Genomic DNA, 140,982 nt, shown 5'->3' with positions numbered 1-140,982 from the left:
ATGGCAGCTCTTTTGGCTCATTTATTCAGCCCAACGCAGTAAAATGTGTAACGACTTTAGGAATTTAAAGCCAGGCTGCAGTTTGTAGGTTTTTCCACGAGGGGGCGTCACCATCCAGCCAATAGACCGAGAGACAACACCCGAGCCGAGCCGCCCATCGGTTTGCGTGTCTGAGCCGAACCGACGTGTTGCAGCTCATGATATGAGCGGCGGAGGAAAAGGGCGTCTCCTGTGATTTGGTGAAAGATGAGCAGCAGCAGCAGCGTAAGTCGTTTCCAATGTGATGTTCTCAGGGTTTGTTGCTGCGTGTCATGTAAAGATCCTCAGTCCTCTTAATATCCGCTGTAGCCTCATTTCTGCATCATTTAATGCGACAAGTCTCTGGTGGAGATGCTGGATGCTGTGAGGAGGTGTTGCTAAGATACTAGACGGAGAGGATGCGGGTGGGTAGCATCATCCGTGCAGGTCTTGCGGGTTAATGTGTGTCCTCTCTGCGAACAGAAACGAGAAAGGGAGCAGAGGAAGAAGCTGCAGCATTTTCTGAATGACCTGGCCTTAGTTGGATCGCTTCAGGTTTGAAAACACACAGTTTGTTCAGAGAAGGCGCCAAACAGCTCCTCAGTCCGACTGATGACTGACTGTTTATTCCACAGGGTTTCAAATACTTCCAGCCGTGGCTGAGGGGGAAAGAGGAGCTGCTGCTGACGGTCGTCAATGAGGATTTGGTCAGTTTTTGCAGACGCATTATTCAGATTTTTGGACTGATGACGCAATAAGTAACAACCCGTCTCTTCCCATCTTGTAGGGCTGGCGCTCCCCAGGCTTTGTGGTGTCCAGAGCCTCCTCCTACTCCACCAGCAGCAGCTGCAACAGCAGCGATGTGTCTCCCAGCAGCAGCTCTCCCAGTCTGGCCAGCAGGAGCAGCTCCCCCCTGCCCGGGGAGCCTCCAGGCCCACGAGACTCCCAGCCTCACGCACACACCAAGACGGAGCCCCAGACCCCCAGGTGACTGACACACAGTAGTATGGATAATCAATCCTCAAACACTCAGTCTTCACTTTTTTTAGCACTTTTTAAAGCAAATATGCTTCCTTTTGATTATTTATCTCCATTTCCTCCACATTTAAGATGAAAATTAACCTAAAATAACACTGTAAACGTACTTGTAAACATATATAGAGCTCAAATATGAAGCATTCGTCTAAATGTTGAATTGAATATCATGTTGAAATCTAAATTTAGATTAGTTTGAGCTCTATACATGTTGTTTACAGTGTTATTTTAGGTTTGTTTTTATCTTAAATGTGCTGAATATGAGGGAATTGAGGTGAATGTTTACTACTTTTTCTTTTTTTTTTACGTTCTACGCTCCATACAACTCTGATAGGAGCCATTAACAGTAAATAATGGTTAAAAAATGATAAAAACGACAATTAAAAACGTTTAAAGATGATGTAAGAATATGAAAGACCCCAAAAATGATCATAGTAAGAGGTGCACATAATGAGTTAAAGAGAAGCTTATTTAAAAAGTTGTCAGATTTTATGGTAAATGTGTCCAAACTTTCAGATACTGAAGCCTCAGACTGCTGTAAACACTGTTTTCAGGTGTTTTTCTGCATTATTGTACACACTATCTAAATGTGCTGCCATGTTTAAGCACAAATGAGAAGTGGCTCATGAAAATAATCAGTTTGTGGTGTTAAAAGGGGTCTAATTAACACGATGGAGAGCCTGGAATAAAGCAGACCATTTATTGAAGCTTGAAGCTGTGATAACCATGGTAACCACTCCATTCACAGGGAGCCCAGTGGGGAGGAGCATCTTCTCCCAGCGTCTCCCAGTGAAAGAGAAATAGCCGTACCAGTAAGTAGCATTTTTAGAAATACTTCAACGCGTACAGATCTCTCTTTTTTAGATTAACGTGCACTCTGTGACCCCCAAACCTCACACAGGAGGTTAACTGCACTCTGTTTTTACTGGCTGGTTACGTCAAATATGGACGCCCCTACGCCTGGATACGCTCCAACCACGAGCGCCTGGTCAACATCGGCGGCACCGATTCGATGGTCAAGGACACGCCCATGAAACTGAAGTCCATCTCAGACTGGCAGAAACGAGGTGTGGAAACACGTCTCCGCCTCCTCAGAGACGATAAACACGAAGATAAACGTGTCTTTGTGGGTTTTTTGCAGGTATTCGTGTGTGGGATGTTGTGAGCGAGCTGGTGTGCCTGTGCACCGTCCCCTCTCCCTCCAACCCCTTCGCCCTGGACACGCGTTACATCAAAAGCCTTCCCCTGCTGGACCGCTTCCTCGTCACCGGAGCTCTTCTCCACTTCCTGGAGATGTACGTTGTGTACGGGAACCGGGACGAGCTGCACTACGACAAAGGTGTGGCCTTCAGCCGGTGCCGTTTAGCTGCTTTTTTTAACCGATTGCAGCACATATAACTGGATGTTTCTGGGTTTCTCTCTCGTTTCAGTGGTGGAAGATGTGAAGCCTCTGAGGCGTCTTCATGTCCAATCCCTGCTGGAGTTACAGCGACTCAGAGAGAGCCAGCAGCTCCACCCGCAGGACTCTTTAAGCTGACCTACGACACCCAAAGCACCTTTCCTGGTGTCATTTAATGATTTAACAGCAGTAAAACTTATATTTCAGCGTTTATTCAACGTACGCGGCTTAAATGAGCGTAAATGTGGGGTATATGGTGCCAACCTGTGTGTTTTAAGGCTGCAGCAGCCAGGTGGAGCTCCATCTGCACCCCCACCACAGCTGGGAGGTGCTCACATGTGTGGAAAACACTGAAAATGTAAGTCTGGGAAATAAGTCGCATGACAGATCAAGTCCTGGCCTACCACCTCCACCTCCTTCTCCCACATTTTAAGACAAGAATCCTGTTTGCATTGGGCCAAATATAACCTTTTAAAAGCCGAGAGTTCGAGTCTAAAAGTCATTAATCAAAGCCGACTCTGCAGGAGTTTGGGCCGGTTTGATATTTGTGTTGCTTAAAAAGGTCCAAAATCTGTATAAAAACCAATGCAAACACAAACAGATGTTATATAAAAAGTTTTAATAGCTCATAAAATACATATTTAGTTAAATATGCACAATGATAAAAACAGGACATGATACATCTTAAAGCAGGCAGATTAACCCCCTTTTCTGAGATGAGGGCTGCGCCATTTGTAAGATACACGAATACAAAATCTGGCACTTCAGTCAAAAACACCTTTCGGGTTTAAAAAAAAAAAAAAAGGGAAGTTTTAGCTTAGTTTTGGTCAGAAAATCCTAAATGAGAAGTTAACGGCGGCCTGGAGGTGAACCACTAACCCTCAAGTCTCTCATTTGTAAATCCGACACAGAAATCATCGCCATGAGGCCACAAAACGGCACAAATAACGATTACCTTTAAAAAAAAAGCAAGAAAAAAGGCACCTTTTATGGCTTTTAAAGAGTTAAAAGCTCGCTGCAGCGTTTCACCACGAAGCTGCTCAATATGCGAAGCATGAAGACGAATTTAGGAGTTTTAAGAAGATTCCTGACCTCAGATTTCCCTGATTCGATGTGCAGGTGCGTGGGGAACTCCGTGTTCGGACACAGGTCACGTCCACTGGAGTTTTTCCACATAAATGCAAATAATTCAACACCGGGGACATTTTGTTTTCCTCCTTCCTGTTTGCAGCTTGGTGCCGCACCTGGAAACGAGTGTCCTCGGGATAAACTGATGAAAGCTGATGATTTCTTGAGTGGAATTAAAAGATGAGTGCTTAGAAAGTGCTCAAAAATACTCTAAAAACTACGTTTATAAATATTTCAGACAGGGAATTTCATCCTTTGATGAGCCTGCAGTTTAAACGTGTCCGACGTCTAACCAGGTGGTTAAAATCCCGCCCAGTAACAAATGTCAGTTAAATAAAAACCAAAAAAAACAATCCAGACTCGGTCTTTTTCCAGTTTTTCTGGTGGATCCTTTGGCCGCCACTGTTGGTTCAGCTTCAGTACGAAGCAGAACTCTTAAACAAGCCAACCAAAGTGACCCGATCCAGTCCTCAAACAGCCAGCCGCAGCTCCTCGCTCTCAGCTGAGCAGAAGAAGCCGATAACGCCGCCTCGTGCGACCTTCTTGCAAAAGTAAACGGACGACTTTGCTGAGTCAGAAACATTCAAAGTCCAAACACTCGCCACATGTAGAAATATGGCCTTGGCAGTTTGACCCCTTTAGTCCTTAAGTCCGTCCCGCCCTCCCGTCTTGCAGTGCTCTCATCCTTAAGGCTGTCGTCAGGTTAATGTTTAGTTCCAGCTGTCAGAGGCGGATCCTCTTCGGCTGATGGCTCTGAGGGGGCTTCGAGACGCAGAGCCCCGTCTCTTCCAGCGTACTGAGGAGAAAAGACGCGGACAGTGATGTGAATATTCGTGTTCGTTTATCGAAAACTTATCCACACCGACTAGCCCGAGGCCGACTTTACAGACAGACAAGAAGGCGTTTTTACCTTTTCCCAAGCTGGCCGGCAGCGTGGAGCTCTTTGTTTTGGTGGGAGAGTTTGACGAGTCGTCTACAAGTTTCGCCTTCACCTCGCCGGGCGGCAGCGTGGCCGAGCCGTCCTGCTGCCAGTCGCTCAGCGCACGCTGGAAGGAGCGCGCCAGGCAAGCCGTCATGTCCCGCGCCCGCTCCGCCCGGCTGCACCAGAACACCCGACACTGCAGCTGCTGCCCGTGATGTTTGCAGATGTACAAGAAGACGTTGGGCCGGTTGGCGTCTGCGGCGCAGTACGCAATGTCCTGAAGGTACGTCTTCGTGAGCTGCCGCCCCGTACTCAGCTCCTTGACCTCGACGTATCTCGGGCGCACCACCAGAGCGTGATCCTTGTTGAGCTTTTTGCCGTTAGCAATCCCTTCTAGCAGGCGCGTGATAGCGTCCTGGGCCTGCTCTCGATCCAGAGAGAAGATTTTCTCCGTGCCCAAGTAGTGGACTTTAAACAGAGGGTCGCCGTGGGAGAGAGACTCTGTCCGGTCGCGGCGGAAACGGCGGCGAAAGGCAGCCGGAGAGTTCTTAAGGGTCTGCATGAGGTGGAAACTGTTGAGGGACATGGTGCTCTTCAGGCTGGGTTTGGAGGAAACGTTAGCCGTGTTGTGCTGGTCCTGTTCGGAGACTCTCCCGATCTTCCAGCTCTCGTCTGTAAATGGAGCGTCGCTGCATCCACCGCTTTTATCTGAAAAGGAGGAACAGGCAAAGCCATCAGCTCACAGAACGCAGCGATATAACGTCCAGCAGAGTACGATGCAGTTTGTACAGTGCCGTGCAGTAAATTCCTTGAGGAATATAAAAAAAAATCCAAGTCAGCACAACTTGTACTCAGAAGGTCACCCAACAGGATCGGTTGCAAAAGTGACGCACTGAGAGTGAAATATTCATTTGCCTCAGACAGGACTCATGAAATATTTACAGAGGAGCTGGTCTGAGTTACAAACATGCAAACTCACTGATGGGACTGGAAATATGCCAAAATAAACGGAAAGTCGCTTGAGATTCAACTAGAAAGTTCGCAGACTCCGTCAACTCCAATATTATGCAACCAAATCTGGCCTCACATTGTCTCCCAGCCTTCAAACCCCCAGAGCTGCCTGTCCCCCATTGTCTCAGTCCTTATATTTTTTCCCCTCTCTCATTTCTTAGCCATTCTTTCAACATCCTCGCTCCCTCCTCAGAAGTGAGTCGAAGAGAGAACCACCGACTGTTCTTAGGTGGTGGCCATTGTTAGCGAAACTCCTGTGCAGGAAACAGCTTTGCACCCCCCTCCCCTCAATATTTCTCCTTCAAACAATGGCATGCTTTTGAGGGTGTGTCCTGTCACAAAGAGAGAGATGCAAGTTGACCCACGGTCTATGCCGACCCAAAACATGCACATGTACTGCTGCAGGAGTGGGTGTCAAACATGGAAAAGTAGTTGCACCACCAGTTTTGCATCAAAACAAGGTAAACTTGGCACAGGATTCCCCTGTCACTGTGCACATGGATAAAAATCAGAAATAAAACAAATTTAATTCAAATATACAAACAGATACGATAAGATGCCGTACAGTAAAGATGTAATATAATTTGAATAAACCTGTTGTCTGACGTGTGCAAAGAGCTTTGACGTGCAAAAGATTCATCCTGCAGCTGCACGGAGGATATTTCTGCTTTTATGGAACAGCTAGACATGTTGATAAACTGTTGTACAACACATTTTTTTTTAAATTAGGCAAATGTAAGAATGCACAAGACATAAAGCCGCTAAGGACATTCTTTTTCCCGCATAACATTTAGATAAGGTTGCGCCTGGATTTTTTTCTTTTAAGAAAAAAAGTTCTAAGTCTGTGTATTTGCCATTTTTTCCAAGCCGGATTATTTTCCAAAGGCTAATAAAACTGTGAAAGGACTCAAAAGTCCGTAATGCAACGTGTAATCTCAGAAATAGCGAGATAACTTTAAAAAATGACATATTTTACATCGCGGTTCGGAGACCCGAAAAGCAGCGTTCCAAGCAACACTTGACGGTTAGAGACCGTTTAAATCTTCCAGTAAACTGGATGTTAAAACCAGTGAAACAACAGTTACGTTAATGTTTTTTTTCATAAATTCAAATTACTCTCAGTACTTTTTATCCCCCCCATCCCGACACAATTCTTACCTGGCCACAGTTTCATGCAAACGATGTCCTCGTGAGCCTCAGGTAAACCGTTGAGTCCCGTGGTATTTTAAAAGAGGCCGGGGGACAGGTGTGGACATCTGCCAACCTGCTAGTTCCCGCTTCGCTGTCAAGAAATATAGGATAACTATATGAACTCTTCTCCTATATATGAGCACCGAGCCCCTCAGACGCAAGCAAGACGACAGCGTGACGGGCGACAGCTAATGAGCACACCGACTCACTGAATCACCCTCCTGCTTCCTCGCAGCGTTCAACGTGCAGCTATAAAGTGAGTGAATCACGGAGCTCGTGGGACGACCGTTTTAAACAGCGCAGGCGCGGCCTCGAAACACATGGACGAGCATCCAGGGGGAGGCTGGATGAGAGCAAAGGAGAATTGATTATTTACCAGAGAAGACGGATTATAGTAGATGGGAAGGTGGACAATAATTGACCTGTGTTTCTTTCGCTTACTGGCAATCGTGGTTTAAGGAGAATTTATGGCTCAGGGTGCGTGTTATTGTTTCTCCAAGCTGTTTAAAAACAGATTGTTTTTGTCACACCAAAGTTCAAATGTCTAACAACCACTCAATTTGCAATATCCAACATACATGGTATTGACATTTTATACATATAAACAGCTTTTCTGTCATGAAAAACATGTTTGTATGTGCATATGTGAAAACATGACCTGTTTTATGATACCCAGTGATTGTGATATTTTCACAAATCCATGGCACCATCTCCTGCCAGCTGCAAGCTTCACATTTCTTTGTTTAAACATATGTACAACACCATACTGGGGGAACATCTGAAACCCACTACCTCTCATTAGCTTTGGGTTGCGTCACAGCCTGTCTCTAATGGCGATTGTTGGCCTTGCTGGCTCAGATCTGCTTCAAGTGTTTATCCTGGGGGCATTTTGAACAGTGGCAGAGGAAAACTTAAATTGGTTCCATGTGTGTGTGTGCACCGGTGGGGTGTGCCTGATGTGGAGAAACAGTAGGGCCCCTGTTTCTTCTGGGTTTGGCCCAACCACAGTTAAGTTCTGGACGTCACACTTGCCTCAGTGCTTAGCATGGCACAGTGGAACTATTCTTGGGGCACCGATGACATAATGGACCATCTCAGACAGGACCCTCCCTCTACAACAGACTCAGCATCCAAGCTGTTTTACAGGCAGGGCTGCAGCTGCTGTCACTGAGCGTGTTGCTGAATTTCTTGTGGAGGTACAGTCTATTTGCAGTCCCCATCAAAAGACCCGTTCACTGAGTAAAAACATAGCACGATGGCTTCATTTGCACTGTCAAAGCACTGTTCACACATTCATGTGTATAAGAAGCCTTCTGTAATGTGGGCTACCTTGAAACCCAGCAGTATTTGGTCATTTAGCATTATTCTGCTCCAACATGTCCTCTTAGGACACCTTGGATTTTGTATGTTTGCTCTTAATGAAGAGTCTTAAGAACTATTGACTGCAATGGAATATTGTCTATATGTCAATACTCCTATAAGAAGTGTATTAAATGTAATCTATCATTCAATTTCCATCAACCTTAGGTGAAGTGTTGAGCACTACTTGGCTAACGTTAGCAAACTAAGATGGTGATCAGGTTGTGTAATAATTTAAAACAAACATAATCTCAGGTTATTTTAAAGAGAAAGTGAATAAAAAAACTCAGTACGATTTAATCCAAACACTAAACGTGGGTCATATGTGGGCCTTGACAGGGACCGATGTGGGGGCCCTTGTGGCCATTCCAGTTCTGTGGGCCTTGCCACCAGAGCAAAATACAAGGCATTTGAGGGCCCCAGTGGGAGACCGCATCCCATACCCACTGGGTTTGGGCTTCCCACTGCTTGGTTTGGGCTTCCCACTGCTTGGTTTGGGCTGCCCACTTTCAGCCCACACTATGGGCTATCCTACTTCTGCCCAATCTGCACCTCTCTAGGGTCCCGAAGGAGGATGTTTGCTGGGAATCTTAATGCAATTCAGTCAAATTCATTCTAATCCATTTAAACCCAATTCATTATATTCCAATTCAGAAAGGTCTTGTGCAACCACTCCAATGTAACATCAGGGTTTCTTTGTTCTTGGTTTCCTGATGCTTTTCGGAGCATTTTTTCAAATGTGAGCTTGCTAGCATCATCTTTGTTAGCATGTTAGCAAACATTAGCATTAGCCTAAAGTTGTGCAATGCCGTTACAGAGCAGCTAGTCTAGTTATTATATACCTGAGGAAACAGCAGTTAGGTTAGCCATCAATATAAAATCTGAATCTACAATTGTTAAAATATAATGTTTCAGGTTTTTTTATGTTACAGTTTCACACAGTTAGCGTTAGCCTCATTGTTGGGAACATGTCAGTATCTTTTTCTCGAAGACGAGGGGGTTACTTTTATAGGATGGGGCCCTCCAAAGCTGAGGAGAAATTACTCATTTTTAACATTCAGATAACACAAGTGGGTGCAGGTCACAACAGCTGTTCCTCCTTCAATTACATCAGTCGCACAACAGTTGAAAAACAGACTGGGCTTTTCAATAACTGCAGGGCATTAGCTGCTGACCTGACAGCTATCTACACTGACAATTTATACTATGCTCTCATTTTATGGAACACATTAACCACTGTCAACCGTTTCATTCTGACAACCAATACAGTAAAAATGAATATGCAAAAAGACTAATAGTGCACCAACAATGATCGATCGAATTAGTCCTGCACTGAGAATTGATGATCCAGCATCCAAGAAACATAGCTGTCAATTATCCTTGATTTACTCTGAGAAGCACCACATGTTCCAAATGTTCCTTTATAAAAAAACGTTATCTGTTTATTGTACTGTAAATGTTTCAAAATAGCTACACAGACACAACACAAATAATAATTATCACTTCATTTGACTCTAAATTAATGCTTCAACAAGTTCCCGCAGCAGCTTATTTAATTTAAAACAGCTACAGATCTGGGGAACATGTTTTTTTCAGGTTTTCACTGTGTTATATATAGAAGTGGGAAACTTTGGCATGTTCTCATTTTGTGCTTTTTAAATCTGAGGACCAGGGCTCCCTGGGAGTACAGGAATAACATTATTATCAGTGGGTCTGGCTGCCACAGACACACCCAGTTGTTCAGATACTAACTGGCAGCTATTAATTCAAATGTCCTGAGCACTGCTTGTGATTGAAACTGACAAATTAGCAGCCCTCTCAGGAGGTAATTACAAGCCATTGTGGAAAAAACAAAGCAAATCTCTGACTACAGTTTTCCAGGGTGACGGATAACTGGCCTTCTGAGAAGTACGTTGTAACGTTTTAGTAGGAAAAGAGCTCATTGAATGGTGACACACAGGTCAGACACAGCTCTGCAAGAGACGGGACAAGACAGGCAAGTAGCAGAGAAAGGAAATCCAAACATTTATTGGTGACCCAAAAGCTCTAAAATCAGGGGCTTTAAAATGGGACAGCTTTCCAGAGTCATATAGAACCAACTGATAGAAGACTTGTCCTCATATTTGCAGGGCTGTGACCTCTGCTCCAGTTGTTATATAGTATCTTAAGAACAGGGATGTAGCATTTCTATTGTAAGAATCAAGGCAAACATAAAATTTAGGAAGTAAAACAACGCTGCATCCATTCATTGTGTACGTTTTTACGGCCAGTTCTCTTTTTCTGTGTGCTCTAAATCAAATGTTGGCATTTACTGATGAGTATCTGCCGTGTTTAGGCTTGTAAGCAATGAGGGCTACATTCCACTTTGCTATCTCTGAGTCTTATTTAAGCAAAGGACACTTTCAAGTTTGTTCCCAAAGCTATTATTGCAACTAGCACTGTAAAAACAATGTTGTGAACTTTTACCTTCATATGAAGCTGTAGAACACCACACTGGTCTAAGTGTAATGATTTGGCATCACGGGTTTTTGGTAAAAAGTTCCTTTAGAACTGCTGAATGAACTGCAATGAAATTTACTTTAATGCTTTGCAAGGGTGAATTAGAATTACAACGGTGATCTGTTCAATTTTTAGATAAAAAGTCCATCAAACAATCACAAAGAAATCGAAAATGTGGGCAAAGACATGCAAAATAAACACAGAGAGAGGAAAAATTCCTTTCAAGATACAAATTTACCAAAACAAAAGGTCTGATGTTGCTACAAAGAGATGCAATTTGACAAAATATACAAACGAGAGATAACTTCAGCCAAAAAAATGACCACAAAATGATGCAAAATTACCATTAACTAGACCCATTATGACCTAAACAACATATAAAACAACGCCGCAGACACTAAAAATGACCACCACAGATGCAAAATTACTTCACCACACACACAGTTACCACAAAGAGCTATAAAAGTGACCCCAAAGCATCACTCAGTGACACGAGGATGACAAAAAATGACCAAAGAGATGTAGATTTGTCACAAAACTACTGAAAAGATACACAAAGCAGCCACAAAAAGAAAAGAAAAAGTGAGTTATTTCAGGGTGTTTTTTAGGAAGGAGGCCTTTAACCAACCAGTGCCCAGAAGATGGTTGTTTCATAATTAGTCAATTAGTAAATGTCAAAATAAATAATAATAAAAGATTATGGTGACAGTAGTAACATACATTATAAATGCTAAATATTAGCCACATTGAGTATTTAGTGTCATTAGTCACAGTCCCACAGATTTATTGTCATATTTCATGGGGTGTTTTGTACTCTTATTGCTCATTAATTTAGTCATTTATCTAATTTATGACTGTTTTATTCCAGCATCTCTGTTAAATTCTGGTGAGAAACTCTTGTAGTTTGTAACTCAACCTCCCATTTCGACCTGGATTTATTCTTTATGGTTTCCAGATGAGTCACATTGGAGCCAAGCACAACGATGATGCCTGATTGTATCTGCAGCATCTTTTTTTTTCTTTTCACCAAACTATGTTTGAGCCATTTTGCCTTTCTATTTACTTGAACGACACACACACCTTTGCACTTGTGGGAAGTTGGATGAGGCGTGGAGATATGAAAACAGGAATTGTAACTACTGTAGTTCTGCATTGTCATATTTACTATAACAGAGAACATGATGGGAGGAGTTTTTTGACTATTTATGGTATGAAAAGAGTCCCGTGTGACAAGTTTGTCACCCAGATCAGGTCTAACCCAGAGTCAGGTCCTGTGATAGCAGCAGAGGTTGCATAACTTTGTCATTCTGGAGCTGCTTTGTGTTTTTAGCTTTGTCAGGATGACTGTGAGCGTACGAAACAGGGAAGACATCGGTTTCCTTGTCAAACATTAAGATAGCGGGAAATGCATGCTTCCATGAGTTTGTCCCAATTAAATGACAATAGCTGCTCCTCCAGTGAAAATGGACTTGATTTAATCAAAGGGTCGTCTTCATTCATCCATTCTCTGGTGACACCTCTCTGAACGAGTCCAACAGGTCTCTGGTTTCTAAGAAGCAGAGAGTCTTGGTGGGGTTTTATTGTATCTGCTGGGATCACAGTCAAGTTTTCCTGTTATTTAAGCCAATTCAAAGGAATCAGGTCGAAGGAAATGACTTGGGGGAGAAAGTATTTCACCATTCAATAACCTGGCAAGTTAAAAGCACATAACAAATTGTGATAAAACAATCCGAGGAGTATAACATGTTTAACTGGAATCGTTCACTTACGTAACGCTCTACTTAATGTCACACACATGTATATCTCACTTTTAGGCTAGCACAAGAGTTAAAAGGAGAGGCGATTTCCCCAGGATGCTGCTACAGTAGCTTGTGTGATCCTGTATATTTGGAGTGTAGATACGCTACGTGCATATCTCAAGCTGCATATTTTTGTGGAAAGGCAGGATCTTAGCGGAGCTGATGCACAGTCCTTTGCTTGTTTGCTGTGAACATAGACGGGTATTTGCTTGGAAAATACCGCAGGACACAATAGCTGATCAAAGAGGTCGCATTCTTGTGTCAAAGTCTTTCATCTTTAGAATTTCTCAGACACACATTGGAGAGTCATTAATTTAACATTTTCTAATGTTCCGTTTGGTAAGTTTATGCACATTTTCAAGCTAATTTTATTATTTTACGTGTCATGGTTATTTTTAGTCACAAACTGAATGGATAAGATCAAAAATGTCGACATTGTTAGATAAAATTTGGAGGTGAGAGTCCATCAGAAGACAGAAAATTTCCAAATGACACTTTCTGTCCCTCCAGTAGATTCACCAAATCTCACCAGATGTTTACCAGACAATGGGTCAAACAAATATAAAGAGAAATTATTGCATTCTGTGCTCCAGCTTGTTAGTGTCATTAAAACAACCTAATATGCTGCTGGGTAAACTGCACTGGAGTCCTAAAAGAAAGGTCATCGGTTAAAGCTGTTTTCTTTAGGTCATCTAACATGCTGGTGTGACATGTTTTTATTTCCCAGGAGCCTTAATTGTCACCAGAAGGTTTAAGCAAAGACTGATTTCTCTAAAGATTGTTCCTGTTGCCTTTTGAAGTTTTGGAAAAGAAGAGTTTTGTGTTAAATTCTTAAAATTCTTATGTTAAATTAAAGTTAAAGTTTCTTTTTGATTTGTTTATGATCAACATCTGATGTCTGTTTTCAATGAATGCGCACATCTTCAGAGTCAGAAAGCTTGGACTGACTTACAGTGGATGACCAGCACCGTGACACCACTCAGCATTATCTTGATTTTTTTTAAGTTAGTTAAGCCAGATAACCAGTAGATAGCCTGGATATGTTCAACCGGCCTCATCGTGCAGGCCACAGATGACTAAATCCATCTTTGAGATAGAGTCTAAGACTATGTTCAGACTGCAGGCCTTAATGCTCAGTTCCAATTTACTGCTCAGATCCGATTTTCTGTTGGCCTGTTCACATTACTCAGTGTGAACCGTTCACCCGACTAAACTGACGTAGATGTGCAGAAAACGACAAAGGCGTCATGATGAGCATGAAAAAACGTCACTAGATACAGGAAATCCGTATCAGAAATGGAGATGCTGGTGTCTATTTACATGCTAAAACTTCTATGTAATAGACATCTTAACAAATTGGCTACAAGGAGAACAAAATAAAGAGACTAATGTCTTCTACTAGCTAATGTCTCCCTCTGGCTATCTGGCTAACTGGCTAACGTCTCCCCCTGGCTAACTGGCTAACATCCTCCACTGGCTAACTGGCTAACGTCTCCCCCTGGCTAACTGGCTAACATCCTCCACTGGCTAACTGGCTAACGTCTCCCCCTGGCTAACTGGCTAACATCCTCCACTGGCTAACTGGCTAACGTCTCCCCTTGGCTAACTGGCTGACGTCTGTGCCCTGTCCATCATGTTTAGAAAACATAATGGTCTCCTCGATCACACAAAATTGTATCCTTTCAATATATGAGCTTCTCTTTTCATCTCAGTCAATCTCTCTCTCAGGGTTTAAGGACACCTGGTAAAAGGAGCTTGGTCTCATACTAGATTAAATCTGGTCGAGGGAAGTCCTGCGTAGAATTAACACATGTATTTGTCCGTGTATGAAACTAATTCAATTGAAATGGGCTTTCAGGGTCCACTACACCAAGCTTAAATTAAAGAAATTGTTCCCTGATGCAGATGACTCCTGTATCAAGATCCGATCTGTATCCGATTTATGTGCTTGTTCTGTTCACACTGTCATAAAAAAATCAGATTCAAGTCACATGTGAAAAAAAAGGGACAAACTCGTTATAACTGCTGGCACAGCAATCAACTCTTGGTGTTGTTTCAGTTGATGGGACTCGTGTCAACAAAAAAACTGGGGCAAATGACACAGAGATTGCCCTGATGAAAACTAGCTTCACGCTTTGAATCAAATCATAAATGTTTACAATTGCAACAGATTCACACGTCAGTTGTTGTTGTGTATATACGGGTTGCGCTGACCTCAGCTTTGACCTGCCTTTAAGGCTACGTGAGTGACAGGAAATGCCCTTTTTGCAGGGCACAAACCTGGACAGGGAAGCTTGAAGTTTTACAGAGGCATTATCAGTGGAGTAGAAATATGAGGCTTATAAATTACACTATTTTTAAGCTGTGAGTGCTGTAATTTTTCCCAAGCTGATAGCTTTAGTTTACAAACCCGTGTTTGCATCTTATACAGCAAGCATTTAACTGGACACTGACAGGGAACCGCACCAGAGTGATAAATGTCTTTCTTTCACTTACAGGAAAGCCAGTTGTCTATTTATTTGTTCCCAAAAGTGTACCTGCAGAGCTTTTGTTTGATTTCCCTCTCGGCCAGAGTCCCGTGGTGAGCAAGTGGCCAAGTGACCCGACCCGACGGGAATCACATGACTCAGACTGTCTGAGGGAAGTTATGAGAGGCGGTCTGGATGAAGAAGAAAAACAGAAAACAAAAGGCAACATCTGCCAGCCGACTGCTCCAACACACAACCAGCTGAAGATGCCCTAATAAGGCATGTTAATGGCCCGTGTAGAGCAGCAGGAATGACACCGTGTCTGCTTTCCACTCATCTAGTTATCTTTACACGAGGGTTGCGTAAGCCTGCTGATGAGCTAATTTCCTTCTTTTTCCCTCCTTTCTTAGGTTGAACAGGGTGCATAACACCAGCATGCCAGACAGGAGGAAGGGTCTGTCTGGGGGAATTCCTTATATTTTAGACTCATTTTCAAGTTTTGGGCCACACCAAGATGAGTTCCTTGAAACTTTATATCAAAGACAAATCAAACACTGATGTAACATCAAAGAATATAGGTAAAATTAGACTTTTCTGGTCTGTCTTGTGTGTCTGGTGTGTGTATTCCCAGCATGAGTTATTCATGTTAAAGTTAATTTCAGCTCTTATTACAGTATTCTGTGCATTTTAATCACACTACTTTAGTGGAGCTGCTGATTGTGGAGGTCGTCTTTTCTGAGAGAAAAATAATGCCTTAAATGGACTTTATGGAGGTTGAAGGAGGAAGGCTCCAGCAGTGGTTCCTCTTTTGTTTTGACTATATTATTTTCAGGTCTCTTTCGGCTCCTTTTGTAGAAACAGATAAACATGGTGTTGACTGCTTTGTTGCGCTAATGTTCTCGAGCTCAGGGTCCAATCAGAATCTAGACTAAACAGGAAGAAGGAGGTGGCTTCCTGTACGGACCTGAAGGAGCAGCCCTTTACTTGTGACTGTGCTGAATCTGGCAAGTGGACCAGGACAACTTTCTCAGGCAGTTAGAGAGACGATAGCTCTGCCAAATCCAAAGCAAACCAGGTCAAATCGATGCATTAGAACTGTTTTTAGAGAAGATACATGAGCTGATGAATGACACTCTCCAAACCTAACTGATGCATATGATGCTGCAGATGGTTAGTTTTGAATAAAGACAGGAAATCCTGTACAGTTATGGGTGACACGTGATCTTTTGTTCTAGTTAGTTCAAAACCAGTTGAATAAAGCAAGATTTACAATGGCTTGTAAAAGCATTCACTCCCATTGGCGTTTTTTAATTTTTTTTACTTTATAATGTGTAATGTAAATTGATTTCTTGGGGATTTTATGATGTAAAAATCTGTGAAAAGTGGTACATGTATATGTATTCACCCCTCCAAAGTCAGTACTTTGTAGAGCCTCCTTTTACAGGAGTTACAGCTGAAAATCTTTTAGAGTATGTCTCCATAAGCTTGGTACATCTGGGATGTTTTTTGCCCGTAAAAAGTAAAACTGCTCCAGCTTCTTCAAGTTGGCTGAGTTCTGCTTGTGTACAGAAATCTTTAAGTCATGCTACAGATTCTCAGTTGGACTGAGGTCTTCAGACATATTTAAACCTCTCGAGTGTTGTTTTAGCAGTAAGCTGAGGGTCATCGTCCTACTGGAAGGTGAACCTCCATCCAAGTCTCAAAACTATGGAAGACTGAAACTGGTTTTCCTCAAGAATTTCACTGTATTTATCACAATCCATCGTTCACTCAATCCTGACCAGTTTCCCAGTTCCTGGTGATGAAAAACATCCCCACAGAATGACACTTACACCACTGTTCTTCACATGAGGATATTCTCCTTTGGGTGATGAGAGGTGTTGGGTTTGTGCCAGATATAGTGTGTCACGGGGCGTGAGCCAAAACAGGGAAAGGACTCAACAGCAAGATCCAATGTAACGTAAAATAAAGGCGAAGTCGTTACTGGAAGTCCACAACGACTGCAATAACAAGCAAAATAATCCAAGCAGTGATCGGGCAAAAATCCAAAAACCAAAGAACAAAGCACAGCCAAAAACAATGGAGACTTACACAACGAAAATGCTGGAAAGCAATGAAAACACAGCGGTGGACAAAGACAATGGCAACGGAACCAGGGAAACTGTGGAGTACATACCATATTCAGGGGTAACAGACTCAGGTTATCACAACAAATTCAAAGAAGGGAAAGTATTAACCTGACTGTGACTAAGATAGATGGATGAACAGGTGGGATTATCGAGCTGGTAGAGTAGGTGGATGTTGTTCCCCCTGTTTGTGGATGTAATGCATCATCTTTTAACAGAAGGGCTGAGTGGTAACGTTGATGTTTTCATTTAAATTTATATTTTTTCAAAAGAGATCAATAAAATCAGTTTTCTATAGGCTGGTGCTGCTTTATAAACCATCATTACCCATAAAACTGTGGCAGTGTGTTTAATTATCCTGACTTTAACCTTGTCTGTGAGCAACACCGCATGCTTTTTAAAAAAGATGATTTGTGTTAAAAGAAGGGAAGCGGTGGACAAAGTGTCTCCATTTCCCTTTCAAGAGGGTTGACGTAGCACCGCTTCCCACACCTCTGAAGAGTAGCTGTGAGCTGCGTATGGAAATAAAACTTCTCAGGGTCACAGAACCCAAATAATAAAGAGACACTGTTATAATAGAGAAACTGATTGTGGATCTGCGTCACCTTCAAAGTTAAATGAATAACAGTTATTACTCATTAGTTTGATGGCTGAAGAAGCCTCTGACTGAACACACTTTGGTGTTTTTTCACGATGTTGTGCAGAAGGTCAGCAGTGTTGTCCATAATGTTAAGCATCTCGAGCATCAGTCTTCTTTTTACAATCAGTCCCCAGCACAGAGCCTGCCTTCTTTATCAGTTTGTTCAGTTTCTTTGAGTGTCTGATGCTGCTGAAGATTTGATATCTTTGTACAGACGCTGAAGAAGTACAGGCTGTTTGGTCCTTTCTTGTAGACAGCCTCAGTGTTGCATTTCCAGTCTAGGCCATTGTTCCAGTAAACTCCACCACCGCCAGCTCTTCTCCCAGGATAGAAACAGTGTTTGGCTTATTCCTGGACCTCCGAAGATCCACAATCTTCTCCTTTTTCTTGTTTACGTTTAAAATTAGGTGGTTGTTCCCCTTGTTGTGGTTCTCACAGAACAGTACAGGTTGAATTATATAAAAAACATTACCAGTGAAGAGTGAAAACTATATAATTGTAACTAAGAAAGAACAAGAGACTTCATGGGGCAGCCTCTGTGCTTAAAGGGCCTCAAATGTTGTTTCAAACAGTGAAATATTGTTTATTGTCTCTCATTACTCTCTTTTCCCCTCACTAATACAGACATCTCTTATCAGGCCAGTAATTGAATTAATTTTCCCACTGATAATACATGTTTTTTTTTACTACAGAGGCAGCAAAGTACCCACAAAAGCCTCCATTTTACAGCAATAGATTGTGTTGATTTCACAGATTTGGCCCCTTTATGTTACTCTCAGAAACAGAGCAATGATATGACCCCAGAATTACGCAACTTCTGCACTGTAATCCTCCCTTTCTGTGGGTTTTTGTAGCATTTTTCAAATGTGAGAAGCCCAGAGAAAGGCACATTTTTCTTACTCACATTCCACTGACTAATATCGTCTACAGTGTTTCTGCTTCTAGCTGCTTCTGAGTGTCCATGTGCGTCTGTAAAAACCGTCAGGGGTGTCTCATGCACGTCATCTGCAGGCTGCTGATGAAAGCGGTGGCAACACTCGGCTTTTTCTGCTAGTGTCGTATGAAAGGAGCCGTTAGTCAGCCTTAAAGAGACACACCGTCTCTCTGGGAGCTATTAATAGACACACAGCCTGCCTTATTTCTTTATGGAGAAAGCTGGCAACAGAGCATTTGAAGCCAGCCCAGAAAAAAATCCCCTTTTCTCTGCTCATTTCCTCCCCACCCTCCACTTTGTAGAAAGCCATGCACTGTGACAAATTGCTCACAAAGTTTATTTTTAGTCTCAAGCAGCCACAGCCTCCTATTTATACTGTAAGTTGTGCACAGAACAAGCACAAATTTGAGTCCCTGAACGCAGAGGAATAGATTATTGCAGTTATTGAAACACAACCTCGAGAGTGTGAAAAACTCAAACCCTGCTGAGATATTTTACTGCTGAATCATCTATCAGTTATTAGTTTAAACCAGATTTTTTCCATGGCTAAGCTGCTGTAGTTTCTGTGTTGTCTGGTTTCACTGAGAATCATTAATCAAAATGCAAATGATTAATTGATCATCAGTAAGTTTGCTGGTCCGGAGCATCCAGGTGTGTGTTCACACAATGCAGAGGAGGAAAGACATCAACAATGATCTTAGAGAAGCAGCTGTTGCTGCCCATCAATCTAAGAAGGGTTATAAGGCCATTTCCAAACTATGTGGAGTCCATCGTTCTACAGAGAGAAAGATTATTCACAAGTGGAAAACATTCAGGACAGTCAAGATGTCCCAGAAAGTTCATCCCAAGGTCAGAGAAACTGTAAAAATCATACATCTCAGACTCTACAGGCCTCAGTTAGCATGTTAAAGGTTAAAGTTCATGACAGCACAGTTAGAAAAAGACTGAACAAGGATGGCTTGTTTGGAAGGGCTGCAGGAGAAAGCCTCTTCTCTCTAAAAAGAACATGGCAGCACAGCTTAGGTTTGCAAAGCTGGATCTGAACAAAGCTCAAGACTTCTGGAACAATGTCCTTTGGACAGACCAGAGCAAAGTGGAGATGTTTGGTCGTAATGCACAGCAGCACGTTTGGAGGAAACCAAACACAGCATATCAGCACAAACACCTCATACCAGCTGTCAAGCACGGTGGTGGAGGGCTGATGATCTGGGCTGGTTCTGCAGCCACAGGACCTGGGCACCTTGCAGTCATTGAGTCCACCATGAACTCCTCTGGATACCAAAGTATTCTAGAGTCAAATGTGAGGCCATCTGTCCCACAGCTAAAGCTGGGCTGAAACTGGCTCATCAACAGGACAAAGATCCCAAACACAGCAGCAGATCTACAGAAGAATGTGTGAAAAAGAAAAGAATCAAGGTGTTGCAACGGTCCAGTCAGAGTCCAGACCTCAGCCTGGGGTGGGACCTTAAGAGAGCTGTGCATAAAGCAATGCTGCAAACCTCAATGAGCTGAAGCAACGCTGGAAAGAAAAGTGAGACTTACTGCCTCCACAACCATGTGAGAGACTGATAACGTCATACAGAAAACCATTAGTTCTGATAGATATTTGGACCAGAGCGGCCTTAAACATCATGTAAAAAACTTAGATGTGATATGCTAACACAAACATGTTAGCATTAGCACATCTCTTCAGTACGTGCTTCCCTTCACAGACTCCCTGTACATTTTAGGATTGATTTTAAGGTATTATTGTTCTTTTCAGGCACCTCTTACAACCACACGGGCCCTCTAGATCACTCAAAGCTCAGATCAGTTGCTTTAAGTTGTTCTGAGATCAAGACTGGTGCAAAGGGAAGGCCGGGCCTTTGCTGTTTTAGCCCCAAAATTAGGAAACCACCCGCCCGTTCACGTTCAACAGGCTTCAACACGTCAGGTTTTAGGTCTCGTCTTGTTTCTTGGCTTTAATCCAACATGAGAGCTGATTTCTTTTGTTCATATTTTCCCTGTTTTACCACTTTTCTTTGTTCCTTTTCATTTTCGTTGAAGTTTCTTTTGGGTTTCCGTCTGTGATGTGCAGCGCTTTGATCAGCAGGCTGTTTTAAATTGACTTACTTCAAGTTGTTGCGACTGAAGGCGATTCCACAAGCTGTTGAATCACGGGTCATACGCAGTTTTTCATACACTACTTCTGCATTTAGGCTTAGTATTAGCTCAATAAACGATGACACGATGTGACATGTCATGTGATTTTGTTCGTCTGAGGTTATCCTTACTCAATTCTAACACTTGTAAGGATCAAATGAGCTTCATAATGTCCTGATATGGAAAGCTTTAGAGCTTAAAGCGCGTTGACTCTCTTTTGCTCGTAACTGTATGTTGACTATAAGCAACTTGTATGATAATGAGTTCAAATGAAAGAAAAAGATGAATATTCAGGTCCATTTAGTGGGTTAATTTGAACTGAATTCACTGACTTTTTAACACTGAGCATCACTTAAATAGTAACCTGAAAAAGAATCAGTGTTGAAGCGTTTTGATTATTTAATTAAAAGCATTTACAGCTACTCAGTTTGAACCTAAAAGGCTTAATTAGACAGAGAACTGACTTCAGCCACCGGACTAAAATCTAAATCCGTAAAATAACGAGCGAAGCTGTGAAATATGCATATTCATGTTCTTAAAAACACATTTCCGTCTGAACTGTTGAGAGGAAATTAGTTGACAATAGCGATGTTCCTCAGAGCTGTGAATAACTTCATCTGACTGCAGCAAAGTCAGTGTTGTTTCGGCCCGATGGCTGTGGGAGTTCAGTGTCATCATCCGGCTGCTGGCGTCAGAACATGAGCTTGTGAATGGTGTTTTCATAGAGCAGCTGCTCCTGTGAGCCAATTTAAATGTACTGGAAACTTCAGTGATTTAAGTTCATTTAACAGACGGAACAACAGAAATACACACAGCAGCTGTGAGATAGAAAATATAAACCAAAAATTCAACAGTAAAACACAACTGATTTGTCCTGTTTGGTTGTTGCATCGCTTCATATTGTGTGTTGTTGTTTTATCATCATGTTTTCTGTAAGAAATGCTGCTTTGTGAAATATTTTTGTTGTGTTTTCTTAAAGGTTCTGCTTCATAAAATGTTGTTTTGTTGTCTTACTTTAATCTTTACTGACTTTTTATTCATTTTCTGAGACGTTCTTGTGCTTTTCTTTCTCTTTCTTGTTAAAGATTTTCTCTTTTTTTTCACCTTTTGTGCCATGTTTGTTGCTGTATTTTGTCCAGACGCGTTGTTTTCTGCACCTGATTTCAACCCCACTCATAAACCCAATAATCACAGCAAAAATATTCTTGATATGTTTTTCTGATATAAACTTCTTTCACTGAACCATTCTCAGTTCCTCTGACTCAAGCTGTTTATTTCCCTCAGCCTGACTGAGACAGTGTAAAATCATGAGATCATCTTTATTTCTGGTTTGAGGACATATCCTTTGCTGTGCGTCATCAGGATGACCTATTTCACGTAGAAATATCCCCTGCATAACGCCACCTTTTGTGAAATTCCTTTTTTGGTTTTAATGATCTCAGAATAGAGAAAAAAACCTTCACCTCTAAGTACTCACAGCAACCCACACAGACGTACAAAGGTCGGTGTCAGTGCACATATCAGCTTGTATAAAAGTTGTTATCATCTTGAGTTCAGAAAAACTCAAACTCAGGGCTACATTTTTTTCTGTATGTACAACCGAAGGATATCCACACAGCTTAAGAGCTTATTTACTGAGTATGTGAGCATTGTGTTTACTTAGAAGTGACTCAGTGTCAGTAAAATCCACCGAAAGAGCAAACAGCTCAAGGCCAAAACTCTAATCCTGCCTATTGTACCCCCTAGAGGCGACTGTGGTCACTGCACCCTAAAACATGACCATGAAAGAAATATCATGCTGCAACTTCTTTGCCTTTCAAACGACCACACTAATGAACCAACTTGTTAAACACAATCACCAGGAGTGCAGACACATACAGGCTTAATAATGGACGTGTCATTCAGGTTATTTAGGTTTAAACTCTGCATTCGAGTGAGTTAACACATCTTTAACAAAACAGAGAGGCACCACCAAACGAGGGAGAGTTCCCTTTACTGTGCACATCACTTTTGTACATATAAATTAGGTCAATAGGAGACCAATATTGGACTATAATGTTTTACAAAAGTGGCCTGAGGAAATATCACATGAGTTTAGATACACTGATGAGTCTGGGTTTGATCATCATCATAGACATAGATGTATGCTTTATATTTGAGCTCTATACATGACGTTTACAAGTATGTTTACAGCGTTCTTTTAGGCTAATTTTCAGCTTATATGTGAGGAAAATGTTCTAAATGTGAGGAAATAGAGATAAATATTAAAAAATTGCAAGTTTTCCATTTAAATTAATTATTTTTTTACATTTGGCGACTCATACATATTGTTATAAAAACATATGTTCAACCAAAGTGTCACAATGCTGACAGCCTCTCAGAGGATTCATCTGAGCCCAGCAGGAGGCTGATAAATGCCCATAAATCACCCTGAAACAGCGGAAGCACAGTCCTGCAGTGCGCCTCTTTGTCCATAAGAGGAGTTGATTCCCAGAGTCACCTCCTCGCTGTAGGGGGCGCTCTGTGTTCGGTTTCCAGCCTGCTCGTGGTTTGGTGTCCGGGTCTGAGGCACAGCGCCAGTCTTCCCAGTCGAACCCGTCCAGGACCGCCTGCACTGTGAGCGTCACCTCATCACATTCACCATCAGACATGGACTTCTCCATCCGAGCAACAAACGTGGAGGACTGCAAGGACATCGCGCGGATGATCGTGGTGAGCAGACACGTGCAGACCAGCTGTGAATGACCCGAGAGGAACGAAGCCTGAAATGACTCATGCATACGTCACGAAATCTGTACATTAATACCACACTTCTGTTATTAAAATGTTGGATTATTATTGGCTGAACTGTTTTGCGGTGAAGCGCGTGCACCGGATGTTTGTGTCACTGAAAACAAGCTCGTGTGGGATAATAGTCGGATTCTGACTTGCATGATGACCTCAGGTGAAGGACTTGTGTTGTTTGATGAGTTCTTAAGAGTGACAGCAGTTGTCTTTGTATCCCTCCCCCCCCCCCCCCCCCCCCAGGAACTGGCAGAATTCGAGAAAGTGACTGAACATGTGAAAATCACTCAAAGAGGTGTGTTTTTTATGTTTTTTAATTCTCTGCTCTGCCTCTATTTAGTGCTCTGTGAGTATAGAACAGCCTAAAATGTGTTTCCAGCAGTTTAAAAGGAGAATTTGATATATTTGAACTAAACAGCAAGCAGGAACACGTCTCAGCGAGGGATTTCTCATTTCACCTTCAGTGATTATACTACACTATGGGACGAGGACACGGGGGCACCTTTTCATCACTGAAAACGAGAACATGCTGCCGATCTCTGTGGATGCTGCCCAGAGAGTTACTGCTTCTCTGCAGGTTTTAAAACACGATGAGGTTTATTTACATGTATACTTCTCGTGAGACAGTCTGAACAATGCAGTGGGATGTTAATGGTTTCATGGAAGAGACATAAACAGGAAAACATCCATGCTTATGTACTTACTTATATTCTAAGAGCCAGATGCATGTGTTGGATTCAATCTGATGCCTTTAAGGCCTTAACAGTATGACGGTAGTTCATCTTTGCTACCAGTCAGTTATGAAAATGATTCATGTGGAGTTACTGATTGGTGGAACGTAATCAGTGCTGCTCCCTATCAACTTTTTTCATGTTAGGCTTATCTTTGTTTTTCTTTTTAAGATAAACTTTGGTTAAGAACAGACTGCTACGTTTAGAAGAAAAGAACATATTTTCCCTTTGGAAAAGGGCTTGGCTGAAAGATATCCTTTGGGTTAGCAGACTGCTCTTTTAATAGAAAGGGGATAATTCTGTCCCACGATTCCTTGCAATCAAAACTTTTATGGCGACACTCAATTATTTTCATCTTGTTGAATAAACTGTGAATAAACACGCAGATAAGCGTGAGTGGCCTCTTAATACATTTTTCTTTTCTTTTTCAGTCACAAACTTTAAACATAAAGCAATATTCTGTATTAATGACATACATCCGGCACTTTTTGTAGAATGTTTATTTTTAACATTCGTAGTTTCTGTGCTGCAGACCCACATCACAGCTTAGTTTAGTTTAAATGTGGTCGAATTCTCATGGTGGTTGTTTCTCCAAAGTCCTTAAAATGACGTCCTTCCACCTTAACCTCATGACGTTTTTCATCGAGGCCAAGGACAGGAACATGGTGGTATATTAGAGGCATGTCCAACCAGAAGTCTAACTGATCAGAATATTTTCTTATTTTGATTATGTCCAAGTTTAATGTTCATTAAACTATTGTTACTACAATAAAACAAAAGTCGTTATCATGAAACTTTGTGTGTATTTATCTAACAGCACCGGGTAACTTAAAAACCTGCTTCACTGTATCATGTAAAATGTAAAAAATTACTCAAACTGTTTAATATGTAAGCTTCTAACTGTAAAGTGTAAACGAAAGTGTAAAATTTCATTTTTAAAACATTATTTAACTTGTTCCTTAATTTCAGACTTGGAGCAAGATGGTTTTTCCAAGAACCCGTTTTTTCACGGGATCATCGCTGAGGTGCCAGAACAGCACCGATCCAAAGACGGTGAGTGAGATTAATCTCTAACTGGCTAAACTCATGCGCCTTTGTTGATATGGAGGCGAAGGTTGAAGCATATGTTATCCTGCAGAGCTAAACTAACATGTGTATAACAGTAGGGGTAAGGGACAGCCAAGATGGGGTGCACACACTGATGAGGCGCTGAACCTCTTCTGTTCGGCCAGTATGAGCGACCTAAGGCCAACGGCCTCATCTTAACAATTATATCTTTCCTGTGCGGTTAGATCTCCACCACTGTGAAAAAGGACTGTTAAATGTGACATTATTAGAGGAAATAGAGAACGGAATCATGATGCCACCTGAAGTAGATCAGAAAGATGAACAGTATTGGATATGAATGTTTTAAATGTGATGAATTATTCAAATGTTCACCTGCTGCTAAATGGTAAGCTATCATTTTAATCTGAGCTCTAACAGCCAGTTTAGTGTTTTACCTGCATGTAGCCGGTGGTAATTTCTCATCTTGAGGACAGATCCAAGTTAAAAACATGTAATAATGGAGAGTGTTCACTGTGGACCAGCTTGATCTTTGAAAGTTATTATTTACTTCTTTATTAATCTATCATAAATTAGCCTGATATCATGCTAGCTTCACTTAAACCTCCATCAGGTAAAGACGGACTGAACAAAGTAAAATCTGTACTCATTGCCCCATTTCAACTGACCAAAAGTGTCGAGTCAGTGAGAAGATAAAGCACGTAGTTGAATAACTATGCAGATTTCTGTGCAGCAGATGCAAATAGAACCAAGTAAAATAACTTAATGTTGCACCCAATGAGAGAGTTCTGATTCACAACAGCAGCCCATGTTCAGTTTAACTGAATCCAATTCAGTTTCATTCATATAGCGCCAAATCACAACAAATTTCATTTCAAGGCACTTCAAAGATACAGTCCAGTTCAAGGCAATTATAACCCAATTCACTGTAATCCAATCATAATCCAATCAAATTCATTAAAATCCAAATGAGTTCAATTCCTACAATGCCAGTTAGAAGGCGAAGGTGTCGTTATAACGTGGGGGAGGGTCGTTTGGGTTTGTACGGGTTCCTGAAACTTCCTCCACTTTCTTAAACTGTTCCTTGTTTGCTTTTTCAGTTTCTGTCAGTAAGGAAAGCTCCACTCGGGCGCGCACGTGGTGCTTTCTTCTTTAGTTTTTGTCTTATGTGTGCTGATATTTTGGTAAAAACGTTTAGCGTGTAAACAGATCACACGTCAGTAATGTTCCATGACATTGTTTTCATTCATGCCCCGAAGACACGGAGACGGATGTGGTTCAGTTCGTGCTAAAGGCGCTAATAAGTACTTAATGTTTGCACATTTTACACGTGCACTTGGACTGACTGATACGAACAGAAAGAAGAGGAGCTTCAGTTTGCTTTAGATGCACATGTATGGAAATAAGCTTACATCCAGAAACCACCTGGACTGATTTATTTTGTTGTTGTTACAAAAATTAAGATTAAAATATCATAAATGTGATAGTTATTCTTAGTCTGCCTCCATATTTTCCACCTCTGTAGACTGTGAGGTTATTTGTTTGTGTCTAAGTCAGCTCAACTAAGCTGAGAGCTTAAACCATTTTCCTGGCCGACACTTACACTGTAATCCTGCTTCGTCCCTTCCAGATAACTAAAAGATTTACAACTGTGAAGGATCTCCATCTCGCCTGAGTAACTTAGAACAAACCATGGAAGCTTTGTGATTGCAAGAGCAGGGAAACTTCTATCTTTGTGTTTGTTAGAAATAGCTGCTTTTACTCATAATAACAGACAGTTTTAATCTGCTTCGAGGTGGGATCAGAAGTGATATGAGGCCAGACGAGTCCACAAGTCCGTTTGTCTTCATTTCCAGCCCTTGTTAAACTCTTGTTGTTGTACATTAGTGGACTTTGTCTCGTCTTAATCAGCCTACACTTCTCTGTGAAGGTGACTGAAGCTGTGACTGCAAAAGACTACACTGTGTATAAAAAGGATATAATATATATATAATGTATAAAAATACCTCAATAGGAGACTTTACTTGTAACATTATGAAGAGCAAAAGGCATTAGGAAGCACTTTCTCATTACACTTTAGGAGTAATATCAGAACACGGTTAAAGTCATCATTTGGTCACCAGATAAGTTTAAGTCTAATATTCACCATCCTATTTATTTAGCTCCTTCTTTGGGAATTATTGAGCTTTTAGCAGCTAAATTCTCCACAGTGTTGTATTACTGCTGTTACCTTATGTAACAGCATGCTGCCGATGTGGCTTCTCTCCTTACACACCTCTTACATAACAAGGTTAATGTACTGCTTTTCCTCTGTGTGCAGTAATAAAGTCATTAACTTATGCTCTGCTGCCCATCTGGGCCTCTTTCTTCCATGATACGGACCTTTTTCCATACAGTCAACCACCATTCACTGGATTCAGATAGCTAACTCCATACTAAGGAGTGTCTGTATGGATATGTGAGTCTAGAGGAGTTATTTTTGTCTTTTTAGGCAGATAAGTTGGCTGAGGCAAAATCCAAAATGTGTGCTAGAAAGCAATGGCACAAAGCATGAAGACAAAATGAGGAAATACTGCCAGAATAAGACAACATTCCTCTCCCAAAGGTCCAGAAGCTGGTCTCCTCAGTTCCCAGATGTTTACAGTTGTTGTTAAAAGAAGCGGGGGTGCTACACAGTGGGGAAACTCGACCCCGTCTCAACTATTTTGTATGCTTCCTGTGTTCTATTGTGAGAAAAAATAGAGGTTTCTGCTTTTTGCAAATCATTGTGTCACAGCGTCCCAAAACAGCTGTGATTAACGTACAGAGTCTTAACACAACAGGAAAGGAAATTTCACTTTTTTGCCACTTTATTTTCAGGCCATACGAAGATCGGCTACGCACTTTACTTCTACTCCTACAGCTCGTGGTCGGGCAGAGCCGTTTATATGGAGGACTTGTATGTGATGCCAGAGTACAGAGGTATAGTACATGGTCTTTATGCAACTGTATGTGCAAGAAATGTCAAGTTATTCATGAAATCTTTCTTTTCAGGGAAGGGCATTGGCAAAGCACTTATGAGCAAGGTTGCGCAGGTGAGTAACATCAAAGCGTTGTTTGACTGTAAGAGGTGAGAAATGTACCGTGAATGCTCAGCCTTTAGCGTCTCTTTCTCTCTAAGATGATTGCAAACTAAAAATTCTAAATATTATAATGCCTGAGAGGTCGCATACACGTGTCTCATGTACGCTTCCCTCCTACTGGTGTATGGCAGCTGGGGCTAGCTGCTGGCTGCAACCAGCTCAACTTTACCGTTCTGGACTGGAACAAGTCATCTCTGGATTTTTACGTCAGCCAGGGCTGCTTCGATGTCACCGCTACGATGGGCTACCACTGTATGCGTTGTGAGGGAGAAGCAATGGAGCACCTGGCACAACCTTAATCCAACGTGATCATTAAGGCCTCACAGCTTTTGCCACCACGAGGTCAGCTCACAGTGCGGAGACAGAGTCACTGGCCCCTTTCCAAAACTTAAGAATGACAATTATCATGCTGGCTTTTAAAATGACTACCTAGTTGCTAAACTTTTAGCCGGAGTGGTTATTAGGTTTTATTCATAAAGCCATTCTAGCATAATGTAACAGATTAACCACTAAAAAAAACAGCAGAAAGCTTTTTTTATTTTAGTGTGGAACATTTGTCTCCCCCCTCTGACAGTAAGAGAAACTACACAAACACTGCATGCTTATTTACTGTATTATTTCATTTTCCACACCTGGTTTATCCTATCCAGGGTTGCTCAGGGGCTGGAGCCTATCCCAGCTGCCATCAAGCGAGAGGCAGGGTACAACATCCATGATAGAAACAAACCACCACCATCAGTCACTTTCTTCCCATAAACTCTTATCCTTTATTTTTTTATTTAAATCAAAATCATTTTATGTTTTCTAGGTTGTCCTCCAGCTATAGCTTTACTTGTAGCAGCTAACCTCGTCTCAGCAGTTACTTTCTTCCCTCTTCAGATCAAATGAACCAGTAATTTCTGGTCATGTAACTTAGAAGTGGGACCTCAGAACTTGACTTATATTCTATGCAAAAAGTGGGTGAAATCATGGCTGCTTCCAGGTTTTATTTGTGATTCATCTCTAAACAACAGGAGCTTGTCAGTATAAATGTAGTTAACCCAAGCTGTAGAGCTAAAAAGATTTTGCATTTACTGTGCAAGCTGCCTTTTTGAAGAAGACGCCATACCTGACATTTTCTTAGTTGGTTGGTAAGGTTGGAAATACTCCATCCCAGCTGACAAATGCACACTGGTTTACTGCAAAATACTGAGAAATTTTCCTGACATTGTTAGGCTTCATCAGCACTGTTTAAACTTTGAAGCCAGGTGAACAAAATAGACTTTTTAAAAGCTGACCATTCCAACTTTAACTTTAGTTTAACCGTGGTTATCGACACTAACTCTGAGTCAGTCAATGCTTTGTCAACAGCAGTTGTTGTTACTCACATTTGTTTTCAATATTATGCAATAATATACAGTAGCACTGTCGTATAATACTATGTCATAGTGTAATGACGTTGTGTGAATAAAGCACAGAGGTTTAATTAATACATTTCAGTGTATTTTAGAACAGCATGTCACTTAGATAAGAGAGTGTAACATCTTTTATGGTATGCTAATTTTGGTAATATTGGCTAGCAGTGCTTTATTAGAAACTTTTTCAGATTCATTACGGAGCAGCAGTAAATATATCTCTAAACTGATGAATTACTTTCTCGGATGGTGTAAAGTCTGTTTTTGACCTGAAAGGGGATTTTTCTGGCTAATTTTTAAACAAATGGACTTGCGCTAAGCTAGTTAGCCAAACATGCTAATGATTTTAGCTTGGGGCAGATAAACAGTTTAATCCATCTGTTACAATTTTTGTGATGGTTAAAAGCTGAAAAAACTGAGAATACAAACTTCCACAATATTTATACTCAAAATATCTTTATCCTGTTCACAGATATTTCGATTAGCTTTGATTGGCATAATTTGGAAAGGATTCAGGATTCAGAAACTCTATTTACTCAGATAACTATGCTCAATCACTAATTCCTTTGTTTTTTTTTAAAAAAAGAAAATTAATTACGCCCCCAATATGTCTCTTGTCAAACTAATCAACCAGCCCTCTGTTTCCTGTGAACATTAGCACATACAGGCCTTTACTCTGCAAATGGTGGCATTAGTGTAGACAGAGATGATTTAGAGCTGTATGAGCACTTCTTCAGAGTTAAGAAATTTGACAATCACTATTCAGAGCAGGGATTAAGACAAATAATCAATTATTTTGATTTTTAAAGTAATGTGTGGTCACTTAGAAAGCACAAATAGCTCTCTGTGGGGCACACAGCATGTAATATTTTCACATGATTTAAAACTAATGAAATATATTGTATTTTCTGCCAGGAGAACCCTCTAAATGTAGCACAATGGACCTTTTAAAGATTCAAGGATGCAGTTTTAAGATTTGGAAGGGGGCCTATGCAATGCTTTTGAAAAGGTTTATAATGTACTGCACATGTTAATTCCACACCTGCACAATTAAATTGTATTTTTTTTGTTTTCTTTCCTCATGAAATATTTAATTTTTGTGATAACTGGTTTAGACAGACCGAACAGCACAAGGTGTAAACGTGTATGTAATACTAAGTGTACAATAAGTAATCCAGAAATTTAATGAATATTTTTATTATAGTTTTATTATAGTTCATTTTTTTATTCCATTGCACAGATGCTAACTTGTGCATTGTAAAGCCAAGACGTGAATTTCACTCTGACTGTTAGAAGAAATTGAATTTTCGGTATGTATTCCCTTTAAATGTATGGCAAATTATGACAACAGCAACCAAAGAGTCAGTCACTCCTATTTTTTTCTTCATGAAATGCTGCTGTCAGGCGTAAAAGTTTTTTGGGTTTTTTTACTGTTTACTTCATACTGCATATGGTGTGCACTAAAGAAATGGGTTGGACTGGATCTAAAACCTCCTTCCATGCAGCCAAACATGTGGGGCAGGTTTTAGAGAAGTGGATTGGATCAATTTAGTGGAATTTTGAAAAATCCAAAAAAAGTAGGCTCAGTTTACAACCTTGAACCTGCCACGCTAAAGTGAAAGTGGCATGATTGTGGTTTGCATCTCTGCTCTATGGTCAGTCACTCTTACCCTTTTGTATCAATTCCCAGAGTTTAATGAAAACAGGCTGAGTTATAGATTATATTTGGTTTAATTTCTCTCTCTCCAAACAAGTAAAAACCACTGACCCTTCTTTGTGATATTTACAGTTGGCATGTGTGTTCATACTTTGTTTGCAAGACAATTCACTAAAGAATTTCTTTACTTATTTCGCTGTTGAAACCTCTAGAGCATCGATGTGGATAGGTGCATTTCACTTACCATGAAAAATCATGCATGCCTCAAACATCAATCGAGTCCAAGGAAACATGAGGAGATATTTGTATCTGCTCTTGTCTGCTGCTTCACATCAGAAAATGAGACCAAGAGCCATAAATCATACAAGTTGTAACTCTGTTTGCAACTTGGCTTCATCAAACTATTTCAAAATCAAAGTTCAACTCCGGTTCCTGTCAAATCCAGCTGCAATAAATCTGAGGTGCAACTCTGCATACAAAACACTGCAGCAGCAAAAACAATTGTGTTTATTTGGATTTCAGCGTGCTGGACGTGTCTGTAATTACTACACTGTGTATCTGTCAGTGTAAGTAGAAGAGATGTTTATGCGGATGTGTTTTCCTTTCTGTTATAAAAGGACCTCAGTGTGTATATGTTGTCATCATTTTAGTGTGTTGTTCAAATGCCATGTGGTGCCACTGATGTTTTCTGTTAGAAAAAGGCATAATTCTAATGGTTTTGTTTTAAAATAAAGGAGACTGAAAACCTTGTGCATCCAAAAGTTGATTCTTCAGGCACACCGTCACAAGTTAGACTTCATCAGCTGAGTTTTTAAGGGCTTTGTGGAGTCATTAAATCCTTGAGCCTGAAAATGAAACATGAGCAATCGCCAAAAATGGATTCACAAGGTTTTCAAATGACTTCAGCCAAATGTTTGATGGTTTTGGACACGAAAAGGTAGCTGCTAGAATTTTTGTCATTTGCTGTGTCAGAACAAAAAAAGACAAGAAAAGAAGCCTGCCTGAGAGCCAGATGTTGGTTTCACAAATGAACCGTGGGCTCCCTGTTGACATCCACTCTTGAAAACATTTACTGTGTTTTACTGTCTTGATGTGTTTGACTTCTCTTCAGTGATTCAAATAATAAAATATGTCACCCTGCAACTTCTATAGATGTGTGTGTATAGCTGTCCATTTAATATTTTCTACAGTCTGTAAGTTTACCCATAAGGAAGACATTAATTTCAGATGTGTGTAACCAAAATGTAGATCTGAATGTTGCTTCTGAAGCCAGAACTACAGCAACAGTGAAGTTTCATTTGACCTACAGAGGGCACACTAACGCCAGGTTTTCCTTAAAGGCCACTATGAAGTTATAGAGCTTGTCTTCTTGAGATTCTTACTATATATTTTGTCAATACATGGAAAGAAATGCTATAATTTACTGGTAAAAGTACAATGTACTTGTTGTGAGTCATAATCTGTGGCCAGAATAATCAGGAAGTGGCATCTGTCACAACTTCAAGAGTAGAAACAGAGTTATGAGGCACATTTTTGATGGATAAGTAATATCTCTGAGGTGTTTTTAAACATTAGTAATAAAATGGAGCAATATAATTACTGATTCATTTAAAACAGTGCCAGCTGATCAACTTCAAGGAGAACCACAAGAAAACAAATTACTTTTTGAATCATTTATCCAGTGTAATGTTCAAATTCTGGTAATATTCTTCACTGAAAAAGAAAAGTACAAGTTTGGACTCAGAGGATATTGTTGCTCCTTTTGGCAGAAATTCATTTCACCATGAGAATAGTACCTTGAAGATCTTAAATCTCTTTTGCTAGAGATGTCCTGGCCAGGGAAGGCAGCAGCTCAGTCTAAAATCTACAAAAAACACACATCATATACATCAATTAACATGTTCAGTGCATGTATGTTGCATGAATTTCAGAAGCATAAATACAAATAACCATAAAAACCTTAATACAGGGACAATAATCGTAACGTTTACCTTTAGCTTCTTGATATATTCTTGGTTGCACTCCACTTTTCAAATTCCCCCGTCACATTTTGGTGGGATTTAAATTTTGGCATGATTCAGTCACTCCATGGCTGCGCATTTCTTCTCTCTGAGCCACTTCCTGGTGGAAATTTAGTGTCATTATCCTGTTGAAATGTTCAATTCTGGTTCGTCTTCAGTTTTTGAAGAGATGGGCTCACATTGTCCTCCAGCACTCTTTGAGATGAGGCAGAATCCAGCGCTGAATCACACTGTCCAGTCCCTGAGCAAACAGAGCAACCCCCAACCATAACAGTGCCACCACCGTGCTTCAGAGTCGGAGAGTCTCCCCACATGCGGCTTTGATTAATCTGAATTTTTTTATTCGTTTAATTGATGCAAATGACTGTAAAATGTTAATTTTACTGTATGTTTAATTTGTTAGAGTATATAACCTTTTTCTGTAGGTACAGTAGAAGAGAGGTTTACTGTCTGAATACATAAAATAAGCTGAAAATCCACCATGGCTTGAACCTCTTTCTCACATGGCTGTATGAATTATGATTTCACAGGCTTTTCCACATCAAGAGTGGTTTATATTAGTGGTTAATGTGTGCAGTTAATTTGATTTTATCACGAGTAATACTGTAAGAACACCTTTAGTGGTTCCTAACTTTATGATGGGAGTAATTTTAGCTTAAAAGAGAAGCTTTACCTCCACAGGCCTAAAACTGTGTTCAGACAGATCAACGTGAGAAAAGAATATACAAAAGCAGTTGGTCACAACAAGGTAAGTCTGGTTTGCGTTTTGAGACCGCTGCACTGTTTGGGTTGAACTTTAAATGTTTTACTGTTTGAACTTGCTTTCTAAAGTTTGAATTATTTGTGCAACTAAAGCACAAAATAAAACATTCTTACGCTTGAATATATGCATTGCGTTCGTGTTCGTTAGGCTTCTCTCTCATTAATTACTCCTTGTTAACAGAAACTGTAACAGAAACGCTTCTGGACTCACCTGTTGAGCGCAGTGGAATTAAAAACTCGCACAACAGCGTTGCGTACCTTAACTTTTACAGCCACCGTGTGGTCACAAACGGTACTGTTGCACACTTGAGTGGCACATATGGCTGCAGAGGGCATGTCAGTTGATGGCAGCGCTTTGACAGGCGGCGGAAGCTCCGGTGAGCCCTTAGTGCCTTCTTTACGCGTACTGCGTTGGTTTTCACAGCGGATGCCAGGTGGTATACCAACATCAGCGTCCACAAACCTCACCCCCAGCAATGTGTATGTGTGTGTGTGTTTACGTATGTGTGTGATTCCACTCTCGCTTGTGCTCAGTCTGTCTAATAGACTGACCCCCCAGCGCGTCGTTTAAAGGGAAGACAAGAGCGCTGAGTCAACGAATCACAAGGAGAAGGATGCAACAGTTGATGTGCGCAAGTTGCACAGTTTTTCTTGTATTTGGAGTCGGTCTGCACACAAGGAGGATGGTGGCTATGATCCGTGAGGAAGAAGGATCGGATGTTTGATTGCTTTAAATCATCTGCGATATCAAATCAAACTGTAGATCTGCTCCCCTAAAAAGCGATCAGCTTGTGTCTACTCGCGCGTCTTTCTCACCAAAATGGACATTCGGACCGACACGCATTCGCGGGGACTTCATGCACTGCTGGAATGGAGTTAAAGTGTAAATTTCGGATGATCTGCGGCGGTGAGTAGCAGTGGAGTGTGCACCAACAATGCATCGGATTCTGCAGAGGAGGCGAGTGCGCAAACTGCGGGTCGTCTGGGCTTCTCTGGCCCTGGTGGCTCTGTCTCTGGCCGCATGCAGCGCGCTGTTTACGGCGTGGACTTGGCGACAGACGCAGGACCTCTCTCAGTCCTTCAAGATCCTGCAGGATCGACTTGAGCAGGTTTGTGTCATAGCTACAAGCCTACAAACACCCCTCCTCTGAGTAGCATGCATATTTGAACAGTGATAACATTTACTCGACTGCAACTTTGATATACATTCAAGTGTTATGCAACTTCTTTTGTGGCTGCGGTTACGGGAATCTTTGCGGGGGGTAATATGCAGTTCCACACTTCTTCACCCCTCCTTTCTCTAGTCCATCTGCACGTATAGCCGTTTTAATTTTTATTATTTACCAGTAAGTGCAGTCAAGTTGTGCGGTGTTGCTGCTTGTTTTTGTGTACACCCCCTGTCTCTCCTCCCCCGCCATGTTTAATTGCCCTAGTGCCAGTTGCGCTCCAGTTTTATCTCAATTTACTGGAAAACCTCAACTATTTGGCTAACGAGCGCTTAATGCCCCCACTGACTGCACTGAGGCTTGAGGCATGATAAAGAGTAGCAAGTGTAAATCATTTGGAGCCTGCATGCACACTCCACTCATCATGCACATGCAAGGATCACTAAACTCTGAGTTTAACTTGCAGAAAGCACTCCTAAAGATGAGGTTTTAAAACTTGCTGCAAATGTTAGACTCGTGCGAGGTTACACCACGAGGCAAATTGTTTTCTAAAAATGAGTCGATGGAAATTCTTCTGGTATTTGCCAAACCTGACTTCGCTGGATCTCAGATCAGCGGGACAGGTTGGGCTGTGTATCATGTTGACAAACCTGCACACACACTCACAAGTCGGACACGTGGAGTGTTAATGCTGGAGCCTTTCCCAATGGGCCCCCCATCCTGTCCATTTGACCATTTGCCAACTCCTCATGAGTGAATGTTTGGAGAGCCAAGTGCAACTCTCTGCCTCCAGTTCCACAGTAGCAGTAAATTTAAGCATATTTTCCCCTCCAGAGCAACTTCTCCTCACATTCAATGAAGGCCGCATCGGTCCTTCAGCTGGCCCCCAGCCAAGGATTTAAAACTTTGCTGGCTTGACAAAAATAATTTCTTGCAGACGTGAGGAATTTAAAGGATTGGAAACATGCATTAAGTGTTGCAACGGCTTTCGGAGGAAGTTGGATATCTAAAGCTGGCATGGCAGCCGGGGTAGGATACTGCAGGAAGAGAGCCTGCCTATGTGGCTGGCTTTGAGAGGCTCTGAGGGATCCCTGCCAGAGAGAAGTCAGAAGAAACTAACTGGACATTTGTTAACTGTGTGGTTTTTCTCCACTTTTCAACAGGTCAATACGCAGAGGAAGGCAATTGTTCAGCTCATTCTGGAGAAGAGGGAGCTGTTGCTGGAGCGAGTGAAGAGAGACGGTATTACAAATCACAAGCTGCATTTTCTTTACGACAGCACAGCACCACCAACGTATAGACGAGCTTCTAAACTGCTCACACCACCACAGGCACAATATACATACCAAGTGCACTCTGCTGTTGTTTTTGGGAAGGACATTCAACACAAACGCTGGTCAGTCTTGGCCCACATGCCACTTTGGTCAGGTCTAGCGAGCCGCAGCCACTACCCGCTTCTAAAAGTTGACACAGGAAAAAGTAGGCAGCTGGATGACTGTCTCAGAAATTACAGGTCTGACCAGGATGGCCTCGAAGCCCAGAAAACCAGCTGGCGCAGGAGCGGGTCTTTGCCGCACGCTTTTGGGCAATGGGATAGGTTTTTTCACCGGCCTGAGCACACGACTGACACAGCTATGATTTGTTGTGAAAGCAGTGATATTTGATGACCTATCATTGCAGTATTTATAGCCTTTGCTTGCGTCACCATCACAAAACTGCTTGATTGTTCACATTTTGTCCGAGAGTGAACCTTCACGCGGTTTCGTGCTGTATTTCAGCTCAAGGACGAATGTCCAAACAAGGCAAAAAGATTGATTTAAAGAGCAGCATGTTTTGCTCAAATTTCTTCTATTCTGACATCCTATATGTGTACAGTACATACTTGATAACTGATATCCTATTTTGTCTCCCAAAACACAGGGAACAGCGTTCAGAAATTCATGGATTTCAATGGAAAGAAAAAGAAAAAAAAGCCCAAACAGGCTTCCAGTTTGTGGAAAGTTGACCATAGCGGTCCAGCTTTTCAGCAGGACACTGCTGTTATGTTCTTTATTCATGACTGACAGCTCAAGTCAGGAAAATCTGGCCAGCCGGAGGGCTTTATATGCTCGTGCACTGCAAATCCAAAGTCTACAGGGTCACCCACCTGTGAGTTATTTTAGCGGAGACTTAATATTCCTGAATCATGGCAGCAGTCTGTTGGTTGGCTGCTCCTTCCTGAAACATAAAGTATGTTTTTCACAGTTCATGCTGAGACTATTCAAGTTTTTCAATGTTAAATCGCTCCCCTCAGGCAACATCGCAAGGCTAAAATAAACCTTTAGTGAGTAACAAGAGCATGCCTTCTTCAGCTCTGGTCTTTCAGTGTTGTGTTTTATTTATTGTATTTGTGTGAGAAGGGACCGTAGCTGTTGCTTCACTCTGTTCTTAATCGACTGTTTTGGGTCACAGAGCAGCCAAAGACCTTTTTGACTCTCTTTTTCCAGCACTTAATTTTTCTTATTTAGCCTTCTAGCCCTTCAGCTGTGTCCCTGAATGCTTGTCTTTAATGCTTGCTTTTTCACTTTTCACCAGTCCATCTTGTCTCTCCCCCACTTTCAGCCCTCATCACACACAAAGCTCTCTGTCCTCATCCTTCCATCCTTTCTCTTTATTCTGTATGTTCTAGATGACTGAGACCAGCTGGCACTAAGATTAGCCCCTACAGGGAGAAAAAAAGGAAAAAGGCACACGCTTTTTACTGAAAATAGCAGTTTGAGGAAATATAATAAAGCAACTGAAAGGAAATCCTTTGCCCATCTGCAAACCACATTAAAACTGTCCAGGTTGAATCGAAATGGCAGCAAATTAACACACCATGTTATTAGACTGATACAAATGTGAATGGTTGTTTTATCAAAAAAAACACAGATGTTATTTTCTTTGCATTTAAACCCATATTCTGTCTGTCTTTGCATTTTGTAGGGGGGGCAGTTCGAGGGAAGAATGGAAATGGAAGGAAAGCGGCGTCTCATTTCGAGAGTAAGTGTCTTGGCAGATCCTTTATAGCCGTCTCATGTAGCATCTGCTGAAGTGTTTTCAATCATATGCCTCTATAAGATTGCGCTCATAAAATTCAAATTGACTTTCCCTTTTCTGTCTCCTTCATTGTCTCCTCCTGTCCACCAGTAACCAAAATCTCCTCTCAGCAAGGTAAGAGCCATTAAAATGAATGATAATCTTTGAATCTTTTGTATCTATGTGATGAATAACTAGGGATATGTATGTGTTTTATAGTGGGAGAAGGCGGTGTGATAAAGGGCTGGGAGGAGAGGACACTGAATATGAGTAAAGCAGTGAGGTACAATAAGGAACAAGGCACCTTCATTGTAGAGAGAGCGGGCGTCTACTTCCTGTTCTGCCAAGTAAGTTTCTGCATGAAGGAAAAGTTTATTAACAGTGTTGTACTATAAACTCCATAAACGCTCTAAATGCTGCAGCCTCATTAATGAAGAGTTTCATAACATGGCTCCTGGTTCCAATATAAGGAAATATATTATTTTGCAATGCTTAAGATTTATATTGACCAAGTTCTACTCATCCCAAATTGCCAGGAGAAATTAGAAATGCACACCTAATTAGAGCCTGGGTCTTAAGAGGGTAAAAATGCGATAATCAATATTACAGCACGAACAGTGGAGTAACTTAATATGCGTGGAGACAAACCGGAGAATTATCATCTGTCTTGGATCTTTCAGCTCTGTTTTTGTGATTTGGCCTTCAGCTTCAAAAATCCAACATATAACCTTAGAAAACTATGTGGTATCATGCAGGAACAACACAATCTTAGTCCAAAACACACAGAGCCAAAACCTGAAGTTAATCTTGTTGAGGCTGCAGGCTCAGGAAAACCACATCAATGTGTACACCACATTTTGAATATCAGAAGCTGAACTTCCTGAAAATCCTGGTGGATTTTTTTTTTATAATTGTAGCTAGTGGAGCTAACTATTAGCATAGTAATTGTTAGCATGCTAATTGTTAGCATGCTAACTGTGAGCTCTACATCTACAGTTTCGAGGGGAAACAAAGAGTCGAAACTGCTTTTGAAATGCATTTCTGATGGCAACCAAAAAAGTATATATTTACATAAGTTACTTAAAAAGTTTGATTAAAAGTAAGCACAGAAATTAGCCAGTTTGAACAGCCATTTTGCTAACAAATGCTTCCAGTGGAGTTTTTAAGTGTTTTTAAGACAACTTTTTAAAATGGTGTATGTGATTTGGTATGAAATAATGCCAATAAATGCCTAACTGACACAGTGGTGTAAATCTATCAATTGCAGTTCAAACAGACTGGAAATTAGCTAAAATTAATGCTAATATTGCTCTTACTATTTTGGATGTGTAACTAAGTACATTTGCTTGGCATACAAATGGTTGTGTACATTCAAACAGTAACTTTGTGTTAAATATAAATAAATAAATAAAAGCGAGTTCAATATATATATAAGCCTGCAATCATTATAAGTTAGCATTTAATGCTTGGTCAGATTGTTAAGACACTATTTCAACTTAAACTTAAACAGTTTTAGTAATTCAGATATGAATAATCTGAAAGGTGAGATTTATTTATTTATTTTTTAGCAAATCCACATCCACCTACCACTGGTAAATCAGAGTTAATGTTGCTCTGTCAGTCATGATTCTGAGGTATGCATCATTAGGAAAAATGGAATATCAGGTTTTGCTCTGTCAAGTTGACAGAAATCTGGAAAATTCTATCAAAAAGGAGAAAAAAAGCACAAAAGCAGGATTTTTGAAATGCTCTGGCAGACTAAGGAAGTAGCTATTTCCTCTTATGTCTTCTGACTTCTCTTGATGAGACGTACATCATTCTCTCTGCCTCCACAGGTGTTGTTCAACGAGCAGCAGTCTCAGTATGTGAAACTGGATGTGGTGACCAACGGCCCGAGGCCCCAGAAGCTGCAGTGCATGGAGGGCTATGGAACAACCCCCTCAGCTGGGCCGCACTCTTTCCACTTCGTGAAGCCCTGCCAGGTGTCTGGCCTCCTGCGATTGGACAGAGGCACGGAGCTGCAGGCCATCACTGGCCCGTCCTTCAGTCTCCATCCTGTAGCCAATCATGTCTTCAGCATCTTTAAAGTCAACTGAAGCTCTGTGCTCATCTGATCATAGTTGGAAACTATTCTCAGATACACTAACTCATCACAGAAGTACAACAGAATTAACTCTCGTTTTGTATGACTGACGGATATTTTGAGGATTTTTTTTTTTTATACGTGGCAGAACGGCCATAAGGCATCACATAATGCAACATTCTTTTCCCCAGTAATTCCCACATATGTTCATTCGAAAGACAAACCTGACATTTGTGGATGCTGTAGTGGAATTTTCCTTCTGAACTGCGGAGCTGTTTTGGAACACAGACTTGGATTAAAACCAAGACCCACAGTGAACAAAATTCCTTGATAAATTTCTGCCGAGAGAACAGATGTGATGGAAGCTGCTCTGCAGCCTACACTCTCTTTTTAAGGCTGACAGTTATGCTGCACACGCGTCTTCCACTTCCACAGCCGAGAGCGCGTCTGTGAGCATTTCAACACTATAAACAACAAAAAAAAACCTACTCCGGTTTTCATTGACATTTTAAACAATGCTGCGTCTGTGTGAAATCTAACAAATCAAAAACTTTGTGTGCATACTGATGATTTTTATGATCTTGAAATTACAGTGCGATTACGTGAATTTACTGCAAGCTCTTTTTGTTAAATATTTTGTATATGAGTCACGCATTTTACAGAAAGTGAATCAAGTTGTGAGAGGGCAAAGAAAGCGGAGCATTTTAAATGACATGGATGTGAATTTGTTGTCCTTGCAGAGGTCAAATGATTGTTTATAAGAGTTTAAAAGATGAGGTGCAAGGTATTGTAAGCACGGCATAAATCTTTCAGTTTAGTTTTGGCTGCATTTTCTGGCTGTTTCTCATCTGTTTAATGATCCAATGATCATCACTTCACTTTTGTAAAGGATCAGATAAGTGTTTGTTTTTCAGTCAAAGTAGTATCAGAGAGTCACTGATGTAGTTAAAGCTATAACACAAGAAGAAGTTGACATTAAATTTATTGTTGTTTGTATATAAAACATGTTTTTTAGATCAAGTCAACCTGTCAGGTACTTTTTTATGACTCATTTCTTATAAAACTGTCGTTCTCGTCGGCCGCCACTAGACTCAGTGTTTCACATGTTGGTATTTAGGATAAAAACGTTGCTCTAAATTAAGCTTGAATAATCCTTCTTGGTGAATCTATGACCTGCATCTTTACTGATCTAGATATATGTCATGGCACCACAGACTGTAACATCTGTCGTTGGCTTGTTAGGTAGCAATATTCAGAGCCTACATGGCATGATAATGGAAATTCAGTAAACCCTCCACCAACTATCATTTAGGCGTCATAATTGGGGAGACAATCACAAAGATTGTAATCCATTTGTCAAGGAGGAGGAGAACGAGTCTTCTAATGAACCAAAGTGTAGAAATAGAACAATTTCCCATTAAAACAAGTAAACTAAGATAAAATCATATCTATATCAACACAATAGTGATGTTTCAGTTTTTAATTTGGCTGTTTATCGTAAATATTTTACAACACTCCAAACGTAGACACACTAACATACAATGGTCACGTGTGGATGTGGGTTCTGTGTAGGTTCACCATCGATATTTAAATCAATCACTTGCAGATTTACAGAGCTGCTAACACGGCTGTCGCTCGGTGCGTTTACTTGACCCCAGAAAAAAAAAGTTAGTTGACCAAAATCGTACAGAACCAAGCTTCTAAAAACTGCAATCCACACCCAGTTAATACGGGCGGATTGAGATACTCCTGCACATACGCCCTCAACTAGAGTCAAATATGCCTGAGGGCTCTGCACATTCTCCTAATTTCCATCTTTCTGCATCTTTTTGTAAAACCAGTAACGTATAAGTGTGTATTATTACAGCCAAATTCCCAATAAAGCTGCTCTCATTCACATATTTTCTGTTACTTTTGTCAGATGACTAAATGCATCAGGAATTGTGACTGAACGTCAGCCCATTAAGATTAGGTTTAAACTTGTGGTCGCTTAAAGCATTTCCAGACTGTCTCTCTGCTCTAATAAAATCCTGATTTCAAAACCAACAGCGTCATTTGACGAAATCGCCGCTCAAGTAACGCAAAGTCAACGTCTGTGCAGTGAATTCAGCTTCAATCACAGGTATGATGATCTTGCACAGAGGAATCTTGAATATTTCTTCACACAGTCCACAGCTTCAATAACTCGATTCCCCTCCCATGTATGGATACCGTTACAGGGATGGCGGTCCAGTTAAATGGCCATGAAGAACAGCAGATGTAGCTCAATTAAACTGTGCACGTAACCACACTGACTCTGAAGGATGAACTTATTCTGGATCTCTACGGGAGTAACTTTGAATGACTTTTAGTTAAGAAAAAGAATAAGAAAACCCTTATTTATTGTATAATGCCCCTTTATGCTGTCTCTCAGTTTATTCAGTCTGAAATAAATCACGTCAGCTCCTCTCTTAAAGAACTCTTTCTTCTGATTGGCTGATTTCTGGAAGCCTGCTGTGGATCAGCATCCAGTGCTCATGAGATGTACTCCATGGGTGTGTTGTGCTTGTTGCAGATGACTGTATACAGCTTCCTAATAACTGACATCCGCTCTGAATAAAACTCCCTCTAATATGTGGTAAATGTTCACATAAAAACCTGCATCCTTACAGTATTCAATTGCAGTGCTTTTGATTTTAATGCTAATTAGCTATGTTAGCATGCTAATTGTCCACATAAAATGGGTAAAAATGACTTATATTGTCAAGTTAGTGTGCTCAGATGCTAGCATTAGCCCTTTTGAGCAGTAGGACAGCAGCCTGCCTGCATGCAAAGCCAGTTATGAAATAGTAGTTTCTTATGGTCAGAATAAGCATGTTTAAGATTCACAATTCAATTCCTGTAGAGTTGTTTCAGGTTATCCATGTCTTGAAAGTTTAAACAGAAAAACGCATCATCGAGCGTGTGGCACTAAATCTTAAACTGAGTCTAGTTTAAGGTCCCAGTATCCACGTTTGCCAGATTATCTTCTTTTCTTTTCTATCTTTTTGAAAATGAAAGCTCTTCTTTTGTCTCCTAAGCAGCTGCTTTGTAAAGTGTTCCCTGCTACAACACAGTGTGTATTTCCAGCAGTGGAACTCAGCACTCCCACTCTTGTTTATAAGTAGTTTTTGTGGCCGGACCGCATTGGTTTCTCCTCAGCACTTTACTGCAGCGATCGCTGTGTTCTTAATTGGAGCCAAACACTGATGTTTCCAATGGAAAATTCCCTTTTTTCCCTTTTTTAAAATGTAGACATTATATAGTATCTATATCCTGTTATATTTCCTCATCACTTTCCTCCTTCCTTTTTTTGTGTCTCAGTAACCCCCCCAACCCCAGGGGCCCCCTCTATATCCACATCTATGTGCACATCATATTTCCCTGTCAGCACCAATCAGAACACACACTCACACACACACACAAGTGGCCATCTAAATTTTCACTTCCTGAATCTGAACCTGAACCACAGTTGAGGAAAAACATGGCTCGTCCCTCCCCTATCACCACACACACACACACACACACATATTTCCCTGGCTCGACTCCGTTTTTGTTTTTCCAAAATGTCAAAGTTTATTACCACCTCAGAAAACCTTGTGAAGTCTGGTCTGTAAAACTATGATAAATGCCTGAACTCACTCATGATGAATGTTGAATAAACCTTTCGTATTGTTTTTAAGAAGCTCTTCTTTAAACTTTTTGTAATGAAAAATCCTAGAGAAAGTAAAGATGAGGGTAAGCAGCCAAAATGTGATAACTATGGTGTTATACTATTCCAAATAATTATGTGTAATATGATAGAAAGTAGTCATACTGTTAAATAGACAGATAATAGTCACTTGGTGTGTTTTAGTTTCTTTGAGCTCGCCATTTTGTTTTTAAATCCTGTAGCTTTCATGTTTTAGTACACCCTTATTGTTTGTATTGCTACTGTTTTCACCATTGAAATGAAGGGTTTTGAGTGAGCATCAACCCACTTTACCTCATTTGACTGTCGCCATATCTCATCCAGATTTACTGGGTAGATTGATACATCAGTGAAGATTCATTCTAATGTTTCTTTGCCAAGTGTTTATATAAATTCATGGCCAGCTTATTAGAATTAGAACTTAAGAGTTCAATAAAAAAAGTCTTACATCTTTATGTTGTACCTTAAATCATAAAAGCTTTTGCTTTGTGTCTTCTCATGGGTTTAGTGGTCAGACAAGTTGTGGACAGTGTCAGTAACGACCTAAAAGGATATAATCAGACATATTTATACGTAAAAGAAGCAGGTTTTATCTATATTGCAATTGGGGATATTGTTGACTGCAGAAACATTAACTGCCTCTAGTGTTATCATCTTCTAGTGCTTCAATCATGTTCATCATTTTTCATATAACAACAAGTGTAGAACATAAGGAAAAACTAATTTGGAGTACAGGTGATTATTCACCTTCTATCATCCTGTCAGTGTTGACTTCATGGGAGTTGATCAGACGTTTCCATTAAAAAAGCAGCTGTAACAGTAAATGGAGGAATGAGTGGCATCAATCTGTTCTGAATAACATCGGATTGACTCTTTATGTCATCATGGGTGACAAATCATCTGTTTCTCTCGTTTGCTTTGCTTCCTTGTGATAATGTCTGTGAGGGGGAGACACGCTGAATCACTGATTTTCTCATAGCTTCCCATTTCAGCAACTTCCTGTTTCTGTGCACCATCGGAGCAGAATGACTCAGCAAGTCTTTAAAATCTCTGTTTAACAACAAATTTTATTTAATTTACTTGCTTTGAAGCTTATGTGCAAAGATTATCTTGGTGGCAGCTTGACTGGCAAGTTCAGAATACAACTCTTTGCCCCCAAAAAATGTTTCATGGCATTCAATATACTAAATATTATATTTAACAACCTTTGACCACCTCCTGGCTTTGATTCACATATTAATTTGACGCATGTTAACATTAGAAATACACAAATGTGGTATGTTGTAGGCTCCTTTGTCTGTCTTCACTATAAATGTCCACCAGGTCATAAAAGCAGATTTGAAATTAAGGAAAAGGGGGATAAATGTATCCTTTTTGATATTTTTTTCACTTTTAGATAAAGATCTTTTAAAGTGTGGTCATTTAGAAAAGTATATTTGTTTCAAAAAGCAAAGATTTGGGGAAGATGATCGTTTTCCCAAACATTTGTGGGTGCTTTATGTTGCAATAGGGGAGGCACATTATTACGCTTATTATCATTCAATGAAGCAGCTCTGCTTGGATAATAAGTGGTTCTGTAAGGGTTGCTGGTGGTGGAAGGTTGTGGAGGACACAAATGCAGAGGCTAACGGACGATTGAACAGAAGATTCTATTTAAAAGAAACCAAAAGTGTGGCTGAGCTGGGAGACTATAGATAAACATAAAAACAAAAGGCTAAATAACAGAGCTAACTAGACAAATCAGATGAATAAGGAGCAGAACTGGAGAGCAGATCAATGATGAGAGTTAAGGTGAGGCTCTGATAAAGACTGAGATAGAAAGGGGAGCATATATATATATATATATATATATATATATATATATATATATATATATATATATATATATATATATATATATATATATATATATATATATATATATTGTGGGGAACCGATGAGGAAATGTGACAGACTGACAATGAACAGGTGAGTGTGGAGCTGAGAACAAACCGAGGCCTGCTACTTATCACAAAACTAAACTAAAACAGAATAAACTAGAAACTTAACAAAGATCAGGAGCGTGAAAATAGCTAAAAAATAAACCGGAAACACAAGGAAAAATAACAGTACTAATAAGGAAATGCCTCACAGAAACAAAACCAAAGCTAAGACTACAATGGAAAAAGTGGGAAAGACACAGAAATCAGAATATTAACACCAATAACTGCTCCAAAATACCGGATCTGTATAACTAAGAACAGACCCTGTTCAGCAAGACCACCGGCACAGTTATGCAGTGTTTTTCACTGAGCTAAGGAAGCACAATAAACTTCTCTGTATTCCACTTATTCACTTTTGGTTGTTGTTTTACCATTTGATACGAGGGAGATCATTTTCTGATAAGCTGAGCAAATAAAGCTGCATTTGGAAACTGTGAAATGTTTTCTAATTAACGTGATCTGGAGTTATGCAGCTGAAGTACGGCTGCAGTGTACGGTGGTTAAAACAGCTAATATCAGCTAGAGATAACAAAGTGACAAACTATTCAATGAGTTCCCCCTGGTCTGCTTTAAATGTTTCAGTCAGTTTTATGACAGGTTTAAATTCTTTTCAGATAATGTCAGACTGTAGCAAAAGACTCCATAAAGAAACTAGATTTATAGCCAACCTGCAGCAGCTAACATCTCAAAGCATGAAACAACAGTAAGACTGACCCTAACTTTTTGGATAAAAGTTTGAGAGGTTTTCAAAGTCAGGGACGGTGAGCCTCCCCTCAGATAAAATCAGGAATAAGACGCCCCCCTTCATTTAGCTCCATCCCTTGATGCTTATGGGATCCTCATGATTATTTTGTTTGATCTCACTGACACTTAGAAAGCAAAATATAGTGAAATATTTCTGTCTGATTCGTGTTCAGAATACAGAAAATACATAGAAAAAAAAGGTCTGTTTATTAGTTTCTAATATATAACAAAGTAATAGCATGAATACATAAATATATTAGCGGGAGTAATTTGTCCATCCATGTGGTCATTTTGAGCCTGTTTGTTGTTTTTCAGAGTCTCTTAACAGCTTAACTGTTGCTTTACATCTCTTCGTGGTCGTTTGGAGCTTTTTATTAATGGTTATGCAGTTCTTTTTGTCTGTTTTACATCTTTATATTCTTATGTAGCTTATGCATCTTTGTGGTTGTTTAGATTATCGTTGCTGTCATTTTGCATGCCTTTGTAGGGATTTAAAGGGGAACTTCGGTATATTTTTAAACCTAGACCATATTTCTGGTATGAAATATGTTCATCTACTCACCGAGAACAGTTTGGTGAAAGCAGCGCACGTCGACGACATCATCCCAGTAGACCAGTGTGTAGAAAGCCCTCAATAAGCCCCCCGATAGCCGCCAATAACAACAACACAGCAGCTATGAGCTAACAGAGCTATAGCACACGTTCATTCATTAATTCTTCTTAAAGTATTGGTGAAATAAAGACAGATAATGCCTTATTTAGAGGCTGCATCGTCTAAGCCCCGTTCACTCTGTTATATGGATCTCGAGGAATCTAAATATCTTCCGAAGGACTTTCACCAAACTGTTCTCAGTGATTAGATGAACGTATTTCATGCCAGAAATAAGGTCCAGGTTTAAAAATACCGGAGTTTCCCTTTAATGAAACCCCTGTGTGTATAGCCCACATATGAATTGTTTCTTAGCCAAATACCACACATCAAATTTACTCTCTGGGATCCCCTGTTAATAGCTAATTGTGTTACTAATATAACATTTCTTCACTTTTATTCACCGAAACTCCCCTGAAACAGTTTGGAGCGCCACTGCCGCCCACTTTGCAAAACCTCAGTCTTAGTCCATCAATGAGTTGAAATGGCACAAAGAAATCCCTAAAAGAACTCCCGAGATATCACATTCATGAGAATAAGACGTGCAAACTATCCAAAATCATACTGCCTACAGTCACAAATTGATCAGTTCGGAAGCTTAGAAATGTTGTCAGCCTGAGTCATAGGAAGGTTCATGCCTTTGAGGGAAATGCAACACCAACATAGTTATGTTTGGCTTCATACTGCTTGAGAAAGACAGACTGCGTCTCAGTTTGAATACTACTGTTATTACACTTCCATGTAGTATAAATAGTGTACACTACATTCAAGTGCAGTACAGAAATTTTGACAGAATCACAAGAAACAGTAGTTCCCTTACTGGAAACATTTCATCATTAATGCGTAAAAGTTGCTCCATATAAGTACAAACATGTCAAGCTTCTGAAAGCACATGTGATTAATGCTTAGGCTATCAAGGTCACAATTTTACTGGCATAAATATGTGTTAGCCAGCTAGCATTAGCATCTCTGTCAGCACTGACAATATATTGAGAATGAGTTCGAGTTTACTGCATGCAGGAGCACTTATGTGCTCAAATTAGCAAGTGTAAGTATGGAAGTACACAATTTCCATTAATGTACTGTTTTGTGAGGCTGCAAATAGCAGCTACATGTCGAATGGGGTTAGCATCTTTTTTGCTAAGTAGCATGGAAGCTAATTAGCAGAAAATGCAAAGCAGAGCTGAGATATTTCAGAAATTCAAACCATCAAGAAAAAAACAATCAGTTTTTTTTATAGTTTCATTCAGTTTTATTACAAACAAACCAAAAAAAAAAGAAAAAAAAAGGGAAAGGGTCATCATTGACATTTTTTTTTACTGCCACTCATCATTTGATCAGCACCACTACATACACAGTGACACATACCCAGAAATCGACAGAAAATCCTGGAAATCAGTCAATGCAAGAGTTGTTTTCGATGCCACATTTTAGTTCAGAGGTTGCCAAACTTTTGTTTAAAAACAAAACACTTTTTTTTTTTTGTCTCAGATCATTTTCTGGGAAAATCAGAATAAAGTTCATGGGATAAGTTAACTGCTAGCTATAATTTCTCCTTCAGTTTTAACTTAAAACAGACAACGCTGACGAGAATTTACAAGTTGACATCAGTTTCTAAATTTATCTTAATGACTTTACATTTGTTCAGTTATGTTTATTAAGGCGTTTTTTTTAATGATGCAATGTATAAAAGTCCAGTTTCTGATTTTCCAGATAATAACTATGTATGTTGCATGGACTTAGATGTTCATAGAAGCATAAGGTTACATATGGCCTATTTTCTATACCTTATTTGAAAGCTCCAAATCTGAAATGTGAGCAAGAAAATACTGTTTTCTTGTAATATATCTACTTCTGAAGTTAGCTCAACTTCTTCGTTTGAGTTGTCTTGTGATGACAGGACAAACACGGCGAAAGGGTGCATCATGTGTCACACATATGGTGTTGTTTGTCATAGTTTCTAGTTACAAAAAATGATGTCTCTTTTGGTAGAAGCTCTTTCAAATAGCAACAGCAAGAACAACAGCAACATCGTCAACAACAATACTCATAATGGGAGAGTAAAAATACAAGAGAGCACGAATGAGCTGTTTAAATATGTAAAGTATGTCACAGGATTTTGTAAAAAGAAACAGAAACTTGGAAAAAAACAAGGAAAAAGAGTTGACTGAAGGGGAGAGAAGGAAAAGAATTGGAGGGGTGTTGGGGGTGGTCAATAGGCTTTAATAACACTGACTTGCTTATGAAAGGTTATAAACATTCATAAGGGGGGGGGTTTCTGAAAAATAGCGTCGTTACGAGGCCTTTTCTGGAATAACCCCCAAAAATACCTCAAAGCTCTGTACATAAAGTAGAACCAGGGAAGCAGGATGGGATATCAAGAAATACTTTGTGATCAAACAAATCCTGAATATATTTGCCACATCTTCTTGCATTTATTTCTTCTGAACATGTACCATTAAAATAATATAAAATAAAAAAAAGGCAAAACATGGAAAAATGTAAAAAAAAAAGCTGGAGCTGTGCTTACACTGAGAAATCAGAGATTCAGCCTTTCTCTGAGAATTAGAAATCGTATTAAAAGGACTTTAGGCACAGCTTGATACCGCATTTTTTTCCTTTTCCATGAGACAGCATTGTTGTGATTAGAGCATGCTTCAGGGGATGGAGTGCGATGACAGAAATGAGTTTAGTTTCACATGCAGCTTCTTGTCGAAAGTTTGAGGAACAGGGGAGGAAGAGCAGGAAGGTTATATGGTCTATTGAGATATCTAAAAGGTTTCTAGGATAGAGGTGGCTTTAGTGTTTAGTCTCCATCCCTACATGAGGAGGAGGCCCCGTGAGGAGGCCGTTTATGAGGAGTATAATGGTTTGAGGCAGACAAGAAAAGGACACAAGAAGTTAGGAGACAAGTTGGACTGTGTGTGCTGTCAGCGTGTTTGTGTCCATGGAGAGTAAGAGGACATATGTGCGAGTTCTTGTGTGTGATTGTAGTTATTTAGGGAGTACCCTCAGCACAGAATATCTATTAGAAGATTCATGTGTGTGTATGTCTCAAATGATGCAACTACAATCATTAGTGGGTGAAAAGGCTCTGTCAGTCAATTAGTTGTAAAACTGGAAATGTTGTTCAGTGGTGCTGATTTTGCCACCAAAACCTTAACTCTGTTGAAGAGAAATTGAGGATATCTTGGCAGGACACGGGTTTCAGTGTGCGTGCATGAGTGTGTATGCGTGTGTGCCGTCTAGTCGTCGATACAGATGACCTCTCCGCTGCGCTGCTCCCGCCTGTTGACAAGCAGTTCTGCTTCCCGTTCCTTCTTTACAGACATGGGAGGCCCGTTTAGTACTGCAGGGGGGAAAGAAAAGAACCTCAATACAGTTCATCCAGTTTAACGTGTTTTCCCTCTCGTTTTCTCTCTTTTCCAAGACTGAGAAGAATCATTTTACAGTGAATAAATCTGACATGAAAGATGTGTTTCCAGCTAATTAAATGTGTTAAATGACTTTAATTTAATTAATTCCTAATCATTATCATTGTTAGCGAGTCATTTAAAGGCATCATTGTGCAAATATGCAACAAAAGCAAATAATAATCACCACAGAGGCGTTTAAAGTGCTTTCTGCCCCCCTGCACAGTCTGCAAGATGTCTTTGCAGCAAATAGCAGAAACACAGAACATAGCAGAGTTAAATGTGCTAACGCCACCCTGGAAGATGAAGGAAAAAGCACTGCAGAAATTAATGAGGAGGAGATATCTTTGAAGTAAATAATGTCTATTTTCAGACACAGTTGGCCAACGATGGCATGAAGTTTGAAACCAATGCTGAAAAGTTGTGAGGAAGGTTTTTCTGACAATGACCAACAGGCAGACTGAACTCGACTCTTAAGGTTTCCCATTGTGGGCAAAAACCAGCTCAGTCCTCCTTTCCATCTCAGATGATGTTCCAAGCTGAGCAAATACTACCAAACAAAGCGAAAACACTGCAGAGTGCTGATCATACCTCAGATATTAAAGTACAGATGCTCAAGCAGTGCTGACAGCTTTCAGCAGGTCTGTAGATTGCAGATTCAGTTGAACTGTATTATCTGAGGTGTTCGCTCGATTTCGTACGATTTTGGTCAGACTAAGACGATCGTTTCACTTTTTCAAGTGTAAACCTGCTTACTTTCCATTACTGGAATGAGGTTTTCCTTAATACTGAGGTCAAGAGTCAATGTAACTTTTCAAACCCAAAGTGCTTTACAGACCAAAAAGCATGACTTTAATATATAAAAAGCCCTATGCAGAAAATATGGATATTGACTTTTCTCAAGTAAGTGACATAGAAGCTTAGATTATGATACTTTTTTTAATGAGAAAACTTGCATAATACAGTACATGTATGCATCTTATATACAGTAACATGTTTACAATATGGGCCAAACCGCATAATTCATAACTGTTAACTGGGAGATGGTGAGGCCGGCAATGAGTAAACACTTTCACACACAGGCACATGAGGACACAGGCACACAAACGCACACGTTTATCAAAACTAGCGCCTTTCTGCACCACGGCACAGCTGGCCAGCTGAGGGATCTGTGCTTCCCACATTTATGCGCTTTCATGAATGTGCTCTGGGAGTGAAACAGCAAGTTTAGCGCTTGTTCCAAAACAAAGCCAGGAATAGAACCCACGGCTCACCGCTCTCACTCCGGCTACACGGAAAGATAAACTGTCATAACACCCCCGTGCAGATCAAACGTGCGATAAGGAGCGTATTGAGCTGAAGATGTTTGAAACTGCATGTGTGTGCGCGCCTAAAAGCAGAGAGGGGACCACTTATGGGAAAACGTATGGCATCGTGCCAGTAGAGGCCAACAGAGGAGATTGAGAGAAAAGAGCCAACAACTGTGTGAGTGTAAGGGGAGGAGGGGGGGGGGGGGGGGGGGGGGGGGGGGGGGGGGGCAGACATAATCTGATAAGAGGCAAAACAAATCAAGGTAAAGACTGGGTGAAAGAGCAAGGGGTGCATAACGGGAGAGAGAGAGCTGTCGAGGCAGAGGACAGAGAGAAAATGAAAAAGCAGTTCTTCAAGACAAAAACTGATGCTTCATCGAGACAAGAAACGGCAGAATGTGACTCAGGAGCGCTCCCAGCGTCTGATTCTCCTGCCAGAGGAGGCCGACAAGTGGCCTTTTTTAATGGAAGAAAATAAGTGAAACGTATGGAAAAACTTCACGTAATACATAGTAATAAAGAATAAAATCGCAACAGAAAACTTGAGAAAATATCTTTCTACTGGGCTAATTAACCTAAGTTTTCTGTCATTTAAAAAAAAAAATTAGATTATCGTATTTTAATTAGATTAAACGGTACAAAAACCCACTCTTCATTCCACTTCCGACTTTGATTGAGCACCAACAGTTCACATTATAATAATGTGTCTCGCCATTATGATTTCGATATTTCATCTTTTAATCTCAGATTTCTTCAGACATAGCCAACACAAATGACGCACCCTGTCATTATAGACCAGGGATGTCCACATCTGATTCAGATGAAATGGATCTCTTCAAAAGATTAAGTTCTGCAGCAGCCTGCTAATGATGCATTGATCTGAATCAGGTGGGTTGAAGCAGGGAAACATCTAAAACCTGCAGGACAGCGGCCCTCGAGGACCGACTTTGGAGATCCCTGCAACAGACTCACTGGAAACAATGAACCCATCGGCCATCTTTTCCTCCTTTTTTTTTTTCCACACTGAAGAGAGACTTTCGAAAAAGGCATATATGGTGAACAAGTGAAGACAAAACAAGTGGGGGAATTAAACGCAGCACCAGAAATACACCAGCCAATAGATTCCCTAGATAACAGAACAGATTTATTTTCTACCGAGGTCCTTTGCGCACTCTCCAGTTCACACTGGTCCGTCTGGTGCCTTCACAGTAGCAGCAGACATCGCTTGACAGATAAAAGCTTTCTTGTCCCAGATTAGGTTGGCAGTGATATCGACAGTAAAAGTAAGACAAACCCAACGTCTCCCAAAAGAACACATCTCTAAGAGCTCTTAAACTTTAAGGATCTTATTCCTCTCCTAGGCCTGAAACTCTAAACTGCTCTGGATGGAGGATATCAAGTCCAAAACGGCTATAAAAAAACATTCCAGGCCAACATGTGGGTCTGTCTCTCTCCCCTGTAGATCCTACCTACTATCTGAAAGAGCTGGATGTTGCCATCTTGGCAGGAGACGCAGGATTTTTCTGTTTTTTTGCTCGCTGAAAAGCTTTGCGTGAGTGCATCTTCGCCAGAACCTTTCATGAAGAACAACTTTGTGTCTAAGAGCTGTCAACTTTACAGAAACTTAAAAAGCGCAGACTTGTTTTCAGACTGGAGAGTCTGTGCAAGTGGAAAAGAGCATAATAAATCCACGACCTGCAGGAGTTTCACAATCGACCGAGAGAATAAGAAAGTAAATGATCCCGCGTTTAAACCAGGGATTCACACTTCTGTAGTCTTTAAATTAATTACACGAAATGGGAATGATGCTAATTAAATAAAATCAAGTAAAACACGATGTTCATATCTTATGCCCAATTATTTTTTACTTTGTTTTACTAAAACCTTAAAGCAGCATCCACTTTTTGAGCTCTTGGGCACTTTGGTGCCACCCAACAGTTTCCATTTCAAAATATTATGTTAAAATGTTTCTTTAAACATATTTCTGTAATGGAGAAATTAAGTTAATGTGAAATAAAAATGCAAAAATTAAAGCTTTGTTCCCTAATAAATAAATAAAACAACACATAGGTCATACGTGGACCCATTGGAAGTATGTGGTGGTGTATGTTTCCCCACTCTTCACTCATCTTTCCTTGGTTGAGCTGCAGAAATTCAGCGGGGGATGAGCAGACAGTGTGCAGGTGTGAGGGTTTACCTTTCTGTTAGGCATGATTACCAGCAAAAAGACTTTTCATTCAATCTGCTGATTCAGCAGCTTGCCCCAGGGTATTATGAAGTGTGGATCTTTTTCTTTTTTTTGTTTAATGTGTGTGGGTTTAACAATGCAGCCACTGTGAGACTAATTATACAAAAGGCTTTATTTCGCTAATCTTTGCTTGCTACTGGCTTTCTACCTCCCGCTCGCTGAGTAGGGGACGACAGTCCAAGTTTAAAAGCTGATTTTGTTACCATCTGTAGCCAGAAATTGTAGCTTTATTTGCCGATAACTTGCATGATTAATCTGCTTTTTTAGCTTGAAAATAAAAGGTAACAGGCAAAAAAGCATAATGCATCCAGTTGGAAAAGCATTGTGCAGAAATCTAACAGTTCCCTTTCTCGCATGGCGGTTGGTTTAGTTTATTTACTATCATAAGCTAACGTTTTGTTAGCTAATAACGTCGTTTACCACGACTGAATAATGATAAAATTCCCTTCAAACCGCTTCACATCATCTTTACTTTCGTTACCTATTTTCTGAACAATTACTACATTGCTATCAACAGTTATTAAGCCGACTTGGCTGCCATGTTAGCTGCATTTCTTTACATATCCAGATCCGGTATCTGGTTTCCTACTCAGCATAAGTGTGATCATCCTTTCATTTTAGCTCTGATTTGGTGCTCTACCATATCCACCAGGGGTTTATTTACCATGAAAACCGGGACCTGAAGCTGGAGATAAGACAGGCAGTAGTGACAGTGAGCCACAATCATAAAGGTGCAGGTCGTAAAATCAAGACAATGAGCTAAAAAAAAGTTAAAATGCTGCCTCGGTTTTACTGGCACAGCAGAGTTGGATCGTTTTCCACAAAGAGAAACACCTCTCATGTCATATGGAGTAATGGAAACAGATATAGAAATATCACAGGAAGCATTAAGTTAATTCAAGAAGTGATGCTGTGAGATAGAACAGTGTTTTGCCTTCGGTATCATATTGGCACCAAATTCTTTAAGTGTAAACAATGACTAGCTTTGATAAACCACCAATCCCAAACGTCCACACACAGCATATCCTCATTGCAGGCCACACCACTACCTTCCAACTTTCTTTTTAACTTAAAAAGGATCATACAACCCACACGAGTTTGGACAGAGCAGCTGATAATTCATTTTGTTCCAACCAGAAACCCCTCAGAAGGGTTCATCCTGCCTCTCCACTCCAGGATGTCACGCTGATGTACAGCTTTACTGCGCACACTCCGAGCTGGAAAAACCGTGACACAGTCCAGAGTGTTTTATTTTCTCTGGGATCGGGGGACATTTTCCACCACGTGGAATCCATCACGCTGTCACAATAAAGAAGCTCGAGGAACAAAAATGGCCCTTTAAGCTTCAAAGCATGTCTGCCTTTTTCTTTCAGAGACAGATTACAGTCTTTATCTTTGAGGAAGAGCTGCTCATAAATAACGCTTTTTGTTGTGATGAAGTTTAAAACCCCTTCAAGTGACTGCTCCCTTCAAAAAAAGGTGCAACAGTAAGTAATATTTTACCACATGTAACATATTTCAATGGAAGTCCATCAGATTAGGTTGGAATTGTGCTGATTGTAGGATAAAGGCGAGTTTTTTTAAATTTGCTTCTATGCTTGGTTGGACTCAGGAATGCTATGGCAAGACGGTCTATGGGGAAAAGTGTTTTAAACTTAGAAAACTCTTTTTCTTCTTCTTTCTTTCCTTTTTCTGCCAGACGATCCGAGTCCAGTCCGTCCTGTTTTGAGTTTGGAATTCATCTGCCTGTACTTGGCACATGAACTGAGCTCTTTGCAGGTTTTCAGGTTGTGTGTGAGGTCCAAAGTGTGTGTATATACATATATATATGTGTGCGTGAAAGAGAGTTGGAGGAGTGGAGGACTGTGGAGGAATGAGGGAGTACAGGTCAGACTGAGGGGACAGGCTTGTTCAGTCAGTCGGCGGATGAGGAATTGATCCGGGGGGAAATCTTTTTGGCTTGGAGGAAGAAACAAATAAAGAAGTCTCAAGAAATCTCTGTGAGGAGGTATGAAAAAAAAAAAAAAATCTTCCTTTGCAGCATTTTTCTTCCATTACACCTACATACCTGAATTTCTAAAAGAAAAACCTGTGATTGCATTAACATACAGTCTTTTCTGTCTTCTCTCCAGGCCAGTTGGAGTTTCTATTTTTTCAGTAGCACCTTTTCACCCCTCCTTCTTCTTTTGGATCCGCTCTCCCTGCAGTTGATTGCTTGTTTTCATTTGTGGGTCAAAGAGCCGCCATTGCTTTTTCATTTCACATTTCATGACCTCTGCTCTTTTCCCCCCTGTTTGCCTCCCATCTCGTTAGCTTTTCCTGTCCCTTTATATTCCTCCATGTGCTCCGTTCTTCGGTCCTTTGGAGCGCCCTCTCATGCGTTCAGCTTTTTGTCTCTCTTTTTTAAAATGGTCTCTCCCTGCCTCCCTCAGGGCTTCTTTGGTCGGCCGTTGCGCGGCAGGTTCTCCACCGTGTTGCTGAGCCGGTACTTGACGATGATGCTGTGCACTGTGGACTTGGGCATCCTCAGCTCCTGCCCGATGGCCCCCTCTGACTTGCCATCCTTCCAGAGGTCCACCACTCGCTGCCGCTGCACCACATCGTGCTCCTTGGTCTTCTGGCAAAGCCCGGCGGCGGTTGGCCCCCCGGCGGCTCCACCAGCAGCTCCCCCGGTGGCCCCAGCAGCGGCAACGGCGGCTTCTGTGGGGGCAGACAAGCGGCAGACTGTAGTGGAGGCTTGGAGAGGGGGAGCAGGATAATGTGACACTTTACTGGTCCCCGTAGGGATTTCTCTTTTAGTAGGTCTCCCTCCTCTGCGGGGAGGTCAGAGGTCAGAGAGAGCTACTGGAGCTGGTGGGAGGGGATCAGCAGGGCAGGTGCTTGCAGACATGAGGAACTCATGTGCTCCACTTCATCTCTTTAACTCTACCCCCCTAAAAGATGACATTTAGGCTAGAATGTGGAACTCCTTTTAGCGCAGATGTGTGGCTTCCTGATGGCAGGAAGATAACTCCAGATAATGCTGATATATAACAGTGTGGGAGAGAGCACAAAACAATCCTTCATTTGGTGAAAAAGTCCACAGAATACAGCTCAAGCAGAACATGTGTAGTCAAGGAAAGATGCATATTTTAGGACATTTTTCTGTGTACCCAAGTGTGGGATCTTCTCTCAGGAAGAGGCTTTTAATGGGAGGAAGCTAGGAGGTCGCAAAATCAGAGAATTGTTATTCTAACTCAGTCTATTCCCCCTGCTTGCTTTGCTCCCTTTTTATGTCTGAATCCAAAAAGGTTAGGAACCAGCGCGACCCCAATCAAGACCATAAATGCGGTCTCATTTTCTGCATGCTTGTGTCCTGCCAGAGCGCTCAGACTGCACGCCGCTGCACCCTAACCCTAACCCCGGCTCAGCAGCCGGCCGCGGGGCCCCCAGTGAGCAAAACCCACGGAGCAACACAGCTCACAAGCGGCTATTTCTGAACAGCCAGCGCGGGGCCCAGCCCTCCGCCAGTTCACAAGTCACAACACGACGTTTACACAACCAAGCTGCTGCGGTTTCTGTCCCTCTCAAAATACCTTGGGACAAAGTCCGAATGTTTTCTTGGCAAAGACAGACTCAGACAGGCTCAGCATAATGACATTTTCAGAGATAGGCCCTGGCTCTCTAAAATGCAATGCTTTTGACAGATGTCTCGGTCTACAATTACAAAAATCAAGATACACCGAGCGAGAGGCAGACGCAGGCTCGGAGGGGGCTGGCTGTTGTGGTTTTTAGGGCAAAGCTACTGGGGAATATCAGGTTTTACCAGTTATCTCTGCCACATCTCTGCTATCTGAACATCTCCGAACACGAATACACATGCGGGGCAGAGAGGGCGTCTGGAGAGCATATGTTGTTACCAAACTAATTATAAGAAAATAAATTCAGAAACTTGACTGTGAGCTTTGACAGAGTGCAGGCGAGGGGAGCAGGAAAAGAGCCCAAAACAAAATACTTTTATTTTACCATTTTAATTAAAAAGCTTTTAAGTCGATAAGTGATGAGAGCCCAAATCAAGACTTCTCAGGAGAAAAGAAACATGCTGCTCCAACAGAGTTGACTGCGCTCCAGACTGTGCTTTATTGTTGCACAATGTGTCATTAGATCCCATAACTGCTGAGCTGAGTGTTGAGGTTTTGAAGCTGAGCATGTTAAGAGATGAAAATGCCTTAATATAGCAGCGCTGCACGTTTGTGTTTGATTCTGGTAATGTCTATTTCAGGTGTCTATCTGGCAGCCACATCAGAAACTCTGCCACAGATGGTGTTTTTCCCCCAATATGGACTCCCTTCTAGACTTTTAGGTTTCACAACTTAAGCTGCACAAGGAGATGAAGTGTCTGTCCAAAGAGCTTAAAACAGTCCTGCTTTAGAAGACATCAGGTGGTTATTTATGCCGCACATTTCAATACAACGATGAAATTTAGCTCCTATATGATGCTGCTCAAGCAAAACTAAGAGGAGTGCATAAAAACGCTGACATTCACATATCCCAGAGACAGTCATTTTCATGAAGCCAGAGCATGTTTTTTCCATTCTCCTTGTTAAATGTTTTTCCACAACAACATAACCATACAAAGACAGAATTCCTCAGATTGTATCTTTAAAAATAGGAACGGTATTTTGGGCTGCTTTTGCCCATCAACAGTTCATGTTGCCAAATAATCAAATCTTGATCTCTGGCCAGATTTGGGCTTCTCCATCAGGCTGTTGAGGAGGTTCTGTGACTAACTTATGGCACAAAGACACCCCAAGAACTGTGAACGGGGAGACCAGCGGAGGTTTTCGGCTTATTTCCCTCCGTCTGAGCACCACCAGACATTATTCTGGTTTGTGATACAGTCATTTTAACCTTCTTAAACACAAAGTGAACCGGAGCTCATCACAGCGCCGCATGTTTGCGTGAAACACATTAAAATAAGAATCTGCAAAGTTTCTGCAGCACAGCCAAGACAAATCCGAGCTGCAGAAACCTGCCATTTCCCACAATGCATCTGAGCTTCTTCACGTCAGGAACCTCTTTCCATGCTTTCAAAACACCATGACCCCAGTTTGACAGACAGAGGCAACCTCGTCGATGTCACTATTGCCCTCTTTTGAACAGCAGAAATAGGGCACTGCTGTTAGAGCCAGTTTGGAGTCGGTCAAACTCGCCGACCCTCTGAGAACCGGTTAAACTTTTTTTTTCCCAGGCTGGAGAGCCGCCACAAAGCCATGTCATAAGGTCACCGTAAAAAAAACATTAAACCCGCACGGTTTGTCTCCAACTGTCTCATCTTAGACTCAGTTATTTAGTTTTTATGGAAAAGCCACCGATAAGAGACAACATTCAAGCCTCTGATGTGAACACTGAGTTCTAGATCTATTTAGATGTAGAGTAGAGGAAGAACAGGCAAAGAAGAGCAAAGCTGCCATTAGACGGTGTTTATCATGCAAACAGGGTTTCTTAAAGTCCAGGATGTGCCATCAAACATTAAACGGCACCTGCACATTACATGCAGCTGCAGCAATGCTTGTCCATGCCACTATGTCACAGACAGGGTGGCAAATGGAGGCTGGTTTCAGGAGGGAAAATTAGGTGAATAATCTCACTCTGCAGCTCTGACAACACGTTCAAACCGAGGCTCTGTTGTTATATCTTTGGAGAAAACATTTTAGTGGATCTGGCTCTTAATAATCCCACACTCAGTACCCCATGTCAGCCACTCTTGGTTCTACAACAGGTGGTGCTCTGGAACATATTTTTCCTTTCTGAAAGCCGTCTTTTGAACATAAAGCAATGGTTTAAGGCATTTCCTGTGTTTCTTTTTTTCAGATTTGATTAATAATAAGACATTACCCAACTAATTAGGCGAGTTATAATCACAACGAGCTGAGGTTCAGGAGTCAAACATGAAAATTAGTAGCACAGCCATATCTTTACTATTCTCCTTTATCATCAAGTAAGAAAAACAAGATTGAGCACAAACCTCTGTAAGTGTCGGATTAATGCACAACCTGCCCTAAATGAGCCAAATCTGCTGTTAGACAATCACTGTTTGCTGAGATATGATCAGTTCCTGCGCCTCAGGCAGGAACAGCGAGACTGCAATAATACCTCTGCAAAGACGCATAAATCTATCTTAAACATCAGTTTGCCAAGTGTCAAACAGATCAAACCATGTGGGGATTTTTTTCCGGTAAATTATCTTGAATACCATCATTGTCAAAGCCCTAATACCAGAAGAAGTTTTTTAATGTCTCAGTAATTGACTCATCTTTTCTTTTTTTCTCTCCTCTCGTGTCCACAAAGGTGCTTTTTCCACCCTCTTTACAGTGTCAGGGGAGCTTCAAACACTGACCTGATATGAAGGATCCGGGCGGCATCTGACTGTAGTTGGCCCCTCCCATGTGTAGGGCGCTCGGGGGTGCGGGGGTGAAAGGGGCTCCGTAGTTCTGAGGGGTGGCGTAGGGCCCTGGAGGTATGGGCTGGATGAAGAAAGAAAGGCTTTTCTTCAGAAGAGAGCGTGACTTTTTAAAGAAATGATGGACATAACAATAAATAGAATAAAATGAACCACCTCTGTGTTATGTAAGCTGACAAAGACGATGCTGACTAAGCAGTTGTGGAGGGAAGAAGCACACGTGGATGATAATATAAAGGGCTCTGTGTTTTCATTGGAAGTCCTCCAGCTATTATTTTTCCGCTGGCAGCTCCAGCAGGTTTCAGCTTGTGTGTGTGGCTGTTTGGATGTGTGTTAAGAGTGTGTGCGTGATCTCAAGCAGGCTGCTGACCGGGGGGGTGTGCGTCTCCGTGCCCTTGCTGGCCAGTCGGCTGAGGATGCTCCTCTCGGACATTTGCAGCCGCGCGGCGATGGGTGGGACTCTTGAGAGCGTGGCCGGTAGCCGAGTCACATCGGCCTTCATGTCGCTCAGCAGCTCCTCCAACTGGTTCAACACTGCGGTGACAATAAACAGCACAACTGACAGGAGGAAACGCCTTCTGTTTCACTTGTAATCCATCAATTATTCAACTGCATTGAAACGCTTTGCCACTTATTTCCGGTATTTTTGATAGCTGATATTTTCCCATTTTTAGTTGTTAATGTTAAAAACGACGCAGTCTGTAAGCTACAAACAGGCTGACTTGTATTGATACACTTGCTGCTTGCATATATCAAAGCACGTTCTTGATATTTTAATTATAACACAGTCCTCGATCTTTATCATCCGACCGCTGTCATCGCATTAATAACCAACCACAGACTCTCACTTGCAGCCAGAAAAAAATGCAACGTCCAGACATTAAAACCAAAAGCAAAGAGTGCGCTGTGTGTGCTATTCTTCTGAAAGTGCGATATAAACGTGGACAGCTTCGCTGGAGGAGCCAGCGGAGGAATGTGTGGAGCAATCACTTAACATCGTGAAAGCTTATCTGCTTGGCATTACTGAAGTTGGCTCCAGGCAGCGCGAGTAGGTCAATGCAGGAGGAAAGATTGCACAACAGATGGGTTGATGTGTATCTCTTTCATTGTTTGCTTGTGATTATCTGTCCGCCAGTGAAATCCATTTTCTCCATGCCTATATTTACTCTGTCAGGCTTCTCTGCTTGTGGTTTACATGCACAAAAGGTTGTTTCTACTTGAAATTTCTTTGTGCAACAGTAAACATTTCTGTCTTGGTGTCATCCTCTCACTGCTGACCTTTGTGCAGGACAGCGTTTGCGGGCTTGTTGCCTGCCAGCGACTCCTTGCTGAGGTGTTGGTGCGACTCCGCCAGGCACTCTACCTCCGCAAACCGCGCATTGAGCGCCATGGCCGGGTGACTCGGGTCCTGGGTCATGTTTAGGTAAGCCGCCCGCCGCAACTGCTCCTCTATCACCAGCGCCTGCTCCAGCAGCTGAAAGACAGGGTCAGGAGAAGGGCGGTAAGCGACAAGCTGTTTGTGTGCTGCGCTGGTCGAACACAGGGATGAACAGGGAGTAATTAGTAAAGATAACTGGGCACTAAAGGGCAACAATTTACTTTATTAGCAAGAATATGTTCTGTAGTTGTAAAGAAGTGATTTAAAACATGTTATTGATCCTGTTAGTAGCTTCTTATGGGGCTCAGAAACTACAGTTTTGTTAGGAAAAGGTGTGTAAAATACAGTGAAAACACACTTTTTATGCTTTGATACGGATGTCAGTTGTGCTCGATATTTCAGGCGTGATTTTACAGTAACTTCTCTATTTCTCTGTGCAATGCATTAAATGAGTACGTCTGCTAATGGTCAGTATGCTGACTTTTCCAGAGTGAACACACTATACGCTGACATTCCTGTCCTGATATAACACAGAAGGTCTGGTTGGAAAGTCTTCTGTTGCTCTGGAAAGTTCCTAAATGACTGAAATGAGCCAGATGTATCTGATTGGCGGTTCAGATTCTCTAAGCACTTCCTTTGTCATCTCCTTTAGCACATGAAACACTGGACCAACCTTTCTTCAAGGCACTTGATTACTTTCATCCAGTATTAGGTGCCATCTGAGATTCATGTTGAGTAAATGAACATGAAGACGGGAGGCTGAGTGCGAGCAGCCAGTGACAACATTACATTTAACTATTGTGGCTTTTAGCTTTACTTTTTAGAATCACTAGCCTTGAAAAAGTAATACTTTATGTCACATCTCATTATTATGACACATTTTCCATTAAGTAACGTGAGAAAAACACATTAAACAAAACTCCTTAAGCGCTTTTTGTGAAATATTGTCTTAACAGCTGCAGATCCACATCACAGCTGAGAGCAGGTGTGGTTAGATTCCCACTGCAGCACAATTATCTGTTCCTAAGTCCTTCTAAATTTCTCCACATCATCTTCCCATAACCTCGTTTTCCAAAAAGCTTAGGAAGGTTTTTTTCTTCCACTTGGGTATAATCACAAAGTGATAATACGTCTAATACATATAAATCACAAATCTGATAAGTTTAATGAATAAAGATCATGCAGAATAATTTAATTCTTCACTGCAAATCTAAACCGGAAAAATAGATAATGAGGCTTTTGAACAATATCTGTTGTATTGCATTTTGTACAAGCTAAGCTCCTCCTCTGCACAGCTGAATTCACTTGCTGGGAATCACAGGCTACAGCCGAAGCTACTGATTGCATAAGAATTTATTCAAGATCTGAATGAGGACAATGAACACGTGAAAAAGTCATATCCTAAGAGAATTCTCTTGTAATTAAATAACTACTTTAATTACTGCTGAAAAAAATATCTTAAAAAATAAATTTTTTACATCACACATTTAACAATTTAATTAAGAATCAATTTTCATCAACTTCTGTGATATTTCACAATAATAAGTCTTGGTAATACAACAATTTCCCCAGAATTTCACATTTTAACAGTGATTCAGTTGTGTGTCCAGGAAAAAGTTGCTGTTTCTAGTGAAAAGTTGCAAAAAGAAGCCGATATGTTACACAACCAATTGCAAATAAAGGATCCAAGGAGAATATTGGTGAGAAATTCCCTTATTTTGTGCCACCCTGTGCCTTGTTGATGTCTCTTTTGTACAAACTTGTAATAATTTAGCAAGACAGATAACAAGAAACGACGAGAGTGAGATACAGTAAATGAGGATGTTGAGGGAAGGATCTGAAACATGCGAGGCACTCAAAAACAGGATGAGAGCTCTTCCAGAAATGCAGCAGTCAGCACTACCATTCGGCTAATATGTGGGTCTTGGGGCATCTGTCATCGGATCAACGAACAAGTCAGGTGGTTGAGGATCCTGAACCTCAAGACTTTTTTTTTTAGCAACCGAAACCATCATTTCCATCCCACAAGAACAGATTGAAAAACTGTCAAGTATCTAAAGTTGTAAGAGCTGGTACCTTAAGATTTAACGAATAAATCCGTCTATCTATTTGGACAAAGTTTGTCTTTAGTCTTTTGTAAAGTGAAAAGCATTTTATAGACAAAAAGTACCAACTTTATATAAAGTTTAGCTTAGAAAACATTCGATTATATCTCTGGCACTGGAAGTAGAAGCAAAACATCTGTGCTTACCTTGAAGCGTCGAGCCAGAAATTTATTTTTCATCTCCAAGAAGTTGCCTTTATTCGATTGCGACTTGAAAGGCTCATTAACGATGGCAAACTGAGGATCATTCTGGATGTCCTGCCACCGAGCGTACCCATGTCTGGCACCGGGTCAAGAGTCATATAACTTTGAATCACAGATAGGGAAAAATTTTATTGAGTATGGTGTGTGAATACTGTCAAGTCAAACAATGGCAAAATGAGCAGCTGTCTCTTTAAGAACCCCCCCCCCCCTTCAAAGCCCACTTTCTTCTGATTGGCCAGCTTTTGGAAGCCTACTGAGGGGCAGCAGCAAGTCCTCTGGTGCTAAATTTAGTCCGAACCACGTATCGTACGAGTAAGACGCACTGACTTTACCAAACTGTTGTACGCAGTATGTGAAAAGTACCTGCAGTACGCATGTCGCAAACTTTATCCCATAATGCATTGCACTATTGACCCCAGCTGGTCGAGGCGGATGGCCACCCTTCCTGAGTCTGGTTCTGCCAGAGGTTTCTTCCTGTTAAAAGGGAGTCGTTCCTTTCCACAGTCGCCACAGGCACGCTCAGGACGGGAGATTGGACTGAAGACAAGTTTCGGTGCAATCTGTTGGTTTCCTTAGCTAGGATATTAATTTTTTGAATTGGCTCTATATGAATTAATTGGATTATGATTACAATGAATTGAATTCCAATTGGCTTGAATTGGACTATATTACTTAAGTGCCTTGAGATGACAATTGTTGTAATCTGGCACTTTATAAATAAAATTGAATTGAATTGAATTGCACTACAGCGGTCTCAAAACATTAAAATGGGTTCTGCATCGATATTTTGCTTATTTGTGTTTCCCGCTCCAACTTTTTCCAGGCGGGAAATTACCGTACAGCAGGTCATGCCAGAACATACCGTTTTTTCTAAATCAATAATTTTTTACAGCTGACTGACTAACAACACATCTGACAACTTTTTAGTTTTGTTTGAATTTTGTTTGACCCTCGGTTCTTCTTGCTCTTCTAAAGATGAACATTAAAAATTCCTTCTACGAGCATTAACAGCAGATGTCATGCTTCTGCTTTACTAAACCGGAAAGCGGGAAAAAAAAAGCATGCTATGAAATTAATCACTTATAAGGTTGCATAATAAGGTGCTAGTGATGAACTAACTGCAGTACATACTGTGTACTATCTAGTATGTGTAATATGTAGCAGGCGGTTTCCAAAACAGCCCTTGTGGGTACCTCCTGATCCACTAACTGATGTCAAAGTTCAAAAGAAAACTGCAAACTTACAACGTAGCATGATAGCTCACTCCTGATTGGAAATAGCTACTTCTCAAATCCACGAGTAATCATTAAAGCCAGACTTTTAAGCGTAATTTGAGAGGACACGGTACTAACATCTGCAGGAAGACAGATTATATCTACTTGCTTATTGAACTTGTAACGGGAAACAGGAAAATGTGAAAAACAGGAAAAAACTAATCTTGAACCGTCTTTTCGGGTAAAGGTGCTGCTAGCAGGTGGTTAGCCTAGCTTAAAGACTAGCATAAAAATAATTGGAAACAAGTTTAGACTGCCTTTATCTGAAGGTAACAGAATGAATCAAGTTCCCCTGAATCTAAATAAAAAGAGTGTTGTAATTTGTCAAATAAAAAGCATGATTGACAATTTGTTTCCTTTATAAGCCATTTCTGAACTTGACAAGCTAAGCTAGCTGTTTGTGCCTCCTTTCAGTCCTAATATTAAGCTAAGCAACAAACTGGGAGTAAATGTCAGTGCTTTTCCATAAATGTTATGCTGAAATATTTCTCTTCATACTAAATTTCATGGCAGCATTTATTTTCTTAGGCACAAAGTAGATTTCAGGCAGCGTCTGCTCTTCTTATGTCAGCCTAAACAGGCCTCAGCATTGGCTTGAAGAGTAAAACGAGTGTTATGTGAATACTGCAAGGCTTTAATTACCATAATAGAGAGAACAACATGAACTAAATGACCCACTATATCAGCCTCCAGCAGACACACTTTGCTGTTTACAGAGCTTTGGCTGGCCTGTTGACTTATTACGCTGGGCTTCTGCCGGCCCATAGAAAAATAAACACAGCAGGGTCAATGCTCGGGCAACTGCTGTCAAGGATACATCACGATTCCCGCCAGCAGCCAGAAGTCATGTCGGCGGTGCCAGATCTCGTTCATCTTCCCCGAGGAGATGGCAGCCCGCTCTTCATTCTGCCAAAGGGTGTGCAGCTCTGCGGGAAGAAGCAAAAAAAAATGTTAAAAGAGGCCGGTCTCAAAGTGCTTAGCTCGCTAAAACCTGGCAGCAGGTGTTTTCCAAAGCACACCCACAGCTTTTCTGGGTTAGTGATCAAGTTAAAGATAAATTTGTCTCACTGCTGCTTTTGTACAGAAGCACTGAAAGCAAGAGGAAAGCTTTATTTATTCATAAAAAATAGTACATTTTATGTTGTTTAGACTGCTTAGTGACCTTTTTGGTCAACCTATTAACTTATTTTCATCCTTACACCTTTCATTTGAAATCAGGGATTCTTTCAGAAAGGAAGCTAATCTTTTAAGTCCATAAATCAGAAAGGTAGGGGAGAAATATTTAAGTATAAAATATAACTGCACTGCTCCCATATGTTTAGATCTATAGATAGATTTAGTCATCCTTTTCTGTGACAGTTTTTCATCAGTCAGGGATCTTTTTTGGTGTCTTGTTGAAGTTTCAGAACAAAAGGGCAAAGGTTTTGCTAAATTTAAACTTCCAAAAGTTTCCAACCACAAGCTTCCTCTATATATTGATCATTGGATGCATGATGTTGCATTGCCTTCTGTGGTATTTCCCATAAAAGCTCATGCAACTCAGGACAAGTGTGACTTACTCACTGCAGAAGCCTTATTCGTGCTTCTCTTTTTTGACTGTGTTGTGTGCAAATGAGTTGAAGCCACACGAAATTAAACGCTTACGTAATTTGAAAGGGAAAAAAATGCAGTACGTACATGCAAGTTGAGATTTTGTTTTACGTTTTCACCGAAGATGAAAATTCTCTGTTACAGAGACTGCCTGAACTCTAATCTGTATCTGTCAAAACAAATCCCAGTTTATTTATTAAAGAGTTAAATCAGGGGCCTGAATGCTGCTTTGTGACAGCGCCTGGCGTCAAAATGCATCAGGTGGAGTCGAACGAACCTGTGAAGCCACCGTCTGCGATGTTAAACATGAAGCGCGGCCGCTCAGGAGGCTTCCCGTTGCCTTTGGGTGCCTCCTCTTTGGCTGCTTTGACTTCTTTCACAGCATCCTTTTCACCTTTGACCTCTTCTGTCATCGAGAGAGATAACTGTGGTGTGAATTTGTTTGAACACAGACGGCTTGTTCTTTTTAGAGCAGCAAACTGTCACGGGGCTAAAGGAAAGCTTCGCACCTCTCTTTACATCTGCTGCCTCGGTCTTCTCCTTGGCTTCCATCGCGTCTGTCGTACGCGTTTCCTCTCGCTTCTCCTCGCCAGTCTTCTCTCCGTCTGCAAATCAAACAGACGTAAGTCACATAGAGCTGTTTTATTTGTTTGTTCATTCATCGTTTGCTTGTCGAATTGACCTTCTTGTTTTTACCCGATTTCTCCTTTTTGACGTCTGCGTCTTGCTTAGATGTGTGTTTTGTCTCCTCTTTACTCTCCTCTTGCACTTTTTTGTCCTCCGTCGTGTCAGCCGAAGCATCGTCTTTTTCTTTCCTCTCATCCTCTTTCACGTCACTCTCATCTTTGCCTTCAGTGTTCTGGCCCGGTGATGCAGAGTGTGACGTTTCTTTTGTCGAGGACGACAGCTACAGAGAATAGGAAAACGTACTTTTTGTGAGTAAAACCTTGAAATATCGGGTTTTAAATCACTTTTACAGAACAGAGAAACTATACTGGTGGCGTCATAGTTTATTTGGTGCACATGTAGAGCTGTTCCTGTCAACCACATCAACAATTTTACATATTCAGGCCTTTTTAATATTGAAAAAACTAAGTTTTAAGTGACGTTATTGCTGTAGAAGCATTTTTCTGCTTTCTTATCCTACAGGCAGCTACTAATTTAGAATTATTTTCTCATTGTATGACAATAACAGTATAATTATGCTGAAAGCTTGCCATGCAATAACAATGTCATGTCTGATTTCCAGTGAAACTGTGAAAGTGAGCAGAAGCCAGTGGCTGCCTGACAGGAAGAGAAATAACTCGACTGCAGTGGGAATTCTTAAAGGAATAAAGTACATGTGATTCATATTAAGACGAATGCAAAAAGTGTGATTGAAGAGAGGGTTTAAGGCTTCAAAACTTTTAAAAAGAAGATATCTAATGCCTGGAACAGGTTGTTTTTTGAAGACTTGATCCCACCTCTTCAGCATCTCCAGTTTTGTTGCCATCCACGTCTTTCACCTCAACCTTCTCCTTCACTTTGTCTTTTTCCAGAGAGGCCTGAGCTTCCTCCTTGTCCTCCTCCTTCTCTCCCTCCTTCCCGTTCTTTTCTAGCTTCTCTAACGGAGCAGGGGTCGCTGCATGTGTTCATGAAAGTAAACACATAAGCACATTACAGTAGGTCAAATTCAACTACAGCTTTGCTAGCGCCCTTTACGTGGAGCGCCCCCTGCTGGACGTGCAGCATTTACTGTGGGTTACCTGGCTTAGAAGTGCATGGTGTGTTGTTATAGCTGGCTTCAGGGGTGGGCGTGGAGGTCTTCATGGCAGGAGAAGAGGCCCTGGAGGAGGATTTGTCTATGCTTAGCTCGGGCTTGAGCTCTGGAAGGCTCCACCGGCCGTTGATGTGCTCAAACTCTTGGACCTGAACACAGAACGAGAAACACTAAAATTTTAAAAGCTGGAAAAAAACAAACAAAAAAAAGCTTGGCACAGACTCCTTCTTCTTTTGCCACCTCTTTTAAACACACCGCCCACATGCCCCGTTTGCCTGGCAGATTTTCACACGTTCCCTCTGGCACAGAGAGCAGATCATGATGTCTGCAGGTTTAAACAGGTTGGACTTAAGAGTAGCTGCAAGATGTTTGGATGGAGCTGAATAAACTGACAAACTGAAAGTAACAGCAATCCAAACAGCTTTCAGGAAGGGGATTTAGACATTTTATCTAAGCCATCATTATCTCACAAAGCACAGCAAATGCACTGTTGATCTAACCACCCAATTCACTTTTAATCCTCATGATTTCACAACTCCAATTCCAAACTTTTAAAAGAGGGACGCCATGTAAAAAAAAACCCAGAATGCAATGATTTGCAAATCTAATCAACCTAAATTTTATTCACAGTCGGGCACAGAATTCGATGGCAGCAACACGCCTCATCTAACTAGTCAAAACTCATTCTTTATATCGCTTATAGCTGTTGTTTTGTTACTAATTCCAGTATAAATGCAGTTCATTTATGACTTTGCATAAGATAACAGAACTGTTTGAAATAGTTTAATGTATTTACTGACAGCTGGTGAGTTTTAATGTTGAATCAACAGCAACCAGCTGCTCACCTATAATTTCTCAGCTTGTTAAACCAACTAAATGTTGCTTGCTGCTGTGTGGGAAACTACTGAATCAGGCTGCGGTTGCACTCATTACTGTCTGAAAGTTTTCTCGTAACATCTGTATCGGTCGATATAGATGAACTATTCAGGGTCACTCTGAAGAGGCAAATTGTTCTTTATCGGCTTCTTCCATCTGGTGAAGTCACAGCAATGTTTCTTCTTGTTTTCTGCCTGAAAACGCTTCGCCTCCTCGTGTTTGTGCTTCTTAATGAGGTCGATTCACACGCCGCTGCCTGTTCTTCTTCTTGGTTCGTGTACCTCTCTCCTGAGAGAGCCAATCTGCTCTGATTGGTGGAGAATGTAAACGTGAAAGACGCCCGCGCTTTAAGCTCTTTAAGGTTTGCCAAACTAGGTGCCAGGTGGACATTATGCAGCTGTGTCACACAGTGATGTGGATAAGAGAAGGAAAAGCCTGGGGTTTATATGAGGCGTTTTCTTTGGGACACAACACAAAATCTTTGATACACAAGATACAACATACAGAATAAAAAGCATAACACAACCTTTTATAGTTTAAATTTGGTTTCAAACTAGCTGCTCAGTCCACACTTTGTATCCCAAAGAACTGAAATCTTACACCTGTTGTAACTCGCTTCTTTAACCTTTTGTCTTCATCTTCGTGAGGCCAACAGTGTTGCTCTGACCTTTTTCTTGACAAGCGACATGACACCAATACGGGTGAGGACCGGCTGGCGACATAAGCCCTCCCTCGGGACGCCGTCGGCGAACGTCTCGGCCCCGTCAGCGACCGGCTCGCACAGGTGACGCATAAAGAGTGACACGTAAGCTCTGGCAAAGAGGAGCACAGAGACAGGTGAACCCAGTGGAACAGGAGGAAGAAACACGCCTAACATGAGCTGTTCCAACTTTGAACTTACTTGAACTCTTTCTCACTTTTGCCCCTGAGGTCTCTAACAAGCCACTGAGAAGAGAAGGCATCCTGAGACGGCATCCCCCAACGCATCACGGCGTTCAGGAAAGCTTTGCGCTGGCGTGTGTTGAAACCCAGAACCTATAAAAGGAAAATGACAGCGGGTCGCTGATCAGGGAAATCAGAGAAACTGGCACTGTGAGCGGCCCAAGTCGTACCGATCTTCTTGAACGTGTGAGAAGATTATTATTATCAATTTAGCAAATCTTAAATCAAAACATTGTTTTCATCTTCCTGCAGACATCTGTGTGATTCTCAAACCTCCCAGAGTCTCCCTCAGAATGCTAGAATAAACTGGAACAACGCAGGCCATTATAATCACATCCACCATTATCAGGATGATTAATGAGCTTCGAAGGTTCAGAGTTCTTGGGAGATATAATTGCTTTGCTGCCAGCTCCTATTTAAGATAACATGTTTTTGGTTAGATTGTTAGAATAATATCCAGGAGGGCCAATTTTGCTTGAAAGAAAGGCAGACAGAGTTTAGCAATTTCACAACAGATAAGCTTACAGTTGAAGCAGGACGAGTTCCAGAGATGTACAGACCTCAAGGTTGCCTCCAACTCTGGCCAGAAGAGGAGGTAGAGGTTTATCCTTCTCGTTCCTGAGCTGCCGACGTGACTGCCTCCGACCTTTGAGCAGAAAGCAGAACAAAATAACAGTTCATAGAGGAATACTGGCTGTGTGCTGATCAAGATCAAGCTTTAGAGTTCCCTTAAATAGTATAGCAAGTAGACTTCAGCGGTGCATAATTAAAGCCTTTTCTTCATAACGTCTCTAGTAGGAGGTGGATGGAGGTTTGCAGTTTTTTGGCAGTCCAACCTGTGCAGCTCAGCCAGGAAACCGTAACGACTAAATCAACGTCAAACTTTAATTCAACACAGACCCCAGAGTGTGTTGGACAAACTTTCATCGTTCTCTGGCTGATCTGACTCATCTTTTTCTATCTTTTTCCCATTTTTTTCCTCCCATCTCTCTTTACCTTCTGGCCGATCATCAAAGTCTTCATCCTCCTCCTCGGAGCCCACAGAGTACTCGGACTGGTTATCTGAAATGTCAGCATTCCACTCTGAAAAAGCACACGGTGCCCTGTAAATAGGCCTGGCCCATTCACTTCCACTGTCATCACTCAATACAAGAGTTATGATATAAAGTCCTACTACAATACAACACAAAAGTTTTATGTTCATTCTTTGGATTTTACTTAAGCTTACTTGAGCCTCTCTGCTCCAAACCGGGTCCCTACCTTGATCTTCCTGTGCGGCGTCATTGTAGTTGACGGGCTTGCGGTTCCTCTTGCCTTTACCCAGTTTGCTCGCCAGATCCTCTTGTTGCTGCTCGTAGTGATGCCGCAGCAGCTTCTCCCAGTAATCTGGGTCCACGTTCTCCTCCTGTTTGATGATCTCGCGCTCGATCTCCTCGATCTGCAGCGTCAGGCGAGCACACAGGTTGGAAAAGATCGTGTGACTGAGCAGTGAGGACAGTGTAATGTTAAAGTGCAGCACGCTAATGTTGCTACGTGCTAATCAAACTCTTCTGTTGCAAGATGTCTCATTTCTGTTGAATCTGATTACAAACCCATTTCCATAACAGTTTGAATGCAGAGTACAAAGCCCAAATTGACCGGTTATTTTAGCACCCAAACTAAAAAAAGTGGGTCATTTGTAGAAAAGGTGGTTTAACGTGTTGCTGAAAGAAAACTGAGAAAAAGCCTGAGAGACCCTCTCCTCTTTACTCTGGATTCTGTTTTCATCAGAGTCCATCTTAAATCAGCCAAGGTGCCGAGGAGTTTCAGAGGCTGTAGCATCAAACTGTGTCTACACAGTAAGTATATTCCTAAACTCATGCTTTTATTCAAACTGCAGCGTTATTCATTCATTCATTCGTTCTTCATGCAGTGCAGCCTGACATCCATTCAGTGATGGTTTTCAGCCTTTTCCAGTACATACACAGACCTCTCTGGATTCTCACAATCCTCTGATGAGATCATTTACAGCAGAAACCCACAAATACTTTGCACTTTTATTATAATACTTTTAAATGACTGAACTACCCACACAGTCTTTCACAGAGAGGTAAACTTTGCCCCTGACAGACTCGGCCTTACTGGAATGATCTGTTTGAACCCAATCCTGCTGTGGACTTGTTGCCTCTCACTGTTCGGTGGAGCTGCTGTCGAGTGCAACCGAACTAAATGTTCAAACGAATAAAAGTTTGGCAAAACGTCACGACGAGTCCCGCACCGTGAGAACTGGCTCGCCGGTGAAATGATCTCCAAGCCTTGTACAGACTAAAGATTTAACAGAGCTAAAGATCAAGTGACATTTGACTGTATGGAGGAGTGAGAAAAATCTCCTTGACCCGCTGCAGGGTCCAGAGTTTTCACTCCAGCTGAATCAATTTGTCATCAAAACATTTGTTCTTTCTCTAACTTTCCAGGCCAAGAAGTCTTAACTTTTTGAGCAAGATGCCTCCAAATGACCACCAACAGCCTCATACCTCAGCCTCAGTAGACTGTGATACAAAATGAGAGCAGGAATTTCAGAGAAAACCCATCTGTTCTTATTTTATACACCAGAAACACACTGATGTGTGCCTGAAAGCCTCGCAGAGTTCACAGTTACAGTTCTTCCTTAAATAGCAGCAGTTTGAGACCAAATGTGGGTGAATATTTAGTCGCGGCTTCCAGTTATGATGTTAGAAAATGACTTTTCACTGCAACTCTTATGTGAAGAGAAGGTGTTTGATCTTACACAAGATAAAAAGAGGGGCAAACCTTTCATTTCTGAGATAACTAACATTTTCTGTCAGTGTAATGATGATTTACAAATTTCCACATGGTTTTATTTCTCTGCTCACATTAGCCCCACTTTCCTTCCTCTCTCCATCTTTCTCAAACAAAAAAAAAGAGAGCTTGTGACCTATATGCCTATATACCTGATGAGGTCAGTATAAATTATCAATAAAGTGCAGAAAAGTGACTAAAGGTTGGTTTATCTTCTGCCTCCCCCTGCGCCTCACCTTGTCCTCCTCTCGGACCATGTACCGGGCAACTTTAAAGGAGCTGAGGTACTCGTTCATGTTCTGGACGTCCGAGTCGTCCGTGGCGTCTTGGCTTCGGTCAAGCAGCCTCTCGATGGCGGTGCTGTCGTAATGGATGACGTTGCCTTCGTCCTCAACTTTATCCCCGGAATTGTTCTTCATACCTGCCAAGAGAGTTAAAATTGAGGGTATCTGACAGAATACATATTTCTCACAGATTGTGTAACTTCGACATCGAACTATAACCGCATTCACCTTCTCCTTCGTCCTTGAATAGCTCCTCCGTTCCAAACTTGAGGATATCATCCAGCTCCTGCTTGGTCATGGAGCCGGCCTTGGATCCCAGACCTGGCCGCACAACCAGGTGGGTCAGCATCATCTTCCTCTTGGCGACTTGGGTGATGCGTTCCTCCACGCTGGCTCGCGTCACAAAGCGGTAGATCATCACCTTGTTGGCCTGTCCAATGCGGTGAGCTCGACTGAATGCCTGAGGATGCAGAAAGGGACGGTTGGAGCTTTGATGCAAAACAAAAGTCGATAAAGAAGTCTTTCCTCTTCTACAAAAGCCGGTCGAGCAGCACCTGTATGTCGTTGTGAGGGTTCCAGTCAGAGTCGAAGATGACGACGGTGTCCGCTGTGGCCAAGTTGATGCCTAAACCTCCCGCTCTGGTGGAGAGCAAGAAGCAAAACTGACAAGCGCCGGGAGCTGGAGACAGAACAACAAAGTGTCAGAAACAGGAAGACAAATGACACAGACCAAATGCCAATGAGCCACGAAATGCAGACATTTTCAATGTTGTAGTAGCCGACAGCATAACTTTAACGTAGGGTTATTAGTAAGATCAAAATCTGGAATATTTACAGTGTAATAGCTTACAAACAAGGAGAATTAAAGTAAAAACTAAATATATAAAGACAACCGACTCAAACATATCTTCAGCTGGTCGTTTCCCTTTGTAAATATCATTCTTAGTTTTATTTGACAGCTTACAACACAGTGAGTGAGGAGAGAAAAGGGGATATGTACAGGAGGGTGTTAAGTGGTCCATTTTTCCCACAGGAATGAAACACATACAAGTTTGATGTGGTTCATTTTACCCTAAAAACACAACTTCTTCTACATCCCTATTAAATTAAGTTTGAACATTGCCATTTAAAGGACCCGAGGCAGCAGAGCTCCAGGGGATGCACTGTTCACCCACAAAGCAGCATCACCCATAATATATGATCTGATGGCATTTATTGTAATATTTAACATGAAAATGAGCATCTGATCCAGGCTGCTTCCTTTCACAGCCTAACTATGCATATATCTGCTCAGCCATGGAAGCCAAAACTCCAAAGCACAATCCAGTAGTACTGCTGTATTTTCTATTTAAGTGTAGCACCTCTTCTTTAGACTGTTAAAGGAGTGAATGTGTGGTAATGTGACTCTAATCTCACCGTTGAATCGGTCGATGGCCTCCTGTCTCAGAGCTCCTGTGATGCCTCCATCGATTCTCTCATACTTGTAGCCCTCGTAGTCCAGAAAATCCTCCAGTAAGTCCAGCATTTTGGTCATCTGCAAACAGGGGAAACAGGGAGAAACATGCATCACACATGCATCTGCACAGCTAACGTCAGGAGGCGTCCATCTGGTGTGTGTTTATGTGCTTTACTTTGCCTAACCATGCTATATGAGTGTGTCTGTACAAGTATGCACCTGTGAGAAGACCAGGACTCTGTGTCCCTGCTCTTTCAGTTTCCTCAGCATCTTCTGCAACAGCATCAGTTTCCCAGAGGCCTTAGTGAGGGCCGACCCCTCATACGCCCCGCTGGGTGTTTTCTGGGCTTCCTACAAACACACAAGTAATGCCACAAGGTGAACAGGGATGCTCTAGTCTGTGCTCGCAACATGGAACAAACTAACCTGGACTTAGAATTACCACCAAGAGACACACTGACCAAAAGGAAACACAAACTGACCACTTAGACACAAAAGAAGATGTAAATTACCCCAAAAAGACAAAAAAGTTGGCATATAGGAACACAGAATGACAACAAAGACATTATAAGGTTATCACTACAAACTGACAAAACATGGCCATAAAAAGTGACAATGTGCCACTCATAAACTCAAAATTAATTTAAAAAAAAAGACACTATTACCAGGAAGTATCAAAGAATTACCACAAAAAGGCCACTCAGATGCCAGAAAATGAGTTAAAGATGTAAAACTGTAGCAGTATGTACTACATACTGAGGTTTGCACTGTACAAAACCCCACGAGGTTCATATAAAACAAGTTTTGTTGAATAACTTTGATTATAATAAAGTCTAAAAAAGGATCACTACCACACGTTACCACATGGTGTCACTGTGCAGCAAATCAAAGCAAATCAATGAGGAAAAGTCAAAGCTTTATCTTTATATGTGATTGAATGAGGGTGAGTCACTTTCATTTAGCATGTAGCTGACAGTTCACTCGCTCTCACCATGGAGGCGACAGGGAAGAGGTAGGGATGATTGCAGCACTTCTTTAGGTCCATCATGATGTTGAGCAGAGAGACCTGGTTTCCTCCGCCTTTCGAGTTCAGAGCCTCAAAGTTCTTGGTCAGAATTAGCTTGTAGTACTTCCTGTATTTAAAGAAAAAAAACCACCTGATTCAATCATTTCAAATGGATGAAGATCACGATAACCTGCCTTCTGTTTCTAAGTCTTCGCTCTTCACTGCTCAGTTTTAAATGGTAACAACAGACACGTGTTGCATTTTTACTTATAATTAATAGCAAAAAACATTCAGAGAACTAATTATCAGATATGGATCATATTTACAGTTCAACTGCCTGCTGCAAAGTTAAGTATGAAGAAAGCGATGAATCCCTTTAATCTGAGACAAAAATGGGGCTTTTGATCAATGCTACAACTTCATAGACACTATTATACACAAAACAGCTTCACATAACTCAAATAATCACAGCTAATTAACAACAGATCAAATAATCACAGCTAATTAACAACAGATCAAATAATCACAGCTAATTAACAACAGATCATACAATCAGCAGCTTGAACAAATCAGGGCTTCTTGCTAAATCTGACATCGCTATTAATTCCATCTCAGCTACATTTCATCTAATCTTGTCATTAAAATGTTGATGAAACAAGAAATGCAAACACACATGAATCTTAGTTTAGTTTTATGCTACATTTTTTAATAATTCACCATGCTTTTAAGGGAAATGGGGCGGCCCCTGAGCATCTTCGCAGTAGCAGTAACACACATGAGCTGACTGACTGGTTACAGAAAAGGCAGTCAGCTGTTCAAAGGTATTTTCTGATATCTTGCATCTATATTTGTCGGCATCGTACTTCTGCATGGGGCTCAGCTCCACTCTGACAATCAGCTCGGTCTTGGCAGGCATGTTCTTAAAGACGTCGGCCTTCAGCCTCCGCAGCATGTGAGGACCCAGCAGATCGTGGAGCTTCTTGATCTGATCCTCCTTGGAGATGTCGGCGAACTCCTCCAGGAAGCCATCAAGGTTACTGCACAGAGGGAGGGGGACAAGGGGGAGAAAGTGGTGAAAATCTGCCTTTATCGGATAAATGAGGTCTTCTTATTTGAATTCTAATGGAAATAAAAACATTATTTGCTGTGTGTGAGACAGAAAAGCCGTACTTGAAGCGGTTGGGTGTGAGAAAGTTGAGCAGGTGAAAAAGCTCCTCCAGGTTGTTCTGGAGCGGAGTTCCTGTCAGCAGCAGCTTGTAGTCGATCTTATAGTCGTTGAGACGCCTGAAAAACTAGAAAAACACACAAAAAAGTCTGAGCTCAACTTAATAAACTTTAATATAATTTCTCCTTTTGGGATGGATTCAAAGGCAGTGCGACATCAGACAAAAATGAATTAGTCCTTAATCTTTTAAAGTGGTCTTCAGCGGGAGTTCTCCAGGCTTTCAGAGGGTGTTTTCAAAGTTTTTACTCATTTTCAGTCCAGTCCTTGTATCTGAACATTTTTAGATAATTTTGAGCTTTTTTTTCTGGTTTTTGTACATTTATCAAGCCAATCAACACTGACCGATGAAAAAAAGGAAAAGGAATGAACCAGTGTCTACACATAACAGACAGCTTAGCAAAGAACTATCCTAAGATAAGATAACACAGCAGTGTGACAGACGACAGAGAGTATTTCTGCTCCAACCAGCTGACTCCCAAAGTCCTTAAGAAAGAGGAAAACATCCAGTAAAGACCTGACACAGCATCTGGACCTTCAGCTGATCCATCTACTGTTGGCCCAAGCCTCATCAGAAATGGTCTCCATGGAAGGGTGGCTGTCAAGAAGCCATTCTTAAGGAAGGGAAACAGGGAGAAAAGGCTGAGCTGTGCCAAATGACACAAGAAGTGGACTGAAAATCAGTGGCAACAGGTCTTATGGAGGGATGAATCCTCCCCAGAGCCCGGACCTCAACATTATTGAAGCAGTGTGGGATCATCTGACAGAGAACGGAACAAAAGGCAGCCCACATCCAAAGAAGAGCTTTGGGATGTCCTTCAAGAAGCCTGGAGAACTATTCCTGAAGACTCCTTAAAGAAATGACAGAAAACTGTTTTAATAATAACTGCACCGAAAGAAATGAGGGATGGAGCAGTACAGTGCCAAGAAAACTGTTCTCAGTAACGTTGCTGTTTGGATATGACAAAGTAAACAGAGATCATATGCAGATAAAGTACGTTAGCAGTGCCACAGAAGGCTGCCTGCCACAGTACCTTGGACTGGTTGTTCTTTAGGCGGTGAGCCTCATCCACCACCAGACAGGCCCAGTCGATGGACTTCAGCGCCGTCTGGTCAATGGTCACCAGCTCATAGGAGGTCAGCAGCACGTGGAATTTAATCGGAGCCTCTCGCTGTAGGAAGAGAAACAAGAGAGAAAGGATCGTTGGACGCTATTCTATAACTATAACTATAACTATAACTATAACTGTTTTCTGCCTCCTCACCCTCAGTTTAAAGGTCTTCTTTCCCCCTTTGACGGCTGTGTCATCAAAAGAGAACTCATTCTCCCTGATGATGGCTCGGCTGTCTTTGTCTCCCGTGTACGTCACCACGTAGAAGTCGGGCGCCCACATCTCAAATTCTCTCTCCCAGTTGATGATGGTGGACAGGGGGGCGCTGACCAGGAACGGACCCTTCGTGTGACCCTGAGGGAAACAGTGGCAGACTGCGTGACTCTGTGATGCTTCATCTGTGATGTCGTTATGCAACAAAGACAGAAAAGGGAGCGCTACCTCTTTGAAAAGCGAATAAAGGAAGACGATGGTCTGGATGGTTTTGCCCAGGCCCATCTCATCTGCCAGGATGGTGTCAGTGCCCTGAGACCAGGAAAACCGAAGCCAGTTGAGGCCCTCCAGCTGGTACAGATGCAGCGTGCCGCCCGTCGATGTGACGAAGTCCGGCTGCTCCTCGTATTTTATTGTAGGCTGGAGCAACAAAATCAGCAAGTGACATGAAACTGTCTTAAATTAGTTCTTGGAGGCTTATGTATCAATGCTGTAACTTCCAGAAAAAAAAAATCATGATAATCACTTCACAGATGGTGCAGTTTATAAAGATAAAGAGGTTCAAGTGCCGGGTTTTTGGGCTTCAATCATGGCCTGGAGGTGGAGTTATGAAGACCAGCCAGACGAAATTAAATCGCTGTGACCGCCATGTTTAAACATCCAGAGCCAGTGAAGCATTTAGACTAATTCAAAACAAAACAATCAAAAACTGAGCTGCAAAGCTGATGTGAAGTTGAAGCAGCAGCGTCGGCACATCTTCCAGCTGTTCAATGTTTTACATCAGTTGCATATGTTAACTGCATGGAGAGCTGCATTAACAATCTGAAACAGTGTCTGCAGCTACATTCATCAACACCGTCGGGTGTTTTAATAAAGTCAGCTGGCGCTATGAATCCGGTTTGTTAAAACAGCGTCAATAGACTGGACTGGTGGTATAAAGACATCTGTTTGCTGGGGAAATGGGACAAAAATAGTCAATTGTTGTTGTTTTTGAGAGGACAAATTGTTTCCCTGCACTGTGGTCCTCTACAGATGTTGAGAGTACACCGGAGGGAGAGTCAAACATGTGTTGAAAATAGGTTTAAAGTAGCGTGGCTTTGTTGTGGTTGTGGGAAATCCCAACTTAGAACTGGCTGTGGCACCAGCACTGGAACCACAAGGGTTGAAATGGAGTATAAAACTGTGCAAAACGTACAAAAACAGGACTCTGCTGCACAAAATACTTACCATCTCCAAAATGTATAAGATATACCTGAGGAACAACTGAGCATTTGAGCTTAGTTGCTGTTTTGCTCAGCATGCAGTAGGCAGGTAGTGTAAAAAGCATGTGAGTGTTGACCTGGAATGAGTTAAACTTTACAGAAACTAAAGCTCACATCTGTGGCTGGTAATGCAGGAGACTCTTCTTCATCCTCCTCATTCTTGCTCCTCATCTTCTTGGGTTTGTCTGGGTCTTCTTTCATTATGGCATCCCTGTTAAAAGATGGTGCATTAACACTGACATCCTCTGAGTGTTTAGGACCCTTCTCTTCTCCATATTTAAGTCCTACCTGTGTCTCCAGTAGCTGGCCTTGTAGATAGCAAAGTCAGGGATCTCCATGTCGTCTCTCTCCCAGGTGCACTGGTCGTAGGTCAGGTCTCTCCACTTCACCAGGTAGTGGTAAATCCCCTTCTTATCCACACTGGCGGGGGGGGCACATGCAGGACAGTGAGCTGTGATGCAAACCCTGAAACCTCAGACGTGCAGCCGCTTACCTGTGGTTGATGATGCGGTGAATCATCATCCACTCGGGCTTGATGCCGTATTTGTAGTATTTGTCGTCCAGGATGGCATACTGGGGGTCTTTGGCCCTCCTCTTCTCGCTCTTTCCCACTCCGTTCTCGTCCTCCGTGCCCGAGCCGTAATCCAGGCTGGGAGGCTCGTCCATGTCCGTCTTCCTCTGGTAGTTTCTATACATCACTGAGTGGAAGATCTCCAGCTAAAGGGTGAAAATAAAAAAATGTTGCAGTGTGTAACCTTGCATATTTTTTAAGATATCTACCATCTAATGATTGACACGTGGCATACTTATTTTTAATTAAGATTTTAAGAAGTCCAAAAAGGGAAAAAAACTCATTAATACGTATAACTTTATGTTCTTTATGTTTGTTTCCTTCGTCTCACCTGCAGCTCAGTGATCCAGGTGCAGTGCCAGTACGACTGTCCGGTCAGCTTCACAAAGAACTCCCTCTCAGCCCTGCCCTTCATGGGCGGTGGTGGGGGGGCATCAGGTGGCGCGTCAGGGGCCGGTGGAACAGGAATGGGCGGTGGAGGCTCACCCCATCGCCAGTGGAGGATCTTCTGGACGCGTCCCTTGATAGGCGGACACTGGAGGGAGAAATTATTTACAAATATGAGACCTGATTCAAAGACGTCGATAAACTTGTAAAATAAGTCGATTAAATGATGGATAACAAACAAAGTGCACAATCAGATACTGACCGTGCATCGTGGACACAGCCACTCTCCGTTGGGGATCTCAGGCAGAGGCGGGTTCAGACAGTGAATGTGGTAGGAGGACGTGCACGTGTCACAGCACAACAGTTCCCCTCCATCTTTACACACCCGGCAGAACTCCATGTGGTCGTCATCTTCCTCCTCCCCGCCGGTGGGCACACACACCTCTGCTATCACCCTGTCCTCGCTGTCCTCCTCAAAATCATCAAACTCTTCGTCTTTCGCTTCCCACTGGATTCCCTCTTTTTCCTGGAGAAGCGTAAACAAAACAAAACATTTAACTGGAAAATCCTCAATGTATCAAATGAGCAAGGTGCTTTGTGGCTGTTTTACTGCCTTTATTTGAGGTTGGCAGTAGAGACGGCCGTGGCCTTTGAGCTAAAACAGTCTAAAACATGAATGTGACTGTGAGACATGAGATGAGCGGGAGGAGGAGGACTCGGGAGACTTTGACTGGAGCTGCTGAGGAATTGTTGCAAGTATGACGTGACTGTGGAGCCTGGGGTTCATGAAAAATAGATCACTGCTCCAGGTGAACCTATCCTGGGTGAATAAAGGTTAAAAAAGGACCTTCCAGACTTACATAACACCTCATTCATATCTGCGCTCCATTGTCCCAGAGCAGCAATGGCTGTTGTGGTAAATTGATATGAATGATTATCCATAACACGAGTATATATCCAGGTCAGCTCTGCTTGCATTCATTCTCCAGTGTCAGCAGAGAAAGCTCAATGGCTGGACTTAACAATCCAAACAAGAACTAAAATGGGCTTTTGCTCACGCCATTGTTGTATAAATGTTACAACCAGTTGCCTTTGATTCAGAACAGTGCGAGCGAACGTGGCAAAGAGCCATGTGACCGCCCCAGTCCCGCTGCCTCCTGCTCTGGATGAATGTGTGTGGAAACACAACTGAGCGCTGTCTTCAGCATGTGTAAAATATCAGCTAATTAGTTGGTGACAAAGCCCATTAAGAAATCATTTAATTGACTGCACAGACATGGAACATCCCCATTAGACACTTCAGAAAACACTGGAAATAACTAACACACTCAAAGCACTGCAACATTTTCCATATCTTCGCACAATACGCCACACAATCATTTCTGGGCTTATGAAAAACTTAATACTCTTTATTCATTGCACTTTTCACAGCAGAACCATTCCAAAAAAGCACCGCAAACACACACCATAACAGGCATTGCTCTCAAAGTAACAGGCCGTGTTATGCTGTGCTTCAGCCTCACACTGTAATTTCCTTAAATCAGACCCGCACACTGCCCACCGGTGTGGAAATTAATCAATAAACAAGATATGCATTAGAAAGATGTCGCCCAAAGACACACTGAAGTGAAAAAGAAACAAGGCAGCCTTTACCCCCCTTTATAATAAGTGAAAGACAAATGTAATACTTAAGATCAGTGAAGGAAAATTGTCATTAAAATTACTTTTACAGCCAGTTTTTTCTCAGCCTTTTTAATTGGCAGTATCCTTATAATATAATATATGATATAAATCCTTATAAGAGGCTGCACTGCCACAGCAAAGGTTTGTCAACACAGACAAGACCACTCTGATCTCTGACCTTATCAATCATACAGCTCCTCTTTAACACTTTAACACAGAAGCAGAAATACCTATGCACCCCCCGCCTCATTAAAACTGGTCTGAAACATGTCTTTGGTTGGTATCTGCTCAAACTGCCAGTAGCATTTTTCTTTTTCCTTCTGCTTGCTGACAGACGGAGAGCTCAGAGGAGGAGGAGAGGAATCCACAACAGTGATAGCTGATGGGTAACCTATGTTGCAGCTCAGAGGAAAGGAGAATATGACTCATTTATGGGCCTCTGGACCCCGCTTATAAGCTCACTAACTCACAGACTGCACAGCAGTTACGTGGGATCAGGAGTTGGAAAAGACTGATGCTTGCAGGATGCATTTAAATGTGCGATTTGGCCGTGGAGCAGCCTCAGAGAGTTGGGACGATATCCATGACAACTTCTAAACTGCATCAGAGCATAAAGTTGTGCTTAATTACAGGTGAGTGACATGACGACAAAACAGTGCATATGCAATGAAAATACTAGCTGCCGGTTAAATCAAACTGTTTCAACCTCAAGGTTACAGTTGCATTAACTATATGATTGCTTACCAAGTGGAAAATCATTACCCATCCCTGGGTAACAGGTTCTATCCCTCACACATCACTTCTGCCTAAAAAGCCTAAACCACGATGTCTAAATGCTGAATTCATGGTGGCAAAATCTATCTTTTATATGCAGCCTATAAACATGCCCTTTGCTATCATGATCAAGTCAAACTATGACTTCTATTCAGAGTGTAGTAAGTAGGAGAAATCTTTAAGAACATTTAAGTATTTTGTTGGTTCTTCAGCAAACATCTGAGCAGTCCATAATATTTTCACTCTTTCACATACGGTACAACACCGGCCAATTAACACTTGACCCGCTCATGAGACAACCGCAGCCGGACTTCTTAGAGCCAGTTCAGCCTTTTCCCCATTCAGGTCACTGATAAACCTGAGAGTTACACCAACTTCAGCTCTCTACCTGTCTTGAAGTGTCGTTGACACCTGCTTATGCACACTTAGATAAATGGCATTTCATGACTGGTACAATCTAAAGACTTAACAGCAATGCCAGTAAGTTTATATATGATTGCAGGGACAGACTACTAATGCAGGTTGTCTTAAGACTGGTTATTATTCAACCAACAATACTTCATGTCTGCTGAATAACCTGAAAGATGCTACTGTCAAATAAAAGTCTGCATGGTGGATTCCCAGCGTTTTCTTCCTTTTTGTGAAACCTCCCACAGCAGTTCAGCCAGCAGTTTCACTCCTTGATAAGAGTTCATCTTCACTGAATAATCTGCCCTGCTTGCCTCACTGGTTCGATGTGAGAAACTTCTCCAGCAGCCAAATCCCCACTCAGAGTTGTGACGCAACGATCCAAAGCATCGATTCAGCTGCAACTGTTTTCTTTCCCACCAGGGTTTGTCCAGTAGCCATGTTGCTTGGAGAAAAATGCAAGAATAAAGATGCGAAGTCGAACATGCATAGAGAAGAGGAACAGAAGTGCCCCTGTGCAGTACTCACACAATGGGGGCAGCTCCATTTGCCCTCGGGGGCCTTGTCCAGCTCAGGCTCAAGGCATACAAGGTGGTAAGCCCGAGGACATGTGTCACACAGGATGATCTCGCCACCTTGCTGACACACCTCACAGTAGTCTTGGTGATCGGTCTCATAGCCGTCCCCTTCCTCCTCACCTGGAACTGGATATGACAGGACAGCGTAAAATACGTTGCAAAGCAAAGAAAACATGAGAAAGACTCATTTCCACGTACCAAGGCGTGAAAAACGTCTCACTTAATCGGGTTAAGAGAATCCCTCTTATGCCTTCCTTACCTCAGGTTTACAACTTTGATTTCTCCTGATCTAATGACAACACAAAAGACGTTTTTAGCCTCAGTGTCCGCATTCCTGACAAATATAATCACATGACATCCACGTTTTTTTTCCACACAATCATCTGGAAGGTGCCCTGAAAAAACTGTCTGGAAAAGCAAGTGATTAGTCACAAAACCACGAACAAACTATACAACCAGATATGATCCAAGCGGAACCACGTGGAGGCAGCCAGTGCGGAGGAGTCACACCTAAAACCCACATGTAGCCACCAGTAAAAGATGCCGATTGGTCGATCTTTTGTATCTCAGTCACAAACTGAAAGCTGTGAGTCTGGCAAGACGGATTCTCCCTTTATCTTGATCTCACACTTCTCATGGGAATCCTGCTGATTCACAAGGTAAGGTGTGATCAACCTTGTTGGAAGGATGCTGTCGAGGTAACACGTACCTTCACAGATCTGGCAAAAATGGTCAACTAATCTAAAACAAACGTTACATTCAGCTGCACGAAACACTTTATGCTTTAACTGAAGAGCTATGGACACTAAAGCTGACCAACCCACCATTTAATGAAATAATAAAATCGTCGTGTCGTGCTGGACAAATGTGGCTAATTTCCATTGGAGAGCGTCAACAAAACAGCATGTAATTTAACATGTTAAGTACAACTAAAATGAAAAAACAGACTTTCCTCCAGGATTGATCATTAGTGTGTTTCAGGGTCGTTCTCACAGCTTAATTACAGACACTTCCAAATCTTGCAGGTTTTAATCTAACCGGTTATTCACGTGCCACTAACTGACATAATGCCAGTTCACAACGGAAATCCTCACAAGCCCTTTACAGAGAAAGCAATCATGCTTGCATGTAGTCTTAAAGGCATTATTAGCTATTTCTGAGTCAGTGACACTGAAAGCTAAACACAGACAGTTTAATTATGAACTAATTTGTAATAAAAAACAACATATGAGAGCAGAGATAGGAGCAAAGAAGCAAACAGATGTTAACAGCTGACACTGGTGGTTTTTAGTAAGATTACCGTACCAATATTATAATAGATAGTAAATATTCAGAGAAAGCACTAACATATACCATATGCCACCATTCTGTCCAGCCCTTTGAGAAGCAATGTGAAGCAATGAAAGGAGGAGGGGTCCCAATGTTGAGCCTTGGGGCACCCCTGCAGAGGCGTGTAAAAACTTCCCTTTTGACAACATTAGATGTGAATAGTAGTGAGATGAGTCGATAATTCTCAGCTTAACAAGTGTACAGAGCAGGCTTTCTGAGAAGAGCCCTTAGGATCCAAAACGTTCCAAAGCACACAGAAGTTATCATGAACGATGACAGAATCACTCCACAGTCAAACTGAATGGGTAGGTGTGTCCTAACTTTGTGTGGTACTTACTTTTCTTCTTCTTCTTGGCGGGCCGCCCCCGCTTGTTCTTCTTCACTCGACCGGAGCTGTCAGAGCGAACCGAGGAGCTGTGAACGCTGGAGTCCTCCTGCTCAGACTCATCCTCATCGACGTCGTCGCTCTATCAGAGAGCAAGAAATCAGGTGGAGGGTGATTTTAAGACAAGGAAAATATTTCCTCAGGTGTTTTCAGCACAGTGTAAACTTCACACTCACAGAGCAGCTCTTCTTCCTCTTGGCACCTATAGGTGATAATTTAATACGAATGGGTGCCATCTTTTTAGCCTTGGATACAGCTGAAGCCTTTTTCTTGTCCGGCACTCGAGGACTTTTACTTCGCTTCTTATAGCCTGGACCTGAACAGATATAAAGATCACGTGCAATATGAAAAATAAAGGCTAAACACAGCAGTGCAACAAAGAAAAAGGAGGACATCAGCATATGTCATAGATATACGGTGGTGTGAGGTCATTTTACTTCTGTTTCAGAGGATTTAAACAAATAACACAAAGTTAAAGGAGCACAGAAGACGATCAGATCTAAAGGTTGCCACTGACCTTTGCCCTCCTTTGTCTTAGCCTTTCTAATTGGTGGCGGTTGAGGAGGTGGCGGCTCGGGGGAGGCGGTTGCTGCAGAGACCTGCTCGGCAACAGCGATGGCGGCGGCAGCAGCAGCCGCTGCGACAGCAGCAGCGTTGCCTTTGAAAGGGTTGTTCGAGCTGAACTCCCTCCACTTGACCCCCAGGATGGTCATCATCTTTGACATGGGAATCTTAGGATTCTTCTTGGCTATCATCGGCCTGTGAGCAGCAAAAATATGTGAACTTTAAACCTGTGGCCAAATATTTGTCGTAGAAAACTCTATAAACTAATTATGACTTCAATTTTGTCTGAGTGGAGTTGAGAAAGCTAAATACAAACAACTCCCACCCTAAGCATGCACAAGACTGAACGTTATTAGAGTTCAGGTGAGTCAGCCACACAGGCTGAGGCTCAGGCAGCCTCTGACATAGTGTCAGTGCCTGACTAATGACACAAGCTGTGATGATAAAGATGCAGCTGCTGGAAGAAGACGAGAGCAAGAAATAGTGTCTGTGTTAATATGCTGCAAGTCACTTCACACTAGACAATCTCAGCTGAAGTAAGTGATGTCCTGATCGCTGCAATAACTCTGAGAATGAATCAGTGTTACTTGGGCAAACAGACTTGGTTTCCCACAGCAGATATGACACGTAGCAGCAGAACACAAAGAAATCTAAGTCTCCAAACCAGGCCTGTCATGTGACACTAACACTGCGGGGAGGTTTCCGTCTCAATAAGAAAACGAGTCCAAGCAGCAACAAGCACAGACTCATTGGAGCCATGATTATCAGCAACCCTTTTTTAAAAAAAAAGTTTATTAAATCTCTGACATCCTTCCGATCAGCGAAGATTTATGACTCAACTAAAAGCTGCATTTCAAGCTATTTTAACTCAACCGTACAGACACACCATGAACAAACACAGTTCTGCCACCCCAGGCAAGAAATCCTGACTGACGAAGACTCGAGGAAACTGTAATTAACACGAGTGTGTGCTCGTCTCGTGTGATTCTTGGGAGTCGTGATGATACTTTTCAGGCTCTCTGAATCTATTTGTGGCTTGTTTCTTTACTCTCTGACAGATTATTCTACGTATTTATGTAAATTTGAGTCATTTTAAGCAGCTTTTCTTTAGTTTTAAGTAGCCTTTTTGAGTCTCTTTGATGTTTCTTCTACCAAAGTGGCCAAAGTACTGGTTCAGAGATAGAGCCTGACTTATGTTTCAGCTGCCAAAGCACTGGCTTCGGTCCCGTAAATCAGGTGCTACGCTGGTACCAACCCTGTGCTGGTCCAGAGCAAAGAACCGCTGACATCAGGGGCAGAGAAGAGCAACGAGAACAAGTAAAAATCCAGAGCCAACGTTGCATCTAGTCTGCTCAATCCAAGAGAGAACAGTAACAAAAACTGAGCTTCGGCATGGATGTGAAGTCGGAGCAGTGTTGGAGGAACATGCACTCAGTGTTCCTCAATGTGACGTTCTAATATCACCAGTCGTGTTTTTGGCTTCAGGTGCTGTTTGCAGCTACATTTCTGAACAGATGGTTCAATATCATCTGCTCACATTTATAGATCTCTCTCGAAAACCACGAATCCACAGGTAGGAGAGGAGAGGAGGTTCACATGATGCATTTTTACACAGATATCTGCCAGTTTGTACCTAGTATGTCATCTTTGGGTTCTATTTCTTGTAAGTTTTATTAGACAAAAAGCATAGGAGACGTATTTTTAAAAGTTATAATTAAATTATTTCGCTATCAAACCTCATTTCACGTAACAACCACCCATTTGTTTCGCTGTTCATAAACACCGGCTGTGTCTGGAAACAAAGGCTGGCGCTGCAAGGACTGTTCTATAAATTAGGCTGGTGATATCGAGACATTAGTTTGCAGGAAAATGAGACAAACGCTGGGATCTGCTGAGATAAACTGTCTCCCTTCACTGTGGTCCTCATCAACAGAGGGAGCTTCAGATGTGTAATGGAAGTGATGCTTAAAATGACATGGCCCTGTGGTGGCGTCCTGACTGTGGAAAATCAAACCAGTTCTTTGCTGGTTCTTTTAAAAAAAAAAAAACTAATCTAAAACTGAATCTAACACCAGCACTGAACCAGCACTGAAAAGGAGTATTTGTGGCCATTTTATTGCTATTTCTAACCATTCTGAATCAGTAATTCTTGTACGCTGCAGTGCAACCATTAAAAATGGAGCAAAACGTCACCTGTCATGGAGGCAAGGAGATGCCATGTCTGGGTTAAGGTCAGTGTTAGGGTTCGGGGGTGAAGCGGTTCCACAAACATAACAGGATGCTCAGCAGTCCTGGCAGCATATTTCAAATCTCTGTGGCTGTGTACCTGCTTGATGTAAACCAGCAGCACCATGACAACACCATGTGAAAAACAAGGTAGCGTTACCTCATAAACTGGCTGAAGGCTTTGTAGTTGGTGAGTTCCCTGTAGTCCTCCTCTGTGAAGGTATGATCAACATCCTCCAGGCCCCACTCCTTTGCCAGCTGAGCAGAGGTTTTCTGCTCTAATGGTTGCTGAGAATAAACCACCAGTCAGACCCCAAACTAGGCTGGACGTGTCTGAGATCATTCAAGGTTCTTTTGGGAGGCAAATCGACCTCTTTACCTTTGTCGTTTCCTCTTGACTGCTGTCTCGGTCCCCATCGTCTTTTTTCTTCTTCTTGGTTTTCTTCTCCTTCCTTTCTTTGTGCTTCTTCTTTTTCTTTTTCTCACCAGAGCCATAGTCGCTGGCGACGCTGTCTGAGTTCTCACCGTAGCCTCTTTCTCTGTCTGAGTTTCGCTCTACATCGCTGTCCTGTGACGACAGAGAACAAAGTCAGCTGCTGTGTAACACGAAAAAGACAAAAGAAAATCAAGACAGACGATCTGAGGAACTCACAATCTTCTTGCGTTTTTTTGCTTTGACCGGTTTTCCCTCTTTGTCTTTCTTCTTTGCGTCCTTCTTCTTCTTGGGCCGGCCTTTCTTTCTGCACGGGACCTCCCGGTCTGAGATCTCCGGCTCGTCGTCTGGGTTAAAGAGAGCATGAAAGACGGACAGCTATCAGAATCAGCCCAACAATAATCTTGTCAAACGCTTTCCAACAAGCCGGCTAATCCCCGCTGCGCATAATCACACGCAACAAAACCTCAATGATCACCACTGTGGCGTCAGTGACCTCTGACCTCAGCTAAGTTGTCACACGTGCTCAATTAGTTTGTCAGAGGGGCTGTAAGTAGATTTGACAGCTGGTATCAGCTATAGAAAAGGGATAATTGGTTTGTGTCAGACAGCAACCAAACCCTTTGTGCTAAAAACTACTACTTATCTTTGCCTGTTTGTTTTCAAAGAACCAGACAAAAGTGGAAGTGTGATGTGGACTAAACTCAACTTGGGTCTCATCCCTAACCAGATACCTGCACCTTTTCACAGCAATCTAGTCTTTATTTCAGCCTTTGCGAGCTTTCTCTGGTGTTTGTTACTGAAATCGGCCACAAATCTAGACAGACAGAAACAGAATCAAACGAAATCTGGTGCTATATTGGTAAAACTTTTACTTTTAGGGAAGTAAAGCTGATTTAAAAGCCTCAGCTTGTGTTACATCATATGGGAAGTAGTGCCTCTCAAGTACATGAGTGAATATCTTTGCCCTCAGGGACAGTGTGATCTGGGACCTGGGCAATATCCCAAGAAAAGGGGAAGCAATTTAACCTGCATCCTGAGCTGGCTTGGTGCTAAAAGGAGACACACAGAAAGACACAGGGAGACGGCAACATCGGCTTCAGAGAGAAAGCAGCAAAGCGTCGAAGCATGGCCAAAATATGGGCGCCACCAGCCGAGCCGCCTTTTATATCTGCTACGTTTTTGGTCGGATTTTATTGTCTGCCTGCCTTTGTTGGTGCGCGCTCCCACCCGCAGCAGCAACAGCCCCCCCTCTTTCACAGCCACAACCTCCTCCTCCTCCTCCTCACTCCCACCCCGTCAAACAACGATACGCTTCCCGCGTAGCCGTGCGGCCGCAGAGGAAGCGCCGGGGGCGGCAGCAGCGCGCACGCAGGGCTCGGTGATTCAGAGGCCGCCTGCGCGTTGAACTGGATCGACTCCTGCAATTCCCACACAGGGACCGAGACCACCGCTGTGACCGCTGCGCGGGGTCGAGGGGGGGTTAAGGTCCTCAACAAACGCTCATTTCTGAATCTGACGCGGCACAGCGGCGGGAAGAAGAGTTATTGGAATAAAGACGAAGCACTGGGTGATTCTTGTTTTACGAAATTAAACCCAACTTATTTTCTAATATTCTCATTTTGACTTCTCGATATAAGCTGAAACGTCACAATTAGGAAATCACATGCCAAATTATTATTATTATTATTTAGACCAATAAACTGTAGCCTGAAGCTTCATTCAGAGCTGCTGTTTTTAAGTTGTCCTGCTGAGGCGGTTAACCAGCCTCCACTTTTTCTGCACCCCGTCACTTTCACTGCAACCCCGTGCAAGTTCACAGGCACAGAAACTTCCAGAATGACATGCAGTCAGACAATCCACTGCACTGATTCAGAAACACGTACAAAGACGCTGCTCCGTCAGCGGAGAAGTCTCGGTGATAAACATTTAGTGAAGCCGTTGTTCGGCTGCTTGCGTGAGCCGAGGCAGCCAGAGAGAGCTGTGCAGTCACACCTCTCCGTCCTGCAGCGTCCCATTTTGACCTGTCACGGCGACAATGAGGGTAGTGACAGTGTGGCAACTTTCTGTCTCATTTCACACCATTACCCGGATTTCACGTCTGCACAGCAAAATCCCCCCCTCTCATCTCCAGCCGAGTATCAAATACATAGCCTCCGGCGGGGGAGTCCATGTCTTTGCCAGTCGTTCCCACATGGTGAGCTTCTTTTACCCTTCAGGGCGACCTTATTACCCCGCAGCCCGGACTTATTGACACGTCCTGCGTGTCCGTGGGAGCTGTCAGAGGGATTTAAACAACAAACAACTTTCCGATGATGGCGGAGACGCGGGGAGCTTGCGACCAGCTGCGGCAAGTTAAGTTTAAACTTTGCTGGGATGTGCAGAGGACACGACGACGAAGAGCAGCGGTGACAATGAGCGCCAACAACGTTGCGGCATCTCATTTTTGTTTTGACTGCGCGTTTTTATTGAGATTTTTTGCGTTTTGATGCAAACCGGAGTTTTCAAAGCGCGCTCTCGTCGCTTTCCACCTTATCACCATGTAGCAGCAAACATGGCTCCTTCAGCAGCATAAAGGCGCAACAACTGGAGGATATATATTTATATGCGTGTCTCCTTCCGAAAAAAACACTTTAAGAGTGTTTCTTATTTTGTGTGCGCGCACCCGAGGACTCGCTGGTCCCTATACTGTACCGTTGTGGACATTGACAGGCAGAGATACTGGGCTACTTTCTAACCTACGCTTTCTCGCCCCCCCCTCCCCCCCAAAGAAAATGTTTGAGCTACAAAGTGTGTTTTTTATTTCTTGTGCGCGCTCCCGACTTGTCCGCCAGTTTTCTTTACTGTACCTGGCGCGGCTGGCGTTGCAGTTTCCCGAGGCGCCGCCGGCGAGTTTATGTCGCTTGCGTTCTCGTCTAGGTCTCCGTCGTCGTCTTCTTCATCAAAATCTCCTCCCTCGGAATTAACCACCATGCCCTCGTCTTCCTCACAGGACCGGAGAGGAGAGGACATTATATCCCTGTCATTGGATCCGTCCTTGTATTCAAAAAGCGTATTCTTGCCCGAATATGTGATATTTATTTAATATTCAAATCGGCACAGAAAAAAGTGGGGGGCGTTTTGGAATATTTTACACTAGGCAGAGCAACAAAGATGGCCGCCCTCTTATATTTATTTTTTAACAACCCCCCCAATAAGAAAAAATCCCCTTACATAAAAAATGGCTGACTATATTATTTCAGAACGCACCCCCCTCCTCCTTTCTCTATCTCACTCCGTCTCTCTGTCTCCCTCTGCGCGCCCCCTCCCTCCTTAAAAACGTACACATTGTTACAAGAAAAAGGGGTGTGTGACTGCATGTAAGTTACATTGTTACTTGTTTGTTTCTTTTCTGTCAGCCCCCCCTTCAAACCCCCTCCCGCCCTCTTCTCCGCTCCCTCCAAGTCCGGATCAGTCACGAATCCGACAGACCTGCCTGGTGTCACTGTCACTTGCAAGATCACACGCAACAACTCTGGCTGTCTGCATTGCAGAGCCCGACACAAATCTGTCAAACATGGCCACCTTATAGTCTCCGGAGCCCCCACCGCTGTATAGAAAAATAATTTTGAAGCAGAGGCGTTGTGCGTGTGCTGGGGAGGGATTCAGAGAGGGGGGTTGGGAAAATCTGCCGCAGCCATGCCCAGACTTACATCAGATTGTATTGCTTAAAAATTAACTACTTGTGGTGGGGATGAAAACAATTCAGAATATGCAAACTACGTCTCCCCCTCCACGAACCGCCACGCGAGACAGCTCAACGCGCGCAGCCCGGAGCTCGGGTGCACAACTGTGAAACAAAGCAGAGATTTTTCTGAGCACTTTGCTGCAGATTTAAGCTGTCACTGGCAGCAGGATGTGTCAGCTGGATGGCAGTAAGGCCATGGGAATCCCTGCACTCAATGGGTGCTGCTCCGGGCACTTTACTTCTGACAAAGGGGATGCTTTTGTTGTTCACTTTGCTTTTTGCACTGGGAATATGGTGAAATGCGGAGGGGAAAACAGCTTCCACCGAGTCCCTGTTTGAAGAACTTAAACATTACTCACATTTTGGTTCGACTGCATTCAACAAATCCTGCTATAATTATGTGTAAAAATAGTCAAATAGATCAATAAAGACAAGAAACTGGTTTAGAAAAGCCGAATCATTCATTTCTTTTACTGAAAAGCCACAGCTGCATCACTACCTTGTACCAGGTTAAAGGGAACATGAGGCCCGCAATGGGTTGGTGTCAAATCTGTGAAGAGATATGTGCAAAGTGGACAAGAGTTTTGGTGCTGCTTCGGGTTTCCATGGCAGCCAGATTGTAGTCCATGTCATTATGACCCATCACATTTAAACAGAATCTCAAAACCACTGGCAACAAAATAAAAAACAGGAAGTCTTGGCCCTCATATCCAGACATCCTCTGGCTACTCTGGCAGCCCTGAAACAGCGGCTTCATATCATTTCCCAGGTTGAGGTTTGATCCTCCAGGATACATGAGGCGAGGTGGCCTCAAAATAACGGGAAGTTGAGGAGTTTAGCACATAAAAGTGCCAAGAGGTTGTTCAGAAATAATTCAGACTGAGGCGTCGCAGCAGAGAAGGCATGAAGTGTGTGACAGCTGAATTGTTTCTATAGACACCGGCCGAAAAGCAAAGTTTTGCACGGCAGGGATTCACGTGCACTAAAATGCAACCCAGAAGAGCTCAAAACACATGAAAGAGACGGATACTAACTGGAGCTTCCAGGAGTTTTACTCACAACTCCAACCAGCGACAGTCAGAACATCAGTAATAACACAACTGGACACAACAGGTCTCTGAAAATAAAGCTTGAACTTTATACTAAACTGGGAATATTGGATTGAATTAATGATATTTATGTAACTCCGGTGTTTTTTTTTACCCTTTCAGCGTTCTGTCTGTACAATAAGTGTTGCTCCATCAGCTCCATGGCTGCACATCACGCTCCTCAGATCTGCCTCAGATGCTCATCTCTCTGCTGCAACAGGTGCCTCAGCTCGGCTCCTAAAAATGAGAGGAGAGGAATTTGTTGGTGCCTGATCCAACGCCTACATCTGCCAACAGAGACAGTGCACAGCAAGACACATTGTGAGAGGAGCTGTGTGTGTCTGTGCTGGAAAAGAGCACGAGTGTGTGACTGGAGCACCCCCCCCTCCTCCACCACAGAGCCTCTGGCCACGGAGGTGTCTGCTGGTGCCAGACTGAGAGGCTGGCGATTTGGTGTGTAGCATAGATACCCTCAGCCACAATCTTTGCAGTGATGACTGTGCATGTGTCTCAGTATGCAAAACAAAGAGGGTGAAACCAGCCAGGACTCAGAACGCCGCCGGCGCTGACACACTGCACTTCTACACTGCAGCGACCCAGCATAACCTCGCCTCGTGTGTCCGTTTGGCAGGAAGACGCGTCGAGGATGAGAGAGAAAAGTGCTTCCCCTGGGTGCTGTGCTCCAGATAACCCAGATTTTATGCAGAGTGACACACAGAGGAAGACACCGGCTCCTGTGCTGCTCTCAGAGCCAGGCGGTCTGAACCCAGGCAACCCCAACAGTCCTGTAGGGAGGAGGAAGTCAGAGTGGATTCAGTTAGGAGAAGAAGCTGAGTTTCCTTCCAGTGAAACAAACCAAGCACTTCCCAGCAAAGCGTTTAAAGGGGAAGTATGATGTATTCTTTTTGTGTTTAGTCTTATTTCAGGCAGGTAATTGGTTCATATCTGAGGTTCTTTCATTGGTGTTTGATTTGCTGTAAAACCTTGAATTAGCTTGTAAGAAGATTGATTTCTATTTATAGATAATCACACATCTGATTGGACAAAAAATGTTTGTTGAGTTCCTCAGGGTTCAAAACTGGAGCCTCTTTTGTTCAACATTTACAGGCTCCCGCTGACTCAGTTTTTAATGTAAAAAAACACAAAACCAAGACAGAAATATGGTTGTTATTGTGGACTCAGACCTGAACTTTATCAGTCATATCGACTCAGTTATGAAGTCAGCCGACTAAAACCTGAAGAATAATTTAAGGATTAAAGATCTAATGTGTAAGAGCGGGTTCATGCGTTATCTTCAGTAGACTTGAATACTATAACAGCGTATTTACTCTGCTCAAGTCCTCACTAAGACCAGAAAAGTGGATCATATCACCCCATCTGAGGTCTCTACACTGACTTCCTGAATACTGCTGTTAGTTTACGAGGCTTTAAATGGTTTAATCTCAGATCTTCAGCTGTGTTAAAACCTTTAAGACATCTCAGGTCTGCAGGAACAGGTTTGATTTCTGTTCACACAGTTAGAACTAAGCAGGAAGAAGCTGCTTTCAGGAACAAACACAGATAATTGCGGGTCTGCATCAACTCTTGCTTCTTTTAAAACAAACCCTGAGACTTTCCTGTTTGCTTCTGCATTTGTTTAATTGATTTGTCTCAAAACTTCCATGTTCTAGTTGTTAAACTGTGTTATACAATTAGCCTTGTTGTGCCTTAGAATTCCATCCATTGTGGATAAAACAATATCATAGAGAGAAAATCTGACGTTTTTGTATTTTTCCCTTTACTAAGCATGTAATGTAGCTTAGCTTTGTTTTAATAATGTAGTAAATTAATACTAATTTGATAAGTTTTCTCCTGGCTTGTGAAGAAAAATACTGCACACCTGCATACGAAAAACATTGAAAAAAAGGAGCTCATCTGACCTCCACCGTGGGTTTAAAACATCTTCTGTACACGAACACGTACACTGACATTCAGCAATTTAATCAGCCAATCATATGACTGGATTTCAAGTCAAAATGCATAAGAAATAAATCACAGAGCATCAGGTCAGCTCGGTCAAAAGCCCCTACTCACTAAATAAGATCAAATACTCAATATTACTAAGCAAGGTAACAATAAACATGTCAACAGATCATAAACTGGTTCATAAATAAACTGAAAACACTCTCGAGTGGGAGCTGAACGCATCAGAAATGTCAGGCTGCATTAGAAGCAATCTGAGACGTCTAAAAACAGGAGAACAGCACATTCCCACAGCACCACGATACACTAACTGGGTTTGAAGTTCTTGAATGTAGCGTCCTTGTATGTATACAATTACACCAAGATCAAAATCCCAGAGAAATATGTTTCGTTTGTGACATCACATTTAAGAAAAGGTCATCGTTCAGTCTTTAAGGTAAATACCCAGGAAGCTTTTATTGTCTTCTTCTCTTTATGGAGAATCCCACAGTGTTACGGTGCATCCTTATTCTATAAGGTGATTCCCTTTTTCACCTTTCATGTTAATGTTTCCAACACAGTAACAGTCCAGGAACAGACCTCAGAGGGTGTTCATGAGAAGATAGAAACAAGGGAAAAGGAGGAAAACAAAACTCAGTTAGTTACTTGAGTTTTGCTCATTGAAGCTTCAGAGGTAAGGTGATTATTTCCATGATACAGTGTCACAAATTAAATCGTACCAATCCTTCATAGTTGGAGCATCTGGTTTGATCCATTTCTTGGTAGCTGCTTTCCTCGTGGCAATGTCCAATATCCCAAACGAGCAGTTTGTTTTATCGTTTGCAGATGTTGAGTGTGGGAACCCAAAAAGCAGTTCTTCCCAATGAAACACAATCTTTTATCCCAAATATAAATAACAGTTGTGTATTAATGACTCTCCAAAAAGTTTTGGACAGGCCTATAATAGGCGAAGATGATTGACTACCTGAGAGCCACAATTACTCCAGCAACTACCAGAGCCTGAAATGTGAGATTTTCTGGAGCTACAAAGACCTCCAGCCAGATGCTCTCCAAGAGGTTGAATTTGTGATTTTCCATTGAGATTACCAATATTTTATCAATTATTGTTCTTAGATGTAACTCTTAGAATCCTCCTCCCATGTATGCCTTATATAGGTTGTGGTTGATACTACAGTTAGCATCCCCTCTTTTCTGTAACCTCTCTGTGGCGAGGAGAGAGTCATTCAAAGAAAGGCCACATCATGAATCAATTAATTCAAGTTTAACCATGATGGTGCGGTGAGAAGTAATTTTAACAGACCAGAGGTCTTGTTCCTTGCTATTTCTCTCTATGATCACGTCACACTCAGTCAATTAAACACTCACAACTCACCAGAGCTCACCTCTTATGGTCATGTCATGTCTTTTCTTCTCTTCTCTTTCCCAGGAACGAGCCCTAAAAGTCACTGTGTCATTTTTGGGATTTTTGTTCCTACGCCAATATGTCACTCACCCAAACTTAAGAGCCCTGCTATTAACCTGTGAGGCCACCTGTAAATACTCCAAAGAAAAGGTGTAGTTCAATTTCGTTTATAAATATGGAACTACTATCTAAAAGCTTAAGCTTAAAGTTCATCACGTTAATTTGCTTGTTTTAATTGTTTTACTCAGCAATTATTTTCCACAATTCGTGGTAAAACTCTGACTTAACGTCACTCCCTCCAAGAATGATGACGGAGTTCCGGTTGAGTTTCCGGTTTAGTTGGTCCCTCAGTAAAATTGCTCCGTGAGAAACTTTAGAGAAAAGGGGAGGTTATGGCAACAATGATTGAGGAAAATGGTCCTTCGACTCATGTATGTATTTCACACATAATGTTTTTATGTAATAGCATGGTTATCATTGCGGATTTGGGTATCATAAAGAAAAGAATATAGACGCTTTTCAAGAAACTTATTGAAAATATTTTTTAAGGTTTTATTTAAGTTATAGCTAAACGTTAGCTGGCGGCTAACAAGTTAGCTTTTACATCTGATCTGTCATTAAGCTGTTTATCGTTATCAGATTATATTTACATTTAAAACGCAGGATGCCGTTTCCTGAAGGTGTTTGATAATTGGATACGTTTTTCTTTTTTAACGATAACTGCACAGAAAACCCAAGTGTAATTAGATCTGCAACGAGCCCTTTTTTTTTAATCTATGGACGTTATTATCAGAGCTTTAAGTCTTTCTGGTTACTGGGTGTGTTCAGTACCAGTTTTTCATGTAATAATTAAAGTGCTTAAGCAGTTCTTGATGGCAGCTACAAACAGTATTTTATAGGTATTTCCGAATTAAGCTTCGTGTAATTTTGGCCGCTTTGCGTTGTGTTCTTACCCAGGAGCAATCTGGGGTGTCTTCATCCTCTCAGGCGAGGCAGAAACTGGAGGGGCTCCTAAACAAGAACATGAGGATCCGCATGACAGACGGACGGACACTTGTGGGGCTCTTCCTCTGTACAGACCGGGACTGCAACGTCATCCTCGGCTCAGCTCAGGAGTTCCTCAAATCCACAGGTAGGAGAGGAGAGGAGGTTCACATGATGCATTTTTACACAGATATCTGCCAGTTTGTACCTAGTATGTCATCTTTGGGTTCTATTTCTTGTAAGTTTTATTAGAGAAAAAGCATAGGAGACGTATTTTTAAACGTTATATTTAAATTATTTTGCTATCAAACCGCATTTCACGTAACATTAGCTATTTTTCTTTTTTTCTTTATATTTTATTCTATTTATATTTAATTTTTTTATAGATAAGTTTGTCTCAGATCAACGTGATCCTTTCTTCATTTCTTTCAGCTATAAATTGTTACGATTTTACAACTGGAGGAAAATGAGTCTGCTGTACACACAAACCCTCATTTTATTTGTGTATTTTGTACCTTCTGCCTGTGACTCAGAAACTGATCTTAGCAAAAAGTGTTGAAGGATGTGTCGGTTCTTGAAATTGTAGGTGGAGGAGTGAGGGGAGAGGAGGCTTGTTGGGGGAGTTGTAAGTGGCTGAAAGGGGCGTGACATATCAATCCCACATCTTCGCCGGTGGGAGGGACCAAGAAGAGTTGGACAAACTGGGATACAGGGACAGACTTCAGTGATTACATCTGAAAGCAGCTCTTCTGAGTTTATTTTCTTTGGATTCATCTTCTAATTTTTCAAGAGAATAATCAGTAACGTGAGCGGAGGGGAGAAGATTAGTTTGAGATTCAAATTTGGTGTTTGACACGGTTAATACCAGTTTTTGAACCACATTTTGCAAGGAAATACCAACAGAATTTTCCTACTAAGGAGGATAAATAGAAAAAAACACCCACAGGTTTTATTTGGACAGTTAAACTGAGTTTTTTTCTTCTTCTGTCTTCAGATATGTTCTCCCAGGGTGAACCCAGGGTCCTGGGCCTGGCCATGATCCCCGGTCACCACGTGGTGTCGATCGAGGTGGAGGCTGAGAGTCTGGAAGACGCACAGGGTTTCGGAGGCAACCACTGACGAAGCCGTCTGCTTGGACAGCGCTCAGCATTCACGCGACTGACTCCAGCCGAGCCGGGTGTCAGACCGAAGACGATCGGGCCCTTTGTCGGAGGATTATTATCCAGCCTCTGGAGATACAGAACTTTTGTGTCAGTGCTCTGGATTTAGCCATTCCCTCCATGACTGACAAAGAGCCTATTCCCAACAAGTGTGGACAGTGTGTGTGTGTGTGTGGATGTTTAAATGTCTACAGTGAACAGATTTAGTGTTTTAAAATAAACCCTCTATTTGAGGCTTTTGTTGCTTTTCCATCAATGTTAAATCATTATAAGAACATTAAAGAACCAGAGGAGCGGCAGACATCATCCGAGGAGGAAAACGTTCCGTTTTCCTATTTTAAAGAAAGAAACAAACAGATTTCTGCAGGTAAATACCTCAAAACCTACAAAGGGTTAAGGAAAAGGAAGAACTGGCACAAACTCCATCGTTTCTATGTTTTAATACACTCAAGCATGTCAGCTGATTTATTTTGGCAACAGAAAAATCAATGCCCCTGACAAATCTGTTCCTCTCGGATTTAAATACAAAGAGCCTGTCACATTTTGGTTCACACAAGCAGTAGAAGCAGTTACAGTCACTGTGTCCTTAATCTGGTAATTACAAAATAACTTAGATTGTGCAAATGAAAAAAAATAACATCCTCTTGCTTTGTGTCATTCGTGGCTGCAACATTTGAGCCTCATTTACAAACCTAATCGTGCAACATAATGGTTTCGCTTTCACTTTGTGCCGCAGTCCCAAATAGATAAATATTATCCAAAATATCCCGTTTCTCAAGTGCGTTCAGTAAACCAGAGACAGTGGAGCTGCAGCTCAGCCCAACGCTTGACCTTTTCTATTTATAAATGAGGTTCTCACATGACCACTGAAGACGGGCTCGGTTTATAAAGAGTCCGAAAGGCTTTTAAAAAGCCTGCAGTAACATTTCAGGAGTGGAGATAGCCGTGGAGTGGTTTTTCAAACAAAAGTGCAAGTCTTTAAAAATGTTCAGTAACACGAGCAGAAAGACAAAGAGATACAAGTACAATGCTCGATTCAGTCAGTCGCTACAATTTTATCCAAGAAACTCCATTTTTTCAGTTAAATTTAAATAGTTACGCTCTTCATTCATTCCAATTACATAAAAAAAAACAAAAAACCCAAAACCAATTCCAGTTTAAAGCTAAATCAAACACAATCACAGAGCACCTATGCTGGCTGAAGATCCATAGGAAGTGCTTCAGGCTCATCAGTAATGTCAGAGCTCACTGAATATAAAAGTCTTGGTTGTTTGGAGTAAAGACGCCTCGGCGTGGTGAAAAACATCGACTGAGATCCGTTTTTCTGATCTGAAGAACACTGCGAGGAAAAACAAAAACGGCACACTGACGATCCTCCTGTGGAACATCCCAGCAAGAGTTACTGCTTCAAAAAAAGAAGGATTTAAAGAATGGCACAAAGAAAGAAATGAGTAATAAGAGCAGACGCATCCACCGCTTTCAGCTGGCACCTTTTCCGTTTTCTTGGCAGCTGATGTGTTCACGTGACGTCGTTTTCTCCAACCACAGCGACGACTTTACGCAACAGGAACCACGGTCAGGTTCTCAGTGTTTGTGGCGAGGAGTCCAGATAGAAACAATGATAATAATAAAAAAAGAAAGTCAAAAGTTGGAGGAACCGACGAAACAGCGTCTAAACCGATGTGCGAGTTCTGAGGAAGACTTCTCCGTAAATCCAGCACAGGTCTTCCCCCAAAGTCCAAACACGGCGGCGCCCTCCACCTGTGGGTCGAGTCCTGCTCTCTAGTTGTACTCAAACTTAAAGTGGAAGCTGCCGCCACTCTCAAAAGGGTTGAAGTGAAACGGCCAGCCCCTCTGACCTCCGCCGCCCCCTCCTCCCTGCTGGCTCTCTGGGTCCAGCGGATCCTCGCCTGCGTCAAACTTCTGTCTCATTTCTGCCAAATCGTGGGGAAGAATGAAGAGAAAGTTACGATCATCAAAGGTTGAGGTTCATTAAAAAGAAACAACTCTTTCTGACTCTCAGGATAAAAACATGGTCAGAGATATTTCAAAGCAATGATAGTTTGACAGTTTTTAATTTAAACTAGTTTTACATCTAAAGCTCAAACTTTGCAATTCCTCAGCTATTAATATTTCCCTCTCAGTTATTTTCAGAGAGGGAACGACCTCCTGTTTCACCTCAGTAAGATAAGAAATCCAAACCTGCTTATTTGCTAAAAGTCTCTTAAGATAGCGGCTAAACTCCCAAACCATAACGCGGCGGGGAAGCGAGCTCCTGACCTGGGTCGGTGAGGACCTCTTTCGCCGATGCGATGTCGATAAACTTCTTTTCTGCTTCCTTCTTCTCCGACTCGGACTGGAAGTTGTCAGGGTGCCACTGCTGTGCCAGCTTCCTGTACGCCTTGATGATCTCCTGCTTGTTAGCGCTCCTGAGGAGAGTCGGGGGTGAGGTGATGTCAGTCAAGACGAAGCATAGCGTCACAGCTTCTGTACAAACTGGCTGGACTGGTTACCTGCTGACACCGAGGATCTTGTAGTAGTCCCGCTTACGGGAGACTTTGAGTAGTTTCTGTGCTCGTTCCAGCCCCTCTCTGATGTCACTGCTGTCGCCATCAAACTCTCTGGCTTCCTGGTAGTCCTCCACAGCTGAAGATAAAACAATAATGTTAAAGTAAAAGTCTCTTTAACACAGAAAGCTGCTGCTTGCGTGCCGGTGGCCCTTAAAGGTGGCCTGGGCCACATGTGTTCAGAGCACCTTTGAATGTGGGCTGAGATCTTAGTGCGTGGCTCACAAAAGTGTTAAAGCAACTCTAGAGAAGTTTGTGAACCTTAAATTATGTGCTTCGGACTCATTTTGAAGCACAGTGATCTGCGCTGTACACATTCCCGAGCTTGAAACTGCCCAAAACTTTAGTTTCCAGCCGCTTATCACACAGCTTTCCCTTGTTTTCCTGTGTGTGGAGCCCATCTCAGGGCTCACACACACACAGTTGCTTTGATGACAGTGTGTTACATCCCACAACTGAAGTGGGAAAGAGAAAAAAATCTGCCAAATTCTCTCCCGTTTCTTTTAGCTCTGCGTTTTAATTCCAGGTGTAAACAGAGACTTACAATCCTCCCTGTGAGGTCACCCGGTTTGCCCCGTTACCTTTCTCATAGTCCTGGAGGAGGATGTAGGCCTCGGCTCGGTCTCGGAGGATGTTGGTGTTACGAGGGTCTCGCTGGTGGGCCTCTGAACACGCGTCTATCGCCTCCGGAGCCAAATTAAGCTACAAAATGGCAAGAAGCAGGAAAATCAGGAGGAGAAAATAAGACTGAAATAGAAGTTTGACAGCTTAGATAAACAGATTCATGATGTCATTTTCTCACCTTGACGAGACAGAAGCAGATCCTCTCGTTTGCCAGGTTGGTATAATACAGAATGTTAGGTTCTGTCTTCATCACCGATTCATACTTATCAATGGCATCTTGACACCTGATTGAGGTGAGAAATTAAATGATTAAATTGGCACATTAGCAGGATTTCAGCTTACAAGCATGTGTCAGAATTTCCCCACAGATGTGCTGACCTCCCCTCCTGAATCAGCTCCTCTGCAGAGTCCAGCTGCTTGCTGAGCTTCTTCACCTGCTTGTAGTGGCTGAAGCACTCTTTGTCGTCCTGATCGAGCTTCAGACACTCTCTGATGTGACTACGTAGGAGCAAACAGGCAAATCAGACAGTGGGGAAAAGAAATAAGGCCAAACAGAGAATCACAGGGAGAAAGCAGCTCATTTGCTCTGCTGTCAGCGTGATGCTCACTTGAGTGACTCGCGGTGCTCCCCGAGGCTGTAGTGCAGCATGCTGAGCTTCAGAAAGGCGGCGCGGTTGTCGTTGCGCAGCCTCGTCGTCGGCGTAAGATCCTGGATGGCTTTCTGTGGATCTCCCATTCGGATGTAACATTCTGCACGGAGCTCCCGCGACTCAGGATCCCAGGGACAGATCTGAGGAAGGACGTGAACATTTAGACACGCAAACGAATCCATCTCGGCATCAGACTTCGCTTCAGAGTCCAGTTTTCTCATGTCGGCTGAATAATAACATAAATCCAATCAATAGTCGTGTTATTTAACTATCCAAGCACAACAGAGTATTAGGTGTGTTCACTAAAAGTTTTACACACTACAAGAGGACAAAATTGTGCGGTTCTGATTTCCAACAATCACTTCAAAGATCACACGTGCCTCTATGGCCCTCTCCAACACGTTGACTGTGGTGCTGTAGTCTCCTTGGTGATATGCAGCGTGAGCGTCCTCCTGCAGCTCCTCCAGCTCATTCGCTTTCATCAGCTGATCATGAGCTTCTTGGTGGTCTGGAGAGCGCTGCAGCTGGAAAAAAATCCCCCCAAAAAACTTTCAACTTTTCTTTTAACGGCATCTATTGTTCTGGCAAACTCACACAGGACTGTCAGTCGACCTACCACAGCTTCAAAGTCCTCTTTGGCTTCCTGTGTGTTTCCTTGCTTTAAAAGGATATTCCCTCTCTGCAACCGGGCCTGAAGGTGAGATGACATGAAGAGGAAATGAGGAAGAGTGTAGACCTTCTGAATGATGTGTGATCAGCTGAACTTACAGCCAGGAAGTCAGGCTTGAGCTCGATGGATCGGGACAGGTCTGGTAGAGCAGATTTGGACTTTCCCATGGCCAGGAACACCGCAGCTCGCTTGTAGAAGGTCAGGTAATTCTTAGAGTCTCCCTCTACAAAAAAAAAAGTCAGAAACATTCAGTTTCAGTTTATGTCAAAGTGTGTAAAACACACCTTTCTTAGCTGTAAAGACAAGTTTGCAGCAAGCACAGGAAAGAACAAGCATGTGTCAGTGTGTAACCTTACCCACAGCTGAGTGGTAGTGGGACAAGGCTTCGGCCAGCTGACCAGCTGCCAAAAGTTTGCGGCCCATCTCCAAGTGGTGCTCGATCTCGACGTGAGTCGCCCCCAAGACACCTGTAACACAAAACGGTGCCTGAGCCTCGCTGGAAGGACAACGCAGACAGGACAGGACCACACAACCATAACGGCACACCATGTCAGGGTTTTACTTTTCAGGATTTAGACCTCTTCTCATCTTACAGTCAGGCCAAAAATGACAAAGAGTGAGCTAAAGAGTGAGCTAAAGAGTGAGCTAAAGTCTGATTGATCTGATGAGTTCATTTCTGTATGAAGCCATTAATGGAAACTGGCACAACTATGTAAAGCAGCACTGACTATTTATATGGTTTAATATCAGCAGGTGAAATACGAGTCTCCTGTCATCTAATATACTAAATTACACCAAGTAAGACCAAAGCGTGACAAAGAAATATAAATATCCCAAATTCAAATAATAACCAATAAAACCATTTCCTGCTTTTTTTTAAATCACGTTAATATGTTTAACTTTTCATAGATCCTTAAGGTCCAGAATGAGTTGTTGCTATAAAAGATAAGATATGTGCATTTGAAGGCTGTTTGCAGCTGATTGTTGTATTTTTGTATCAGTCCAAAACAAATACATTTTAAATAAAGAACTAAATGGAACAAAAAAAAAGCCATTTTTTCCCCACTCAGACATAAGCTTTTTTATTTTTTTAGACACTGACTAATTGTTACAAGTTAAAAACTAACATTTCCAGAGTATATATTTGTTTACTTGGACAGTTGTGTTTTCTTATTTTCACACAGGGTCCTGAGGTAATGTCCCCTAAAGTGCAGGACACAACACAACCAAAAGTGAAACAATGACTTACAAACAGGGAAACAAATAACTTAAATTTTAAGTGAATGTAAAAACGGAACAGAAAATATATTCTTGAAATATTCTGACTTAAGTTGCTTTTTTACTTCAGAGAAATGCTTTGCTTTTATGTCTGTGTAAAGTCGCCATTATTTCTTGTTTTTCTTCCTAAATCTGGTTTATTTCTATATTTCATTGACCAGTTTTGCACCTCAGGGCCACCGTAGCGTACTGGCAGCTTTATCTGCACACAATCTTACTCCTGCAAAACAGTGCAGTGATTTTTACGGGTTGTTATGTCACATCACGAATCGTGGAGTTGAAGTCTTAAAGCGTCGGGACAAATATACAGCCTGTTTAAGTTTAAAAATGCCGTCACAAACTTTGAGCAGCTTTACCCTATAATCAAGCTGTAAACGTCTAGAAGCGCTCCTGTCGTGTGTGTTGGGGCTTTTAAAGTGTTGGTGATGAAAATAAAAGCGGTCTTACCGTCCAGCTGAATGTCCAGGAGGACACAGAGCAGAGACAGGGAGCACAGGAGCCCGCTAACTCCTGCCCGCCGACACGACTCCATGTCCGGATAAACTCACACCGTCACACCCACGACACTAACACACGTCACGACTGAAAAACGCTGTCTTATTTCACCGAAATGACCGCTTCCTCATCGTTTCTTCGTCCCTGACAGACGACAGGAACAGCTACGACGGTCTATTTACGGTCCCGGTAGGATAGTGTTCCGTGTGGAAATGAGTCGCGTCGCTGAAAGGTTCCCCAACACAAACGGCACTTCGACCTGTCTTCGAAGCGTTAAAAACTGGACTATCCTTTAAAGAGAAGCAATATCTCACAACCAGCTGGAGGAGAAATGAAACAGCCGACCAAATGCTCACTTTGTAAACGAAACCTCTCTGCTTGTTCTCGCCGTCCCCTCCTCTCTGCCCTACATTTCCGTGGTTGGTCCGCACGGCGCACATCCGTGTTCGTCCGCGAACGTGGGCTGCTCTCATTGGAGAGATTATTTTAACACTAATAGCCCTCCCATAATGCTCCCGCATGGGCCAGGCGGGAATACAGCAAGCTATACCCAAGCATCGCCACATACCATTCTCATTACAGTGTTACGTAATGAAGGTCCTTTAAGAGAAACGGAGAAGACTCAGTCCGGTGTTGAATTATTTCAGTACTGAGAGAGTTGAATTTTTACGCTGCATACTGTTCTAATAAAAGCTTATTTTTAACACTATGACCTGGAGTAAAAAAACGTTTCATATACAGTTAGAAAAGACGTATTTCTTATTTTTTAAATGAATTAACTAGGCTATTTTGATCTTTTGTGAATCCTATCCAATTCAATGTAAATAGGCAACACTTTATTAATCGTATTGCTGCAGCACGAATCGTTATTAAAGATATGCTGATGTTACGGGCAAATAACAAAGTGAGATAAAAATCAGCTGAGAAGGATGTTCAAAGTGAGATAAAAATCAGCTGAGAAGGATGTTGAAAGTTAAGGATGTAGCAGAGAGAGGTGTGGTCGATGTCTTCAAGATTGTCATGAATGGATTGTGGTGTTGTTTTTGTCGCTTGGCAACAGTTTAGCTGATGATGTCACATACAGGATCGGCAGGTGAAAAACAAACAAATCTAGAGTTTGATGCCAGCTACACATTCAGTAAAAGTTGGTATAGAGGCACGTTAACCAGCATGTTGTATCTTCCTTCCTTCTGCTTAGATGTTGCAGTTTTTCAGAGGAATCTGTGTTCATTTTTGCTGAATACCACATCTGGGCTACTGGTTGTTGTTTAGTTGTCCTCTTTTTGATGCTCCATACATTTTCAACAGGACACAGATGTGGATTGTAGGCAGGCCAGTCACGCAGACACACTCTGTTTGTAAAGTAATGTTGTTGGAAGTAGCTCAGATCAAATCTGGCATTGTTCTGCTGAAATAACCCTGGATCTCCATGTAAATATATCACCTTTAAGGCAGCAGCATTCTCAGTCTACGCCCCTGCATCAGTGGTACCTTTACACATATGAAGCACCCTCATACCATGACAGATACTGACTTTTTTAAACAACTTTTTAAAAGAAATTGTTTATATGTGTTGCTGACATCAAATTGTATATTTGTTTATATGATCTAAATATAATGAAGCTGGTAATTTCCTTTGTGACTGTACATGTTAAATAAACGTTTAAATAAAGGAATAAATGATAGATTTGAGTTATTGTTCCCAACTTATCTGGAAACAGGGTTTGTGCATACACAGAAGCGTAAAGCTACTTTTGGCAGACTTAAACACTAAAAATACTGTAATTTCACTAAAATATAACATTTAAACTTCTTGTTTATTTAGATAATACAAACCTGCATACAATACTTGTAGCTATTGTTATTATATATGCAATATTTACCTCTATATTTTCATATTTACGATCATATTTTCCACTATCTTTGTTATTGTTTGTAAAATTTAAAAAAAGAGTTCCAGCAGAAATACAAAGTCCCACTTCAGTGTTTAGCATGAAACACTTTATTGTGTGCAGTTGTAAAAAAAACTAAAATTACAATTGAAACAAAAAGATAATTGTTCCTCCACCATCTCTCACAGGTGCTCTATAAAACTGTACAAAACAACACATTAATATAATCTGAACTTTGACCTCACAAATGTCTGGCCGTGTTTACGTAGAAACTCTTATGATTGAATTTCTTTAAAAATGAATGACTTTAAATAGTTAGCTGATGTCATCAATGAAATATCAACAGAATCACTGAAAGCATTAAGTCTGTTTGTGGCACCGTGATGAGCGGTGCAGCTTTGTGCAACGTTTACAGCCTCAATGCTCTTATTTTTACAGGATATTGTGCATATATACAGTATGGCGGTGCTAAAAGATAATTATGGAGCTCTCCTGGACAAAAAGCTCCATTTGAAGTGTAAAAACACAACATGTGAAGATACATGAACAAAGGCTGAGGTGATGAAAACATCCCCATCTTCATACCCTGCTCAGACGTAAGCATTTCGTCCGTAAGTGCTGGCAGCCGCGCTCCTGCTCGGTGCAACTCCAGAATAAACGGTTCCCCTAGTTTGATAAGGCAGCGGGCTGCAGAACAAGAACACACACGTCCTGAGTTTGGCAAGGAATTCACTTTAGGTCTTCAAATCAACAATCCTGAAAACATTTACTTTGTCTTTTGCAGCGCATGCAAACATGACATTTTGACCTGAACACAAAACCAGGAGGTCTCACTCAAAATGATAAGAAGGAGTCAGAAAACAACCACCATGAGACACAGGAAATACATAAATGAGAAAATCAACAAAACAATAAAATGAGAGATGTAAAATGGCTGCAATCTGGCAAAAAGCTTCAAAATTACACATGGTCTTAATATCTTTAGGATTTGTTCTTCTAATGCTGGGTAAAAAGTTTAAAGCATGTTTACATGACTACAATGTGAAATAAAATAACCGAAAAGAGATAAATAACAAACCTCAGTGACCTAAATGTGATGCAAAATTACTGCTAACAGGCAGAAAAAGACTATAAAGAGATGCAGAATGACCAATGAGAGATAAAAAAGGACCAAAATGAGACTCAAATTGACTGAAATGGGGCAAAAAAAGAGCATGGTTTGTAGTTATAGTGCAAGTAGGATTTTGTTTTTACACATTTATGCTGTTTGAGTCACAGTCCATCCTTTTTTCAGCTGTGACAAAGCAAAACGTCTTCAGTGAAAAAGTTCTGTCTCATAATAAAAGCATAAGTAAGCTCCGTTTACAGTGAGCTGAATTCCTGCGCCATTGTTTTCAGAACTCTATCCGACCACCTGGGGGCGCCAAACTCCTTCTTTAAGCAATCTGAGCCCAACAGGCGCCGCTTTTTATGGCCGCAGACAGCCACACTCACTTAATCCTGGTATTTCTGCACCACAGAAACGTGACTATGATTCGTCAGATGGGTGCTTCTATTACATTTCAAAGGGAAATTAATAATGTTTTGCCACAGTTTGATGAAAAGTGTCTTTACGAGTAACTTTTGGTGTCTGCTCAGTGACAAAACAGTCCTCACAAGGCTCTCAACAAAAAAGTTAGAATACACATCAGAGAATGCTTTGGTTAATCCTTCAGATCTGTGCAAAATACACACACAAAGAGATAAATTGTCGGTGTGAACTCACTATTTTTCCTCTGTGGCCAATTTGCAAGAGCAGGTGAGGCAGGACCCTCCAGCGATGGCGAGCACCGCCGAGCACCAGCCGATGTAAAGCCCCTCTCCTATTTCATACCTGCGTCACAGAGCAGAGTTTTAGCCAGCCAACACCTGACCTAAAGGCCTACCTGCCCCACACCGCCTCCACTCGCAGCATCTCACCTTATTCCAGGATAAAAAGGATCGAAGAAGTCCTGAGTGATGTTGAAGGCATACCAGGACACTGACACCATGGTGCAAATACCTGTTGAGAGACAATTAAGTTGTGAAAGCAGAAGTTGGGCTGCCAGATAGTTTAAAAAGTCTTTAAAAAAAACAGGAAGAAATTTATGGAGGACGGATTTCAGTGTGCAATAAAACACGATCAAGATTTATCGTTATGCTGAATAACTTCCTTTATCTTCTGTATTTATAGGCCTGTATATCATCAGGTCATAAATTTCAGAGTGCTCTGAAAACATGTCATACTTTTTTCAGTGCATTTTGTTACCTTGAAGTATAAAAAGGACCCCGGCGGTGCCTGCAATCCTCCCTTTGAGAATGAAGTTTTCCCCCCCAGCTTTAGAACACTGGATTCCTATCAGGGCTCCAAACAGTCCAAAGGTGCCCAACACTATCGATGCAATCATCAAGGCACGAGAAGCTTGGATGTAACCTGCGGTAAAAAAACCCCAAAACACCGAATTCAACATCGCTGCCATCTGTTTAGAAAAAAAGGTGCTTAAGTTATGAGCCCAGTCTGAAGATTTGATGTTTGCTTTTGATCCATGTGAGCAAAGAATTAGCTTTTGTAAAAGTTAATAATGTCCAGAGACACACAGAATCACAGAATTCTCCTTTAATCTGTATTTTTCAACCACTTTATCCTCCACCTTTTAGGAAACAAACAGATAAATCATGGGTCTTTTCTAGATTAAATATGAAGAATATCAAATCCACTTAAAACAGTTTATAACATCAACTAATCCATTTCTTTTTATTAACATACCGCTCAAAGCGAGCAGCGAAGGGAACTCCCTGCAGTTGTGCACCCCGGTTGAATCCGTGGCACAGGACATCCACAGGTTCTCATAGATGGTGGAGGTGGTGATGACGTTCCCATCCACGGTGGAGGTCTTCCAGTAACGGTTTGGCAGCGCAACCCCCACCATCACCCACCCGATGAACCCCATAATTAAAGCCACTACTTCCACAATCGGATCCATGACCCTTCCTCGACCCGACAGTCAGCCAAAAGTATATCCAGATGTCAGTTTTCTGATAAAAATCTTCAAAGTTTGTTTGTGAAGATCGGATCACCTGTTGAGCAGTGAGAGCGTGAGGAGTCTGCTGGGGTGTGAGATGCATCGAGCTCTACGGATATGTATAATGATTTATGTGACTCTCCTCCCCCTATCCTCTGCACACACGCGCGCGCGCACACACAATCTTTCTTTCTTTCTTTTTTTTTGCATTTTACACCCCTGAAACTCAACAGGTGTTTATCGGCTCAGTCTCAGGGTCCAATGGTCATCCGTCATTTTTAATGTCACTGTGCTGTGGGTGTTTTCGATCAGCTTCATTTGACACATTCAGACTATCATATGCTTTGAAAATATATCAAATAAAAAAGGCTTGGTCGTAATTATGAGCAGCTTTTTTTAAATGAGTCCCAATTTAACGAACAGTCCAAGATTAACATCTGTCCAGACGCGTCATCACAACGTTTTCCTCTGAAAGACTGAATGAATGCATCTAAAAGCCTCAGGTTTTGTGCTATAATAGCATCCTGCATGTACACCTTGTCTGTTTTATTGTTTTGATCTGAATATCTCAAGGCCGTATGACCCAATAACACAATCACCAAATGTCGCGCCCAGGTTTTTGGAACAATGTCAACAGTGAAGTGGTTTAATTTAAAGTCCCAACAACCATCCAGAGACAAAAGTCCAAAGTTACCCGGTTCATCTCTGAGTTTCTGTGTTTGTCCGGAGTCATTAATAATTCTTCTGATAACTTTCAGGGCAGAGCCACCAAATCCAGGCCACCATGAGGTCGCCGCACTGATAAATCTTAACCTGCGTTTGAGACAACGTTGTCAGGTGTATAGAAGCCAGAAGATTTATGAAACAGCAAACTCATTTGTTTAAAGGTCAACAACGAGGCTCCAAAAATAGACCAACTCGATTCAAGCTTCTCCGTTGGCAAAGTAAAGTCTGTTTTTCTGGAAATCAACACAACGAAACCAGAATCAAATGCTTTGAGAGAGTCAGGCCAACGATGGAGCATGTTAGAGAACAGAGAATGATTGTTTTCTATTCCTTCAAATCAGGCTTTGGGCTTAAAACGCTGAGTGTTAATTGATCATTAATCATTAACAAATGATGAAAATGTTCTAGAAAGAAGCTTCCCACAGTTTAGAAGATTACAGAATGTAGACACTGACCAATTTATTTCATGTCAAGAAAGAAAAGCACCTATAAAAGGACCCATATCAGTCAAAACGGGGATTCTGTTGCTGTAAAAGGATTTAAAAGGGAATTTTCTGTCCATATTTTAAAGGAAGATTCCAAGATTTTACAATAATAGTAAAGACTCAAACAGTGGAGGAGGAATTATCTAAATACTTTTAGGAGATTAATGCTAAAGAAAACTTTACTGAAGTCCTGATTTTAAAGTGTATCTATAAGGAAATGTATTTAATAATAAATAATCTTAAAAACAATATAATTTCACATGATATAGTTTGAGTTGTGTAACTTCTTTATTTGTTTAAAAGCTGGATTGAACTGTTCTGAGCTCAGTTTGAACTATCTTTCTTTCCATTTGCACGTGATGATTATTTTCCTTGAGGAAATGTTTGTTTTTGTTCAATTAATTAAAGATTATTCTGTAAAATTTCAGAAAATAGTGAGCAGTACAAATAGGATCGAACTCAGATCCCAAAGTCGCCACTTCACAATGTTTGTTTCATCAAAATTGATAAAATTACATCCAAATTAGAGTAATCTTAAGGAAAAGCAGCAAATTTAAAGTATGTTTAGGTGTTTGAACAGTAGCTCATTGATTTTCTGTGAATTAAAACAGACATTTAACATCAGCTACATCTTGTTTTAAAGTGTTTAAGTGTAAAAAAAGTAGATTTCTGTATCAATTTTACCCCCATATTTTCTAAAAAATAGGTCAAAGATGACACAGAAAACGTCGAACCGGAGACATTCAGTTGTTTTTAGACATATGCACATCTTAAACTGGATACCAGCAGCTTTTACAGCTTTTACAAGTTTCATTACTTCTTCTCTGGTGTACAAGGAGCAGGAAACATTCGCGAACGCACATCCGTACCATCACAAATGCTGGATTTTGAACTGCATGCTGGCTGATAAGACACTGGCTGGCTCCTTTCCTCTTTAGCCCAGAGGATTCATCGTCAATGATTTCCAGTTAACAATATCATGTCATTTTTTATCTGAAATGAACTTGGACCCGGGGAAGATGGGCACGTTTCTGGATCATGTTTATATACATTTATTTCTTCCCGTGGCAGAGCTTTGACTTGCATGTGTCAGTGTTTCAGAGGTGAACTCCTCATCATCCTTACTGAAGGACTCAGTCTGTCTGTGAAGATCTGACCTGTTTCCAGCTAACCTGCAGTGGTTTACTGTGAGATGTTCCATCACGAGTGTTTTTACACATTAAACAGCTTTTCCAGCCTTTCCTGGAACAATTGTCTCGATATTTAACGTATAGTAAATTAAAAAAAAAGTGTATATTTCTCAGACATGTTTTTTATTTTAAAAGAAGGAATAAAGAAGCTGTTTAATAGGTCATCAATACTTCTGTTTTATCTGTCCATGGTGGTTTTCACACAGAAATATTATATATATATATATTATTATAGATAAATTATATATCTATATATATAATTATATATATTATTTACAACACTTTAAACAGTTTAAGAGTGTAGATGGATATCAGCTAACTCTACCTGGTTCAATCAAAGTTTCAGATGTCATGAAATCACATCTCTGCCCAGAGGAATGATGTTCTTTTGCCTTTTTAATTAATTTTTAGGACCAAAGAAACAAAATAACTCAAAGATTCATTATGAATTAAATCCATCCAATCACACATTTACTGACATTATGGACAATATTTCTGTTAAATATAGAAAACATATTTCGTTTGGCTTCCTTCTCTGTGCAGGAAAACAAAAGCAGAGGTTCAAACTACAACTGAAGCTAAACCAAGAAGCCGACCTCACCTACTGCACCTGAGGTGCTCCACAAAGTGGATCCTGACCCACTATAAACGTCTCATTTTACAACCAAACTGTTTGCAAAGCTCATTTTTACAGCGTACTTGGCTGAATTGTTGGTTGCTGATAAGTTTGTGCAAATAGATGAAAAACATCACTGACGGTTTGTCTGTGAAAACAAAAGTTTATGTGACATTTTCTTCAGTCAGACCTGGAAGAAAGGCCATAACTTTTCATTTTCTTTCCAGGAATAAGTCATTAAAGCGACATAGGATGAGCACGTGATGATGAGGCACGACACGGGTGACTGCACAGAGGAATCGTTAAAAACAGAGCTGCGTCCACCGGTTTACTCAGAGCTGGTGTCTCTTCAGGTGTCTCTGTAAGAAATAGGGAACATTTAAAAATGTTCTTGCTTGATTTAGAAAAACTTTGCATCAAAACTCAATTGAAAACTTCCAAGTTAGCGTAAAAAGATTAATTTTACTGCGGAAACTGCGTTTAGCAGTTTGTTGTGGGAAGTAACTTTAGATTTATTCCAGAATTAAACATTTTAACATGAAAAAGTTAGAATTCAATCTAAGTTTGTATAGTTTTTACACACTTAAATTACTGTTAAATGACAAAGTTATTGTTTATCTCTAAATATTCCCGATATTTCACCTTATTTTTAGTAAATAAAGATTTTGTGATAATGTGTTAGAACCATATCCTTCATATCCTTTTCTTTAATTATGACAGAGTTCACGTTTGTTGCTTATATCAGACAGACTCATCCCAGAGCTCAGTGGAGTGGGAGGATTCAAAGGTCAAAGGGGTTAAAGTCCTTAAACCAATCAGGTTTAAGCAACATTTTAAAAAATAACAAAGAAAAATGGCTGCTTTTTTTGCTAATTATGACAATAATCAAATCCAAATACGGTGATGAACAGATCAGCAGCTTTTTTAAATGTTTAACTCCTCATCAAAAACACAGTAGTTTTTATTTGATATTTTATCTATATGACCTGAAACTTCAGATTAATAACCAAACAATAGACTTATGAGGGGCACCCTTGATATGAGGACATCTTTAAGCAGATCAGATGAGAGATAAGAATCATGTAACTCAGGATCCAAAGACAGCCACAGAAAGATCCTGGAACAGAGAAGCAGTCTTAGCCCACAGCAGCATAACAAAGAGAAGTTTTTTGATCACCTGAGCTAACAGTATCTATATGCTTTACCAAAGAGGGATGTTTTATCCTAAAAATAAAGGTAGAGAGGGGTGAAGAGTCCCAGAAACCACAGGTAAACCAGCACTCAGAGAGACTTTTGGGATGCTATGATACACTGATGTCGCTCAGACATGATCGCGCTTCGTCATTAGGAGTAAAAAGGTTTAAAAGTTCTGGATTTCACAGAAAACCAGTGAAGGGATGCTAAAACCAGATAAATATGATCACTCGTGTCTATTCCTGTCAGAACTCTAACTGCAGCATTTTAGATCAGCTTGGGGCTTTTTAAGAGTTATGTGGACATTAACATCATAAAGATTTACAATAGTGGATCATTAAAAGAAAGGTGCTCCAAGAAACTTTAAAGTCTGGGGTAAAGGATGGATCCTGGCCAAGAATAAAGGGCTGTAAAAAGTCTTGAGACACCCCTGTTGCTCTGTGTTTTTATGAATGTCTGAATGATTAAAAAGTCTGGCACTTTGGAAGCAAATCTGAAAGAAATGAGGGGTGGCTCAAGACTTCTGCACAGTACTTTAAATGAAAGGTTCTTAGCAGGGCTACGTCTATTTGGGTCAAAGAACATGGTTAGACTGTGTATTTAGAGCCAAATACGATATAACAACCTGAGTTTGTCCGAGTTTAAAGGCAAAGAATCCAGGCCTTTGTGTCTCAATACAGTTCATTATATATAAATATATCTGAGTGTCATCTGCATAGCAGTGGAACTTAAACAGCGTTGGCAGAAAAGTCCTCCTGTAGCTCTCTGTGGCAACAAAGCTAAAGAAACACTGATCATGTTGTGAAGAGGATGGTCTGTGTCGTTCTTCCTGTTCATTAACCTGCGCAGCATTCTTCTTTTTACAATCAGCTCCAGAGCCAGCAGATTGTACTATCCAATACACACCTAAAGAAGATATGCAACAGCAGACTTCAAAGGACCTAATCTGCCTTAAGAAGTACAGTCTGTAATGTCTTCTCTTGAAGTTCACCTTCTTCTCTGAGGATGGAGACAACATTTGGCTCACTCCTGGTCCTGAAATCCACAATAATCTGTGGCTTCTTACATGACAGAACTGGCTGATCTATCTTAAAGGCACTGGAAAAATAAAAAAACGTGATCCTCACGGTCCTGCCTGCTTTGACTAAACACATCAGTTAACCAGGAACACTTTAGATTTTGTGATTTGCATGTCAATGCAAACCTGTTGAACAAAGCACAAAAACGAACTCCTGCAAAATCCTCATAAGTGAAGGAAAAAATAGGTCAAGATATAATCAAAGACATTTCACACATTAACAGAACATAGAAATGAAAAGAATGACATTTTATTGCCTTTTTGTGTTAATGCCTGCAATCACACGAGGTGACAGACGATAAACTGCTGCAGCACTGGATTACACAGTAACCTTAGTGCCATGGTGGAACCTAGTCGACACACAGTGTTCCCAGTTGTATTCCAGTATTCTACATGGTGATTACACATTAATATCCTTCAGTCGTGCCATAAGGCCAGCGGGAACTCAATGAACATTGGCCCTATAACTCAAACCCACTGAAGCTGATCTGAATTACACCTGCTTTGATGAATCATTGATGTCGAAGTGTGTTTAAAGAGTTTGTTGGAGGAGCTCATCGGAGATAAAAAGCAGAGATAAAACGTTTATAATGTGCTTCAGGGTTTTTAAGACTTCCATCCTGTTGTCTCATTTCTTCTTTTCGTTGACACAGTCGATCACCTCTTTCACACCAAAGAAAATGACTGTTTTCACTGATCAGTCCCTGCCGAGTTTCGGTCCTGTCAGGCAGGTTAATGAGTAACATCCCATGATGCTGATAAGGCCAAACATAAGCGATAGCCTCTATGAGCCTTCCTGCTGTAAAACGCTGCCGCTGACTTGAATCTCTCTGAGGATCAAGATATGAGGACGATACAGACTGAGCGGACGAGGAGGGCATGCCTTTCTCTGGAGACATGCATCTGGATCTCAGTGAGAAACACTCCAAAAGAGTCCGCAAACACACTTAATAAAGTCAATAAATAACAGTCATTTCAACGAGTCTACAATGGACTTTTGCCTCATCAATATAAGATGATATTGACTAATGCAGGAATAAGGGATCTGCAGCAGGTTTAGATGAATGGAAAATTCCCTCTTTCGTAACAGGACATTACAAAGGACGCACTTGTTGTGTCTTGTCCTTTTCTTTCAAACAGACAAACCGTTTTGTGGCCTTTTAGCTCGTCTTCATCTCAAACAATGTCCACTTTGGGCTTCTTTGTATGAGTTTGTTCCAAATATGAAGGGGAAACAATGCCTTTCATTCCTCATGACCTACTTTACGCATTTTGACCATATTATCATTTTTATACATAATTTCTGGCTCCAAACAATTGGATTCAAGCATATCAGGTGTATTTGTGTCATGAGGGAGGGTGTGGCTTCAGGCGATTAACATCCGATATCAAGGTGCGCGTAATTATCAATTATTTAACTGCCTGGAAAGTCATAAATTCTCTTTAGGGATGCAGTACTCTGGGAATTGCTAATAAATTGGGACGTGATCACAAAACCATTAACTGTTTTGTTGCAAATAGCCAAAAGGATCACAAGAAATGTGCTGAGAAAAAAGACCCAAATGAACTGCTAAAGATTTTAAAAGAATCAAACGTGAAGCTGGCAGGAACCCATTCACATCCAGTGAGGTCGTAATCCAGCACTATGACCTACCTGCAGTGGCCAGAAGTACAAGGTGTTCAGAGCTCAGAGACATGGCCAAGATAAGGAAGGCTGGAACCCGACCACCAGAGCAAAACACATGAGACTGGGCCAAGAAATATCTGAAGGCTGTTTTTTCTAAGGTTTTATGGACTGATGAGACGTACGGGGCTTCACTCCACATCAGACGCCAGGAAGGTGGAGGTGGGGTGCTGCTGTGTGTTATTAAAGGTGAGATAGTTGGACCTTTTTGGGTTGAAGATGGACTCAAAATCAACTCCAAAAACATACTAGTTTTTAAAGAGTTTCCAAAAGCACTGGTACAAGAAAAGGTCTGCATGTTGGTTTTATGCAGGACAAGCAAGTAAAGAGCTTCAAGATGAAAGAATAATGACCTCAGCTTGGGGTGTCCACAGCTGACCTAAACCCTGTTGAGAACTTGTGGGCCCGTCTCCCAACAGCACATCTCTCCCAACAGCGTGGGAGGCTGCTGCACAAAAAGCTGATTGTCAACAGATCAAGGAACCGACAGAGTCCACGAATGGAAAGACTGTTTCTGAAAAGAGGGGCGGCTGTATCGGTCACTGATTTTCTAATTAAATTTTTGTCACTCTTCCAGATGAAAATAAAAATGTGGAGATGTTTGTTAAAACCAGCAGAATTTCATAATGATTCTGCACACATACATATTCTCCTAAGAAGGCCAAAACCTCCCTTTGACTCGATCAAATATTCAGGTTTGAGGCTTATTGACATTTCGGATTGATCGACAGCTCTGAAGTTGTTCAATAATAAAATCATTCCTCAAAAATACGACTTGCCTAATAACTGTGCCCATGAAAGCACCTGCTGTAACTTCACCTGCTTCTCATACCTGACACCTGACCCTTGGGGTGTCAACATGCTTCCACCACAGTTAGAAGTCACTTTTCCATGCAAACATTTTCTGTTTTCAGTTTCTAGAATTTGAGAATTTGAGACTGCTTTTCTCAGCCTTGTAGTTATATTTCTATAAATACAAACTTATAGCAAAATAAATAGATTGTTATTGTTAATAAGAACCGTTGATGGAGCATAAGTGGCACTAGATTTCTTCAGTTTCCAGCATTTTGAAGCAAAAATAGAAACAAAAAAACCCACAAAAAGATAAAAAGGAAACATGCTGTAAGTGTGTGACAAATTCAAGGAAAAACCTGAGTCCTTCATCCCTGAAGTGAAGGAATCCGGTGACTGTGAGGCTGCCATCGTCTACTTGTCCCCTTCAGGTCAAGCCTCCTCTCGTATGACACAGTTTCTACTCTGATAGATCTCTCCCAGAACATTTTCCAGCCTTCACTCAGCTGAGCATCGTTAGATTTTGGACTGTCACGTCGACGTTCTCTACAGAAATGGAGGGAATAACCTCAACTCTTCTTGTGGTTCACAGAAGTCTTGTGAAGTAACTCTGAGCTGTTTTTTCCTTTCATAACAGTGTCAGCAGTCAACAAATATTTCCTGAAAACACAATCAGTCATTTTATTTAAGAAGATGGAAAACAATTAAACATAGCAAAGGTAAATATTAGGAATACGTTATACACAAGAATTTTTTTTTATTAATTTCCCTCAAAGTGCATCACAACCCTTTAAGTCTCGCAAGTGTGAACATCTGCTTCCACAGCAGCAGCTGGACTTCACCTTCTGCTCTTCTTCATATTACAGGCTTCACTTTACACGGCATCATTAACACTTTCCTTAACAATTCAAAAAGAAATCAAGCACAGAACAAACCAACACCTTCAGAAAGATGCTTATATTTTTTTCCTTTACAAACTGTAAATGTCATGGAAATTTAAGCTCCAGTTAAATAAGTAATGAGCGCTTTAGCGTGTGAACACACAGTAAAGTCACATGTGTGGCGATTTTCAACCCTGTTAAAAGTATGAAACAACTTCTCTGCCGTTATTACAATCTTTTGGTGTGTTGCAGCAGATATTTGGCTCCAAACCAAAATTACACATCTTTTAAGATTTCAGCAGTTTAGTTTATTACTTTTGTTCTATGCAGGTGAGTGTATAAGTCCAGCAAAACGGTGACGCAAAGTCTCACATCCAGGTTATGATTTGGCAGCTCCTTTTGACACGGCCAGGCCGATGAGGCCCGCTAAACCGGCCACGCCGAGACCGATTCCTCCGACAATCGCCATGCCGACTAAGCCATCTGAGCGACAAGGGGCAAAGGTCAGGAAGTGCATTTCTAAAAGAAACATACCCAATCCAGCCAGTGCTCTCGTACCTTTCTTTAAAGCCTTGTCGATGAGCTTCTCCAGCTCCAGAGCCTGTTTGTTCCCCGGCTCGTTCTTCAGGAGAGTTCGGATGTACTTCAGGGCTTTCTCGTATTCCTGGAAAATAAAAAAGCAAATTCAAACTGTGTTGTTGGAAATCGAGCGGTTCACGTAGAACAAAACTTGATCTGATGCGATTCAATAAAGCACGTTAGTTGCAGTCAGCTTACAGTCATCTCATTATGGACACAGCGTTAAAGAAGAGCAGGAGACCATCTTGACCTGCAGGCTATTAAAACCTGATTCGTTATCATCCAAAGATAGTCAGGGAGAGCAGAGGCTGGCACACTCCTGTACTAGAATGCCAGTAAAAAAACGCCACATACACCCATCGATGCAGAAGAAACCTTTTTCCTTTCTCAACCAGTCTAATCCAGACTCCACACATTTACTGCTGGGAAGCCGAGGAAGTGCCCAGTCGTGTCTGAAGTCATTCCTCTGAGGGGTGGTCTCATCTTTGGGGTCTTTCTTTTCTTGTTTTACTCTGTCACAGGAGCATAACCTGCAGGCCTTTCGCTGCCTGTGGCCTGCAACAGATGTGGTCTCTGCTGTAGGCCGTCTGGGAGGTCAAAGATCCAGTAGATGTCACAGTTTAACTCAGGCCCTAAAGCTGGACTGAGCTGGGGTCTAAAATTAGCTTTGACCAAAAGCAGATAAGCTGATAAAATTTACCAAGTTAAATATTTTCTATCAGTAATACAGTTTGACTAAAATGAAACAGTTGCTGGTTTGCTGACTCATCTGTACAGTCATAGCATGAGTGACTGAACTGCTGCAGTTCCGCGAACAGCAGATGAAATGCTGATTTATTGTGAGATGATCTAAACCGACGTCACAGAAACCAAAACACGAGGGTCACAACAGTCTCGACCAAAACAGATTAAAAACACAGTGAAAAATCACCAACATTTGGCCACGGTTGCTATCTTTGGACCCTGATCACAGGCCTCTGCCAGTGTCCGTGTCAGCAGGCTTTTCAGAGGTGATCAATACTGACAGAGACGCTCCATCCCTTTACGAGAAACGGGTAAGAAGGAAATCTTTTGCTCTGCATTCTGAATGCTGACTTTGAATCGTTTCCTCTGTTAGAAAAGAAGCTGTGTCACACACAAGGAATGTTCCCGTTTGTCTTTATCTTTGTTCTGCTCCTACAAATCTGCTACAAGTGCATATTTTTCACAGGGAGTTTCACAACATTAACATCGCAGACAATCACTCACTTTGAGTCTGTAGTTGGCCACAGCAAGGTAGAACAGAAAGTCCCGGGAGTCGTCCTTTGATGCCTTCTGAACAAGTTCTACGAGATCAAAAAAAGCCATTAAAGTTGGAAATAGTTCTTGCAAAATTACTGCAACATCAACAGCACAAAGTTATTTAACCTGAATGAAATAATTCCACAGAGAATGACTTCAACTCACTTTTATTCTCACATAACAGCATATTTTCATTATCACCACCTGACTCTACAATGCTTTAACGGCTTCTAATGTTCAGAGGATCTGAGAAGCATCTGTTGACTTTAATGTCACAGATTTTACTGCAAAGAACAATAATAATAAACTGGATGAGATGGTTTAATGTATCCATAATAGTAATCTAAAACTAAAACAATAAAAATGTGCCAAGACATTTATTCAGAGCAAATTTATTTATTGCATTAACTTACCATCCAGGAGTACAATTCCTTTCTTGATATCTTCAGAGTATTTGCTCCTGATCAAACACCAAGCATATTCAAACTTTGTTTCTTTGGAGACAGCCCCCTTCACCAGCTCACTGTTGTATTTCTTCTCAAATTTCTGCCATAACAGAACAAATCACGCTCAACACGAGGAGTTTGTGGAGCGTCATAGTGACGGTTAAACAGAAATATGACACTGAAGACGACTCCAGATTCACAACTTCACTGCTTTTATGGAATATACACATCGCCCTGGCCTAAGTTCACAATATTTAAACTAAACACTGAAATTTACAGAGGACACAGGTTCATTAACACACTGTTTGTGATCTGTTTGTGATCTATTTTCTTTGTGAAAATGTGCACAATTTTACTGCTTCTTTGGCGTGTCCATCACCAAAGACTAGATCTTAGTGTAAGTATAAAGTAATAACTGAGCCCCAAGGACAACTTACACAATCCATGAAGAAGTTTAACTGTGAATAAATGTGGTTTTATATGGTTAACTCAAATAGCAACATTCACTTTATTGTACCCAAATCATCAATGTGTTCAATCTAAATAGCTGAAACAACATAACATACCAGATGGCATAAATGGTTAGATGGAAAGGACTAATGTGGTTTTAATACACAACCTTGTTTAGGGTGATCAACATTTTAACAAAATGCATAAAAACGGTCTTTTTCTTTTTGCATTTTCATAAATAAAAAAAAAAGGCTTCACAAATCAAAAAGAAGGTGTTGATGAATCTATAGCCTCTGCAGAATAATTTAGTTCAGTTCAGTTTTTATACAGGAACAAATCTATGATGACCTGCGTGCTAAAAAAAAAAAGAAGAAGTGAAATGGCCCTTTATGCATATCCTTTTCCTTTGATCCGCCAATGACTTTTCCTCAATTATAGCATTGTATTATATAATACTTCTTCTGTCGGCAGAAGCGATAATTATTCCAGTACCTTTAATCAAGTACAGTCACATATTACTCCCAAACTGTTGCTGGTATTAGTTAAATATTGCTGACGTCAATTTATAATACCACAATGTCCAGACTCGAATCATAAACATCAACATTAGCATTAGCTTGCGACGTGACGCGACAACATACGAGTCAACACGATGTATTTCGCCAACGTGTCAGCGTTTATCGACAAAACAGATGCTGTAACGACGTCAGCGGGAATCGCTCATATGCTTGTACGTTTGTTTTATAAAAAAGAAGAGGTTCAGTAAGGTAGAAACTTACTAAAAGGTCTTCAGGAGCTACCACATCACTTAGAACAGCCTCCATGTTTCCGGGAAAGAGCGTTCGGACCCGCCCACTTTTAATCACGTGACATAACAGTGGCTACGTCATCGTCGGGTTTATCCAGTAAAGCCTTCTGTTGTATCAATGTAATAGTGCTAATGATTATTAGCATAATAATACTAATAATCATGATTATTATTGTCATTATCATATCATACGAAGAAGAAGCAGTAGGAGGAGAAGAAGAAAAAGAAACATGTTGCAAACTTAAGTTCTATTGTTTATTAATGGAAATTTTTACAGCATTGTTTGCCATAAACAGTGTTGTGAGAGTTACCTCTGGAATGAAACAGGTCTCTGAGAGAATAACAAGTAAAAAAAAAGAAAAATAAGTAATTTAACTGTTTCGTTTACTTTGTGAGAGTAATGTAACTTTGTCTATTTGATTACTTTCTGAATACATTAGAGACAAATTATTTTAATAGGGCATTACAGCTGAAAAAGGCTTGGATGTTTCCTTGAGTTTGATGCACTTTGCTGACCCACGCTGTTCTGAAATAAACCAACAGAAAGCTCTCATGAACAGTGGAAAGCTGCAGAGTAACAAAACTAACATCTTTTAGCTTAAAATAATCAACATTTTGTTTAGTAACTAGCTTAATTACACATTTTTCTCAGTAACTATCACTCATTAAATGATGAGTAATTATGTAGCTCAGTTACATGTTACAAGTTACTCCCCAGTACCGTCTACAAAGCAGCATATAAACTGTGTGAGTTGTTTTCCCTTGAGGCCTTTTTAGGACAAGATATTGTGGAGGCTATCAGTTCTGTTTAAGGTGTGCAGGCGAAAAGGCTAAAGGTAACAGTTCCCTCAGGCTGGTCTTTTTGTAAGTTCCGTCCGGTTTGGTCAAGTAAACAGTCCAGTCTGATCCAAACTGTAGAGAAAGACAAAGAAACGCATGGTAGTGTGTGTGAGGAAATAACAACGGTGCTATGATGGCAGAACATGCTACCAGACGCCATAAAGAACCTACTGATTGTAACATGCTCTGTATAGAAAGGGAACAGCTGAGACCTTTGAGAACACAGATCCTGAGTCCAGCTCCGATCGAACATATCATATATTATTCTTTTTGTTGTACTGAGTCAGTTAATTGTTATGTTACATTCTTTGTAAATCTTATTCTCTAACATGAATGTCTATTTGAATAAATCCTCCCCAAGTCCCTGCAAAACACTCCTCTGATATATTTTCGGTTTACTTATTCAACTTAAAGCAGTTAATCTGAATAAAAAAATAGGATAGTGGATACCAAATAAATTTGTCTGCCGAGATGAAGGTTTATCGGGCAAAGACAGTTTGCACCAAAGCCAAGGAGTTGAGTTGGGCTGTGGTGTTTATCATGATTTATATCAGATAACACACGTATTTCATCATTTCTAAGCCGTCCATGTGCCAAATCTGGTATCACTTGCTTCAGAAATGACATTTTAATTTACAGCTGCAAAGCAGCACCTCTCTGTACAGAAGCCTTCACAAATCACTGCTAAAGGTTATTTGTATTAATGTTTAACAGGCCAGTAATATACAGTGGTTTCTGGGGCACAGGAAGCCACACCTTGTAATAATATCAGTATGACAGAGGGAAGAGAGTGTGTCCCTGCTTTATATGGCAAAATTTAATGTTCTTATTGTAAAAATCGTGTTTTACCTCCATCAGAACCTGTCGGCACGCTCCACAAGGTCCAACAAAATGGTCCTTGATGTCGCTACACATAGAAAAGAGGAGATGAATGCATGACAGCGGCATCATTTGAATGTTTATCTTGTATAAAGCTCAACGTGTCGTACCATGTTACAGCGATGGCGGAGAAGCGCCTGTGTCCTTCCACCACAGCTCTCTGGATGGCCGTCCTCTCGGCACAAACCGTCAGGCCATACGAGGCGTTCTCCACATTACAGCCTGCACACATACATACAACTCTGGACTATTTGGCAGTGGAATAAGTTTTCAAGGAGTCTCAAAAGAGGCACTGAAAAAGCAATTTTAAAGTCTTCCACCTTTTGTTTTATGTGTTGTACATCTGATCCAAGCTGGTTGCAACTTTAGCTCGACTCAGCTGTGCACGTCTGCACAAACAACTAAAATATCATAACTCGGTCGGTTTAATACCAGTTTTCAAGCTGTTTGGTTTGTCAGAAAGATGATACCTTCTTAAAAAAATAATTCAATTAAAAATGCGTTTTAAACCCCCAAACTTTATCTTTTGTTGATGGTATTTCTCTGACTGATTATGTCAAGAAAAGAACAAATTCTAAGGTAAAATATTTACTAAGTTTAACGGTGGTTTCATACAAATTTGTACTTTTATAAACTGACTGAAAAAATGGAGATGTTCAGCCCTTTTTAAGTAAAACTAAAGAATTTGGCATGTTGTTTCGCTCTTTGGCGCCCCCTACAGATGTAACACCACTGTCATAAAAACAAATCTTTGTTTGAGCCCTTGTTTGATTTTTTTGACATGTTGAAGACGCCACAAATATAACATCAAAAGCCCACAGAAATGTCATGTGACGTGTAATAAAACACAACATGTGCTTCTAAGAATGTTTCTGTTTATTGTCCCATTTACGCCCGCTTTGTAAGATAAACTTAATTTATCCTTTCTGTAAAATTAAAGTGTCACTGCAGCAGAACAAGAGCAGATAAGTTGTGTCTATCATATAAATCAAGACAAAACAATATGATATACACTAATATATATGATAACAACTGAGTGTAGAGAGAAATAAAACTAACACAGAAGTAGAACTTTAGGAACTAGAACATGCTGGTGAATGATGTGCAGGTCTCATGTGAGTTTCATACATCTTTTAGTTGGATCATTAGTTGCAGCATGTTGTACTTGGTCTACTGAGACTATACAAATTAAGATAAATTTACTAACTCTAATATGAGTGATTATTGTAGTGTAATGAGGGAAAAATACAACCCTGCTCTCCAAAAATGTGGTGAACTGAAATATAAAGCAACAAAAATGGAGGAATCTCCTCTGGTTATCACTGAATTTCAGCAGCTCCACCTTTCCCTGCACTTTAAGCCACCTGTTGGGTTATTACCTGTGATTATGGCGCCATCTGCTGTTAATATGGCAGCACCGACGGGGAACCGGCTGTAAGGACAGTAAGCCATGTCCCGGGCCTGAAGGCACTTTGACACCAGCTCTTTCACTTCATCTGCGCACAACACAAAGCATCCTATGTTACTTCAACGGTATTTTAAGTTTATCATGACCCAATACGGAAGGTGTGTAATAACGACGCACCGAAAGTCAGTCGGAGTGTGCGTAAGTGAAGTGAACTTGCCTGCCATTGCTGATGACGCCTGCTCGCTGCTTTTGTTGGACTGTTCAGGATTATGAGACCTTCAGCAGCTGAATGTGACACATGAACAACTTCTGTTTATGTTTGACAACTTTATTCTTCGTTTTTGCTTTCCTACACAGGCCGCCGGGTCCGTGGACGGCTGACTGACAAGACCCGAGTTCGGCTTGTTTCATGGTCACAGCTGCACGCGCATTGTTTACCCTCACGTGATTGGCTGATAGGACGCAGCGTGATCCACCTGTTTTGGCACCGGATGGTGCCTGACATTTGTCAAAGTTTGCTGGGAAAACAGACTGAGAAACACTCCAAAGTCCACATTAACTTTTGACAGAGGGTCACAATTGATTCAACTTTCCTTTGAATTAATTAATAAGCAAATAAATGACCCAAAACAACCCAATCTATTCGGTTTAAAAGTTTTTATATTCTGTTCAATACAGTAACATATCAGTCACAGCCTTTAGTGTAACCTTAAACATTCTTCTGAAATCGTACAGAAACACACTTGCCTGCCATCTCTCGTAAAAAGACGTCTTCTCTTTTGATTGTTGTTTGAAACAACCTGTACAACTCAGAGGGGATTTCTGTGATCACATGTGTTTCTGCTCGGTTTGCATTTAACTCGGTCAGCCTGATTTTGATGAATATATTTTTGTGTCAAGGCATGTTGTGGTAAAACAAACAAAAGACAGAAAGTAAAAGTGAAACATCAAACATTCAGTCTCAAATAAATCGGCACATAACTGTAGTTGAATAGCTACAATTATATTAACAGAATATGAACAGAACTACTGTAAATGAACTGAAATACAAACCTACCTCAGAATCCCCATGAAATCAAATCAGATGTGTAATTGTTTTTCTAAGACATGTGCAGTGATAAATGTTACCAGTATAAACCAGGAACTTGCCCATTTAGAAAAAAAAGTGGGTATATGGTAACTTTAAAGTTGGTAATTTCCTACAAAACAGTTAAAAATGTTGAATGCTCTGCACAGGGTTGCACGCACCAACTTATATCCAATTAAATACTTTGTCTTCGTCTTGTTTTAGAAATAAGTATTTTATTCTAATTGTTTTATCATGAACTTCAACATTTTGAGGTGAACATGCTGGGACGTCCACTCCGAGGAAGAGCTGCGTCTGTCTTTCATCTATCATAACACTGACAACTCTTAAAAGTATAAAAGTATTGTGGATTTAATTAATTATTAACTGGAGAAGTTTAAAGACACCAGGACTCTGACGTCTGGCTAAACTAACACGACATTCAGACTGCAGCCTTAATGCTCAGAGAAGCCACTCATACATTTTGATTTGATATTTGTCAAAGTTTGCTGGGAAAACAGACTGAGAAACACCCCAAAGTCCTGTGGTGTATAAGGGATGGTCGCCTTCAAACAGCCGATGTGTGGATGGTACAGGAAGAACTCTGCTGACACCGAGGTAGTTTACTGGTCACCAGGTCTGTATCAGAATTACAGATAGATGCATCAAATCTGGAGAGATCCTTGAAGCCAAAAAGTCTGTATCATCTCTCCCTCACTGGGGTGCTTCTCCCCTTATATTGGGTAAAACCTTTCCCTGTGGGGTTGAGCCTGGGTGGGCTCAATCGTTAGGCTGAAAGATATATGTATATCTATATATCCCTGGTGTGGCTGTGCTGGACATTCTTAACTGTGGGAATTAAGCGTGGGGTGTTTCTCCAGATGTTCATCTCCTGTCTGGACACCCTGAACACACGAACCTGATGCCCTTCTGAACTTCTGTTAAGTGTCAGACGCTACATATTTCTGGTAATCTAAATGGATGCCATGACCGCTGTATGTCCCTGGTCCCTGTCTTATTTTAGCCACACCCTATGTTCTCATGTTAGCTGTTGTTTTCTTCACTGAGGTTGAGATGAACTCCCTCCTGTTGAGAGAATTCCCCTTTGTAGTCAGACTTTTGCCTCAGAGAACGGTGGTGGGTAACTAATCTTTCCCTACTTCTGAAGGTCGTGGTCCTACTAGTTTACAGTGATAAATGAATCCAGGAAGTCCTTTAGCTGCTGTGGGTGTTGCAAGTAGTACCTGAGATGGACCTTCCCCCCTTGGGCTGGACCAGTTCTTTTTCTTTATCACTTTGATGAGGATTCAGTCTCCGGGTTTTACTGTCTCCAGAGATTCCTCCACAGGTTCACCTGGAACAGACTAAACAGAAGAGATCTTTGTCCTTGTTCGTATTTGTGTTCTGATAAGGTTTCTTCTCTCTTTTTTTTTTCATGTCTGTTTAAAGGTTTTAACCGTCTTCCATACATTATCTCAAATTAAGTTAATCTTGCGCTTGGTGGAGTATTATATATGTTTAGGATGATAAACAGTAACTCAATTTTTCCCGTTTCTTCCATGATTTTCTGCAATCTTGACTTAATTATTCTATTGTATCTTTCCACCAAACCTGCTGACTGTGGATGATATGCACAGTGGTTTCTAAGGTCTATTTTAAGTTCTTTCCCATCAGAGAGATGACATTGTTTACAAAGTGTGTCAAATTATCATTGTAGATCTTTTCAGGAATTTAAAATCTATAAAAATGATTTATTTTACCCGTGCTTTTGCTAATGAGAGGGCATCTGCTTGTGCACATGCAAATACTTCAGCCCATTTGGTAAAAACCTCTGTTATCACTTGGAAGAATCGTTTCCCATCACATTAATTTAGTCTAATGAAATCTACACAATAATGAAATAATGAAATCCATACAAATCTGTTAAAAAGGGTACAGTGGCTTAGGGAATTATCCTCGTTGTGGTCTTAGATTGCCCTGTGGATTGTGTTTTGCACATATTTGACCTGTTAGACAAAAAAGTATTTATTTATTTATCAATTTCTTTTTTTTAGTAATTAGGAAAATTATACTTAAACAGTCTCTTTGGCAGTATGGGTTTTCCTTCTGGTCATTTCATAGAAGTCTGACTGTGCATTGTAAGTGGCCCATTTTTCCTGCCATAACCTTCTTTCTGTTTGTGGAGCTGCTTTTTGCACATCACACAAAACTTGATGGTTTATTTCTGTGAGAGGTTCTTCCTCCCTCTTTTTTTATATTTAATTTTTTTAAATAAACATAGTTGTTTCTGCGTTTTCATTCATTAAGTCTGATAAAACACTGATAGTTATTTCTGACATGCAGTCATAAGGCTCTCTATCTGCGGGGCAGCAGCAGTGTGGATAAGTGTATCACATCTCTCTACAACAAGGTGTGGCTGTGAAAGGAGAACAGTTATGCAGGAGAGATGCCTGGAAGGAGGCAGATAAAGTATTCTGTTAAGCAACAATATCACAGCCACTGCATGAGGTACCTTAATAGTTAATGGGTGAAATGACTCTATAATTGTTGATGCCTGCACTGCCAAGGTAGCAGGGCTTCTGGCCATTGATTCAAAAATACGATCTCGTCACTTTTTCCCCCCTTCAGTGGACACTGGCCCCTGATTTCAGCAATTTAGCTGGGGGTCTTTTAGTAGGAGTCCTGGACTCCCCTGTGCACGGTTTCAGCTCCGACCCTGGATGGCGGGAAAAATGTCGAGATGCGGTTTGAAGGACCCAGTTGTTAAGAAAATTCTCCCAATGAGACTCAGAGTCGCTAGAGTCAGTTAACACAAAGATTTACTCTTGCAGTAAGCGCAAGAAAGTGTGTGTGTGTGTGTGTGTGTGTGTGTGTGTGTGTATATGTTTAAAGAACTTGTGGATAAATCCCACTGGCCTGTTTATACAGCAGGTTTGAACTTTGACGGGTCCAGTCGGTCATTTATCTGTTTGGAACTCGGGCGTAACCCCTCATATACATTCAGTTACCCATAGAAAAGCAAGAACAAAACTTTTTAGCCCCTTATATTCATGAAACAGACCACACGGTACAGTTATTTCCATCATAGAAAATAAGATTAAAAATAAGAGTAATCACCACCATTCCTATAAATTCTGGATATTCTAACAATCTGAATCTTTTGTAAATGTCCGATGAAGCCCTTTGCTGCTCTGTCATGAGGCTCAGCTGATCATAAACCAAGTTTTGCTCTTGAACCAAGCTTTTAAAACTGTTCACCTTTTTCTTTTCACAGTTAGTATTCACTTTAAAGTCGAAGAAAAAAATAAATTAATGTCTATCAACAAGTGTGGGATCTAAACTCCAATATTTCCTCTAAAATCCCTTCCTTTCTCAACTTATAAATGTGTGTGAGCCACAGCACCCGTACAGGCAAAACGCCTTTCTTTTATGTCTTTTCTCCACACTCTGCACTGTGAGCACACACACACCGAATCAGAAACGCTTTTTTGCCTCTCTTTTCTACATTGTGTACTGTGGACACACACACACCTTTTTTTTTTGGTTACTGTGACAGAGCGTTGTCTCACTTATTAGTTTATGCTTAAGATACGAATGGGTTTATGAGTCACATCAGAATCCATACATACTGATCCTCCCATAAGAAAATGGTCCGATCTTATAGATCAAATAAATGACCAACATGACCCAATCAATTCGGTTTAAACGTTTTCTTTAGATGTAGAAATACACTGAATGATAAGGGGCACCATTATGAGTCAGAGGAGCAGGAAAAACAGTTCATAATTTGAACAATATTGTTGAAGGACATGTTCTGTACACAATTTAATTTCAAGTCATTTATTCATTCAAGTAGAGGAATGTTTAAACAGTACTTTAGATTATTAAACAAGAAAAACAATAGATAAATCAACATAAATTCTGGTAAAACAGTAGATTTCCTTTCTGAGGTAAAAACATCAGAATATACATGAGATAAATGTAGAAAAATATCTATTTAAAAAAAAAAGAAGATTAAACCATTAATGGATGGATCAAGAATCTGTGCATCAAAAGCCTGAGGCCATTTCACCATAGACCTTCAATATTAGCTAAAACTGTCGGTAACAAATCAATCAGTTAGTCAGTTAGTCAGTCTTTTGCATCGTGGAAAGTGTTTTTTCTTCAAGACATGGGCACATAATGTTAATCCTATCCTTAATGTTGACACACAGCTGACATTATGCCCAAAGAAGCACCTAATTAATTTAAAGGATTGTTATTACTCTTGTTATCATCATTACTAAGCCCTCAGTCACGGGCAGAAGACATCGACTGACAGCAAACCTAAGCCAAATTCTTTGGATTGGACTTTTTATGGGTTTAATAAATGGCTGCATTGACAATAGGAAAGAAAAACAGAGACTCGACAACTCTATCAATCAAGAATATAGAGCTTGTGTTATGCTACGATATGTATTTCATTCACGATTTAACTTTTTTTAAAGGATAATCATTCAATCAACACCTCAAACGTGCCCATAAACGTTTGTGTTTGTTGGCACGGGACTCATGACCACATAAACTAACATTCCTTTGCAAAATTTGGCCAGCGCGACCCCAATACCAAATGTCTCATAGATGGCATTCCAGAAAGCAAACGTGTACAAGGTCTTATTGCAGTAAAGGCCATCGGCTGCAGTGGGGTCATAGTTTGGCTGATAGATGGAGAAAATCCACACGTTACCTGGTTGTAAAAGGGAGCAAAAATATCTAGTTAAAGTCTTTAGAGGAGACAATATCTTTTAATAATGTTGGATCTATTATATTGTCCATCCTTACCTAGAAAGATCCATATGAAAATAAACGGACCTACAAGAGACATTAGACAACCCTTGATACCCCTGGGATACCCCCGTGAATCACTCTCACAGGGCAGAGTCACAAATGACGTTAACAGCAGATGAGCCAAAGCCAACAGTAACAGATAGATGGGGATGTTCGGCTGCTGAGGGCAGTCCCTGAAGTACACAGCACCTGTGGACAGAAAGGGGGTCAGAAAGTGTTGCTCATGGACAAAAACAGTAGAATATAATGTAAGGTTAAAAAAAAAAAAAAGGAATACGCACCAAAGATGATTCGAGATACAATGATGGCAACACTTATGATTGCGAATTCAACTGCAAGATTCAGAGGAAGCAGTTTCACTTTGGTGTGCTGACATTAAAAGTCTAAGATTCACCAAAACAATACAAACAAACAGGCTAAAAACCACCAGATTTGTAAATGAAACCTACAGACCGAACAGAGCGTGGAGGTAATGACTGTGACATCACCTGTTGGTTTGGAAAATACCAGTTTGAGGCCTCCAGAGTGAAATCTTCTGTTGTAGCCCAACATTTAATAAGTTTAGGATTTATTTTGATAACAACCAGCAGCACATGATCACAGGAAGTGAGTCTTAACATTGACAAAAGCAGTTAATATTTCTTAATAAAGTCTATTTGGCTACGTTAAAACTGCAGGTCTTCATGCTCAATTTCAATTTTTGTGCTGAAATCTTGATCACTTTATAATTTAAATGTGACCTCCATTAGACTCCAGTGTGTCATCCTGAAGTGACTCGCAAGAGCAGAAGAAGACGTGACGTCACATGCAACACGCTGCCTTTACAGATGTAAATACAGATGCTAAACATCAGTTTTTAAATTTCTGTGCAATCGGAGCTGACAAAATCATGAGGTTTTTAATCGACTCTAAAAAACCTCACTTTCTTTCCACTGACTATCGCCAACAAGTCTCCCATGCTTGTATCGTCCATTATTACATTCGATCTTGCCACATTCCGCCTTCTTTGGCGAAGAATTCAGAATTGTGAGTTGGATGACATCACTGTTCAGACTGAGGTCGCTTTGAAAAACATAAGATATGTATCTGATTTAGGACCTCATATGAAAGTGGCCTGGGTCTGATTTGATAAAAACCTGATTTGTGCTGCTCAGACAGTCATGAAAAAAATCAGATATGGGTCACAAATGGGTAAAAAAAAAAGGATTTGGGACACTTTTGCCTGCGGTGTGAACATAGCCTTAGAGACTGAGGCGATTTGGAGGCATCTAGTGGTCTAGTGGTTAATGCACTTACAGGCACTTTCACATTGGCTTTACCACCTTTCAATGTATAAAATCATGAATACTGACCTGATACTCTTGGGGGTCTCGGTGGAGGAGGTCTCACTTGGAAATTCCAAACGGTCCCAATGGTTACCGTCACTGGACGGTCAATAGATGGCGCTGAAGAGCATTTACAGCCGTCTTATTATTGTTAAAACTGAAAGCTGAATACCATCTTTATTGAACTGGCATGTTTACACACTCTTTGACTACAGGTGAAAACTGTTCATTTACTTAAGACTCACATCTGATCACAGCTAAAGCAGCAGGTCAGACTGCATCAATACATTTCATATAAGTAGAGGCAAAATAAATATTAGATGCGTAGAGAATAAATCCTGAGTGTACAGAGAGAGAATTTACACAGTCTACACTTGGACTATCCTCTTTAGAAATAAATAGGAATACTAAAGATTTTACATTACACTCTGAACACTGACGTTAATGGATTGTTTTTCCACTTTTAAACTCAATCATTAGAAAAAAACCTGCTAAACCAGAGGAAACTCTACCAGCTTATTCTTTACTTTTATAATAACAATTTATATTCTGTTCAATACAGAAACATATCAGTCACAGCCTTTAGTGTAACCTTAAACATTCTTCTGAAATCGTACAGAAACACACTTGCCTGCCATCTCTCGTGAAAAGACGTCTTCTCTTTTGATCGCCGTCTTGTTTCAGACGACTTGAGTAGCGAATATGAAAGCTATGAAAACAACCTGTACAACTCAGAGGGGATTTCTGCGATCACATGTGTTTCTGCTCGGTTTGCATTTAACTCGGTCAGCCTGTTTGAGACGAATATCTTTCGGTGTGGTGGCATGTTGTGGTAAAACAAACAAAAGACAGAAAGTAAAAGTGAAACATCAAACATTCAGTCTCAAATAAATCGGCACATAACTGTAGTTGAATAGCTACAATTATATTAACAGAATATGAACAGAACTACTGTAAATAAACTGAAATACAAACCTACCTCAGAATCCCCATGAAATCAAATCAGATGTGTAATTGTTTTTCTAAGACATGTGCAGTGATAAATGTTACCAGGATAAACCAGGAACTTGCCCATTTAGAAAAAAAAGTGGGTATATGGTAACTTTAAAGTTGATCAGTTAAAAATGTTGAATGCTCTGCACAGGGTTGCACGCACCAACTTATATCCAATTAAATACTTTGTCTTCATCTTGTTTATTTTTTTAGAAAAACTCTATATTAAGTCTTTCAACCGGGCCACAAGGGCACATATTTGTGAGTGTTTTAAAACCAAATGAACACCTCCGGAAAGCCATTAAAATGCATGTTCACCAACTTGAATGGAAAACGGGCTAATTTGGCAAAGTTAGTTGTATCATATTAAAGCTGTAATGTCACAGCAGTGTTGTATCCAAATCCTTTTATTACAATTAGTCGTCTGTAATTTATGTCTTTAACTAAAATGATCAGAAGAGAACATATCAAACGTGAAAGCTGAGATATTCTTTAAAAAAAAAATATATACTCATCTTTTAATTGGATCAAATCAGACGAATGAAAAATAATCTAAAATAATCCACCTTTTTTGCGGCTGGGACCAGATGGTGCCTGATATTTGTCAAAGTTTGCTGGGAAAACAGACTGAGAAACACCCCAAAGCCCAAATTAACTTGACTGGGGGCCATAATTGATGTCTATTCATGAATTTATGTTGTCAACTTTCTTTTGAATGAATGAATAAGCAGCAGACCAAATAAATTACCAAAACAACCCAATCTATTCGGTTTAAAAGTTTTCTTTCAATGTAGAAATGTCACGATTTGTATTTTTTGGTCATGTTTTGGGTTTCTGTCTAATCTTTAGTTTTTCCTCAGTCTCTTCTGCCCGGCCATCAGCTGCACTCACTCACATATCACCCTCCTCAGCATTCAGTCTCCAGGTTTTCTCATGTCCATTGCCAGATCCTCACCGTCATCCATGCTGAAGTCACCCATGCTGTCAAAGGCAGGTTTGTCCATGTTGTCTATTTCAAGTTTTCACAGTCAAAGTCAGATTTTGTTTTGTCAAGTCTTTTCATAGTTTAGTTTTTTTTTTGTATTCCGGCTCAGCAGCTGCTTTTTGTTTGGATTGTTTAAATAAATCCAAGTTTTATTTTTTGGAATATCTGCATCCGGATCCTTCCTCACCACCTTTATGACAAGAAATGCACTGAATGATAAGGGCACCAACAGCTCGTAATATGAACAATATTCTTGAAGGACATGTTCTGTACACATTTCAATATCAAGTAATTTATTCATTCAAGTGAAGGAATGTTTAAACATTACATTAGATTATTAAAGAAGAAAAACAATAGATAAATCAACATAAATTCTGGAAAAACAGTTGCAGATTTACTTTCTGAGATAAAAACATCAGAATATACATGAGATAAAGATTAAACCATTTATGAATGGATCAAGAAATGAGGCCATTTCACTGCACCATAAACTGTCAGTAACAAATCAGTCAGTCAGTCTTTTGACTCTTCAACTCTATCAATCAAGAATCTGGAGCTTGTGTTATGATACGACATGATTTTACAGTCGCATTTTAAAGGACAAGCATTCAATCAACACCTGGACTGGGGCAGTTTACTGGTACGATTGCCACCTTTAGTGCATGAAAGGTACTACCTCCAGTAGGGGTCATCCTTACCCTACCTGCCTATCTGTAAGTAGCTTTGGATAAAAGTGTCTGCCACTTAAACATAAACACCTCAAACGTGCCCATAAACATTTGTGTTTGTTGGCACGGGACTCATAACCACATAAACTAACATTCCTTTGCAAAATTTGGCCAGCACGACCACAGCACCAAATATTTCCAAGATAGCGCTCCAGAAAGCAAACGTGTACAAGGTCTTATTGCAGTAAAGGCCATCGGCTGCAGTGGGGTCATAGTTTGGCTGATAGATGGAGAAAATCCACATGTTACCTGGTTGTAAAAGGGAGCAAAAATATCTAGTTTAAGTCTGTAGAAGAGAAAGTATCTATGAATAACATTTGCTCTTTGATATTGTTCATCCTTACCCAGCAGGATCCATATGAGAGCAAATAGGCTCAATAGAAACGACAGACACTCTTTGACACTCCTGTTATACCCCCGTGGATCACTGTCACAGGGTAGATTTTTAAAAGAAATGTGTAGGAGCTGAGCTATAGCCACTCCTAACAGATAGATGGGGATGTTCGGCTGCTGAGGGCAGTCCCTGAAGTACACAGCACCTGTGGAGAGAAAAGGATGGTTCAGAAAGTGTTGCTCATGGACAAAAACAGTAGAATATAATGTAAGGTTAAAAAAAAAAAAAGGAATACGCACCAAAGATTAATCGAGATACAATGATGACAGTGGACCAGATTACAACTGCAAGGTTCAGAAGAAGCAGTTTCACTTTGGTGTGCTGACATTAAAAGTCTAAGAGTTACTGCTTCAACAACAGCAAATAAACACAATCACCAGAACAGTACAAACAAACAGGCTAAAAAACCTATGACAACACCAGATTTGTCCAGAGTGACATTTGCTGTTGAAGCCCAACATTTGAATAACAATAATTATAATAATAATGTAGAAAATTATACATATAAAAGGTTTTATTTCCTTCACAAAAGAAATTGGCATTTTTTTAACGAAGTCTATTCGTGACTGAGGCAATTTGGAGTCATCTATTGGCCTTCAGTGTAAATGCACTTTCACACTGGCTTTATCACCTTTCTACAGTCTGTGGTTTAACTCTTAGATGGTTTTATTATTCGGCATGAGTGTTAAAGTACTTCAACTAGCAAATTGGTGTATAAAATCATGAATACTGACCTGATACTGTTGGAGGTCCTGGTGGAGGAGGTCTCACTTGGAAATTCCAAACGGTCCCAATGGTTACCGTCACTGGACGGGCTGAAGAGCATTTACAGCCGTCTTATTATTGTTAAAACTGAAAGCTGAATACCATCTTTATTGAACTGGCATGTTTACACACTCTTTGACTACAGGTGAAAACTGTAATTTACTTAAGACTCACATCTGATCACAGCTAAAGATGTGCAGAGAATAAATACAGACAGAGAATAAACACAGTCTACACTTGGACTATCCTCTTTAGAAATAAATAGGAACACTAAAGATTTTACATTACACTCTGAACACTGACGTTAATGGATTGTTTTTCACTTTTAAACTCAATCATTAGAAAAAAACCTGCTAAACCAGAGGAAACTCTACCAGCTTATTCTTTACTTTTATAATTATAATTGATATTCTGTTCAATACAGTAACATCAGTCACAGCCTTTAGTGTAACCTTAAATATTCTTCTGAAATCGTACAGAAACACACTTGCCTGCCATCTCTCGTGAAAAGACGTCTTCTCTTTTGATCGCCGTCTTGTTTCAGACGACTTGAGTAGCAAATATGAAAGCTATAAAAACAACCTGCACAACTCAGAGGGGATTTCTGTGATCACATGTGTTTCTGCTTGGTTTGCATTTAACTCGGTCAGCCTGTTTGAGACGAATATCTTTCGGTGTGGTGGCATGTTGTGGTAAAACAAACAAAAGACAGAAAGTAAAAGTGAAACATCAAACATTCAGTCTCAAATAAATCGGCACATAACTGTAGTTGAATAGCTACAATTATATTAACAGAATATGAACAGAACTACTGTAAATAAACTGAAATACAAACCTACCTCAGAATCCCCATGAAATCAAATCAGATGTGTAATTGTTTTTCTAAGACATGTGCAGTGATAAATGTTACCAGTATGAACCGGGAACTTGCCCATTTAGAAAAAAAAGTGGGTATATGGTAACTTTAAAGTTGGTAAAGTTGGTAGAAAAAGTCTATAATAAGTCTTTTTTCTAATTGTTCTATCATGAACTTCAACATTTTGGGGTGAACATGTTGGGACGTCCACTCCGAGGAAGAGCTGCGTCTGTCTTGAATGTTTTCAACTGTCTTTCAAACACTGACAGCTAGTGGCTTAATTAATTATTAACTGGAGAAGTTTAAAGACACCAGGACTCTGACATCCGGCTAAATTAACACTACATTCAGACTGCAGCCTTAATGCTCAGATCTGATTATTTTGTTGGCCTGTTCACGTTACTCTTTTAATTTGGCCAATATCAGATGTCACCGTGAATGTCTCACCATATCGACCTGAACCGCATGCGGAAAAAACAACAAAGACGCTGTTATAACTGGCTTTGTTCTTAGACATTATGTATTCATATTCTGTATTTTACTAAATAAATTATGTTCCTAGCTGGTACTTTTCCACTCTGCTCATACTGCACAATAGATGACCTTAAATGGTCCAAGACCTTAGAATGACATAAACAACTGGGTCAGACAAAACATCTCTATTGGAGTAGATAGGTCTGGTACATTAGATCCACGCCTAAAACAGTTTATCACATCCAAAGAACACAACAAGGACAGCAGCTGGCCTGATCATCCCACCAAAAACTGGCCAATTATACTCTGACAACTTCTGTGAGATAAAGCTGAATATAAATATGAAATGTTTCCGGATATCGGGGCTCGGCCTGACGGATTTCCTGTGGGAGCTCTGGCACTCGAGTCCAGCAATATACTTTACATGTGACCACTAATAAATACTTTGTTTAATAAAAGATTTCTCCAGCTTGTTCTTGGGCTTCCAATGAAAGAATCGGGCTAAAAACGCCACTTTTACACACCCAAACCTCTATGTAACGTAAGTAGAAATCTTTCAAAAAGAAGAAAATAAAGAGACAGACACAGATATGTGGCAACTTCCACCTGCGCAGAACTGATGTGAGTGAGAGTCACTCATATATTCCGATTTGACCGTTCAGACTGAGGTCGCGTTGCAAAAAATCCGATCTGTATCAGATTCATGACCACACACTCAGCGGGTTTACATGATGAGATTAACTGGATTATAGCTATAGTTGGGTTATTCTCCTTATTTGAGGGTAATTATCCTTTGTTACATGGCGGTGAATGAATCAAATCACTTATCGTTAATAGAGCCACTTCCGGTTGACGTCTTCATCACCAACAGCAACAAACTCAGGCATTCAGAAAGATGGCGAACGCAGAGCAAGATGAAGCTGCGTCCCTCTACATCTATGATGAGCTGGTTATGGCACAGACGATGCACAACGGCGCATTCTCCATCGCGTTGTTTGTTTCTTTCTGACTGCGACAACAACAACAGGAATATCGTCTCCTTCGACTTCCGGGTGACGATCGCGTGAAAAATCTCGAGCATGCGCAGAACGTTCGATCCGATCCTCCGTCGTCTCCAGGCGCGTTAAATGGGCAATCGGATCGAGTTATCTCAGGGTCTTAATTCGATCGCAAATAACCCGATCCGATTCGATTTCTTGTCAGATTAAGCTTGTTACATGAGCTGAATAACTAAATTTTATTGTAATTTAGCCATTAATCCGAACAGATTGCCTGCACTGACTGAAGTGGCCCAGATCACACTTGAAAAAAATCGGGTTCAATGTGACTTCTGCTGTTCACACCGTCACAGATGACCTCATCTGACATGTTGCCTAAAGGTTTTCAGGACCTCAGACTAATCCAGTGTTTCTCAATTCCGGGCCTCATGACCCACTGCCCTGCATGTTTTCGATGTTTCCCTCCTCCACCACACCTGATTCAAATGAACGGCTCCTTATCAGGCCACTGCAGAGCTGATCATTTGAATCAGGTGAAATCCATTAAAATTCACCAACTTGAATGGATGCACAGGAAAGAATGCAGGAAAACGTGCTAATTTGGCACAGTTAGTTGCATCATATTGTGCTGTATCCAAATCCTTTTATTATAATTAGTCATCTGTAATTTATGTCTTTAACTAAAATGATCAGAAGAGAACATATCAAACGTTACTCTTATCCTCTTTTTTTTTTTAAATCTCTTTTTGATCTTTTAATTAGATCAAATCAGACAAATTACTGTAGTTGCAAAAGTTAAAGGTCCAGGTCATCTGCCACAGAGCCACCAGAGAGCCAAGACAGCTGAGTGTTGCTCGAGTTTATC

At 41.2% G+C, this 140,982-nt stretch overlaps 10 protein-coding genes and 2 long non-coding RNA genes across 13 annotated transcripts in view; 5 read left to right on the top strand and 7 right to left on the bottom strand.

Moving 5' to 3' along the window:
- The window catches only part of LOC140282371 (uncharacterized), a 3,681-nt gene extending 467 nt beyond the window's left edge, over positions 1–3,214 (top strand). Inside the window, exons 2-8 of the mRNA XM_072376949.1 lie at positions 422–573; positions 654–725; positions 806–1,005; positions 1,802–1,865; positions 1,955–2,120; positions 2,195–2,392; positions 2,484–3,214. Coding sequence (XP_072233050.1) covers positions 422–573; positions 654–725; positions 806–1,005; positions 1,802–1,865; positions 1,955–2,120; positions 2,195–2,392; positions 2,484–2,590 — 959 coding nt within the window. The 3' untranslated portion in view covers positions 2,591–3,214. The remainder of the gene's footprint in view (positions 1–421; positions 574–653; positions 726–805; positions 1,006–1,801; positions 1,866–1,954; positions 2,121–2,194; positions 2,393–2,483) is intronic.
- Positions 3,054–6,972, bottom strand: LOC140282008 (protein FAM43B). Its single transcript, XM_072376541.1, has 3 exons — positions 6,672–6,972; positions 4,491–5,210; positions 3,054–4,376 (listed from the first exon to the last, which is right to left on the bottom strand). The coding sequence occupies exons 1-3, from the start codon at positions 6,685–6,687 to the stop codon at positions 4,291–4,293; spliced, it is 822 nt and encodes a 273-aa protein (XP_072232642.1). The 5' UTR covers positions 6,688–6,972; the 3' UTR covers positions 3,054–4,290.
- Positions 6,973–23,198: 16,226 nt separating this feature from the next.
- Positions 23,199–32,054, top strand: sat2a.1 (spermidine/spermine N1-acetyltransferase family member 2a, tandem duplicate 1). The gene is made up of 6 exons (XM_072376636.1): positions 23,199–23,383; positions 23,699–23,750; positions 25,156–25,239; positions 28,111–28,212; positions 28,285–28,325; positions 28,505–32,054. Exons 1-6 carry the CDS (start codon positions 23,321–23,323, stop codon positions 28,670–28,672), a joined length of 510 nt encoding a protein of 169 aa, XP_072232737.1. The 5' UTR covers positions 23,199–23,320; the 3' UTR covers positions 28,673–32,054.
- Positions 32,055–34,530: 2,476 nt separating this feature from the next.
- tnfsf12 (TNF superfamily member 12) lies at positions 34,531–42,410 on the top strand. Its single transcript, XM_072376390.1, has 6 exons — positions 34,531–35,316; positions 36,537–36,615; positions 38,338–38,394; positions 38,542–38,565; positions 38,650–38,777; positions 40,266–42,410. The coding sequence occupies exons 1-6, from the start codon at positions 35,143–35,145 to the stop codon at positions 40,524–40,526; spliced, it is 723 nt and encodes a 240-aa protein (XP_072232491.1). The 5' UTR covers positions 34,531–35,142; the 3' UTR covers positions 40,527–42,410.
- A 14,500-nt stretch (positions 42,411–56,910) lies between these two features.
- Positions 56,911–93,220, bottom strand: chd3 (chromodomain helicase DNA binding protein 3). Its single transcript, XM_072376781.1, has 40 exons — positions 92,679–93,220; positions 90,049–90,176; positions 89,776–89,964; positions 89,557–89,684; positions 87,124–87,365; positions 86,783–86,922; positions 86,559–86,688; positions 84,843–85,018; positions 81,712–81,975; positions 81,394–81,597; positions 80,985–81,208; positions 80,780–80,911; positions 80,606–80,702; positions 79,458–79,649; positions 79,170–79,370; positions 78,939–79,076; positions 77,853–77,974; positions 77,546–77,719; positions 76,668–76,809; positions 75,896–76,027; positions 75,637–75,754; positions 74,775–74,899; positions 74,449–74,680; positions 74,173–74,357; positions 72,398–72,575; positions 72,134–72,220; positions 71,698–71,783; positions 71,097–71,230; positions 70,863–71,007; positions 69,306–69,468; positions 69,024–69,181; positions 68,257–68,467; positions 68,070–68,165; positions 67,838–67,966; positions 66,788–66,896; positions 64,640–64,772; positions 62,289–62,484; positions 61,381–61,544; positions 60,948–61,074; positions 56,911–57,268 (listed from the first exon to the last, which is right to left on the bottom strand). Exons 1-40 carry the CDS (start codon positions 92,839–92,841, stop codon positions 56,997–56,999), a joined length of 6,366 nt encoding a protein of 2,121 aa, XP_072232882.1. The 5' UTR covers positions 92,842–93,220; the 3' UTR covers positions 56,911–56,996.
- LOC140282201 (uncharacterized) lies at positions 62,353–74,559 on the top strand. The gene is made up of 5 exons (XR_011909821.1): positions 62,353–62,433; positions 70,878–71,032; positions 71,126–71,323; positions 74,213–74,381; positions 74,471–74,559. It is a non-coding gene; the product is annotated as an uncharacterized lncRNA (long non-coding RNA).
- A 5,119-nt stretch (positions 93,221–98,339) lies between the features above and the next one.
- On the top strand, positions 98,340–100,776 carry naa38 (N-alpha-acetyltransferase 38, NatC auxiliary subunit). Its single transcript, XM_072376007.1, has 3 exons — positions 98,340–98,439; positions 98,966–99,140; positions 99,987–100,776. Exons 1-3 carry the CDS (start codon positions 98,401–98,403, stop codon positions 100,109–100,111), a joined length of 339 nt encoding a protein of 112 aa, XP_072232108.1. The 5' UTR covers positions 98,340–98,400; the 3' UTR covers positions 100,112–100,776.
- On the bottom strand, positions 100,576–106,856 carry dnajc3b (DnaJ (Hsp40) homolog, subfamily C, member 3b). Its single transcript, XM_072376006.1, has 12 exons — positions 106,389–106,856; positions 105,020–105,130; positions 104,762–104,886; positions 104,610–104,684; positions 104,374–104,517; positions 103,952–104,133; positions 103,722–103,841; positions 103,522–103,627; positions 103,301–103,421; positions 102,666–102,798; positions 102,433–102,581; positions 100,576–102,086 (listed from the first exon to the last, which is right to left on the bottom strand). The coding sequence occupies exons 1-12, from the start codon at positions 106,471–106,473 to the stop codon at positions 101,935–101,937; spliced, it is 1,503 nt and encodes a 500-aa protein (XP_072232107.1). The 5' UTR covers positions 106,474–106,856; the 3' UTR covers positions 100,576–101,934.
- Positions 106,857–108,449: 1,593 nt separating this feature from the next.
- Positions 108,450–111,468, bottom strand: cldn15a (claudin 15a). Its single transcript, XM_072375852.1, has 5 exons — positions 111,114–111,468; positions 110,616–110,780; positions 110,288–110,369; positions 110,094–110,201; positions 108,450–109,015 (listed from the first exon to the last, which is right to left on the bottom strand). Exons 1-5 carry the CDS (start codon positions 111,328–111,330, stop codon positions 108,919–108,921), a joined length of 669 nt encoding a protein of 222 aa, XP_072231953.1. The 5' UTR covers positions 111,331–111,468; the 3' UTR covers positions 108,450–108,918.
- An 8,322-nt stretch (positions 111,469–119,790) lies between these two features.
- fis1 (fission, mitochondrial 1) lies at positions 119,791–123,655 on the bottom strand. Its single transcript, XM_072376386.1, has 5 exons — positions 123,551–123,655; positions 122,289–122,421; positions 121,843–121,919; positions 120,574–120,679; positions 119,791–120,498 (listed from the first exon to the last, which is right to left on the bottom strand). Exons 1-5 carry the CDS (start codon positions 123,593–123,595, stop codon positions 120,395–120,397), a joined length of 465 nt encoding a protein of 154 aa, XP_072232487.1. The 5' UTR covers positions 123,596–123,655; the 3' UTR covers positions 119,791–120,394.
- Positions 123,656–123,820: 165 nt separating this feature from the next.
- Positions 123,821–127,138, bottom strand: LOC140281883 (cytidine deaminase). The gene is made up of 5 exons (XM_072376385.1): positions 126,924–127,138; positions 126,678–126,794; positions 125,409–125,520; positions 125,269–125,326; positions 123,821–124,491 (listed from the first exon to the last, which is right to left on the bottom strand). The coding sequence occupies exons 1-5, from the start codon at positions 126,928–126,930 to the stop codon at positions 124,378–124,380; spliced, it is 408 nt and encodes a 135-aa protein (XP_072232486.1). The 5' UTR covers positions 126,931–127,138; the 3' UTR covers positions 123,821–124,377.
- Positions 127,139–136,178: 9,040 nt separating this feature from the next.
- Positions 136,179–139,398, bottom strand: LOC140281818 (uncharacterized). Of its 2 annotated transcripts, XR_011909790.1 has the most exons (5): positions 137,759–139,398; positions 137,264–137,308; positions 136,975–137,169; positions 136,661–136,879; positions 136,179–136,521 (listed from the first exon to the last, which is right to left on the bottom strand). It is a non-coding gene; the product is annotated as an uncharacterized lncRNA (long non-coding RNA). The 2 variants fall into 2 exon arrangements; XR_011909789.1 differs by having other exon boundaries at positions 136,179–136,879; positions 137,759–139,389.
- Between the last annotated feature and the right edge of the window lie 1,584 nt (positions 139,399–140,982).

This window comes from Leuresthes tenuis, unplaced genomic scaffold (assembly GCF_036924035.1).
Source record: "Leuresthes tenuis unplaced genomic scaffold, fLeuTen1.0.hap1 SCAF_22, whole genome shotgun sequence".
NCBI lineage: Eukaryota > Metazoa > Chordata > Actinopteri > Atheriniformes > Atherinopsidae > Leuresthes > Leuresthes tenuis.
This window is presented reverse-complemented; position numbering and strand designations above follow the sequence as displayed.

Coding starts and splice junctions, on each gene's coding strand:
- dnajc3b (XM_072376006.1), bottom strand. CDS start 106,473: ATGGAGTCGTGTCGGCGGGCAGGAGTTAGCGGGCTCCTGTGCTCCCTG. Junction 104,134..104,373: donor TGTTGGAGAGGGCCATAGAG/GCACGTGTGATC, acceptor GTCCTTCCTCAG/ATCTGTCCCTGGGATCCTGA. Junction 103,628..103,721: donor GAGCTGATTCAGGAGGGGAG/GTCAGCACATCT, acceptor CACCTCAATCAG/GTGTCAAGATGCCATTGATA.
- cldn15a (XM_072375852.1), bottom strand. CDS start 111,330: ATGGATCCGATTGTGGAAGTAGTGGCTTTAATTATGGGGTTCATCGGG. Junction 110,370..110,615: donor GGTCCTTTTTATACTTCAAG/GTAACAAAATGC, acceptor GTCTCTCAACAG/GTATTTGCACCATGGTGTCA. Junction 109,016..110,093: donor TTGGCCACAGAGGAAAAATA/GTGAGTTCACAC, acceptor CTTGTTCTGCAG/CCCGCTGCCTTATCAAACTA.
- naa38 (XM_072376007.1), top strand. CDS start 98,401: ATGGCAACAATGATTGAGGAAAATGGTCCTTCGACTCAT. Junction 98,440..98,965: donor AAAATGGTCCTTCGACTCAT/GTATGTATTTCA, acceptor GTTCTTACCCAG/GAGCAATCTGGGGTGTCTTC. Junction 99,141..99,986: donor GGAGTTCCTCAAATCCACAG/GTAGGAGAGGAG, acceptor TTCTGTCTTCAG/ATATGTTCTCCCAGGGTGAA.
- LOC140282008 (XM_072376541.1), bottom strand. Junction 4,377..4,490: donor GCCGGCCAGCTTGGGAAAAG/GTAAAAACGCCT, acceptor TTTTCTCCTCAG/TACGCTGGAAGAGACGGGGC.
- sat2a.1 (XM_072376636.1), top strand. CDS start 23,321: ATGGACTTCTCCATCCGAGCAACAAACGTGGAGGACTGCAAGGACATC. Junction 28,213..28,284: donor TGTGATGCCAGAGTACAGAG/GTATAGTACATG, acceptor CTTTCTTTTCAG/GGAAGGGCATTGGCAAAGCA. Junction 28,326..28,504: donor TTATGAGCAAGGTTGCGCAG/GTGAGTAACATC, acceptor GGTGTATGGCAG/CTGGGGCTAGCTGCTGGCTG.
- chd3 (XM_072376781.1), bottom strand. CDS start 92,841: ATGTCCTCTCCTCTCCGGTCCTGTGAGGAAGACGAGGGCATGGTGGTT. Junction 77,975..78,938: donor TAAAGAACAACCAGTCCAAG/GTACTGTGGCAG, acceptor GTGTTTTTCTAG/TTTTTCAGGCGTCTCAACGA. Junction 57,269..60,947: donor GCCCGGATCCTTCATATCAG/GTCAGTGTTTGA, acceptor CTGCCCCCACAG/AAGCCGCCGTTGCCGCTGCT.
- LOC140281883 (XM_072376385.1), bottom strand. Junction 125,521..126,677: donor AGATGGCGCCATAATCACAG/GTAATAACCCAA, acceptor GTATGTGTGCAG/GCTGTAATGTGGAGAACGCC. Junction 125,327..125,408: donor TCCGCCATCGCTGTAACATG/GTACGACACGTT, acceptor TTCTATGTGTAG/CGACATCAAGGACCATTTTG.
- fis1 (XM_072376386.1), bottom strand. CDS start 123,595: ATGGAGGCTGTTCTAAGTGATGTGGTAGCTCCTGAAGACCTTTTA. Junction 120,680..121,842: donor TGGCCAACTACAGACTCAAA/GTGAGTGATTGT, acceptor TTTATTTTCCAG/GAATACGAGAAAGCCCTGAA. Junction 120,499..120,573: donor CGACAAGGCTTTAAAGAAAG/GTACGAGAGCAC, acceptor CTTGTCGCTCAG/ATGGCTTAGTCGGCATGGCG.
- tnfsf12 (XM_072376390.1), top strand. CDS start 35,143: ATGCATCGGATTCTGCAGAGGAGGCGAGTGCGCAAACTGCGGGTCGTC. Junction 38,395..38,541: donor AGCGGCGTCTCATTTCGAGA/GTAAGTGTCTTG, acceptor CCTGTCCACCAG/TAACCAAAATCTCCTCTCAG. Junction 38,566..38,649: donor CAAAATCTCCTCTCAGCAAG/GTAAGAGCCATT, acceptor TGTGTTTTATAG/TGGGAGAAGGCGGTGTGATA.